This window comes from Coenobita brevimanus, chromosome 68 (genome assembly GCF_032717465.1).
Source record: "Coenobita brevimanus isolate Jiangsu-jjx chromosome 68, ASM3271746v2, whole genome shotgun sequence".
In the NCBI taxonomy this organism is placed as follows: Eukaryota; Metazoa; Arthropoda; class Malacostraca; order Decapoda; family Coenobitidae; genus Coenobita; species Coenobita brevimanus.
In genome coordinates, this window is record NC_137021.1 from 3,273,428 (window position 1) to 3,417,606 (window position 144,179).

A 144,179-nucleotide genomic window follows, 5' to 3' on the forward strand; every position below is an offset into this window, starting at 1 on the left:
ACACAATCACAACCAGGTATCGTTTATAACCTATCAAAAGAACATCATTCATTCTTTACTTGATTCTACACATTATTTAATTTTAATCGAAATACATTTACTAGTAATGATCTTTATTCATTCAGTTATACACATTACTAATCAATGATCCATACACATAGACGTCATTATTATATTTACTCATTCTTATCGCTTCCATCCACCTATCATCATTTTTACTTCTTTACACATGCAAATTTTTTCAGAGTCCTGCCTATCCACACAATCTAACCAGTACACTATTTCTTTTTTTTTCTTTTTTTTTTTTTTAAATCTACCCACATAGCTTTCCCCAGGGGCTGTCACACACCCTTACCTCTTCTCTTGCTCTCTCTTTCTGCCAACTCATCTATCCTCACACCTCACCCATCCACTACACACCTACAGTAGGATATTTTTTGTTGAATCCACGATCCCACTCCACCTCTCTCTCTCTCTCTCTCTCTCTCTCTTGGCATAATGTAGAGATCAAGGGTGCCCCTGTGGCCTGTCCTCTCTCTCCTTATCATAATTATTTTGGTGAGATGTCCAGACCACACCCGCCTAATCTCTCCACTTGCTGCACCAATGAACTTCGTCTTTTCTTCCATTTCTTTTTTCTGTCTGTCTGTCTGTCTGTCTGTCTCTCTCTCTCTCTCTCTCTCTCTCTCTCTCTCTCTCACACACACACACACACACACACACACACAAACATAAACACACATTCAGATCTCCACATCCAAGTGGTCTGTCTCTTCTCCACACTCTCCCTCTCGTCCCCTCCTTTCATCTTGACCTTTCATCCCCCTCTCACCCACCCTCTCTTTATCCCTTTCTTTCCATGGCCTCTCACAGTTTATCCCTCTTTTTTCTTAGGCGTCTTTATACTTAAATCTTGACGTTCTTGCTTTTCATACATTTTCTGGTAAAACTAACAAGACTTCAACCCTAGTAAGAACTTCCTATCGCTGAAGATGGCCTGGAGAGCCGAAAATCCGAAGAAAAACAACTACAGCATAGATGACACCACAAGAACCGAGGACATGGCCGCCTGAGGAGAGATTATCACTAGGCTTCAGGGAGAAGCAAAACATGCCAACAAACAACGTGAAAGCATTGCAAAAAAGTTGTATATGTAATGCAGAACTTGCAAACATTTTAATAAAGCATGTTCCGGAAATAATACTAATACTAATAATTATAATAATAACCAAAACAGTCAAGGATGGCTGGTGATTTAGAAGGCTAAGGCGCTCAAACCTTAGGTGGTTCATAAAAATTTAAATCCATGTCGTGACTGGGTTTAACTGCTCACTTAATGCCATTCAAGGAAGCGCTACTGGTCACTCTTATCTTACGTTTCAGAAAGGGAAATAAAATGTTAGGCCGCGAAAAAAATAAAAAATAAAAAAATCTGGTCCTTTACGTGTATCACATATTCGACGTTCACCAACCATTCCATTTTATTTTCTTGCATTTAGACTACACTCCATATGGCTATTTTTCCACGTTTTCCCTATTTCTTTGGGCTATATTTTCACGTTTATCTTCTACTCTTTGCCTATTTTTCCACATGTATCCCCTACTCCCTTTGGCTATTTTTCCTACTCCCTTTGGCTATTTTTCCACATTCATTTTCTATTCTCCTCTGGCTCTATTTTCCACATTTATCCACTACTCCTTTTGACTATTTTTTCATGTTTCCTCATTATTTTTTTTCTATTTCTTTCTCAAATACAGAGTTCATTTTATTCTACCATTATGGCATCTTTCTATGATTTTATACTTTAATTTTTAACTTATTTTACGTCTCTTGGTCCCTTTTCTTACTTTTCTACGCGCTCTCTCTGTCTGTCTGTCTGTCTCTGTCTCTGTCTCTCTCTCTCTCTCTCTCTCTCTCTCTCTCTCACACACACACACACACACACACACACACACACACACACACACACAAACACACACACACACAAACACATTCCCCTTCTCCACGTGTCAAAGCTCACTTTCCCCTCCTTCATTCACTGTCTTTAGCTCAGGTACTCCACACACTCCCTGCCTCCATTCAATGCTCCCCCCCCTCTCTCTCTCTCTCTCTCTCTCACACACACACACACACACATTTCATCTCACAAACCAAACCAAATCCAACTCTTACCTTATTTCACTTTAGTCTTGTTGGAACAGTTATCAATCAACCAACCAATCTATCTAAATCTATCTATCTATCTACCTACCTACCTGCATACCTACTTACCTACCGCTTTATTAATCAACTTATCTATTCCAAGACGAGATTTACGTAAAAAAAAAAAACTGCGATTATTGGATAGATTAAAACATATAAGTTATAAATCCAATTCGGCCTGAAGCGAGACGGCAGAGAATGAGGGTAAAGGTTAGAAATGGATTGAGAGAGAGAGAGAGAGAGAGAGAGAGAGAGTGGTGTGTGTGTGTGTGTGTGTGTGTGTGTGTGTGTGTGTGTGTGTGTGTGTGTGTGTGTGTGTGTGTGTGTGTGTGTGTGTGTGTGTGTGTGCGTGCGCGTGCGCGTCGCCTGAAAGGGTTGTAGCATAATTACTTTAGGTTGTCTTCAGCACCTGTTCCTTTACCTATTTCTGCTTATGACACCTTGATGTACACTTTACTAATGACTTGCTTACCTTCACGTCCCAGCGCAGGGCCGTATTATAGTAAGATTAAAAGGCTCTCTAACACCTCTTCCTTACGAGTATATTTCTTAGTTATTCATGGCAGAGGAATTATTTAAGGTAGATAAATTACTCATGGTAGGTGCGCTATTCATGGTGTTTATTCATTGTGGAAGTTATTCTTAGGAGAGGCGTAATCCAAGGTAATGAAGTTTCTCTGGCATTATCTATGAAACTGTCTTTATCAGAATGACAGGACTGGCTTAATTAAAAATGATGCAGTTTTTACGCAATGCACTCCCTTCATGATTTATTATTACACACACACACACACACACACACACACACACACACACAACCATCCACTTTCCTTCCTTGAGATTACAAGATCTCTCTCTCTCTCTCTCTCTCTCTCTCTCTCTCTCTCTCCCTAGCGCCTAACCCTGGCCATTTACCCGATAATCCCACTGTTCATCCTGTGACATATCTTACGCTCCATGACATTTACATCTGGAAATTATCATACTACCTGGCCCCTTCCTCTCTCTCTCTCTCTCTCTCTCTCTCTCTCTCTCTCGGGATATAAGTTCATCTAGACAATCAAAGGTTTCAGCGGGGGAAGTTTTAGGAGGTCATGGTTTTGTTCGAACGACTCTGAGTGACTTAGTGCAGTGCTGGGGGGAGAGGAAGAAGGGGAAGGGGTCGCTGGGTTCAGAAGGAGGGGAAGAGAGGTGGGAGGGGGTGACTGAAGAGGGGAGGAAGTGGGGGAGCCTGAGGTCATATGTGGATAAGATTGGATTTGGTGTGTGTGTGTGTGTGTGTGTGTGTGTGTGTGTGTGTGTGTGTGTGTGTGTGTGTGTGTGTGTGTGTGTGTGTGTGTGTGTGTGTGTGTGTGTGTGTGTGTGACGGGAGAGCGAAAGGGAAGGGGGAGTAAGGAGAGGGGGAAAGGGAAAGGGCGTTGAGAGAACTGGAGGGGTAGGAGGCTGAAGGCCCCTTGTGGGTGGATGAGGCTGAAGCTGGATTTTGCTTTTGTATGTGTCGGGGTTGAAGGGACGGGGAAGTGGAAGAGGGAGGGGTTGACGAGAGAGGAAAAGAGTAGAGATCCTCCGTGGGGTTTGTAGCTGTTCCTGTGTGCTGGGGTGAGAGGAGGGTGAAAGGGAAGGGGTGAGTAACAACAACAACAACAACAACAATAATAATAATAATAATAATAACAACAACAACAACAGCAAATAAAAATAACAAATATAACATTAAAATACTACCAACAATGAAGGCGGGATTAGGTCTTTTGTATCGGGTAGCCCAAAGCTTCCTAATGATCAACCTGCGTGAGCTTTGTGGTCCGCGCCAAGAAGTCGGTGTAAGAATCAGTTAAGCCTCACGTAAGAAGCAGAAATCAGGGTACGGAGAGACTTACGTGACCTATCTCCTCCTCAGTTAATATTATTATTATTATTATTATTATTATTAATTTTCGTCACCCATTTGCCTCATTTTCCCATCATTTCCGTCAACCATTTGCCTCATATTCCAACCATTTTCGTCACCCATTGGTCTCATTTTCCTGTCATTTTCGTCACCCATTTGCCTCATTTTCTCATCATTTTCGTCACCCATTGGTCTCATTTTCCTGTCATTTTCGTCACCCACTGGTCTCATTTTCCCATCATTTTCGTAAACCATTTGCCTTGTTTTTCCCGGTATTTTTTCCTTCAATTCTGAACTGTAACATGAGAATAACGCTAAAATATAACGTCAATCACGAAAAAGTACTGGGAATTGCACGCAGGACCGTACTTTTGCTGTGCTACGACTGGGGTAAAAAACAGGCTGAAAAATTAAAGACCAAGAATTATAGCTAGAACCATCAGTCATTAGCGGGAGTACAGTAAATTACAAGTACATAATTACAGGCTGACTGAAGTGGATAATTAAAGAGGTCTCATGTAATCACCTCATTAACCTTAACGTGCTTACCATATGCGACTAATTGACCTAGACAGCTACGGAAAGAAAAAAGGCTTACCACTAATGCCCTCCACTGCCTCATAATTACGTAAGCCAATCTCCATTAACGGCAATTAACCTTGAATACGTCTCCCTGACATAATTCATCATGGCCACTCACTCACACATACACACACACACACACACACACACACACACACACACACACACACACACACACACACACACACACACACACACACACACACACTTTCCCTCCCTCCCTCTCTCTCTCTCTCTCTAAAACGTAACTTTGGAAAGGTGGCTTTGTAAGAATAACACTGAACCCACGTAACAGTTTCCCAGGTAATACATACATTTACGAACGCTTCAGCTACCGACAGAAGATTATATTCACAAAAAGGATAAAGTAACAGGTAAAAGCTTTCATGCGATACTTTTCTTAATGCAATCCCTAACCCTTCACCTCAAAGTCTCTCCTGAGCCGAATTAAATTGTCAGACGGTATCACGAATAAAATGAATGCAAAAACATCCTATAGAAGGGGATAACACTTGAAAATACCCTACAAAGGAGAATAAAATGAGAAAAAGAGAATAAAGCAGAAAATACGCTACAAAAAAATAAAATCAGAAAATAACCTACACAGGGGAATAAAACCAGTGAATAACCTAAGACAATAAAGCCAGAAAATATCCTACAGAAGAGGATAAAACCAGGAAATAACCTACAAAAAAATAAAACCCGTAAATAACCTACAAAAGAGAATAAAACCAGAGAATGCCCAACAGAAGGGGATTAAACCACGGTATTGCAATGAAGGGTGGGGGAAGTGGCCAGGGCAAGTGGTGGGCGGCTGCAACAAGATACGTGATAGTTACATCTTATTTTAAAGTTACAAAAAACAAGAAAATTCAAAGCTTAATCCATGGCATTAAAAACAGTGGTTGTTACGTGGCTAATACGGTGAAAGAAAAATATAGTAACAAGACTGTGTGGTACGTGGTTAAAAGTTAGAACAATACTCTTTTCACTTCAACGTGGCCTAAAGTTGTCCTCTTTCCATCTTGAATGCTGAGTCTAACGATAAATTTATACTAGAATATGGTGCTAGTCACGAAGAAGTGCTATGGAACGGATGGACATGCTGTACCGTCTTTGTCTGCCATTGACCTCCGTGAAACAAGGTATAAAAGAACGAAAATTTGGGCCAAGTTAAAGGGAAAGGGGTATAGTCATAACAGATATGTATGGAAGTTTGTGAAAGGAATTACAAGCTTAAATTATGGTTAAAAGAAAAAAAAATGTATGTGTGTGTGTGTGTGTGTGAGAGAGAGAGAGAGAGAGAGAGAGAGAGGAGGGGGGCGAGGAGGAGGAGGAGGAGGAGAAAAGTGGAAGGGGACATCAGTGTAACTCATGTGATAGATGCAAATAATGGCAGTGACGACAGTAAAGAGTTGTAATATCACGAATACTAGCCGTTTACAGATGTGATTGACAGTGCTCGAAGAAGTTGTGGAGGGAAGCTGAGATGTTAAAATCGAGGTAGAAAGTTGGGCTTATATGGGTGCTAAGAGATGGATGAAAGAGGGAGAAAAATGGTGTGAGAATTCTGAAGGTATATGGATGATGGATGAAAGGGGGAGTAAACGGTGTGAGAATTCTGAAGATATATAAAAGAAGGAGAAAAATAGTGTGAGATTTCTGAAGATATTTAAAAAGATGAAGAAAAGTGGTGTGAAAGTTAAGGTAGAGTTAAAAAAAAAAAAATCTCAGTCCCGTCTGAGGAAAAATTACAATTGGCGAAATACAATGAAATTCCAGTCTCCGCTAGTGTGTGTTTCAGATGGTTCGACTTTTCCACTATGTATTCGTCAAACCTTGGGGAAGATAACTTCTCTCTCTGACTGTACCCCAGGTGGGAAGAAACACAATTTGGCCAGGGATTGGGAAGTTGGGGAAAGTAGTTACAAGTTGAAATTGAGGTAAAATATAGCAGCTGTTAAGGGTGCTATTGCTATGAGAGATGGAGGTAATGGCAGTGTGAGTTGTGGAAGATGGTAGTGTTTTCATCTGACAGAACTGGGCAACTTTCACAACCGGGCCACTCCTACAACTCGCATATTAGGTTGTGGTAGTATAGAATTAGATGGGACTTTGATGAGAAGTAGGAATAAGTCTCCTTGGTAATTAGTCAATTTTACTCTCCAATCTAAGGACCCCCAGCCATCAACAATTCTGAAACGTTACGGATCTTTGAACAGATGTACACTGGTAGTAACAGATGTAGAGGATGGCATAAGGAGCCGCAAAATAAATAAATAAATAAATAAAAGTAGGAAAGTAGGCCAAATTAAGGTGGCAACAATAGAACCGGAATTACAACTGATATCGATACAGAAATTTTTGGAAAGTTATGATCTCAAAACCATGACTTAAAAAAAAAAAAAGCTCATGTTTACAATACAGAAAGACTTTATATAGAACGCAAGATAAAGGAAATGTTACTAATGTTACTACGATGTGTAACATTTGGTAATAAAGAGAGAATTGGTATTAACGAAAGAATCCGACATTGGCACAGTAAGTTGTGAGAGGCAGCAACGGGTTAAACTTAGAAAACTGCGTTAACATGAATACTGTATCAATGAAAGATTAAGATGACTGTGGCGATATGTGGGACAGATGGTAGCAACAAGAGAATTCGTAGTTACATCAGCGTTGGGCAGTGTTATATAATGTTAGAGGGGAAAAAATAGAAGTACAAAAGACGCTGACACAAGAGCAATATCAGTGAATGAGGGTGATGGTGGTGGCGTGAACTAAGTGGTGGCAACAACAAAACTGGTTGTCACGAGAGAAAATCGACAGTGTTGCAGAGTCATGATTACTGCAAGTTACAGTAAGTTACGATACACGAAGAGCTGTTCCAGAAACATAAACAATGAGAGCTGACGGAGGAGGTGGTAAGATGGGTGACAGGTGGTAGCAATAAGAGCATTCGGAGTTTTTATTTTTTCTGACGGTGCGACAAAAATACAGTATATAACAAGTTGAAACCATAAAAATATATATATATATATATATATATATATATATATATATATATATATATATATATATATATATATATAGGTAAAAAGTGAGGCAGGTGGTAGCAACAAGAAAAATGGTAATGACGGCTGTGTCTGATTGTGATGAAGCTATGAATACAGAAATTGATAGCAATATACCGTGTATCTCTCTCTCCCTCTCTCTGTATATATATATATATATATATATATATATATATATATATATATACAGTATATGTATGTATATGAGATGAAGGATGTGACTGGGAGAATTATAGGACGTGGCAGCAAGATAAGAACTTGTAGTAATGAGAAGTCTGAAGGCAGTAAAGAAAATTATGAAAAGCTACTGGAAGTTGAAATCCGGGGGGGGGGGGGGATCGTTCTCTAGCAATAAAAGATGGGAGAAGTTTTAATGGTATGTGTGGATGGGGTTGCAACAAGAGTACCGGTAGTACCAAAGTAAATTTCGGTAAAGAAGTAATAAAAGCAGGTTGCAATAAAAAAAAATGCAAACCTCTCACAAAGTGCATACCTTCGCTGGAGCCAATAAAATATATGATTTACTGCTGAGAGTACTGGCAGTATCAAATATCGGTAAGAAAGTAATAAAAACCGGTTGCAATAAAATAAAAACTAGTCAGCACTCACAAAGTGCATAACTCCGACAACGTCAATAAAATTTATGATTTACCGCTGTTATTCTTATTTCCTATTCAGAAGTATATATTTACGGTCTCACACAGTCAATTAATTCGAGGGTCTTGGTCTGTCCTGTTACACAATCTCAAAGAGCGCATACCTCAGAGAACGTCATAAAATTTGTGATTCATTCCTACATCCGGATTTGGACCCACCTCAAAATCTAATCAACTCTTCATTGGCCCACTGTCCACTTATCCAAGAGATTTCACTCAAATTAAAACTCTTTTCTTGTACTCGGGCAGACTGACACACACACACACACACACACACACACACACACACACACACACACACACACACACACACACACACACGGGTGACTACAAAACCTCCGTCCAACCTCGCTGGCGCATATAAACATGGTAAGACCTATGCTGAGCGTTGAAGCAGTGACATGAAGAAAACGACAGTAAATTTATCTTGAAGCAGTACGAAAAACTGGCAATAATAGTTGTGGACCTGGATACACGGGTCTAGGAAGTCGGCACAGTTGTAAAGAAGAGCATATTAAACCTAGCTTGTTATGATAGTTACCCGGTACACTGAATGAGAAATATGATGACAGTTGTGAGGAAGTCGATAGTAATAAGTAATTTGGTGGTGACGAGAAAATTTCAGTGATACAAAGGGTAATAAAATGTTGACAAGAAAAAAAAAAAAAACTTGCAGGTATTATGTGCAAATGCCAAAATATTAACGAAAAACAGAGGAAGTGGTGGTGGGAAATATGGGAGGTGGCAGGAACGAGAGAAACTGATATTAACATGTGCTATAATAGTTGTGGAAGCTGAGAATGTAACTGCCCTAAAACTAGCTACAATAATAACTGGAAAGATGAAGAAAGTGGTAGTGAAAAAAAGTAAAAGAAATTTGTCTGACACTGCTATGAAAAGTAATAAACGCTGAGACCATGGGACAAGGAAAAAATATATACATACATCTGGGCAGAACATACACGAACAGTTATAAAGAGTTCAGACAATATAAAAATAAAAAAAGGAAGAAGAAAAGAGAAAAGGCGTCATTTAAGGAAGCAAAATATTAATGAACGATAAAGGACGTAGAGGAATCATTGGGGTAGGAAGCAGCAACAGAAGAACTGGTAGTTACTGGCGTGTTTAGTAATGGTTCAGAAGGTTGCGAAAAGTAGCTGAGTTAAAATCGAGGGAAAACTGATTTACATGGGTGCTCTACGCAATGAATGATGGGGATACAGTAAGTGATATTTGTGGTAGGTGATAATAACGAGAGAAAATGACAGTAACGAGACAGATTGACAGTAACGAGAGAAGTTGATAGTAACGAGAAAGACCGAGATATTAACAGTGACGAGATAGACACTGACAGTAACAAGTGTGGTAGCTGTCGTGAAAGTTGATTAAAGTTGTAAAGTATGGCCACATTAAAACAAGCTTGTGACGAATGACTATAAATACTGAGAATGGATGTGTATAACAAGGGAAATTGGTTAACAGCAACGAGAAATATTGGTAGTAAAAGGTATCGCAGCAGTTGTGAAAGTAAAAAAAAAAAAAAGTTGAAAAAAGGTTGTAATGTCAGCCACATCAAAAACTAACTTGCTTCGGATGATTATGATGACTGAAAAGGGTGGAGGCAGAGGCAGAAAAAACTAATGGGAAGTGGTATTCCTGAGACTTGTATTAACAGCTGTGGTACGAGATGGTGTGTGTGGGGTGGCACTCGTGAAAGTTGAGGGAAGTTGTAAAGTCTAAACACATGAAAACAAACTTATTGCGAATGGTTATAATAATTAGGAAAGATCGAGGTACAGTTAGAAAAAAAATACTGAGAAAAGGTATTAACAAGAGACTGGTATTAACGTGAGATTGGTATTAACAGGTGTGGTATGAGTTGGAGGGGTGGTAGGTTGCGGGCGGGCGTGTGAGCTCCACCAACCTTCACTGCGGCACTGCACACTAGCAACTGGTGTGCCAAAGCCGCGCCGGACCCTCTGCCTGGAGTCGAGAGGGTGCCACGAGAAGGAGTAGGGGTGCCAGGAGGGGTAGGGGATGCCTGAGGAGGGACAGGGATGAGGGATAAGGCTAGAAGGTTGGGGTGCCATAGGGAGGGGAAGGAGAGGGGATAAGGACATTAGGAAGAATGGGGTGATAGGAAGACAAGGAAGGACAGAGGAATGTGGGGTGTCTGATAGGAACGGGTGAAAGGAAGACAAGGAAGGGGGAGGTAGGAGGAGGTGAAATAAGTGAGGGGAGATGGGGAGTTAGAAGGAAAAGGGGAGATGAGACAGGAGTGCCACAAGAAGAGGAGAAGGTGCCGGAGAAGCGAGGGGGTGGGGGTGTTAGGATGAAGGGTGGAGAGAGGGTATAGGAAGGAGAGAGAGAGAGAGAGAGAGAGAGAGAGAGAGAGAGAGAGAGAGAGAGAGAGAGAGAGAGAGAGAGAGAGAGAATGTGCAAGAGGATGAAGAACGGGGGAGGTGGTAGGGAGAGGTGGCTGGGAAGGAAGTGAAAGATAAGGGGGGAAGGGTAGCAGGAAGAATGGAGAGGTACCAGGAGGAGACAGACGCAAGACGAGGGGTATTTGAAGGTAGGGAGGGGTAGTTAGGGGAAAGAAGGTATTATGAGAAAAGAAAGATGTCAGAGTGAAGAGAGGAAAGACATCAAGAAGAAAATTAATGGCGGGAGGGACGATGTGACAGGAGGAAAGAGATGCTAATTCCTCTCAGCTAAATAAAATCGTCTGGAGGTGGATCGTACTACCTCCAGACGAGTTCATACCGTCACTTCAATTCCTCCCTCAGGTTAATAAAATCGCCTGAAGGTGTACCAAGAACAAACTACAGACGTCCTCAGGCTGGCGGGGTTAAGAAGGCATCCCACAATCAACAATCGTCCACAATGCCCACATCCCACTACACCTCTCCTTCAATCATCCACAATACCTACATCCCACCACACTTTTCCTTCCGTACACCCACACCGTTGCAGGAACAGAGCAGTTAGACCTCGAGATACGAAGCTGCAACACCGTACTCTCACTGATTGCCTTCCTGCCCCAAATGAGGGAAAATAGGAGAAAATAAAACTAAAAGAAAATTCTATTATTTCCCCAGCGTCGGCTTAATTGCTCCCGAACTCCTTTACCTTCAGAATATCCAGTTTCCTTAATTACCCCTCAAATTTCAAGATATTCATTATTATTTATTTATTTGCTTATTTATTTTTCATTAACAAAGAACTCTGCCCTGTATTCACTCTCTTATCTTTAATTTATCCAGCTTCTTTCATTATCCTTCACAATTCAAGGCTTTCCATTTAGGCTATTTTTTTATTTATTTTTCATTATACAACTCAGCCCTACACTACCCCAAGCGAGGTTACAGGCCAAGTATTCTTAGTTTACACAGCCTCTTGTATTTTACTGCAGACTCCACGATTGCCATTCACGTATTTATTTATTTATTCATTTTTCATTATACAAACGAACTATACCAACATTATAGCCTTTATTTATACATCCTCTTTTATTTCCCTGTATACTCCATGATTCCCACTTACGTACTATTTATTTATGTATTTATCTCTTTATTTTTCATTATACAACGCAGCCCCATACAACCCCAGGCGAGGCAAGAGGCCAGACTTCCTAACTCTGGAACATTAAGGGGTACGTGACTGGCCTGTCCCCCTGATGGCATTACAGGATCGGAAAAACCTGGAAACTCCCTAACACCTCTTCCGCTGCGATTTGTTTTTGGATATGGCTAGTTAATATCCTTTGTGTACATTATTTATGCAGAGTATGGCGATAATAGAAGGATTTATGTGGGACAAGTAGTGCTGCCTACTTCTTCCTTCACCTTTACAATTGTTTCTGTGTCTGCCTCCCTCTCTTCCTGCTTATCGTATTCCTTCCTGTCACTCTTTATTATTCTTTTCAGTTCAGTTGGCTTTAAACTGCGTTGCAAGACTAATGGTTTCCTGTAACCCAGGAAATCATTGACAACTCGGCGTGGTAACCATATATCTAGGTCAGAGGGTGAAGTGGAGCCTATTATGGTGCCCCTGTTAACTGGGTGGACAAAAGCAACTGCGGTGTTCATCGAGGAACGAAACCTCTACATTTTTCCCCGCACCTCGCTGTGGCGAGGAACCGTCAACCGAAAGGGAATATCGGCTCACTGAACGGGAAGGTCTTGCAGGGACGGTTGCTTGCCTGTGACTGATGTGTCTGCTCGGCCAGACAGATTCATGTTAATCAACAACAACATCAGTTTACTTGTACATTAATTCCAAAGTTTTAATATCAACACAGTTTGCATATATAACATACTGGGGTATAATGAGGTATGTGCAATGCAAATCGCTGATGCTGGGATGTTACGTAATCTCCAAAGCTACTTAGAGTAGGACCCTAAGTACGACCACGCTGGGGTAGAGAACGTTTGGGATGATATGCGAAACAGAGAAGTCGGGTGAGTTTAATGGCCCTTTGAAACTGGTGGAATCCTGTGTAGCTTCCAAGAAAGCAGAGTACATGAGATGGGTGGAGGAGTGGAAGAGAATTTCGTTCCCCATATAACCAATAACATAATATTTTAGCCCATATATACCCTACTTCCTCTCTCTCTCTCTCTCATCCATAGTGATTCCAATCCTCCTCGCAGCAGACCTCTTCCCATCCCTTTATACCTTTTTCATAGAAAGGGTCGCCCCAAAGGTTTCCCATACATTCTGAAGTATAATAATATTTTCCACCATTTTTCCGTCGAAAGTTTTTCACTTTATCACAAGCTCCAAAAAAGACTCCTCTGATTTTTTTTTCACCACTTTATTTTTTTTTTTAGGTCTCTAGTTATTCTATTCTTAGGAACTGCAAGCAAAAATCTCAACAATTTTAGGGACTACACACAAAACTCACAACTAGTTTTAGAGATTACACGCAAAAGTCTCACAACTATTTTAGAGATTACACGCAAAACTCACAACTATGCTACAGCCAGACGATTTATTGGATGGGTTAGCCTGAGAGACCGGCCGACCTCTCCCTGGTTGCTTTAATGTCTCTCTGTTTGGCGTGTGGTTCTCATATTGCGGGGATCAGCGCACGCACACACACACACACACACACACACACACACACACACACACACACACACATACACACACACACACACACACACACACACACACACCTTTCCTTTATCGAAGGCTAGTCCAGGCTTTCCATTAATATGTCTTTCTACTTTTACTGAGTGATGGTATGTACAGAGTCTGGGTTTGGGTGGGTGAGGATGGATGAGTGAGGGTAAGGATGAATAAGGATGAGGATGTGGATGAATAAGGGTGAGCATGTGGGTGAGTAAGGGTGAGGATGTGAGAGAGTAAGGACGATGATGTAGGTGAGTACGGATGAGGATGTGAGTAAGAGTGAGGATGTGGATGAGTAAGGATGAGGATGAGTAAGGGTGAGAGTGTGGATGAGTAGGGGTGAGGATATGGAAGATTATGGGTGTGGATGTGGATGAGTGAGGAGGTGGACAAACACGAGTGAGGATGTGGATGAATAAATGTGAGAATGTGGATGAGTGAGGACAAGGATGTGGACGAATAAGAGAGGATGTGGATGAATAATGGTGAGGGTGTAGATGAATGAGTGAGGATGGGGATGAATGAGGGTGAGGGTGAGAAGGCTGGTAAAGGTAAGGGTGTGGGTGTAGCTGCAGAGAATAGGTATTAAACTTTGACAATGCCCGCTTTACCTCAATCCCCGATCGCCATGGGAATACGATACAGGAACTATTGATCTGTTAGAGTTCTGTCAGTCTTTCCCAGCTTTCCTGTCAACTTCCTCTCCCACCCGCCCACATGAGACCCCATCCCACGCCCTAATTCTGACGCTGCCTTCCTCTACATCCGCCATTTCCCTTCCAAGTTTTATCATCTAAGTTTAATGACTACGTAGAGATGAAAGCCTGATATAGAAGCGTGTCTTGATTTCGTGGACTGCTCGTATGAAAGCATTATACACGAATCATACCCGCATACGTTTTTAAATTTATGGACAAAGCACATATTCAGCATAATTCTTCCATCATCTAAGAGTGTTTGATTTCAATGTGCAGATTATAGTGTGATATTTAAATGTGTTTGACGATAACCCTACGCTATATAAAGAAATCCTGATGATGAATGGATGTTACCTAAGTCTGTCAAGATACCGGTATGTAATTGTTATGGTGTCGTCCCTAAATAGAGGAGACAATGATACTTCAGTGTCATGTAAAGCCAATCATCAAAAAACACATACATCGTTCATAAAAAAAAATACACAAACTGTTGTTATGAAAAAATACACTTACCGTTGTTATGAACAACAAAAAAACACACAGCTGCCTCGGGAAAAAACAGAAAAAAAAAAAGAAATACCGTTGTCACTACACCTCCCAAAATATTACCATTGTCCCTCCCCCCCCCTCAAAAAGAAAAAAAAAAAATGTCTGTCCCGAAAAAAAATACACTTACCTTTGTCCCAGAAAACAAATTAATTCCCTGAGAATAAAGTTTCCAATATCCAAATTACGCTAACCATCAAATTATACAAACACAGTTTTGTAAATAAAAACTGGAAAAAAAAACAAAAAAAAGCAATATTGACCCCCCATCAGGTACCTTTCACCTTAATTAACCCCTTCATTCCGATGACGTATTTTTTCACTTAATTCTTCCTATCCTCGGAAATTTGACACAGCATCACACAGTTTACTTCTTTATTTATTTACTTATTTTTTATGCACCTGGAATGCTGCATGAAGGTGTTAATTTAACCTCTCTGTACGAGAGATCTCAAGCTTAATATAATCTTCTGGAGGTAGATGTAAAATAAAATACATACGTACTCGAATTGAAGGGGTTAAAGTAATATATCTCTCACTGATCATTTGGCTAAAACTGTTCAGAATCGCTTGTCCGTGAACTCATTAGAAGCCACTGTTAAAATTAAACTGTCTATTTTATGTTATAGTGTCGTGGCAATTTATATACCGGTATAATTTCGGTGTGAAGAGATATTTGTTTTAAAGTACAATTACAGTGAATGCAAATTTGCTCTAGAGCAGTTACACTGAACAGCAATTTGTTCTAATGCAGTTACATTGAACAGGAATTTGCTCTAAAGTACAATTATAATGAACACGAATTTAAAGTATAATCATGGTGAACACAAATTTGCTCTGAAGTAATTACTGTGAACACGAATTTGTTCTGAAGTACAATTAGTCAACACGAATTTGCTGAAGTGCAATTATTGTGAACTCGAACACTGTTTCTTAAGTACAATTATAGTGAACACGATTTTGTCGAGTTTGCTTTAAAGTGTAATTAGAGTGAACATTAATTTTCTCTACAATATAATTATTACTAAATCATAATGTCTCTCACTCACCATATTCCAGACGCGATGACGAGAGGTCTGGACGGGCCCCCATCTCCTTCAAGTCTATCGGAGCCATCCAAAGACTCCATCACTGCTTCTATCACTCCATTTCCGGCCTTCGTCATCCTTCTGTAACTAAATAAAATGCTCAATTAATATCAGCAAATAACCATAATAATAACAACAACAATAATAATAATAGTAATAATAATAATAATAATAATAATAATAATAATCCAATCCTTTTTTGCCTCATCAGGAGTGTTCAAGCACGGGGTTAAGTACAGGGTTTTTGCACAGTCGGAACACAGCTTCCTTACTCTCACTGCTTCGTGTCACACCTTTTCTTTTTTCTTTTTATGCAAACAGGACATAGCTTCCTTACTACAGTTCTGTCATGTCACATTTTATTTATTCACTTATCTATTTATGCACAACCACAACATACAAACAGCTTCCTCACTCTAATTCCATCATGCCACATCTTAACCACTTCTGCACACTCAGATCTAAGCTTCCTTTATTAATAGCCTGTACGTGTGTGGTGGGAAAATGCCTCTTCCTGGACCGATAAAGTCTCTCCAGGAAGATCCTGGACTAATTCCCTCTTAGTCACCTTAATATATTGTGGTGGAGGCGGCCAAGATGGGATGGTGGTAATGGTTGTTGTGATTACCATAGCAGATGCGGCGGGACTGTGGGCAATGGTGGTAGTCTTTGTTGGTAATGCTGGTGCTGGATGCTGGTAGATAATGGTGGTGGTGATTGTTGGTAATGGTGGTTGAGGCTGTGGTGATGGTTGTAGTAGATACTGGTAATACTGGAGAGTAATGGTGGAGGTGGAAGCGGTTGTTGGAAATACTGGTAGTAGTCGTCGGTAATGGTGGTTGTAACTGTTGGCACTGGTGGTGGTGGTTGCTGGTATGGTGGTGGTGGTTGGTAAAGGCGGCAGTGGTTCCTGGTAATGTTGGTAGATTATGGTTGTCGGTTCAGTGATGTTAGTAGGTAATTGTTGTTAGTAATGGCAGTGATGGTTGTTGACAATGGCAGCGATAATTGTTGAAAATGGTGGCGATGGATGTTGGTAATGGCAGTGATAGTTGTTGCAAATGGCAGTGATGGTTCTTGGTAATGCTGACAGTAGATGATGGTAATGTTGGTAGTGACTAATGGCAAGGGTGGCAGGGCAAGTAATAGTGCCATGGAGAGACGTGATTCTCAACTCTCACAAGGTCGGGACAACTCAAGCATTTCATTCTATTTTTATTCCGCGGAGTTATAGAAAAATCCAATTATAATCCTGCTACTGATATATTAATTTTTCGCCTCGTTATAAAGGGGTTGAGGAATATCATAATCCTTTGAAAAAAAAAATAATAATAATAATTGTATATGAGGGTATTACTTTTTTGTTTTTGTTTAGAAATTTGCTGACTTTCATATTGTTGATTTTTGCAGGACTGTTGAAGGTGATGATTAGATTAAGAATTTTGTGAAAGAAGTTTACGGCCGCCTATAAATTCGGTTCACTGGCTACTGTTGCAAAAACGAGGGCGAAAAAGGTGGTTTATTGAGAGAGAGAGAGAGAGAGAGAGAGAGAGAGAGACTTTAAATTCGGTTCACTGGCTTCTGATGCAAAAACAAAGGCAAAAATACTTTATGAGAGAGAGAGAGAGAGAGAGAGAGACTTTAAATTCGGTTCACTGGCTTCTGATGCAAAAACAAAGGCAAAAATACTTTATGAGAGAGAGAGAGAGAGAGAGAGAGAGAGAGACGCTTAAACCCACGCCACATTAATCCAAACAGACACAAACAGCTCAGAGCATAACATGTAATGAGGGTGACAATTATAATATGCCTGCGGACTGAGTAAGGGCTAACACTGAACAAACACCTTAGTCTGATCTGCCCCTGTGTGTGTGTGTGTGTGTGTGTGTGTGTGTGTGTGTGTGTGTGTGTGTGTGTGTGTGTGTGTGTGTGTGTGTGTGTGTGTGTGTGTGTGTGTGTGTGTGTGTGTGTGTGTGTGTGTGTGTGTGTGTGTGAGAGAGAGAGAGAGAGAGAGAGAGAGAGACCCTAATGACGCGAGGTTACACTGCATTATGAGTCGGACAAAGGTAATTATCGGGCGTGTTATGGAAGACAAAGGCTCGTTAGGCCAATTACCAGGATTACCATTACTTTCAACATCTGAAGCTGGGAGGGGAGGGGAGGGAAATGGGGGAGGGAGAAATGGAGGAGATAAGAGGAGAAATTGGAGGGAGAATAAGGTTAATGGACTGAGAGAAAGAGGGAGGGGAGAGGGTGAGGGGGAATGAGGGGCAGGAAGTAAAGGAGGGGAAATTCTAGGAAAAGTGATATTAAAAGAGGGAGGGGGTGCCGATGAGGTAGGGGAAAACAGGGGAAAGACGGGACGAGGTGGGGAAGAGTGGGGTGATAGGGGGTATGGAAAATGGGGAGGGACGGGTGGGTGACAAAGTGGGGGAATTCGTGAGGTAGGATAGAGGAACATGATGGAATGGATGGGATGGGGGAAATGGGGAGACGAGTTATGACAGTGGGTGTGGAAAAGCGGGAGGAGGGGTGGAATGGTGCAAGGATAGGATGAGACTGTGGGTGGGAGAAGAGGAGTCAGAGTAAGGTGGGAGGAAATGGGGGAGGGGAGAAGAGAGGGAGAATGGAGTATGAGGTGAGGAGAGAGGGGCAGAGATGGATGGGTAAGAGTCAGTACAAGACAGACAGTGATGGAATGGAAGGGGTGGAGAGGGAAAGAGTATGAGAGGGGAGGGATGGAGGGTAGGACGGTGAGGGAGAGGTGGGTAGGAAGACAAGGAAGGCTCAGGATTATTACCTACCAACTACAGAAGGATAATTAAGGCTGACAATAATTTTTTTCTAAGTCCCAACCTCCCCTTTGAATAAGACCCGTCAATGTGAGGGAGGGAGGAAGGAAGGAGGGTGGGAGATATTATATGTCCACGCGCAGGACTTAATACAGGCACCTCGCGACGAAGATTAGATTTAGCAACTCCAGGAAGCTTAATACCCTGACACCCGTAATACAGAGCTTGATATTAGAGCTAGATGTTACAGCTAGATACTATTTCTGGGCCGCGTGAGAGTGTTCTGGGAAATATTCGGTAATAGCTTTTACTTCATTAGCTACTGACGTATTTGATGGTATTTTTGTTCTCTCTCTCTCTCTCTCTCTCTCTTTCGCAAAAGGAGGTTAATTTTGTCATTGTTTTTACTGCGTCTCTACCTTTTATACATCAAATTATATTTCAACAATTCTTTGAATCATCACTACTTTTATCGTTTTTGTTCACTATTACTATTATCATTATCATTATTTCTTTATTATTACTATTTACATTCTGCTGTACATCAACACAGCTCTGGTTGGACCCGCACACGAACGCGCCACATTTCGAATTCAAAAGAAGGAAGAGAAACAACTATTTTCCCAATTACATCGGAAGAAAATTTACCACTGACGACACAGGCAAGCATGTTGGGGCCTTCAAAAACGAAACGAAAAACGAAACGAAAAACGAAACGAAATACAATGAAAACCCAGTCTCTACTAGTGCGTGTTTCTGATGGTTTCGATTTTTCCGCACCGTATTCGTCAGCCCTTGGGAATATATGTTTCTCTCCCTGTACACGCTGCCTGGGACGTAGGGTGGCCTCCTAGCGTTTCAATTATCTGGACTACAATAAACCAGACTCTAGTTCCCCCACACCCATGGCCCTCCGTGACTCCCTAAGGATAAATTAGGGATTAGGTGTTAGTTACTCTGTTTCTTGTTATTCCCTCTCTTCCTCTTATTTGTCCTCTTGTGTTTCTCCTCCTCTTTCATTACTGTTACATTTTCTTCTCTCTTGTTAAGTGTTATTGCGATTCTTCTTATTATTATTACTAGTTTCTTCCTCATTTCCTCGTTACTCCTGTTTCTCCTCTTTCATTACTCTTGCAAGTCTTCCTCTCATTATCTAGTTGCTGTTAACGAGAAGTGTATCTGTCCACTTAAACCAATATCTACCATCCACCATCCGCTAGAATCAGGACTTAAATAACGAGCACAGGTGAGGGCAACAGCTAGCTCACCTGACAATCACACCTGAGATGATGGAATTACCTTGATTACCACCCATATCATCAACACATTGTATCAGATTACTTTTTAATTACTTTCGGATACCTAAGAACAAAGATGATAAGAGCAATCTCCTCTTATCTTTGCACCTTAATTAAGAGTTATCCTGATTACTATCCTTATCACCTACAATTAGATTACCTTGCTTTATTTACTCCTTTTTTATACCTTCAGAACAGAGATAACAAAAATCACTCCTTACTCTTACACCCAACATGATAAGAGATGGGGTGGTCAGTACCCATATCCTTAACCCTTTTTTAGTTCAGTGACGCTCTCTCTCTCTCTCTCTCTCTCTCTCTCTCTCTATTGCTACCTTCGGAAGTATTTTATTCTGAACAGGCGAGAGTGCATCCTTTAACAATTGCTTCAGTGTAAAAAGCTTCTCCTAAACCTAATCCCTACCCTTTTCAAGTTTTAATGTATTTTTATGGTCTCATTTTCACGTCTACTATCCATTACTTACAGGATACCGATGCCTGAATGACGGTATCGGTTCATGGGAAGCGATACAGATAAAAGAGAAACATGACATTCAAACTTTAGTGGCCGATGAGTGCTGTGGCAATTTCATTTTCTGAGAACCATTCATATTGGAGAAAATGAAAAACACGTAAAAAAATGTATAATTACAAGTGTATGGAAATATTCTAAGCGCGATTTATTCCCCAAATTCATGTCAGTGGTATAGGAAGGCATAATCAGTAACTGGGTCACTTCATTAACTGACTTCCATATCTAACAGAAGTAAGTGTTTGGGTTAGGAGTACGATTATGAATAGAGACACTGACAATTCTAGATGGATAGATACGACTGTGTGTGTGTGTGTGTGTGTGTGTGTGTGTGTGTGTGTGTGTGTGTGTGTGTGTGTGTGTGTGTGTGTGTGTGTGTGTGTGTGTGTGTGTGTGTGTGTGTGTGTGTGTGTGTGTGTGTGTGTGTGTGTGTGTGTGTGTGTGAAACTTATCGACAGAAGACCACCTAACTCGAACCCAGGAAGTTTACCTGGCAGAGTGACACGTGTGGAATATAATCTCCCCCACACAGGTGCATTATAACCTACACTTCTCTAATGGCGAAAAGATTTTAGCGGATGGCGCCTCGAAGGGTTGTGTTGGGACTCTCTCTCTCTCTCTCTCTCTCTCTCTCTCTCTGTTACCCCAGATCCTTGCTAAGCCCGTTCAGTGCGATGACAGGTCGCATATTTCTATTTTACAGGTAAGAAAGCTTTAACAGTGAAAAGATTACTTAACGTCATTCTTTCTTTCTACCTGGTGATGTGATACACCCACCTTGGAGAGAGAGAGAGAGAGAGAGAGAGAACATAAGCGTGTGTATATGTGTGTCAGGTTGCGTGTGGGCGTATGTGTGTTAGGGTGCGTGTAGACGTATGTGTGTGTCAGGGTGTGTGTGGGCGTATGTGCGTGTCCGGGTGCGTGTGGGCATATGTGTGTGGGTGTGAGGCGTAGTCGTGGCGGAAATCCTTGAAAGATTTTGGCCACCTTTTCACCTCAGTCTGAATTTAATGTATTGACTTCCACCTTTCCATCGACCGTCCATTTTTGGTTACTACATTTATATTTTCAAGGTACTGCCAGCCCACCTAATAGATTTTCACGGGAGTTTTTTCTTTTGTATCACAGAAGAAAAAAAAACACGATTGTTTGTTCAAGGTACCGCCAGCCTATCTTACATATTTTCATGAGATTTTTATTTTTTATTTATCCTGGCAAAAACACACATTTCTTTTTCATTACCCATTCACCTCAAGGACTTTTTTTTTTTTTTACTCCTACCAAAACACACATTTGTTTATCATCATTACCTATTCACCTCAAGGACTTCTTTTTTTCTTTTTTTTTTTTTTTTTACTCTTAGCAAAACACATATGTTTTCGTTACATAGTCACCCCATTTTTTTTTTTTTCCCACCACCGCAAGACAGACCTGTATCAGTTAGGGATTAATGATGGCTGTATCTAACTCCTTCAGTTTGAAACTCTCTCCAAAACATCAACAAATTCAACAGGTCCTATCAATGATAATAATAATAATAATAATAATAATAATAATAATAATAATAACAATAATAATAATATTAATATTAATAATAATAATAATAATAATAATAATAATGATAATAATAATAATAATAATAATAATAACAACAACAATACAACGTCATCGAAATGAGGAGGTTAAGCTGAATACAATCACCAAGAGACATTAAGCATAAAATAAATAAGATATACGGTAAAGGTAATAGGTGAATGGAGTAAGGTGTGGGTGAGGAGGCTGACGGATTGACTATGGGGTTAATGGATGGGTAAATAGGGGGAACTAACCATAAGTCTAGTAAGAATAATGGATGAATGGATTAATGGATAGGTGGTGGGATTAATCGATGGGTGAAGGGGTTAACAGGTAGGCTAAGGGGTTAACGGATAGGCTAAGGAGTAAATAGACATGCTAGGGGGTTAATGGATGACTTAAGCGGAGAAACCAAGCACCAGTCTGGTAAGAATAAATTGCCTTCCTCCCTTGGCGATGTCTTGAAAGGGGGTCTGAGTGAAGTATTGTCTCCTAAATGTCTCTCCTTGGCCGCAAAGGGATAGTTCTGGCTTTTGTCCGCCGCGGGGTTCGACGTGCAATTACTCAGAATTGGTGCCTACTGTGCCAACGCTGAAGGTTATACTAAGATTCGGTCTTGTGCAAAGGCTCAACAATGTATGCAATGCGTAGTGCTGTGCAAGGACCACGAAGGTATGTATTGAGTGTGTAGTACTGTGCAAAGATTCGGGAGTGTATATAATGAACGCTGAAGAATATATATATTCAGAACTGGTGCCTGTGTAAAGGGTCACCAATGTATATAGTATGTGGTGCTCTGCAAGGACTCATAAGTGTATATAATGAACGCTGAAAAATATACATACTCAGAAGTAATGCTGTGCAAAGGTTCAACAATGCACATAGTGTGTGGTGTTGTGCCTGGAATCAACAATGTATAGAATGCGTTCCTCACAACTGGAAGAATCAGAGTTCTATTAATCATCTTCATCTACTTCTTGTGTTACTGTATATTCAGAGCTGGTGATGTGCAACTGCCTAGGGTGCAGTTCCGGACAATAATATCGTTCTACTATTGTTCGTTTCCAATTTCAACAATAAGTCAAACAGCTATGAAACTCTTAAAAAACATTCTGAACAGTTTAATTGGCTTCAAGGATCGCAACACTGTGTTCGAAGTCACTGATCACTGTGTCATTAATTATTATAAGTAGGTAAGTCAGTGTTCGTTCTGGCGTGGGGATAATGACCAAAGTTTAACGACAGCCACACATTAACATTCTCTCTCTCTCTCTCTTTCTCTCTCTCCCTCTCCTCAAACCCTGCGACCCTATTCAATTCCATTTTGCACCCTCCACTCAAACGCTTCTCTTCATCTCATCTTCCAGTACTTTCTAAACCATCACCCCTCCTCTTCCCCCATCTTGTCTTCCTCTCCTCCTCCTCTCGATCCCAGGAAATGGCGATGATAAGATGAGAGCTACATCTTTTTCTTTTCATTTTTCTCTCATGCTACAAGATCCAACGAACGTATTTAAAAAAAAAATCTTTCTTCTACCTCTATATAATCACTGGATTTCTTCACCAGGGCAGAACAAGAGGTGCGCATGTTTGTTAATGTTTTCTTCTTTCCTCTTTCTTTCTCTTCTTTATTTTATAATGTAATTGTACATCAGTCCAGTCTCTACTTTCTCCTAATTTCTCTTTTCTCTTACTCCTTCCTTTCATCGTCTGCTTTTACTGTAATTCCTTCTTGTTGTCTATCTCTTTGTAGGCTACTATCTTTATAAATTTTCGTCCTCCAATTAATTCCGTAATTTCTTTTGATTTCTCTTTTCCTTTAACTTTTCCTTCCATCTCCATTTTTCTATTTATTTTCTTCTTGTCTTCTATGCCTCTTTTCCCACATTTATTTCTACCCCCTCTCCCAATTCCGTCTCCAGTTTCCTCTCTCTGGTCCTATTTTCTCCCTCCTCGGGTTCACTTTATCTCCTCCCTCCTCAATCGTCCCTTCCTACCCCATTTCTTGCCACCATTCTCTACCCTCGTTTTTTCCCGTCTGTTCTTTTTTCCTCACCTCTCCATTCCACGTCCAATCTCTTCTCTTTATAGTCCCTCCCTCTCTCTCTCTCTCTCTCTCTCTCTCTCTCTCTCTCTCTCTCTCTCTCCAATCCTCTCCCTTCCAAATATTTTTTTCTCTTTTACTTCTGTGGACAACTTTTCTACAACTGTTCCCTCTTTCCTTTTTTCCTTCTTCACCTCCCCTATTCCCCTATATTCTCCTTCTTCCACCTCTTTGAATTCCTTTCCTCCTCCCTTCGTTCGTCCGTTTCTTCCTTCCTCCCTCTCCCCGTCATCTTCTCTTTTCTCCACTGCTCTCAATTCCCTCCCTTCTCTTCTGTTTTTTTCCTTCCGTCCGCCCGTCCTTCCTTCCTTCCTCTTTCCCTCCCTACCTCCTTTCTTCCTCCTCCAGCTTCTCCCCTCCACAACTCTCAATTTCCTCCCTCCAAGTCCCATTTCTCCCTTCCAGACCCTCCTTTTACCTCCCCTTCCTACGCATCCACCCTGACAACTCCCTCCTCATCACCATAATTCCCCCACGCTACTGAACTCCACGGAAGAAGTTTATTTGTGGAGTAAGCCGACCTCGGTTTTCATAGCAATTTTAGAGAGGGGAAGAAGGCTGGTGGAAAGGAAGTGGCAAGTCTAACTATCTTTCTAGGAAGTGGGAAATCTATCAATCCATCTATCTATTTATCTACCTCTCTAGGAAGTACGAGGCCTATCTATCTATCTATCTATCTATCTATACTTATGTACATATCTATGCCATCCATCTATGTGTCTATCCCATTCTATCTTCTCTATATACCGTACCTATTCATTTATACTTATCTACCTCTCAAAGCATTCCATTTATCTCTTTGTGTATCCTGTTCATCTATATCTAAATGTACCTATCTGAGTCATCCATTTACCTATCTTATCTATTTAACTATCTATCTATATCTACCTTCCTAAGCCATCCACCTATCTGTCTGTCTATCTGTATGTACCTATATAATTAAACTTTTTATTCCATCCATCCACCTATTTATCTATATCTATCTATCTATCTATCTATACCTATATCTATATCTATCTGTCTCTTTGAGTCGATCTATATCAGTTTCGATAGGTACTGGGATGAAGAGAAAATTTTTTGAAGGAAGGTACGAAGCCAAACAATCGATCTACCTATGTAACTTATCTATTTGTATCTATTCACCCATCTGTCTATCTTATCTATGAGGTAGGGGTCCATGACAACTGAAAGGGGGAATCGGCAATGAATCTATAATCTACCTATGAATCTATCAGTCAGAATAACAATCAATCTGTCTAACTATCCATCCACTTGCGCATCCATCCATCCACCTATCTCAATCTATTTATACATCCACCCATCTATCTATCTATCCATCCACCCATCTATCTATCTGTCTATCCATCCATCCATGTATCTATTCACCTGTCAATCTACCTACTGCCTAACGCTGCCACAACACCAATTTCCACGTATTTTCATCCTTACTCAGAAATAATCCCTTCCCCTACACCTCACTAGATGGAAAATGATTAATGCCTAGAAAATGAAGGAAGGAAAGGGGCGTCTGGGTGGTGAAGGTAAGTGAAGGGAAGAAACCGAAATGAGGGAGCGTCGGAAGGAAGGGGATGTGCAGGAAGTGAAAGGATGTGCAGGAAGTTATGGCAGGTGCTGGAGGTGAGGGGAAGTGGCGGAAGTGAAGGCAGAGTCGGAAATGGGGGGAAAGTCAAAGTGAAGAGAAGTGAAAGCAGTGCCGAGAAGTGTGAGAAGAGAAGAGAACAGTACCTTCTAAGACGAAAGAGAGGAGTACAGAGAGAAATACCCGTAGTTCAGTGCAAGGAGCTGAGGTGGTAAAGGTAAAGAGACCCAGGCCAGTGAAGGATGGGTCAGATTTCCCAGCCTCCAGCCCATCACACCTGACTCCTCACCTGCGATTCAGCCAATCAGGTAGAGCACAAAGAGAGAGAGAGAGAGAGAGAGAGAGAGAGAGAGAGAGAGAGAGTCCATGTTGCAGTCTCTCCACACCGTCTTAACCTCTAAAATCACAAGAAGTCCTGTTTAGTTATTCCTCCTCTCTGCACACAAGTTTATTAACTTGCGAAGTGTGTGTGTGTGTGTGTGTGTGTGTGTGTGTGTGTGTGTGTGTGTGGACAGACATAGACAGTTATGATAAACACAATTTCAACAGAAACTATGACTTACGAACGTGGTATGAAGGAACCCAATGTACCCAACAAATCTCTCTGTCTCTGTCTCTCTCTCTGTCTCTCTCTCTCTCTCTCTCTCACCAACTTATGCACCGCTCCCACCACGGCTCTGGGCGACCATCAACTTTTCCCACACACACAAAACTTGGTCGCGTGATTACCAGCCTGAGGACGCCATGAGGGCCCGGGCAAATACCGCCGCAGGAGTTGTATGCCAAAATTAGACGACGAAAAAATCGAAGAAGAGGAGGAGGAGGAGGAGGAGGAGGAGGCATCAATTCTGTTTTTGAAACCGGAGGAGGAGGAGGAGGAGGAGGAGGAGAAGGGAGGAGCAGTTCTATTTTTTACACCAATTTCAAAGACTGTGAATCAGTCTTTTTTTTTTTTCACTCTAATATGAAAAAAAAAGCATAAAACATAAAGCCTTTCTGTTCTTCCAAGGTACCACGGGAAACAAACCACAGGAGAGGTGCTGTTAAGATCCCAAAATGCCACGTAAACACAAGGAAAAAAAAAAAAAGAAAGAAAAATCCAAATGGTCGAAGAAGACTGCCTTTCGTTACATATATACTGGCGGAACATCAGCGGGCTTTTTCGATTTTGTCTGAAAAAGAAAAAAAAATCCGTACAGCTGAAGGAGGCTGTCTTTCGTTACATATATATTGGAAGAACATCTGCACGCTTTTTCGATTTAAAAAAAAAAAAAAGAAAAAAAAAAAAGAAAAAAAAAGCGTACAAGCGAACTGAGTACTGTAGGAATATTGGGTGGAGGGGGGTGGGCGAATATTGAAACGTGTTGTGCGTTAGTTTCAGTGTTTGTTAGTGAGATTATCTGCATACATCAGAAGGGGAATCTGGATAGAGTAACAGCATGTGATACCGCACCTCCAAGATATCTGATTCCTTATTTACAAACTTACTTGGGCTTAACTTGTGCATAGGATTTTCTGTTTATACTTTCGTCTTCAAACTGCTACTATTAATTTCACAGCCAAGCATGAGAGAACAGTGAAGTGAGAAACTATGGTAATTAAAACAATATATTCCTGATAAAACTGTAATCATCGTAATAGCTGGTCCATTCGCTCACTCCAACGACATAGTTCTGTAGTATTACTTATAGACAGATAGATAGACAGACAGATACAAGCATGGATGGATGGATGGATGGAGAGACAAACTGACGGGCAGATAGATACATAGATTGAAAAATAGATAAAGATGAAAATATCACCTTTAACGGGAAAACATCCATGATATATGCGAAGCGAAACACAGGAATAATGCTGACGGACGGGGTAAAGTTGACCCCCAAATTTACGCATCAGCTATATATTTTAAAAGATTTATTACAGGAATATTTATGCTCGAAACTTGAGAGAGAGAGAGAGAGAGAGAGAGAGAGAGAGAGAGAGAGAGAGAGAGAGAGAGAGAGAGAGAGAGAGAGAGAGAGAGAGAGAGGTGTAATAACAAACGAAATCGCTGTGGAAAAGGTGTTAGGGAGCTTCCTCAACCGACGAGAATTTTACTTCCGTTTGGTGACTTCGTTGCGTGTGTTTGCGGTGGGGCAAAGGGTTGGGGCAGTTTGTTTAATCAATTAGGTGAGTGGATGGCTTCAGGTGAAAGGGCAACAGAGGCTGGATGTTGTGTTGCACTTCCTTGTTAGTGGTGAACCTCTGTCGCTTTGAACTGTCTCTGTCTTTGTCTGTCTCTTCCTCGTCATTCACCTCCTCTTCCGTTTCTTCTCTCTCTCTCTCTCTCTCTCACACACACACACACACACACACACACACACACACACACACACACACACCGACACTGAGGAGATAGGAAAGAAAAAAATCAAGAAATACGGATATACGGTAAGAAGGAAACGCAGAAAAATGAGAAAAGTTCAAAAAGCAAAAAGTTGAAAGAAGAAGAAGAAGAAGAAAGAAAAACGAGGAGAGGCGAGGAGGAATCTGGCTGGGTAGGAAGGAGAGCTAGGAGGAAACGAGAAACGGAAGTTGGGAAAATGGATACGAAAGAGGGAGAAGGATGGCGAGGAGACGAAGAAGGAGGAGGAAGAGGAGATAAGAAAGAGGACGAAGGATAAAGAATGAAGGTGGATGAGGAGGAAATGATAAATAACTGACGATGATGATGATGATGATGATGATGATGATGATGATGATGATATGGAGGAGGAGACAAAAATAGGAGGCGATATTGCAAATGAAGGGAGTAAAGTGAGAGGGAAACAGGTCTGATACGAGAGGTGGGGGGGGGGAGGGGAGAAGAAATGCATAATGAGACAAAGGAAGGAATAGAGAGAGAGAAAATGAAAATGGCTGAGAAAACAATTGTGCAAGGCGGAGGGATTAAAGACAGTGCGAGCTGAAGGAGATGGAGGAAAATGGAAAGTACAAAAGGATAGACTAAGAGGTGGTAAAATAAGAAGAATGGGTTGTGAAAAAACAGAGAGGCAAAAGGGGGGAAGGAGTGGGAAGAAGGAGAAAGGAGAGCAGAAAAAAGCAGAAAAAGAACGACGAGGAGGAAGAGGAAGAGGAAGGGGAGGAGGGCGACTGAGACAAAACGGCTGAAAACAGAGATAAAAGCAGATGGAATGGATGGAAAAGAAAAGCGAATCCAGAAAAGAAGAAAAACGAAGAGAAGGAGGAATAGAACGCAAAGAGAGATGACTGCAACAATACGGAGCAAACAGTGGCAGAAAAGGGAGAGGGAGTAATGGGAGAGGGAGTAAAGGGAGAGGGAGTAATGGGAGAGGGAGTAATGGGAGAGAGAGTACAGGGAGAGGGAGTACAGGGAGAGGGAGTAAAGGGATAGGGAGTAATGGGAGAGGGAGTAATGGGAGAGGGAGTAAAGGGAGAGGGAGTAATGAGAGAGGGAGTAAAGGGAGAGGGAGTAATGGGAGAGGGAGTACACGGAGAGGGAGTAACGGGATAGGGAGTAATGGGAGAGAGAGTAAAGGGAGAGGGAGTAAAGGGAGAGGGAGTAATGGAAGAGGGAGTAAAGGAAAGGGAGAGGGAGTAAAGGAAGAGGGAGTAATGGAGGGAGTAAAGGGAGAGGGAGTAAAGGGAGAGGGAGTAGTGCGAGAGGGAGTGCGTGTGTCCAGGAAAAGTTTGCAAAGAGAGACCTTGATAATGTACAGATAATGAGGGAGATATGAGAGACGGGAGCAAAACGAAGTAGAGATAGGGTGGAAAGGAGAAAAGAAAAATTTAGAGACGAAGAAACGTTGAAAAAAAAAGTGACGCACAGAGAGAGAGAGAGAGAGAGAGAGAGAGAGACCGCAGAAGTGCTGGCGGGAACTCAACAACGAACTTAAAGGAAAAATCAAACTCTGGAATGCGAACAAAATTTTCCAAAAGTTTCTAAAAAAAAAAAAAAGAAAGAAAGAAAGAAAGAAAAAAAGAAGCACCACTCCATCTAGAATTTCATACCCGTGGCGAGAGGGGGCTGGGGAAACGAGATTTTTTTTTTTTTTTTAACTATATACAACGCATTGTTTTTCCGCAGTTTCGAACTGACAAAAATACGCTGAATATTGTACGCATAGACGCAAAAAGTGCAAGTGACTGGCATAATATTTCTAATCCAATAAACATTTTTTTTACGCTGTCCATGCTCAGTTCTTATCTATCTACCTATATCTACCTACATATATCCATCCATCTATCTATCTATCTATCTATCTATAATGAATTTCAATACCGTCCTACTGTTTCTGAATGGCTAGGATGGAAGGTGACTTGTGGAATAAAGTCGCAGGACCAGCTAATCGCGAGGCGGATTCATCCGCTTGAAAATATCGATACCATAATTTTTGCTTATTTCTTTATTTACTATTAAAACTTGCGCTGTTTTGACCTACATTTTGTCACCACTTATCTTCAGTAACTTTATTTCGTCGCTGTCATCCGTAGCTACTTTGCTGACTCAGTACCAGAGCACAACTATCACTACCATCACTAAAATAATGCTACCAACACCATCACCACAACCATACTACCACCACCACTACCACCCAGTCTGCTACCATTGCCAAACCACCATATCTTCCACACCATCACCACTACCACACCACCACCACCACTGTCAACATCATACCATCATCACTACCACCACTACCACAACACCACCAACATCACTGCCACACCACCAAAGGTACACTACACACCACCACACAACCCATCACATATTACAACTACCACACTACGTAGACTACCATACAGCCACTACCACATCACGACCACGACCACCACCACTACCACAACTACCACCAGTCCTCCTACCCTCCTCTACTTACCTTTCCTCCCACACTTGGTTACCTAAGCTGGATATTTACACAGTACCTCAATCCCCCCCACCCCCTGTCAGAAAACACACACACACACACACACACACACACACACACACACACACACACACACACACACAGAAACACCACATTCTGTATATTACTTTCCTCTCTCTCTCTCTCTCTCTCTCTCTCTCATTTCCATTAGATCCCATCCCTCCACACTCTTCTTCAGTCTTTTCCTGTGTCTCCTCTTTTGCTGCCCTCTTCTCACTGGTGTCTCTCAGTGTTCCTTTTCCTTTTCTCCTCTACTATTATTTTTCTCTTCTTCCATTACCTTTTCTTTTCCTTTCTCCCGTCTTTTCGACCCTTCTTTTTTTAGTGTGATTTTCTTGGATTACTTCACCCTAATGATAAAGGTATTATTTTATTCTCATTACTCCCAGACGATTTTGTTCAGCAAAGTTTTCAAGCAGGAGGGGTTGGATATAGCTTAGACCCTTAAAGCACATGAGGTCTTTCCCAGGTTTATTAAAATCGTCTGGTGTTAGTAAGAACGAAGTGAAAAAAAAATCGTCTGGTGTTAGTAAGAACGAAGTGAAAAAAAAAATCGTCTGGTGTTAGTAAGAACGAAGTGAAAAAAAAAAGACTTGTCACTTGATTCACAGGATTAACAGGGACTTTCAACCTCTTTCAATTCCTCCGATCCATCCCATCCTTCTCTCCACTAATACTCTTATTCTGTCATCCTCTCCTACCTTCTCCTCTTTTTCTACCTCCTCCCTTCTCCTATGTCCTCCTCCTCTTTTCTTCTCCTACCTATTTCCTCCACCATCTTTACTGTCTACTTTTCCTCCACCTCTTCTCTTCCCCTACCTCCTATTCCTCCTCTCTTCTCACACTCCCATTTTTTCTACTTCCACACTTCTATCCCCTCTTCTCCTCTCCTTCCTCGTCCTCTCTCCTTTCATCTCCTCTTCCTCCACTAATCCCTCCTCCCTCCGTTCCCACTCTTTTGCTTCCCGTTGGTCCCTTCCTGTTTACCTCCACCTCCTTTTTTATCTTCCCTTCCTCCATCTCCTCTTTCGCCTTTCCTCCCTTTCCCCTCTCTTCTTCTCTTCCATCGCTCCGCCTCTTCCATCTCCTAATGCTCTTCTCTCTAATTCACTCCGTCTCTTCCATTCCTCTCTTTTCCCCGCCTTTTCTAATTCTTTTATCTCTCAATTCGTCACTGATCTCTCTCTCTCTCTCTCTCTCTCTCTCTCTCTCTCTCTGCGGTACAATCCTTCTCTTATGCTGCTGTAATTGGGGCTTAAGACTTTGTTGTTATTAAGGCCGGATCACCTTGTTAAGAACATGAGGTACGTCTCTCTCTCTCTCTCTCTCTCTCTCTCTCTCTCTCTCTCTCTCAAACACGCAATATCATTTATCTCAACTTTAGCAAGGCGTTTCATAGGTCTCCCCATGAGAGGTTAATTAGTAAAGTTAGTGCAACACGCGGGATTAGGCAACGATATTTAAAGGTGGACCAAAATGTGACTAATAAAGGGGATAAAAAAAATCGAACTAGGTCACAGGGATACCAGCTGGTCAGACTGGTAGACAAAATTTGCTTCCAATACGTCCTCATTCACTCAGTAGTATAAATGGGGAGCTTTTCCTTTTCCTCCATTCCTATAAAATTTCCATGGAGATTTTTTTTTTTCAAAGCTGCATTCACGGTTGCCCTTGTCACTTTTTCCTGCCAGTTTTGGTTGGAAGGTTTTGTGGGTGGGGGTGAGCTTTGAGGGTGGGGGTGAGCTTTATGGGTGAGGAGTGAGTTTTATGGGTGGGAATGAGCTCTGTGGGTGGGGAGTGAGCTTTGTGGGTGGGGTTGAGCTCTCGTGTTTGCTATGGTTGTCTTAAACTCGTAATTGAATAACACCATTACGTAGAACCCGTCCAGTATGGTTCACCTACCCTGCCGGTTAAATGCTCTCTCTCTCTAGCTTCACAAATTACCCATACACCTGCACCCCCTCTCACCTCACACCCTCGCTTTCTCTTCTTTCTCATCTCTCTCTCTCTCTCTCTCTCTCTCTCTCTCTCTCTCTCTTCCTCTACCTTAATCTCCACACCTTCCCAAGCTACCTCCACACACCTGCACAGCTTCTCACCTTACACCCACAACACCTCATATCAGGTCAGAGGAAAACATGATACTGGCTATTTACTTTCTCTATTAATCACTTCCTCCAATTTCGCACGACTTGGCTGCAATAACAAGGGCAGAAGGGAGAAATGAGAGGGTGTGGTGTGGTTGTTTGGACATGGGGAAGGTAAGGAAAGGGAGAGGTGTAGGTGTAACGTAGTGATTTTGTGTGTGTGTGTGTGTGTGTGTGTGTGTGTGTGTGTGTGTGTGTGTGTGTGTGTGTGTGTGTGTGTGTGTGTGAGAGAGAGAGAGAGAGAGAGAGAGAGAGAGTTAACTTATTCACGTTCACTTGCATCTAATTGCGTTAATTTAGCCCACTTCAGATCCACTAGGCGAACCACTTCAGACCTGATTAAGTGTCTTCATTTAGATCCAATTACAGCCAATGAAGTTGAACAAGGTACAATCACTCCCAGTCAAGGGCAGTTGGGATACTAAAGTTTTCAATGGTCATGATTTTTTTGGAACTGTCTGCTAAATAAGGATCGCTAGCTATGCCTCATCGTTTTCAACATTGGAGGGCTCAACAAGCGCGCGCGCAAACAAACACACACACACACACACACACACACACACACACACACACACACACAGCCTGAGGACGAGTATGCAATTTATATTATGCACGCGTTGACAAAGCTTACCTCGATTACACACACACACACACACACACACAGCCTAAATATACACATATCTCCATACAAACATCCATCATCGTCATCATCATCACCCTATCCCGTGTTGCCCCTACAATTACTGTTCAACCCTGTCATTGTTGGCTTCCCCTTAGCTAAACAAAATCACCTGACGCCAACCGGAATGAAATACCTAAATACATCATGATCAAGGAAAAAGTTACCAGAGATGCTTATTTAAACTTTCGGACTATTACGCTTCTCCGCAGATAAATAAAATCGTCCTTGTTAGACTAAATAAAATAACTATACGCATTTTCCGCTAACTAGGCCTAAAATTGCTGCCACTCCATCTTGACTGTGGAGATGGAACAATATAATAGCACTAGAATATGGTGCTAGTGTTGAAAAAGTGCTGTAGGAAGAATGTAGAAATGCAGCTCTGCTTCTTTCTGCCACTGCAACATCAACATTGAGAAGGCTACAATATGGGCCAAGTTAGGGTAAAAGGAGTATAGCATATCCAAGACAGAAAAATTGTTAATGGGGACACTTTCTAATTCTCTATATGTTTAATTTTCCCTCATCTTACAAAAATCATATGGTTTTAGTCTGAATGAACTACGTGGGTTCGGCAGTAAGAGCGCAAGTGTAAATATTATCTTGACACAGGTAGCACCATTCACGCCAGAAACTCGTGTGTTTTGAAAGTCAATACGGCGAACAGGTGGGGTTGAGGAAGGATGTTTGCGAGGATGAGGAGGGGCTGACCGAGAATGAGGATGGGAAGGCCGAGAATGTGGTGGAAATGTGGGGGGAGAAGTACAGTAGCGGAAAAATGTCTGTTTCTAGTTAAACAATTGTAAAACTATATAATATTGCGAAAAATGTCTTATGTTCCGAATATTACACAAACTGTTTCTAATGTCACCGCCCAGTCTGCCTTTTAATGAAATAAAGTGGACCAGAATTTATGTCCGCAACCCTCAGGCGAGATGTTTTGATGAGTCTTGAGATGCTTGTGTAAAATTTACCTTGAAAAGAAACTGAGAGTGGGCGATAAGCAAGACAATCAGACGGGTTGATAATTAATAGATAAGCATTTCAAGAGGATGTTTAAGTATCCTGGAAGAAGAAGAAGAAGAAGAAGAAGAAGAAGAGAGAGAGAGAGAGAGAGAGAGAGAGAGAGAGAGAGAGAGAGAGAGAGAGAGAGAGAGAGAGAGAATGTTTATTGACTTATAATGGCACTTTGAGGCATGGTAAAGCAGGAAGGTGCCAGTGTCAAGACGGCGTTCAGAATGGCACTCCTCCACCCCTCTAGAACTCTGTCTATACTTCCCTGCCTAACCCATCGCTGCCTCCTTTCCGCACCTACCCCTCTTCTGTCGTGCCTATTCCTACCTGCCGTGACTACCACTGTCTTCCTACAGCGCTTAGTCCTACCGCCCTTCCTGCCGTATCTTCCCTTACTTCCCTCCCTGCCGTGCCTAAACCTGCTCGCCTCCCTGCCATGCCATCCCTGCCTCCCTCCCTTCCGTGTCTACCCTTGTTTCCCTGTCGTAGCTACCCCTGCCTGGCGTCCCTATCCCTGTCTGCCATACCTATTCCTGTCGTGCCTACCCTTACCTCCGTTGCTCCCTGCCGTGCCTGCCTCCTAGTACGATGTGAGGACATCAAATATTTACTAATGGTTTGAATATATGCTAATATCCTGGTGCCCCCCCCCCCAATCCTCTTCTTTCACCCCTATTCCCCTGTTCTATCCCTGAACTCTCCCACCTAACTTACCACCTCCCTCTCTCTCTCTCTCTCTCTCTCTCTCTCTCTCTCTCTCTCTCTCTCTCTCGTACCCCATTTCCGCACACTACGCCACCTCGTCTCACAGGCACTCACATTTTCCATATCTCACGCAGGCACGCACTCCTATCATCAAGCCTCTCACTCAATTGCGTGCCCCAAGCTCTCTCACAAGCACACGCCTTTCCCCTCACACTGGGTACTCGTTCTTGCTCGCTCTCTCCCTCTCTCTCTCTCTCTCTCTCTCTTCACACACACACACACACACACACACACACACACACACACACACACACGGCATGTATCATCCTCTGTATTTGCCTTCCCTCCCTAACTCTCTCTCTCTCTCTCTCTCTCTCTCTCTCTCTCTCTCTCTCTCTCTAACCATAACCCTGTTATTCAGTCGGTGCTTGAATTACTTACCTCATTCCTAAACATACCTTAACTTTGTCCATAAAATAAGCACGAGGTCACGCGAGAGAGAGAGAGAGAGAGAGAGAGAGAGAGAGAGAGAGAGAGAGAGAGAGAGAGAGAAATAATGAAGGACAAAGGAACCCTCTGGAAAGGTGGAATGGTATTGTGCTCACCTGTAAATTAATTAAATGGTTAATCAATACAGTTTCTCAGAACACGCTTAAAAGGCGGGGAGTGTCTGAGAGCCTTTTCTTAATGTATACCAAACCACTAAAGTATATGATCGTAAAGGTGGTGTTGTATGCCTCTCTCTCTCTCTCTCTCTCTCTCTCTCTCTCTCTCTCTCTCTCTCATTCCACAGTCCACCACTTCCACTGCCTGCACCCAGCTCACCAAACCTTCATCGTTCCCATGTATTTAATAACCTGTCTCACTCGTCATTTATGCCCCACTTCCCTCTATTCTGCTCGACCTTGATCAACTCCATTCTACCTTACTGTATTAAATTTTACTTCAATTCATATATTTTCAGTCAATTTCACTGTACTCCACTCCACTCTATCCTACCCCTCTTCCCAAATTCCACTAACTCCCTCTCATTCACTCAGTCTCTCGCCCCACTCTGTCAACCTTCTATTCCCACTCACTCCATCATCCCCATTCACACTCATTATGTCCCACTCACACTCTCTTTCACCCCAGCTCACTAACTCTCTCATCCCCACTCCTACACTCTACTTCACGTATCCTCAAAGTCCCAATCACCCACTCCTTCACCTCCTCAACCCCAATCACGTTCAAAGGTATACAAAAGAAAGCAAACAGCAACAGAGGTAGTGATCCCCCCTCCCCTTCAGATCCACCACACTCTCGAGCCATTACCTCCTCCCAAAATTCCACTCAGAAAATCCTAAACTCCCTAATTCCCATTCCAAATCATTCACTCACCCACAATCCCACTCCGCAAATGTCAAATTACCCCATTTCCCTCCATGTCCTTCACTCCCCCAGTTATACTCAATCTCTACTCCCACTCACTATCACTCACACCACCTACTGTTCGTTCACTTAACCTGGATGAGTTTACCTAAGTTTGCAGAAAATTTTCCACAGTTCAGTGCAGGAATAAGACAATAATACAGTTCTAAATCCTTCCCATATAACTTCTCCATAATCATCACCATATTCTATGTCAACCTCTTATTTACAGCTCAGCATTCCAGATGGACTGATAACACATTGACGCCAAGTCAAAGCAAACAAAGTATACACCGCAGTAGGTTTGTTTTCATCTGACAAAGATCCCTAACCCCCCTTCAGCTCAAGTGCTAATAGTCAAATTGGAGGGTGGATCTGACTAGTAACCAAGGAGACTCATCTCTACCTCTAAGACTCACCGAATTCATGCAATCTCGACTCAGTATTTAATCTATGACAGCACCCAGGTTTTGCCAGATGGCCAAAAACCCATTTCCACTCCCTCACTCCACCCACTCCCACACCCACACCTTCACGCCATCCACTCCCACACTCCAGCGCCCACACACATCCCCACTCCCCCACTCGAACACCCACTCCCACACCTACACCCTCACTCCATCCACTCCCACACCCACTCTCTCTTACACTTACCCACACTCCCCAATTCCCACATTAACCCTCTCGGCTCCCCCCCCCACCCACACCCCGTCACCTAGGCCACAGGTGTTCTGGAGATCGCTAGTGATTGATTTTTTTATCCCCCTCTGACACGGTAATTAAGTGTGTGTGTGTGTGTGTGTGTGTGTGTGTGTGTGTGTGTGTGTGTGTGTGTGTGTGTGTGTGTGTGTGTGTGTGTGTGTGTGTGTGTGTGTGTGTGTGTGTGTGTGTGTGTGTGTGTGTGTGTGTGTGTGTGTGTGTGTGTGTGTGTGTGTGTGTGTGTGTGATTAGGAGGTTGCATGCTCTCTCTCTCTCTCTCTCTCTCTCTCTCTCTCTCTCTCTCTCGCGTCTAGATATATTCTGTTCACCATAAGCAGGCATAACGTTACCATCTTTCCATCTTGAATGCTGAGCTATAAGATGATATTAACACGAGAATATGGTACTAGCCACGAAGAAGTGCAGAGAAAATGATGCAAGGCCGTCGTGATCTCTAGGACACAGCTACGGGAAACAGGTTGTACAAGGGCGCAAATCTCTTCCAAATTCAAGTGAAAGAATTAAGGTAAGACGAAACCAACAGAATCAGTCACTTATTTCAAAGGATAATCTTGCTAAGCTGACAGGCTCCTTATAAATTAACCGAGTCTGCCCTACAACAATAAATAAATAATGAATAAATAACCACTTCTATTCGATGCAGTATATATATTTTTTCAAACAATATTTACTCCTACATTTGTGGTTTCTTTTTTTCCCCACGTCTGGCTTCTACTCAGTGTCTGAAATGGAGAAAATTCGTTTAGTAAGATGATGTCGATTCGAAGGAGGGAGGTTATGAGAAAATGATGTTAACCTATACTCCTCCATTTGCTCCTGCTTCATCTACGTCTCCATTCACTGCTTCTTTATCTACTCCATTTTCTTCTACATCTCTTCCTCTCCTCTCCCCCATCACATTCTCTTCACCTCCTTCCCTTCTCCTTCATATCCTGACCAGACATTCTTCCTCCTTCCTTCCCTCTCTCCTTCATATCCTGTCCAAACGTCTCTCCCTTTCTTCGCCTTTCTCTCCTGCAGTAATTCCTCTCCCTCTTATTTTTCTTCTCTCCTCATCTCATTTTTTCTCCCTCTCTCGATTTTCTTCCTTCTTCCTTTCATCTCCATTCTCTTCCTTCCTCTTCACCACGCATACTCTCCCTTTTTCCTCCCTCCCCTTTTTTTCCTCCCTCTGTACTACTTACCTCCTCCCTCTCCCTCCTTTTTTCTCCCTCTGTCCTCCCTGCCCCCTCCCTCACCTTCCACTTTTCCTCCCTCCTTCACTCCCTCTCCCTTCTCCTTCCTTCCTCCCTTCACAAAATATTGAAGTATTTTCTGCGCGATTTCAGACACCGTGTTAAATTTTTGGCATAAGTTTTATGAGTGTGTCAGAGACAGAGAGAGAGAGAGAGAGAGAGAGAGAGAGAGAGAGAGAGGCGAAGTGAATGCAGCCAAAATAGCAACAGAAGGAAAGGTGGAAAATAAAACAAAGAAACGGAACCAGAAGAAAGAGATGGAACCATAAAAGGAATGAGGAAGAGAGAGAAAAGGAAAACAAGTTCAATATCATGGTCTACATGGACAGAGATAGACAGACAGACAGACAGACACACAGGGATGCTGACAACCACGATGAGCCTAACTGAACAAGGCAATATTCAAGCAGCGCTCTCTCTCTCTCTTTTCTCTCTCTCTCTCTCTCTCTCTCTCTCTCTCTCTCTCAACACTTCTCTCCGTCGGTCTACCTACGTCCTCCTCTCTCTCTCTCTCCCTCTCTCTCTCTCTCTCTCTCTCTCTCTCTCAGCAAGCCAGTCCATCATACCAGGACAAACACTGTACTTCTAACCCCTAAATCTACAGGGTGGTGCAAAAGTCTCGGTCCAAAAATATACGCGGGCGTAAATTCTGCTTTTTGAACTAGCTCTATTATTCTTTGTCTATGTTTTTTTTTTTTTTTTTTTTACTGCTGTTAGTGTTCTTACAGGTCTGTTTTTTTTCTCTATCCTTGTTTTTGGATCCTAATTCATCCCAAACTTAGGTAGGATAAAGGATGATTATTGATGATGATGATGATGATGATGATGATGATGATGACGACGATGATGATGATGATGATGACGACGACGACGATGATGATGATGATGATGATGATGACGACGATGATGATGATGATGACGATGATGATGATGATGACGATGATGATGATGATGATGATGATGATGATGATGATGATGACGACGATGATGATGATGATGACGATGATGATGATGATGATGATGATAATGATGATGATGATAATAATAATAATGATGATGATGATGATGATGATGATGACGGTAACAAAGATGATGACGATGATGATGATGACTCTCCCGTCCTCCAATTTACCATCAAAACCTGGTGCAAACGACTAATAAAACCAGTTACGGGGGTCTGGGCATAAGTGGCTAATCACGTTGCATACACTTTTCCACCACGATAAAAGAAAGAAAAAAAAAGCCGTATTGCCAGACACCTGATACCTGCACCTGATACACCGCACCCATTAATGCGTTGAAATATGACACGGAGATGCTACTAACTCTCCTATAGGGTAGAGAGACGTTGAAAAAGGAGGGAAAGAGAGACTGAAACAATATACGGTATAACAGGCGGTATTATACATTACGTGACGACGCTAAAGCCAACAACCCTTTCTTGACCTTGAATAAAAAGGGACAAGTTCATGAGTAGAGTAGAAGATACAACAGGGAGCTTCTCGGCCTTAAAATGGAACTTTGGTTATGTCTATACGTGTTGCTTCAAACCCAACACTAACGTACAGACCCAAAAATAAGGTAAAGTCTACGGGAATGATGCATCTCCTTTACGATAAACATTAGCGTTAGACAAACGCTCAGGACCGCTCCTACGAACCCTCCCCCATCATGAATTTAAATCAACGGGTGCAGGGAAAAAGCTCGTAAAACTCTATGCTCGCAATTTGCGAGATTTCACCTCCCGTGCAAAGAATACCGAAATGGCAAAAGGTGAAGGGAGTGGGGAGGGGCAAAAGACAGAACTCCCTTTTAGTCCCTTCAGCGCAAGTGTCTCGGTTTCAGATAGTGCTGCTGTTATAAGACGAACCTACTCAGGCTGTGTGTGTGTGTGTGTGTGTGTGTGTGTGTGTGTGTGTGTGTGTGTGTGTGTGTGTGTGTGTGTGTGTGTGTGTGTGTGTGTGTGTGTGTGTGTGTGTGTGTGTGTGTGTGTGTGTGTGTTTATCTGTCTGTGCGTTGGCAGGAGGCAACTTGTGTTTGCCCACTACAAGTTTATGGCAAAACCCAGCGTTGCTCTCTCCCAGTTTGTATTGTGCAGACGGGTTACACACACACACACACAAAATCAGGTGTCTATCCACCCTTCGTGGTTTGGTAGCAAAATGTGTAGCTACCTGTAAGGTAAGATCTATGGGGAGTAACAGGTAACTCCGATGAACTGGTCTTGTATTCCTGGACAGTGGGTAAATAACTAGCCACAGGCTCAAGGGCCTAAGTTACGGAATTAAGCCCCGTGGCAAAGCGCCCCCACCTTAACCTTACTCGTACTAAAGGAGGTCAATGCTTTTTGACTCGTCATATCCGGACAAATCAAACAGACGAACTCGTAGGACTAAAGAATGTAGAAACTAGAGAGGAAGAATGCTGCAGAGTTGATTTGCAGTGTAAATGAGGCACCGAGATTAACAGCCAACAAACTTTGTACTAAGGCAAATAAAAAATAGTGGAAACATTTTGTGAAGAGTTTGGAGCAGCTTCAACACTACCAGAGGAGAGGCCTGCAGTCGACGATTTCACCATTCTTTTTATCCACCTCTCCACAACGCTGCCACACGGCCCGAAACCCGAAATGTCTGTACACGAGGAGGGGAAGGGAAGGGCGGGGGTGGGGGGAGGGGGGTTCTGAACGTTTACTCTTCCTCAAGGGCTCGAGTTAATCAGTGCTTTAGGTCTTGGATTAACACACCTGGTCAACTCTGGAAGTCTCTCTCTGTCTATCCTACTCACTGGCGATAGTCTCCAGTGTTCCAAACCCAGCTTCCAGGCATCTCAAAATGAAAGGAGTTTGGTTTAGGTACACTTGTGTTTTGACTTCCGTTAGGAGTATTCACCACTTCACTGCGAGGACGTGTTTCTTCCATTACTCTTGCTACCACGAGACGATTTTACTCAGCTCTGAGGAGATGTAGAGAGAGAATCATTGAAGACTATATTAAGCCCCGCAAGTTCGAAATCTCTATCCAAATGCGAAAGAAAATCGTGTTAATGAAACCAGCAACAAACCTGCATGCAGGAAAGGGCGAACGGACTTCAGTATTTGACTGCACATAATTTCACACTCCGTCTCCCTGTACAACGCACATAAACAGTTGGGACAGAATCAATGTGCAGCAGAGGTCTAGCACTTAATACACTTGACAACTTTGACATAATAACATCTTTGTTGGTGGCAATGATATGAATTACCAGAGACGTCGAATAATTAATAATAATAATAATAATAATAATAATAATAGCCAAATAACAGTGAACGTCAGAAACTGTTGCTAGACCTCCGCTTCACAAATACTCTGTCCCAGGTCCACGTCTGGCCAACTGTACCCCGACGCAAGCTCATTAGTCTCCCGCAGAGAAATGTTTTAACCTGAAACTGAGGACGTGCAGTGTCTGTCAATGCTTGGGACTATGCAAGAGTGGCAGGTATGTTCAGAAATATCAGAAACAGAGTATACCAATGCACGATTTTCTGTTACCCGTGTGTGTGTGTGTGTGTGTGTGTGTGTGTGTGTGTGTGTGTGTGTGTGTGTGTGTGTGTGTGTGTGTGTGTGTGTGTGTGTGTGTGTGTGTGTGTGTGTGTGTGTGTGTTTAAGTGTCTGTGTAAGCCTATCTGTATGTTTGTATGGCTGTGGTTGGTTTCTTTTCGTCTGTGTACTTGGTCATGCACCATGTGTTTGTGTAAGTATAAATGTATAAATACATGTACAGTACTTTGCGCGTCCACCCTGAATGCTGCGTTGTAACAAATCAATACTAAAATATCATGCCAGTCACGAAGAAGTGCTGTGGGAAGTCTCAAAATCAGCTGTAGCACCGAAATATTCTGCCACTGACCAACGTTGAACTATGTTAGGAAAGGAAGAAAGTCTGGGCCAAGTTAAAGTGAAAGGAATAGAGGCGCAGGTGGGCAGCCCGTTCCCTAAATGGTTAACATTTAGGAATTTCATAGAGAGATGTAACACAGATAAAAGCATCGTTGCCCTAGTCGTAGTACTGAACAATTTTAAAGCACAGGACGATGAATTCTGAAATACTTAAAATGTAAGCAGTTTTCTTTTAAATATATTTTCTACTGTCACTAGACCCCTCTCTGTCTTCCAAGCTCACTCCCCTTCAATTCTCCTTCTCTCTCTCTCTCTCTCTCTCTCTCTCTCTCTCTCTCTCTCTCTTTCCAGCCGTTCCTCCACCCCACCAGATTACGAGTTAATTTAGACCCCAATCCTGGAGTTTGCCCGGCAAGGCTGAGACTCGGAGGCGTAATTATGTGTTTATAGCCTGGCATTTCTTACATCCAGTTTTATAATCTGCCAGCTTTACTCTCTCTCTCTCTCTCTCTCTCCCCCTCCATGCTCCACTGTTGAAAATTTTTTGTCATTTTTTACTTATATTGTTTTCTCGATATTTAAACTATATTACGATTTTCTTTTGGATTAACTTATATATATATATATATAAGCAAAATAAAAGTTAATCCATATATATATATATATATATATATATATATAAGCAAAATAAAAGTTAATCCATATATATATATATATATATATATATATATATATATATATATAATCAAAATAAAAGTTAAGCCAAAAGAAAATCGTAATATAGTTTAAATATCGAGAAAACAATATACGTAGAAAATGACAAAATTTGTTCAACAGTGGAGTATGGAGAGAGAGAGAGAGAGAGAGAGAGAGAGAGAGAGAGAGAGAATCAATATTATCTCTGGGGACGACAGCGGCAGATAGCACTAGATTGTAGTTGAAAGGCACAGTTAGTAGTAAACAGGAGGGAGACAGGCAGAGTCTTGTGCTTGGTGGTGGTGCTACTACTGCTGCTGCTCCTGCTACTACCACCATCACTGTTCTGTTTCCTCCTGCTTGTTCCCTTCGCTCTACTCTGCAACTTAGTTCCTTCCCCTTCTGCTAGATCAATCATTCCAAACGACTCCGCCCAATTAACCCCTTCTGCTTCGTTCTACTCTCATTCTCCTCAGCCTTCCCTCTGCATGACTGGAAAGCCACTGAGCAGAATGAGATCAGCAGTGACCGGGGTGATTCTGGCTTGTCTCGTTCTGGCACAAGGTTAGTCACATTTATAAGTTAATCTATTCAGCAAGAACACTTTTTATTTTCGCTTTTAATTTCACACGATTTTTAACTTTTTTTTTTCCCTGGACGATTCTTATTTTTTGTTCTCCCTAATTCCACATGATTTCTTAACTTTAATTTCTTGTTCTTGCTACTTAGAGAAGATTTCTTGCTTTGTTGTTCCCACTTTAAGATTTCTTTCAACGTTCATGTTCTCTTCTCCCTGCTTTCAGACGATTTTTTTGTTCTTGTTACTTCAGTTTCTTTCAACTTTTGTATTTTGTTCTTGCTACTAACATACGATTTCTTCAACTTTTATATCTTGTTCTTCCTACTTCAAGACGATCCCCAATGTACCCTTTTTCTCAGTTTGTCTTTCCGTGTTCTTCCTGTTTTGTTTTGTTTTTTGTTTTTTTTGGCGTTCTCTATCCTTTTTCTTTCCTATCTGCTTCCATCCTCTTCCTTCTCTGTTGATTAAATCCTTTTTCTTCCGTTTGCATTTGCCTTTTCTTCCCTGTTTGACTCTCCCTTATCTTCCCTGCTTGCCTATCCTTTTTCTTCCATGTTTGTCTCTGCCTTCTCTTCCCTGTTTGCCTATCATTTTTCTTCCGTTTGCCTCTCCCTTTTTTTTCTGTTTGTCTCTGCCTTTTCCCCCTGTTTCCTTTTTTTTTCTTCCCTGTTGGCCTCTCCCTTTTCATTCCTGTCTGTCTTTGTCTTTTCTTCCCTGTTTGTCTCTTCCTTTTCTCCTCTGGTTGCATTTTCTTTTTCTTCCGCTTGTCTCTTTTTCTGCCCAGTCAGCCTCTTATCTTTTTTTCTTTCCAGCTAGCATTCCCCTTTTCTTTCCTGCTCACCTCTCCCCTTTTCCTTCCCCGTTTGTCTTTATTTTTCTTCTCTGTTTACCCCTGTTTTTTTGTGCCTCACCAGGACGAGAAAGCTTGGCCGCTGCTACACCCAACCATAAGCAGGGGACCGCGAGACAGACACCAGGACCAACTGTGGAGGAGGCTTATTATTCTAACAGTACGTGTGTGTGTGTGTGTGTGTGTGTGTGTGTGTGTGTGTGTGTGTGTGTGTGTGTGTGTGTGTGTGTGTGTGTGTGTGATACAAATACTAGTAACACCAACCAAACGTTTCCGTTTACCGTAATATATAACTGATTATCGTGGGTTTCAAAGACATCTACTGGTTCTGTAACCTTCAAAAAATAACAATTACAACCTGCCACATTTCTACCCGAATCCACCACACTTGATCCCACCACACGCATCTGATTCTACCACACATGACTCCACACCTGACCCATCACATCCACCTGACTTTACCACACCTGACTCCACCACAACTGATCCCACCACACCCGCCTAACACCACCACACCTCACACCACCACAATACATCTGACTCCACCACATTTGATTTCACCACATCACTCCTCACTAAACCATATTGAACTTCACCATACCACACCTCACTCCAACACATTTTTCACACCACACCTGACTCCACTATCTGACCTCACCTTATTCCAAACTTCGCTAACTTCACCTGACCCTAATGATCCTGCCATCACCACAGCATCCCCCGACACAGCAACCTTCACCACGACCGACAACCCCGGGGGACAACTCTGCCACGGGGGGTTCGAATCCGTAGGGGGTAGGTGCGTGTTGGTGGACCCCTTCACGAGCGCCAGTTGGATCGAGGCGCGGTATCTCTGTCAGAGGCTGGGAGGGGATCTCGTGGTGCTTGATACCATGGACTTCTACGCCGATCTTCTCCGTCATATTCACGAATCATGTAAGAGTCATGGGGCCGTTTTTTAGAAGGCTTACTATACCATCTTTACCCAGACTTGGCCTAAAATTGTCATCTCCTCATCTTCAGTGCTGAGTTGTAACAGCAGATTAGAATGATGCTCGTCATGAAGAACTGCGACAAAAAGGATGTACTGTAGAGCTGTAGCACTGTCTTACTCTAACCTGGCCTAAAACTGCCAACTCTCCATCTTCAATGCTGAGTTGTAAAAACAGAGTAGCACTAGAATGATACTGGTCATGAAGAAGTGCTATAACTGGGATGTAGAACTGTAACACTCTTTTTCTGTCACTGTGTGAAAGAAGCTGCAAAACAAAGAAACCCTGGGCCAAGTCTGAGTGCAAAAAGCGTACGGTAGTACCTTTCGTTACCGATTTATTTCTGTATATGACATATTATCATAATCATTTGTACGTATTTTATGTCAGTCATGTCGATGCTAAAGAGAACATCTAAGTGAAATAGCCGAAATAAATCGCTAATGAAGTAAGTAATGCTACGAAACCTCCCAAGCTGATGAGAATGCAGGACCTGAAATGTTGAGTCGTGAGATGTGAGGCTGGGGATGCTGAGGGAAGTATACTGAGCGGAAGTCGTGGGATGTGAGATTCTGAAATGTTAAGTGAGGTTAGGTCTTGGGATGTTGAATGAAGTTAGGTCTTGGGATGCTGAATGAGGTTAGGTCTTGGGATGCTGAATGAGGTTAGGTCCTGGGATGCTGAGTCGTGAGTAGTGAGGTTGGGGATGTTGAGGGAAATATGCTGTGGGATATTAAGTGGTGGGATATGGGATTCTGGGACGTTATGTGTGGTTAGGTCTTGGGATGTTAAGTGAAGGTGGGGACTTGGGATGTTAAGTGAAGGTGACGTTATGGGATGTTAAATGAAGGTGAGGTCTCTGGATGCTGAATCGAGGATGTGAGATGTTAGTTCCAAGTACCAGAGGACCTCATTCTTATTCCATTCTTGTTACCTTCAGACGATTTTGTCATTATGCTTAGGAGGGGCTTTTCCAACTGGAGAGGTTCGATTTTGCCTTCACTAACCCGTTCATGACGATGGTGATACTGCTAACAAGACGATGATGATGACGATAATGACAAGCACAAAGACGACGACGACGATGATTATGCATATGTTTCAGTTTTGGACGCACACGACTACTGGGTTGGTGCGAGTGACGATGATGTTGAGGGGTGGTGGACGTGGGTGGACAACAGCGACGTGTGGGATGGGACACCTCTGTGGGCCATCTCCAGGAACTCCAGCTACTACGACTATGAGCAGGTTGGTGTATCAGGCCACACTATATCCCCATTTTGTACTCTGGCGGTGCTTTCACGTGGTGGCACCGATATACCCAGGCGGATCCACTGCCTGGTCATATAAACTTCCCTCAACTACTTCCCTGTCCCCCAAAAGGATGATGAAGGACTGCAGAAGAACCATTAAGCCTGCAGTCCACCGGGCTATCCCTCAGGTGAGTCTGGGTTTACAGCCACAACTACTGAATTAGACTGCTTAGGACATGGCCTGTACTTCTTCCCCTCCTTTTTTTTTTTTTTTTTTTTTTGTCTGATAGTAAGCAAGCAAAAAGAAAAAAACGAAAATTTCCCTGCGTTCAAAGAGTTATACCTACAGTGTCGATTTTCCTGCTTTACTTTAACGTATCTTTTCTATTCTTAACACAGCCAGACAATTTAATTCGACTTAGGGGACTTTTCGTACTGGAAGAATCCGATACAGCCTAAATTAACCCTTTCATTACAAGCGATCACTGCGGTAACACGAATAATATACAGAGATCCCCATGGTGACGTGGTTCACATTTTTTTCATTTTCACCATTCTCACGGGGTTCACTTTTCTCCTACCATATTGACACGGTTCATATTCTTATCACCATACTGATGGGATTCACATTTTTCTCACCATACTGATGAAGGCTCACAACTTTCATCATACAGACAGGTTCACATTTCTTAATCACAGCTAAGTGGTTCATCTTTTTAATTCATCACACAAAGACGGGGTTCACGGCTTCCCCGCTATATTGAAAGGAATTAACATTTTTCTAACATCCCCAGGAACCCGAATTTTCCAGCAAGGACTGTGGCTTCCTGGACACGACCCGCTACTACTACATGAACGACGACTACTGCCAGAACCTGAAGCCCTGCATATGTCAGACGGCCCACGCTGCATCTGGGCCCACGGCAACCACCACGATAAAACCCAGGACTGAAAACCATGTTGAAAAGCCGGAAAATTCAAGGATTTACTTTGCCGCACCTGCCATCGACATAACCCATCTCGAAATACCAGGTATGGAATATCCTCTCTCTGCCCCATTGCCCGACCAGATATTGCAAACTCTCACACAGATACTGAAAATTCTCAACCAGATATTGCAAATCTTCCCTCTGACCCAGCCACTGCCAGACCCCATATTGCAAATTTTCAACCAGACATTGCAAACCCTCCCTCTGATGAAGCCATTTCTAATTCCTATATTGCAAACCCTCCCTCTAACGCGGCCACCGCCAAACCCCATACTGCAAATCCTCAACCAGATTTGGCAAACCCTCCCTCTGATGGAAAAATTTCTAGATCCTATATTGCAAATCCTCCCTTTGATACAACCACTGCTAGACCCCACACTGCAAATTCTCCACCAGATATTGCAAACCCGCCCTCTGACGTGGCCGCCCCTGATGCCGACCGTGCAATTGCCACACCGGCGTTGACCTGCGATGGTGCCTTCGAAGCGGTCGGCGGGAAGTGCGTGCTGGTGGACCCCTTCACGCAATCTACCTGGTACGAGGCGCGTTACCTGTGCGAGAGGTTCGGTGGCAGTCTGGTGGCTTTCGATTCCATGGATTTCTACGCTCAGCTGGTCCAGTACATCGAGGACAATGGTAAATTAAGAGTGAAGAACGTCTAATGTACTGTGTTACATCCAGAGTAGGTGGCAAAATATCACTAGCTAAACTACACACTCTTTTTTATTCCATACAGAAATACAAACTACCCTTGCGCTTGTGCGTGTGTGGGGGGAGGGAAGGGGGTATAAGTATGTGTTTATGTATTTACCTGAACATTTTGGTGCTGTTATTGCAGTATTTGTTGCTGCTGTGTTAATATTACTGTTACTCTTTTCCATTTTTTATCTGTTTTATATCGACAGGCCTAACTCATCACAAGTACTGGGTTGGCGCTAGTGATGAGGACTATGAGGGGCTTTGGCGGTGGGAGGACGGCAGCAGCGTCAGGATGGGTACACCTCTGTGGGCCCTCCTACAGATAAATGGCCACAACCATTATCACCAGGTGTGTGTGTGTGTGTGTGTGTGTGTGTGTGTGTGTGTGTGTGTGTGTGTGTGTGTGTGTGTGTGTGTGTGTGTGTGTGTGTGTGTGTGTGTGTGTGTGTGTGTGTCAAAAAATCACATTACTTTTTCTCTTAACATTTTAAAGATTTTTGTCCTCATAATTACACAATCTATATATAAGAATTAGGCATGATGTCTGAAAGAATTATATCTACGTTTGGAGAAGCTGTTTATTGAGGAGACATAAGCTTTATCCCAAAATAAACCTTAATGAAAGTGAGTATACGGTATATCTTCCATCGGAACAAAGCATGACACTAATTTAGACTGCAAGACACGTTGATGTTTGCCTCCTCCTGTACCCCCTTTGTAACTCGCACACTCTGACTTCTTTCTCCCTTTGTAACTCGCACCCTCAGATTTCTTTCTCCCTTTGTTACTAGCACCCTCTGATTTCTTTTTTCTCTTTGTAACTCGTTCCCTCTGATTTCTTTCTCCCTTTGGAACTCGCGCCCTTTCTTTCTCCCTCTGTAACTCGCGCCCTTTCTTTCGCCCTTTGTAACTCGCTCCCTTTCTTTCTCCCTTCTCCAGGAGCCTTACGGGGAGTTTGCGGAGAACTGTGGATACCTGGATAATACTCGCTTTCACTACATGGACGACGAGAACTGCTACGCCATTATGAGTTGCATCTGCGAGGCGCCGGGGATGCAGAGGCAGGGGAGGGGGGGAGAAGAAAAAGAGAAAGAAGGATGGCAGGAAGAAATGAACGGAAGGGAGAGAGGGAGGAGGAATGAAGAACTGATGCTGGGAAAGAAGGGAATGAGAGGGAGGAAGGAAGGAATTAAGGAAGGAAGGAAGGTTGTACTGAAGTAAGAGAAAGGAAAGGAGAAAAGAAGAAAGGAAGGGAGGAATTAGGGAAACGATGGAAGGAAGGTTGTACTGAAGTAATGGAATGGAAACCAGAAAAAGAGAGAGGAAGGGAAGAATTACGTAAAGGACAGGAAGGAGGGATGGAAGTAGGCTGGAGGGGTCACAGTATTTCGTCATCAAAAACCTGCTACAAACCACATAATTCTTAAAGTACCCAAATACAGTCTGCTTCCTTCCAATAAAAGACCAGAAGCTACATGATTATTGATATGTATCCGACTCTGATTTCAATTTTAATTTTTTTTTAATCTACTGTACACGCAATAAAAATGCAAACATTAATGACTGATAACTTCCAACAATCACAAAATTTTCCTGAAATGTTCCACACAATTCTTCATGTTATTTAGATACTGTCAATGAATCTATCTAACTATCTATCTATTTGTCTGTCTGTGTATCTACATCTAGTCCGACGCCTTGATCCCGGGACAGATGGCAACAAACGAATTAACCAATGACTGTCTGTCTATCTATCTATCTATCTATCTTTCCATTTATAGTCCGACGCCTTGATCCCGGGACACATGGGTACAAACGAACGAATCAGCTCAACACCATGCTATCCTCGGCATTCAAGCTGTCCTCTCTCCCACTTCCACTAATTACCAAAAGACACCTTCTTGTTCCTTCCCTATTTTATACCGCATGTTTTAAACATGCCCTGAACGAGCCATGACGCTATCTCAGCAATTAAGATTAGATAAACTGACAAGGAGAAGTGAGATTATCAGGGAACTCCACAGTCTCCGAGATAAAGGATTACCAAGGCAGGGATTCTCATTAATTTGGTGAGTTTCTCTGTCGCATCTTCCTCATTCGTTTTCATTTCTACATTATGACACGTTACCATTCCTCTGTCGTTAAGTATGCTATCAACGTCTTCAAGAAGTCTATAATATCACACGAGAGAATATTCCCTTTTGATTTACGAAGCCTATGTCGGTATTACATAAGACGAAAATATCACTAAAGACAGGTGTAACTCAAGAAAAATCGCTAAAAGAAAAATGTTCCAATAAACAAACTCAACTTCACCACCCATAAAAAAAAAAAAAGTCTGAATTCTCCTAGACACACTGAAGACTTAACACCTCTTATTTACCGATTTATTCTGTATATTACACATCAATCTTCTTTCTTGACCTATTTACATATTTTTATATCGGCATAGATTACAAAAATAACAATGACGAAAATATTAATATGTAAACAAAAATAAACTGGCAAGGAGGAGGTGCTAGGGAGCAATTTAGATATGAATAATACGCATAAATATTAATACACCTCCTCCGTATTTATATATGCATGTGACTTACCTGTACGATTCTACATTCAATTAACCAGAATAGTACGTTTGTTCTAACCTGACAAAAATCCCTAACCCCTTTTGGCTCAGGTGAAGGCCGAAAGTGTTGTCAGACTAGAAGGTTACTTTGACTAGTAACCATGGAGGTGGGGTGATCTGACTAGTAACCAAAGGAGACTCACTCCAACCTGATATTTATGGCCCAATGAATTTCACACTTTACCGCAGTACAAGTTGTGGGAATTGTTCACTTGTCAGGTGCAAAACAAACACACTATAAAATTAATAAGCTTTGTACTAACCAGGCACCTCCAACTCGCCTCCACAAACATCGATCACGCTCATCACTTACCTGTAATAAAGAAAACAATATTGATTACACCCTCACTCAAAACTATATTACCATCACATTTATTTGTCGTAATTTGTGTAAGGTATATACAGTACAATAGTGTAGTTCAGTAATTATAGCACTTAAGGGTATCTTTATGTAATCAATTTCAGGTAATTTGATAATGAATGTTAATGAGTGGTGATGTCAATATTGTACCCCTTTCCTCTTAACACTTATACAATTACACATCATCACGGTTAATGAGATGGTGAGGTCCAAACCAAGGTTTCTACGCCATATTATCCTCTTACTCAGTCTACTATCCTCCCTCCATCCATCCTACTATCCCTCTCATCTATCCTATAGTTCTCCTACCCAGCATACCATCCCTCTCACCCATCGAATCCTCCCCCCCCCCCTCCCATCCACTCACACTAGAAATTGCGATAAATAGGTCAGTGTTATCTGTATGGGGGTGATAACAGTAGGCAGAGAGAGAACCATACTTATGATGGGATATCAGTTAAGAGAAGGACGCGTTGAGGAGCAGCAGTATCTAAGGATCATGAAAGGGGTGACTGTACTCTTGGCTGTCGTCTGTTTCCTCATCAGTCTGGGTCAGTATTATAATATCTTCCCATACCCCTGTCGGAAAGTTTCTTGCTTTTGTCAATATTATCATCATCATGGTGCTGGCGACTCCCTGTGCAGCTACCCTACCCTACCCTACCCTAACCTAACCTAACCTAACTTAACCTAACCTAACCTAACTTAACCTAACCTAACCTAACAGGATGGGAGGGACAGGCCGCCACGACGACCTCTACCCATGAAGACCACTACTACACCAACACCGTCACGCACTCTAAAGGTATGTCACGCCCACTACACATTTACCCCTTCACCATGATGAGGGAGGGGGTGTGTGAGCTGGAGGGAGGGCAGCTTTATGACGTAGAAGAGTAACCTGGAGGGGGATGTGAGTTGGAAGGAGGGTGTGAGTTGGAGGGAAGGCAGTTTTATGGTGATGCAGTGAGTAAAATGGAGGGGATGTGAGTTGGGGGAGGGCAGACTTATGGCGTAACAGTGACATGGAGGTGATTCGTTTGTTGCAACCTCCTCTGGGATCAAAACGTCCGTCTAGAAATGGGTAAATAAACAATGGCTTTTTTTTTTTTTTTTAAGTATGCCAAGCGATCTTGTTCAACTTGGGATCTCGTAAGTGAAGAGGTTAGAGATTATTTCCATTTATATCTATCTATCTGTCTATCAATCTACGGTATGGTGTGGAATCGAGAAAAGGATCTAGCATATCTGTCCCTCCTCAATAAAGAACCTTCCTTCCTCGTCACTCCATCCTCCCTCATCTTTCATATACTCTCATTCTCCACTGAGTTCCTGGTCTTCCTCACCTAAACTTTTAAAACAACTTTCAATCCCTTCTCTCTCTCTCTCTCTCTCTCTCTCTCTCTTGCCATAATATTCAGTGCAGTTACATCCCGACTGATTCCAGACTGAGCTGCGATTCATAAAGAACCCAAACTATAAGCTCTCCCCACACCAGCAGCATGACCCGTCCCCGTAACACACTGAGAAGACGCAAAATGTATATGATTCACTCTTTACTGTCCTTACGATTAATTAACATTTTCTAGCAAACCATTTGTATCTTTTTTTCTATCAACATCTGCCATCAACAAAATACAATATTAACGTGACACGCAAAATAAATCAGTAAGGATGAGGTGTTACGACGCCTCATTTAGTGACGAGATTATGAGCCCAAGATATGTGAAGTGAGGTCTGCCAAGTAACCAACCTACTGAAATCCACAGAGCCCTCCACAACTGTCGCCCCCACAACTGCTGGGTCCGCCACAACAACTAGCACCACACCTTTCCCCACCACAATCATCCATACCACATCTGTCACTACCACAATTATCCCTTCCACATCTGTTCCCAGTACGAATATTCATACCACATCTATCCCTTCCAAAACAACTGTCCCCATCACACTCACGTCCACCACAGCTTTACACACCACACTCCATCTTTCAACACCAGATCCCATCACATCTACCCTCACCACACCTGACTCCACCACACCTGCCCCCACCACAGCCGAGAGTTCCACCACCCCTTCTGTGCAGTGTGACGGGGAGTTTGAGCCGGTGGGCGGAAGGTGCATCGTGCTGGACCCTTTCACCAATTCGAGCTGGGCGGAGGCGCGTTACCTGTGCCAGCGACTGGGCGGGGACCTCGTCATCCTCGACTCCATGGACTTCTACGCCGAACTCATATACCACCTCTGGGAGACAGGTCAGAGTAGCATTCTTCCAGTACTATAAGACATTCAGCTACACCTGCTTGGTTTTGTCTTCTTCCATTACTAACGGGCGTTTCAGCACCAAACACCATGCTTTGTCTTTCTCATGTACTGTACGGTGTTTCAGCATCACGCGCCAGGTTTTGTCTTCTTCTAGTACTGTAAGACCTACAGGCACCAAGCACCAAGTTTTGTTTTTTCCATTTCTTTATGCCATATCAGCACCATGCACCAGGTTCTGTGTTCTTCCAATACTATATCAGCACCACGCACTAAGTTCTGTTTTTTTCCAGTATTGTAAGACATTTCAGCACCTCGCAATAGGTTTTGTCTTCTTCCAGTACTACCAAGCATTTTAACTTCGGAAAGACCTCTCACAATGAAGTAGTTAAGGAAGTCTATATCTCCCGTTCGAAAAGCCTCTCCAAAGATGAATAAAATCGTCTGGAGGCGACACTGAATAAAAATACGTAATCGAGGTTTGACGAAGGCACCGATAGTAGGACAGAGACTGTAGCCGTGTAGTCTACAAACTAAAGACTGACAACAGAGATGGCAAAAGGATATATATGGCATAATAGCAAAAGTTCACCTGTGTCTCAAAAGGTGGACGGCCATGATTCTGAAAGTGGGTGTGCACAGGTTTGGCCACGTATGACTACTGGGTTGGTGGGAGCGACGATGGGACTCAGGGGTACTGGAGGTGGGTGGACGGGACCACTGTGATGGAAGGAACACCGCTCTGGGCCATCACTTGCAACAACAACACTGACGACAATAGTTACGATCAGGTAAGCCAGGTGTGCAGGTGGGTGAGGTAGGGGGTTAACCAAACTGTACACCATCATCAGTACACTTGGTATTATTTACATAAATTTAGAAGCTCTGGATCACACCATCAATAGTAAATTCAAGTGAGGCAGGTTTGGGGAAATGTGCATTATCATCATCAACATCATCACCATCACCAATGTACTTTATACTGTTTAGGTAAATCCAGAAACACTGGACTCTCTCTTCCAATAACGAGACTGACGATCAAACTCATATTCAGATGATGCAGGTGTAGAAATGGATGGGCCATAGGATAAAGGAAAAAATGTAAAGCATCATCATCAGTATGTCTACTACTACTCAGAACCTCTAGGCTTTCTCTCTCAGCATCAAATACTTCTTGCGTAAAGATGGCCTCCCTCAGTAACAACAGTGATGACCACACATTAAGTGAGGCAAGTGTACAGATGGGTCGGTCTGAGGATTAAAAAAACCGTCTCTCTTCCAGGAGCCAAATGAGTTTTCCGGAAGAGACTGTGCATACTTAAACATGGATCGCTTCTTCTACATGGATGACGATTTCTGTGAGACCCTCAAGCCATGCATCTGCCAGGCACCCCACGCTAAATCTGCTCCCGCTGCCTCTGACAAGGCCGACAATGGTGATCAGTCAATTGACACAGCAGAAACTGGTGACCGTACAGAAGACGTAACAGACAACAAAGACCGTGCAGTAAATGCAGCAAAGACCAATGACCATGCAGCTGTCAAGCCTAATCTGAGTTGCAAGAGCGGGTTCGAGCTGGTCGGTGGGAAGTGCATACTAGTGGATCCCTTCACCGACTCTACCTGGAACGAGGCGCTCTACCTGTGTGAGAGGTTCGGCGGAAGTCTGGTTGTGTTGGACTCCATGGACTTCTACACTGAAATGCTTCACTACATCCAGGATCATAGTGAGTCGAGTTAATATACCCTGTTCATTATCCAACAGGCAATAATGACTCACCACTCTAAGAACATGATGAGTTACCATACCCTCTTCATTATCCAAAGGGTTACAGAGTCCCACCCATCTAGGAGCATGGTGATACCCTGTCCATTATCCAAAAAGTTAAGAAAGACCCATCCCTCTAGGAACAAGGAGAAGGAGGACGATAACACATGATGATGATGATGATGATGATGAAGAATGATGATGAACGTGTGGTGGAAGCGAGTTAATTTTTGCCCTCGTTGTCAGGTCTGGATACGCACAACTACTGGGTAGGTGGGAATGACCTGACCTATGAGGGAGCGTGGCGATGGGTGGACGGGACCAAAGTGATAAAAAGCACTCCTCTCTGGGCCCTTGAATGCGACGAAACTGCTGACCTCTACCACCAGGTGAGAAATACAAATGCTATCTAAATTCTCTCTCTCTCTCTCTCTCTCTCTCTCTCTCTCTCTCTCTCTCTCTCTCTCTCTCTCGTTGGGTATGAAAAATGTTGGGAGTACGCTGTCGGACAGGTGCAACGCGCCTGCCATAACTGGGAAGGTACGCGAGTTGAGTTCAGAGTGGAGAAGGTATCCAACAGACAGTTCAGATGAGAAGTGGCCAGTGTAACACCAACAGCAGAGAGAGAAATACACAATAGCAGTAGTAAAGAGAAGATACAATACTAAGGGGACGAAATAGAGGTGAAGGGAGTCAGTATGAGGAGGCGAGTTGAGAGAATGAAAGCCCTCCAGCTTTACCTATATCTACCTATTTATTCCTCCCCCCCCCCCAGGAACCAATGGGCGGAATGGATGAGAACTGCGCCTACCTAGACAGGTCACGCTTCTACTACATGGATGATACCTCCTGCGAAGCCACCATGGCCTGTATATGTCAGGCACCGGGGCAGTAATTGTAGAGGTGACCTGGAGGAGGAAATTGAACACCGAGCTTCCGTTGATTATTTCCGGACTCTAAAGGTGTTTGGAAAGAATGAATTAAAGCTTGCTATTCCTACTGTCTTCTTTTTTACGAGCGATTTGTGACTTACATATATATATATATATATATATATATATATATATATATATATATATATATATATATATATATATATATATATATATATATATATTATGCATGGGGAAAAACAGATTAAATCTTTCACGAGAGAAGCTTCATTAATACCGGCAAAACAAATACTTAATATTTACTTCATGGGTATAAATGAGACTGATCAGGCGATACAAAATGAATGAAATAATGTATTAAAAAAGAAATATGAAAGAAAAACACCGCTTCTGGAGAAAAACATTAAATATAACAAATTACTGCATGGTTTACATACGATTTCTGAAGAAAATGACACCTGGATTTAATGCCTATCAGACAGTATCGTTCCCCCCAAAATAAAATTATTCAGAGGTTTAAGTTTTTTCCTTATACCTTCACACACACACACACACACACACACACACACACACACACACACACACACACACACACACACACCAAGAAACCAGTGACTATAGTGTACTAAGGTTCTGAATAGCTGAGTTACACAGAGTCAAGATGCAGCTAAGTTAAGAAAATTTACGAGAGAGAGAGAGAGAGAGAACTGAGAGGAAAGACTGATAAAAGAAATAACCTGGCGACTAACTCGAATTCACAAACGGTATATGAGACAGACGACAAAAAATATTCTTCCAAATCACTGTCTAATCTTCCTTGTAAATAACTCTTGCCAAACAATATCGGGAATATCACTTATCAGATTTATCTCTGGTCTTCCCGAACACTGTCAGACCATCAACTGATAATCACAGACAGACGGACAGACAGACAGGCACAGACATTAAAAGGAAGAATAGAGAAGGCTGAGAAGCGAAACACAGAGGTGGACTGAAGCAGACAGACAGACAGACAGGCATACAAAAAGACAAACAAGCAGACAGACATAAAACAATCACACAGACATAGAAAAGACCCAAAAGAGACGAGGAAATGGGAATGTAGATGGAGGAAACAAATAAAAAAAAAAAGACAAAAAATACTGTCAGAGAGAGAGAGAGAGAGAGAGAGAGAGAGAAAGAGAGAGAGAGAGAAAGAGAGAGAGACAGAGAGAGAGAGAGACAGAGAGAGAGAGAGCAGATAAGACAGCCTAATGTTTTGCTCTAATCACAAGGTACTCAAGATCAAAAAGTAGCTTCCAAGAAATACTCTCCCACTGATAACAATGATAACCTTATGATTATCTGATTAACACTATCGGGCTCCTAACTCACTAAACTGAAAAACAAAACGTGAAAGTCTTTATCTGAGAGAGAGAGCGAGAGAGAGAGAGAGAGAGAGAGAGAGAGAGAGAGAGAGAGAGAGAGAGAGAGAGAAACAGAGAGAGAGAGAGAGTGTTGGCCCTACTATGAATGGATTATTGCTGCTGGTGGGCCCTAAGTCCATCGGAAATATGAAACAGGTTGGCTGCGGGCTTTTTTTTTTTTTTCTTCTTTTTTTTCAGACCCTGGGAATAGGCTTCACAGTCCGTTCAATTAGGCCCAGCAGCCCTCCTACATATTATACACCTCCACATGTCACCACTCTGGCGCTAACACCCACCGTCCATATTTAATATTTGCTACGACTGTGTCATCCAGGATTTGAACCTGAGTCCACTGGGATTGCAAGCCACCTCTCTATCGATCTGGCCACCTCCTACCCTAGTAGCCACCTCCCTATCATAACAGAAAATTATGGGCGATTGAGCAAATTGTACATACACCCTGCTATTTATTAACCTATTATTGATAAATCACCAAAACATAATGAAGATTATTAAGAATGAATTATAAATCCAAGCTATACTCATTACTAACCCTCTCAGCCTGATGACGCTAATATCTTCATCTAAGTACGAGAGCACCGTAGTGAGGAAGGAAGAAATACATATGAGAGAGAGAGAGAGAGAGAGAGAGAGAGAGAGAGAGAGAGAGAGATAATAAGAGGTAATATGTCGCTCATAATAGCCCGACTAAGCCGTACTGTGTGTTGCCGTCTTAACGACACACACACACACACACACACACACACACACACACACACACAGCCACTAAATCCTTGCGTGCAGCATGATGTTCACCCTTTACCCAAGACAATGGTTAGAGAGAGGTGGTGGTCGTGTGCTCGGAGGATCAGTCTGTGGATCGCACGCAAGAGTGGTCAAATCTCCAGTGCCGCAGAGAATATCCCCATGATTATAAATTTGTTTCGAATTTCATTAACTCTTCTGTTGGGAGTTTCTGTAGTATGAATATAATCACTCGGCGTTAAATAAGAAAAAAATGATCCGGATGGTATAGTTTTCGTTTACCCACTGAATATATTAATTTATTCATTTATTACCTCCGCCAAGGTGGTTATGTTTTCACTCCTGTCCGTTTGTTTGTTTGTTGGCTGGTTTGTAAGCAAGATTACACAAAAACTACTGGACGGATTTCCACGAAACTTGGTAGAAGAATGAGCCTTGGCCCAGAGCAGACACCAATAAATTTTGGTGTGGATCCGGAAAAAGGTGTGGTTCCAGGATTTTTTTTTTTTTTTTCACTTTCTTTAATACTGCGAGATGGGGCGTTTTTTGACAGTTTCGTAAATATTTCAGTGAATATTGCACGGATCTTGATGATAATAAAAATCATTCATATTTAGGATGTTGGTATCTACGAACGTCTAGAGTCTGGCGGGGATCCATATATTCGTAAAATTCCGGATCTAGCGGATTTAAATATGCTTTTATAGGGGGGCTGTTGGGCACTGGTGGAGGTATGCGCTCTCCTGAGTGCTATTCTAGTTTATTTATTTATTTATTTTGTTGGTATAAAGTTACCTGGCACTACCTAATTATATTATTTTCATTAACTTCGTTTATCCTTTGGCCGTAGTTAATTTCTCTAGTTTGCATAAAATCGTCTGGTGTTCAATGGAAAAAGAACCAGATTCAGAAATTTTTTAACTTGTCTGATTGGCCAGCGAATTTGACTCCGGTTCTTTCGGTTGCGAGCTGGATGTGCTAACCAATGCACCACCAACACCCACTGAGAGAGAGAGAGAGAGAGAGAGAGCAGGCTACTTAAGGGGTCCCATTACGGCTGCCGTAATAACCCTAAGTAACCCTATATCTAAGCCTCGCCTAAATGAGACCACTACTAGAGTATACATTTGGCCAACCATTGACGCCATTTTGGTACCCATCGACACATTATTATTATTATTATTATTATTATTATCTATTGCCAGACGCCATAATCCCGTAAGGGGTGGCCATTTGACTTTGAGTTGTTTGTTTTGCGGGGTTATTATTATTATTATTATTATTATTATTATTATTATTATTATTATTATTATTCTCTCTCTCTCTCTCTCTCTCTGGATTCCACACAATTCTCAGTGCTGTAATATCTTATTCACCAAAGCTACACCACCCTACTCCAATTATCCCCGTAACGAGTTCCCCTTCCCCTACGTAATTATTTCCCCTATCACATCTTCCTATAAGCACCGGGACTATAATCTCTCCTCATCTCCTGTCAAATCAACGCTTAAGGAGAAAGCTTTAAGAAAGCCTTGATGTTCTCCCCTTTGTTGAGGAAAATTAGGGTAAATTATACGTCAATGCTGTGAGATTATGTTGATGTGGCAGAACTGAAAATTGCACACATATCTGGGCCATCTGTACCCCTCTCTCTCTCCAATCACTTCTTTCGTCTTCTCTCTCCTTTCTCTTACCTCCCCCCTCCCTTCCCTCGCCTCTCTTTATCCTTTCTCTTACCTCCCCCCTCCCTTCCCTCGCCTCCCTTTATCCTTTCTCTTACCTCCCCCCTCTCCCTTCCCTCGCCTCTCTCTCATACTAACCACTAATAACACCATCTCCAGAAAGTTTTTAGCCAATCTGTATCATAACAAAGTCACAAGAAGGTTTGTCTTTCCTTTGGCCATCTCCGTTTTAAGAACCACACACACACACACACACACACACACACACACACACACACACACACACACACACACACACACACACACACACAATCTCCTCCACCTTAAAATGGCGACTTTCTTTACATCTTATCTCCCGTACCGCAGACGATGAATAAGGCAATACTACAGCACTGTATCCTCTTCACAGCACTTCCTCGTAGCTAGCACCATACTCTAGTGCTAACCTCTTGTTTGTGCCAGGATTCAAGAGAAGACAGTTTTGGCCAAGTTAAAGCGGAGGGAGAGAGAGAGAGAGAGAGAGAGAATCACCCACCTCCCAACTCCATACACCAAACCATCATCCATTTCCCCTCACTACCATCACCCCCACTACCTCTATTCATTCCTCATCCAGCACGCCAACACTTCTGCCCCTTCTCTCCCTCAGCTAATAACTTCCTCTGTGGCGCCAGACTGGGAGTAAGGCCTAATAACTCAAGTAATATCCCGTACGACACCACCACCACCACATTAACCACCATCTTCACCACTAGCACTACCACCACCACTACCACTACCACCAATACCACCGCCACCACCACCACCACCGCCACCACTACCACAACCACCACCACCACCACCACCACAACGACCATCACCACCACCACAGTTCTGTGCTGGTGTCTTCTTATTTATTGACATACACGCCACCTCACCTGACCTGCCCCCAGTGAGAGGTCTCGGTGTGTGTGTGTGTGTGTGTGTGTGTGTGTGTGTGTGTGTGTGTGTGTGTGTGTGTGTGTGTGTGTGTGTGTGTGTGTGTGTGTGTGTGTGTGTGTGTGTGTGTGTGTGCGTGTGTGTGTGTGTGTGTGTGTGTAAAAGTATTCAGTTAGACCATAAGTAGGAAGTACACCGATTCCACAGTCAAAAATACTGATAAATAAAATATATATCAGAGCAAACTGTATATATAAAACCTAGCCGAATCACACCATAAACCAGCGTCCTTAGACCTTAAGCCTCTGAGCGCTGCGATAAGAGGTAAGACGTAATACTATGAAAGGAATTAGGAGAGCGTCGTGGCTATCCCCTTCCATTACTCTCTCTCTCTCTCTCTCTCTCTCAATCACTTCTTTCCATCTTTCTCTCTCTTATTCACCTCCCTTCTCCCCGCCTCTCTCCCTTGCAACTTCATCCGTGGCTGGGGTAGGCAAAATGAAACGAAATGGTGTGTGTGTGTGTGTGTGTGTGTGTGTGTGTGTGTGTGTGTGTGTGTGTGTGTGTGTGTGTGTGTGTGTGTGTGTGTGAGAGAGAGAGAGAGAGAGAGAGAGAAAATCGGAAACAATGAGGAAGAAAGAGACAGAAAGCGCAGAAACCAACGACGTGAAGGAGAATGGAGGAGGGGCGGGAGACAGGAACGATACTCCGTTCATTTATACTTGACCAAAAATCGCCCTCTCTCCATCTCGAACCCCAAGATTAATATCTTTAGAATCTTCACTACAATACGGCTGTTAATCCCTTCTGTCCGATGACGTGGTTTTATAATCTATTCCTCCTATAGACAGACAGATGGATTGATATAGATACACAGATAGATAAATAGACTGAGAGAGAGAGAGAGAGAGAGAGAGAGAGAGAGAGAGAGAGAGAGAGAGAGAGAGAGAGAGACTGAATGATTTACACACCAGCTTCCGAAAAACCCAGCCACTGTTTACCTTGGAACCATTCGGCGCGTGGTCGAAATCGGTTCCAAGAAGAAGGCTGCGAAAGTCTGCGGACGGCAAATCAACGTTTCGGCGACGGACGGTCAACTCAACTCCGGGATTTTAGTACCGAAGTCTCCCAAGGGGGCGACTCGTTACCGGCGCCGAATTGGAAGGAGGGTCCAACTCTCCAAAATGTCAGGGTTCATTACTAGTGGAATGGGAGTTATCGGGGCGTGGATTTTTTTTTTTTTTTTTTTTTTCTGGAGGGGGGGAGAATGAAAAAATGAGAATGAGGAGGAGTGAAAAGAAGTGAGATGCTGAAGGTGCGGGGAAACGTAGGAGGGAAAGAAGAACCGGTAGATGGATGGACGTGCTAGAGAGGAGGGAGGGACAGAACGAAAAGATGATAATGAGACGCAAAGAAGTGAGGTGCTGAGGGAGAAGGGAGAAGTGCAAGGAAACGAAGCATGGGTAAACGAACAGATGTGAGAGGAAAGATGGCAGTGTGGGGGGGACAGAACGAGAAAATGAGGATGAGACGTGAAAGGAAGAGAAATGGGTTGCTAAGGGAGGAGAGAAAAGTAAGAGGAAAGAAGAAAGCGACGAGTGAAAGAGGAAAGGGAGAAAGGGTAAACGGATGGAAGTGTGAGAAAGATGGGAGGAGGGGGTGGAAAGAAAAGTTGAGAATGAGACGTCAAAGGAAGAAGATATAAGACATTCGGGAAGGAGGGAAAAGTAGGAGGGAAAGAAGAAAAGGTAAAAATGTTGGGAGTGAGAGAAACTTGGGGGTGGGGTGGGGGGGGGAAGGAAAAGTTGAGAACGAGACGTCAAAGGAAGATATAAAACAATGAAGGAGGAGGGAAAAGTATAAGGGAAAGAGGAAAGGGTACGCGGATACAGTAGTGGAAACGAAAGGCGGGATGCACAAAAATTCTGATTCTTGTGAGGAGATCCGATCAAAATACCAAGTCAATCTGCAGGTTTCATATCCATAAGTTTTTAAAGCTTGAGATGTTTCATAGACGGCGTGAATGTACCTTTATCTTCGCTTGAACTAATATCAAACACTTCAAACTCTACCTGGTGTGAATATTACAAGCACACAACAAAATATTACATACTGAAATTTGATACCCATAAAACCACTCCCTTTATCATTAAGTTACAAAATATACCCCTGGGGCTCAACGAGGGTATAAGGCACGTCTCTCATTTCTGCAGCCTTACTGCTTTTACTCTAACTTGGTACAAATTTTCGTCCTTTTGCAGCGTATCTTATATAGCCCTGTGTAAAAATAAATAAATAAATAAATAAATAAAATGACTGCTACCGTTCTATACACTTCCCATTGCACTTCTTTGTGACTCGCATCATTATCTAGTGTCAATCTATTCTCAGAACTCAACATACACGATGGGCAGGTGTGAATTTTAGACCAAGTTTGAGTAAAATGAGTATAGAACCACCCACGACAGCTCCAATCAGAACCTGGTATTCAAAATGGAGATGTGGGAATTGTTTGTCAAGTTAGAGTAAAAGGAGTATGGCAACCAAGATAACTCTAATCAGAACTCAGTATTCAAGATGGAAAGGTGGGAATTTTAGGCCGAGTTAATTAAAAAAGAAAAAAAAAAAAAGCAACCCCCCCAAGGCAGTTCCAATCCTTGACTGGCACTTCTCATTACCTTTTAAGACTTTCCAGGAATCTCATCTGATGGCAACGTCACGCCACCACCTAATCGCCAACTTTTGAAGCCGACAAGTACTTCTGATAGCAAACTTTCGTAAGTACTTCGAACAGCAAACTTATTCTGGCGATATCCGAAGGCTCGAGTTTGTCGTGGAAAAAAAAAGAAGTTGAAATTCCCCAGTTTAATATGGTTTTACGTTTTTTATTTTTTCTAAATAAAACCTCTCTCTCTCTCTCTCTCTCTCTCTCTCTCTCTCTCTATCCTCAACTGGCGGCTTATCTTCCTCCCTCATTTTTCTCCCCTAACATCCATCTTCAGGTGGCACCTTTTTCACCTTTGAGAGAGGCAAGATTTTTACAGAATTCTAAATTTCCCCTGCCTCACCTCCCCCCTCTCTCTCTATCTCACCTCCCTCCCTCCTCTCTATTTTCCCAGCATTAAGAAAGTGGAAGAAACTGGGGGAAGGGAAGAATGGAAAACCTGATAGCAAGATGAGGTCACAGGGATAACGAAGACTGACGTTGATGATGATGATGATGATGATGTTGATAAGACGAGTGAAACGAAGGAAAAATTCGAGTGAGGGTGTGAATTACAGACTGATGATGATGAAGATGATGATGATGATGACGATAATAATAATAATAATAAATAATAATAATAATAATAATAATAATAATACCGTAATAATAGTAATAATAATAATACCCCAAAGACGATCAACGGCAGCCAGGATCAAATTCCTTTCGCTCTAATGACCCTGATTCTCTGACCTCATGACCTTTGACACGACTCTTGACACAGGTAAGGTCATTGACTGCCACCCTAAAGAAAATAACGCTCTGAGAGAGAGAGAGAGAGAGAGAGAGAGAGAGAGAGAGAGAGAGAGAGAGAGACGAGGTGGTGGTCAAGGAAATGAGGCAAGAAAATGGCAAGATTACGAGATAAAGAAGAAACAAAGGAGAACCAGGGAGAGGAGGAGGAGGAGAAGGAGGAGGCGGAGGAGGAGGAGGAGGAGGAGGAGGAGGAGAGGCGAGGGGTGGAGAAAGAAGAGAGACGGAGTATGGAGGAGCGATGAGGAAGGAGGGAAAGAAGAGAAGGGGGAGAAGAGAAAGAGGACACAGAAGCGGAACGATAAGAGAAGCGAAAGGAAAACAAGAGGTGAAAGTAAAGATCTGCAGGAACAAAAAAGAAGAGAGAGAGGAAGAGGAGAAGGAAGAACGAAAGAAGAAAAATTAGAGGAGAGACGTAGGGGACTTGGAGGGAGAAGGAAAGAAAAAGGAAGATCAGAGGAGGAGTGAGAAAGGAAGACAGGCGGACGGGATCAGGACGACTGCAGCAGTGAGAAGAAAAATTGAAGGAAAGAGAAAGAAACTGTGGAAGAAAAAGCTGCAAATTTGGCGAGGTAGTGTGTGTGTGTGTGTGTGTGTGTGTGTGTGTGTGTGTGTGTGTGTGTGTGTGTGTGTGTGTGTGTGTGTGTGTGTGTGTGTGTGTGTGTGTGTGTGTGTGAGAGAGAGAGAGAGAGAGAGAGAGAGAGAGAGAGAGAGAGAGAGAGGGAGAGATGGAACTCAAGAAATTAAAACACTGAAATAAGTACCGCTACCGCAAACACTTGCTTAAAGAAAGATGAAAGTGCATAAAGAGAGAGGAGAGTGTCAAGACAAAAATAGGAACCAGAACAAGGAGAGGAGAGGGAGAAACGGAAGAATGGGGAGGAAAAAAAAAATAGGAGAGGGAGAAAGCTGAGCAAAGGGAAGGAAAAAAGAGAGAAGAGGGAGAAACCGGAGGAAAGGGAAGGAAAAAGAAAAGAGAGGGAGAAAGCAGAGACAAGGGAAGGAAAAAAGGAAAGAAGAAGACACAGCAGAAATCTCGCCACGCCCTCCGAGGTAATCCTACACAATTTCTGAACGAGAGAGTATCTGGAGAAAAAATAAAGACGAAAGAGGAACAGGAGAAAAGTGCAAAGCAAAGAAATGAATGAGGAAGTAGAGGAAGAGGACAGGTAGGAGGAAGTCTAGCATAGACTACAACAGTTCGAGTCTGACATAGGGACTTTTTGATGAGGAAACCATTTTTGTTTACGTGTGACGTCACTTATGCCAATCCAGGAAGTCATCGCTGCGGTGTAAGTAGACATTACATCCCCCCCCCTCTCTCTCTCCCTCTCAACATCATCATCAACAACCATTCAGAAAAGTATTCATTTCCAATCTCTCAACCCTTTTAACAAACGCAATAATTTTTAAAGAGGAAAAATATACTAACTGGCGGAAGAATATAACAATATATATATAAGGAAAGCACAGTTGCAAGTTGATAAATATCATAAATTTTAGGGAATGGAGCACGAAGAAGATAAACAGTCCTAGAAGGAGGAGGAGGAGGAGGAGGAGGAGATTAAAAAGTAATGAAGTGGAAGAGGAAGATCAGAACTGGGGAACAAGACAGAGTTGTCATAAGGAAGATAAGAAAAAACAAGAGCAAGTAAAAAAAACAGGGGTATAGAAAAGGTTCCTAAAACCGTAAAGTAAAAGAGGAAGATAAAAAAAGGGGGGGACAGAGACAGAAAAACAGAGAAACATATTAATCGAGACCCCTAAAAAGAAAGAAAGAAAGGAAAAAAAGGCCCTAACGAGACGGTTTGGCCAGAAAAATGCGCTAATGAGGAGTCACAACATGTCAAATTTCCCAGATTTTCTTTCTTATTCTTTTACAAAATCGCTGATATATTACGGGAAAAAAATATAGGATTTTAACAATATGCGTGTTGCTAAAATATTTATTACGGACACTTTACGGTTCATTTAATTATCATGTCTTATTTCCAGTTCCTTTGCTTAAACAAATAACTCCTAAAAGTTCTGTTGCATCTCAAGTTTTACAATCAATGAAATTTCAAGACCCTAAGAGAGAGAGAGAAAGAGAGAGAGAGAGAGAGAGAGAGAGAGAGAGAGAGAATGCCACCATCTTTATTTTTTTTCAACGTTGCTACTCTTAAAGTCACTCTGCCTCCTCTTAATATATAGCCCCAAACATCACGAACTTACCATTAAATCCAACTGTTTATAATGTGATTAATTTACGAGTAGGTCGATGTAAATATAGCGCAGTGGTACAGACGATGCTTTATCAAACTGTAAATCTGTCACATACTGAAGAGGTGAGGCTATTTCAACTGACACTCCCCCCCACCAAACATGTTTTTTTTTATTTATGGGTACAATACCATCAAATCTTTATTACCATGAAAACAAACCTATACATTATCCATTCTATTATTATTATTATTATATTATTACCGTATTACTATTATTATTACTATTATTATTATTATTATTATTATTATTATTATTAGTTTTAGTTTTTTTATATATTGGTGTCAAATCATCCCACTGAAATTGATAATTCTCCCTTTCCTTCCCATTTGGGTCTTCGCCATCTATTTCTTTTTTCTTTCCCTTGGCTTCATCTCTCTCTCTCTCTCTCTCTCTTTTAGATTCCCTCTTTGCTTTAGTTTCCCTTTTTTTTTTTTTGTCTTCTCTCCTCGCTTCTTTCCTCTCTCTCACCTCCTCCCTCATTCCGCTTCTTGCTTGTCTCTCCTTCTCTCACTATCTCTCTATCCTTATTTCATTTCTCTATCCTTATTCATTTCTCTATTTGTTTATTTATTTCTCTTTTCTTTCCGTCACTCACCTACTTCTTCCCTCGCCCTTTCTCAATTTCCTTCTCCCTATTCACTGCGTCGCTGTTTCCTCCTTTCAATTAATATCTTTTTCCTTACTCTTATTCTCACGCGAAGAGGAAGGGAAAATTGTATAAGAAGAGGCGGAGAAAGTTACTGAGGGAAGAAAAGGGTGATTGAAATGACAAGGAATGGAATTGGTGTTGTGGTGAGAAGAGGAGAGTGATAGTGAATGGAGGGCTTGAGTGAATTAGATGAGAGAGAGAGAGAGAGAGAGACTCTGTGTGTGTGTGTGTGTAAGAAGTGATACAGTATTGAAGCAAAGAGAAACTGAAGGGACTTCGTGAGAGAGGAGAGATAATGAGATGAAAAGCTATTAAAGTCCACCTTATTTACAAAAGCTGTATGCCCTCTCTCTCTCTCTCTCTCTCTCTCTCTCTCTCTCTCTCTCTCCTCTCTCTCTCTCTCTCTCTCTCTCTCTCTCTCTCTCTCTCTCTCACCGCGACCGTAAAATATAACTCTCCCCAGCGACAGGCAATAAAACGAAATGAAAACGACCCCTATACCAAATTTAAGATGCGCGTCCCGTCCCTTAGTTATCATTACTTTGGCCTTTAAATAGATATGAAGACAATTGGCCTTTAAATAGATATGGAGACAATTGGCCTTTAAATAGATACGGAGACAATTGGCCTTTAAATAGATAAGGAGACAATTGGCCTTTAAATAGATATGGAGACAATTGGCCTTTAAATAGATATGGAGACAATTGGCCTTTAAATAGATATGGAGACAATTGGCCTTTAAATAGATAAGGAGACAATTGGCCTTTAAACAGATAAGGAGACAATTGGCCTTAAAACAGATAACTGGCCTTTAAACAGGTAAGGAGACAATGGTCCGTGGTCTAAAGCACTTATTCTCGTCAGATAAGGAGGCTCCCTAACACTTATTATTTTAGTATATTTCTGCATCAGGTATGCTTTACTTTCTTGGTTATTCATCTATGTCAATAAAACAAATATAAACCTATTAAAGAGATACTGATAACAACAAGCAAGAGAATATTCAGGAGTTGGAGCTTTACTTGCATCTCTTTCTTAATGACCTACTGTTCTTATTACTGCTTTACATCTCCTTAAATATTACTAACCCAAACTATGTCAATATTAGAAAGATATTAACACAAACATGGAAAGGTATTTTTTGGATCAACGTGCAACACACATGGCGCAGAAAAATGTGCTTATACTGATGCAAAGATCAACATTCAAAACAAATCGCTAAGGTAGGGATGTTAAGAAGTCCCTCACGCCCACGAGAATACGGCTGTTTGTCAGAAACTGGAACGTCAGTCGGAAAAACCAATGTCCTTCAACCACTTTGTTTTTTTCACCGCTCCACTTTTATGTGTGATGAGTTTTATCAAGTTCCTTTGCGAGTTTGATTTTCCTGTTTTTTGAGAGAGAGAGAGAGAGAGAGAGAGAGAGAGAGAGAGAGAGAGAGAGAGAGAGAGAGAGAGAGAGAGAGAGAGAGAGAGAGGTGGAGGTCACAGCATCTCCCCTCTACAAATCTTAACCCCTTCTATCCGATGACGTATTTTATTTTTTTAATTCTTGCTATCTCCAGGTGATCCGAACTGGGGGGGTTAGATGTGGTTTCATTAACTCTTTCACGGTTAGCTCTTACAAAGCCGAACAAAATGTCTTGTGGTCGCAAAAACAAGAAAAAATACGCCCATGATGTGAGGGGATTAAATAGACGGTGGTTATATGCCTTAATTCCTTCAGCTCGACGACTCATTTAAACTTGCAACTGACCGGCGATTATACTAAGCTTAAAAGGACTCCCATATTGAAGCGGTCCGGGGAGACAGCTTCTGATCTACTCATTATGACGAGGTCTTTCCTAAAGCAAACAATATCATCTCTTGGACGCAACAATAAATAGGAAATACGTTACTGACTCTTCTATATTTAACAGCCAGGAAATCTATCTTTACTAACAAACCCTGATTCTTCCACGAACACTCTACGATCAAACTAACTCCCCCCCTCTTTATTTTTATTTTTTTTCCAGAATACAGTTTATTAATTTCCTGAAAAAGCTCGAGTTTGGCATAGTTGCACCATCGTGGGGCAACTTTAATCAAACTGAGGGCATCTTTTACTAGCGGCGCCTGATAAACGACAGGGGAGGGACGATGAGACAGAATGCAGGCAGGCAGGAAGGAAGGTCAGTGAATGATGGCAGGGAGAAACAAATGGGCTGAGAGACAAAGACACATTATAATCACACTAGCCCACCCTAGCCGAGTTGGACAAAGGTTACAAAGCGAGAGGATGGGAAGGAAGGAAGGAAGGCAAGAAGGAAGAAACGAAGGAAGGAAGGGTGTTAATGATGACAGGGAGAGATGGCAAGAGATGGAGTGTTAATGATAACAGGGAGAGATGGCAAGAGATGGGTTGATCAAAGGCACAGTATAATTACACTACCCTTGCTGAGTTGCACAAAGGTTGCAGAGTGAGAGTATAAGGAAGGAAGGAAAGAAGGAAGGAAGGAAAGGAATGAAACAAGCAAGCAAGCAAGGAGAGAAGTGTGGAGGATGGCAGGGAAAGATGGCAAGAGATGAGTTGATCAGACAAAGGTACAGCACAGTCACACTACCCTTGCCGTGTAGTACAAAGGTTGCAGAATGAGAGGATGAGACAGAAGGCAGGAATGAAGGAAGGAGTGTGAATGATGGCAGGGAAAGGTGGCAAGAGATGAGCTGATCAGACAAAGGCACAGTACGAGTATAATCACACTACCCTTGCTGAGCTGTACCAAGGTTGCGGAGCGAGAGGATGAGACGGAAGGAAGGGGGGAAGGGGGGAAAGAGGGAAAGAGTGTGAATGATGGCAGGGTTAGATGTCAAGAGATAGACTGAACAAAGGTGCAGTATAATCACGACATCTCTTGTTGCGCTGTACGGCAGTTGTAAGCTTTTTTTCTTTCTCAAACATAAATGTTGACAGACATTCATGAACACTGAGAGCTTTACGGGTAATATCATTGTCACTATTGCCTTGAGCATTTTCTGAAACACAAATAAAAGCTTTCACAAATAAGGTGTTCGCAAGTCAGGCTAATATTCTTTGAGGATGGCATGGATAAAAAGGGAACTCAGCCTCCAGAGAAGCTTACACACACACACACACACACAACCAGTCAAAGGGTTAAGTAACAGTAAGAAGGCAAACCTATCGCTGTCTCCCTCAAGAATCTTACTTCACTACACATTACAATACACTACTGGTTCGCAAGGCAGTCAGTGAAGGAAAGTAATTGCCTCCACAGCTCCACGTTCCACAGACTTCCTTGAACTTTTGTTGACTTTAAGAGCAATGGACTATATTTCTACCCTAATTAATACACATACAAATATTAAAGTGCGTTCGTTTCTCCTGCCTATTTTTTTCGTCACTGGATTTATTCACGTTTAATGTGGCGTAGTGGACATTGGTGTATATAATCATTCCTCTGTGGGTGATAATATGCATCTTTGTCCATTACCTCTCCTTCAAGCACCTATGAAGCCAGCGGTGAAAGACAGGCAGGAGTGGCGAACAGATCTGTATTTCTTTGTGCCAAACATTTAGCACCGAATCAGACGGAATATCTACTAAATGCACAGATCTCAAACTACGTACACTGTTGGATCAATCATTTTTATTTCAGTTCAAAACATTCACAACTCGACTCCAGCGATAACTACCTGAAAAATGCAACACAAAAATGAATCGAGATAATCTTTAACTGCTATGGAGACATTTATCGCAAAAATTCGGCAAGATACTTTATAAATACTTTTCCTGCCTTCCTATTGGTTCCCCGCCGGTGACGTCAGCAGCGAATGCCGAATACTGCAAGATTTTTTTATGTATATTTTTTTGGCTGATTGGTAAAGTTGCAGCCGCTCGTAAGGCCGCCGAAAGGAGAAGAGATTTCGGTTTCGGAGCTTAGGGGAGGATATTCCGGCACCTGCTTTGCTCCCGGCTCTGACATAAAGAAGGGAGAGAAAGAGAGAGAGAGAGAGAGGGGTATGCAAATGGATGTGGTCTGAGTTTTTCATTTTAGCTTGATTTCTTGGAGGCCTGTTTTTTCCGTGAGTGTGTGTGTGTGTGTGTGTGTGTGTGTGTGTGTGTGTGGACAGGGATTGTGTGGGAGTAAGTGATTTAGAGGGAAGGTTAGTGGACAAGGGGGAGAGAATGAAATGAAAATGAGAAAATGTTGGAAGTTTTGTGTGTGTGTGTGTGTGTGTGTGTGTGTGTGTGTGTGTGTGTGTGTGTGTGTGTGTGTGTGTGTGTGTGTGTGTGTGTGTGTGTGTGTGTGTGTGTGTGTGTGTGTGTGTGTGTGTGTGTGTGTGTGTGTGTACGAGAGAGAGAGAGAGAGAGAGAGAGAGGGGAAGGGGGAATATTACATGAGATATGGAGGCCTGAGAAGACATAGACAGATATGAGTTAACAGTATTATATCACATAACGAGGATACAGAAAGCGACACAGACCAAAGGCGAACGTAGAGCTTAAGCAGGAAGTAAGACGAAACAGGAGAAAAATATGAAGTCAGCCTCAAAAAGCGCATACCTCAGCCATCGCCTATACCAGACAGCTCAGACACCACCAAAATTTAATGAACTCCTTCTTGTCTCATGACCCACATATCCACTTTTTTTTTTTTTTTAATTAATACATAACGTTTTGAGATCTCTTGTGGACAAACAGATGAACAGGGGTGAAAACATAATCTACAACTTTCGTTGGCAGAGGTAACGACGGGAGAGAAAAAAGTAAAATATGAAATGAAAGAGCTCGTATTTCTCCACCACACCATTGTTGTTGAGTGTTGCCCCCTTCTTGTCGACCCCTCCCCTCCATCTCTCTCTCTCTCTCTCTCTCTCTCTTTAATTACTTCCCACTGTGCCAGTCCCCCGCTTAATCTCCCCACATATTGGGTCAGCCCACCATAAGCTCCCTACTTCCACCCCTCTCATAGCTCCCTTAACGCATTACCGTTCTAATTCCCTTCCTCTGACTATCCAAACTCCCTTTATGTCCCCCGGTTATAATCCCTCTTCCACAATCCTCCTCCTCCTCCTCCTGCATATCTTACTCTTTCTCCTCCTACTCTTCTTCTCGTCTTCCTCTTCCTCCTTCGCCTATTATGTTTCCTAATCCTGTCTCTCCCATTCGTCCCTCCTACTCGTAACTCCGTGCAGCCCACTCTTTGTAGTCATTTCACTACGTGTAGGTCACTTTCTGTACAAGTCCCAGGCTTTCCTATCAAAGAGAAGCATCTATGGGCAGAGAAACATACCAAGTCCCTCTCAGCTTATGGGACTTTGCCAGCAGAGAAATATGGGAGGTACAGGAAGCTAATTATTAAGAACTTTTACTTCTGTCTCCCACTGCACCTCCCGTGTCTTCCTTACCTCCTTCCATCTTTTCCTCACTCTGGAGTTTTCCTCCACCCCCTACTTACGCTTCCCCCTCACCCTGGTTCATTTCCTCTCTTCTCCTTTCCTTCCACTTCTTTCCTCTCTCCCTCCACTATTTTTCTATCTCCCTTATCCACCTCCCTCTGCTGTTTTCCCCTTCCCCTTCACTACTTCCTCTTCTCCCTTCACTACTTTCCTCTCTCCTTCCACTACTTTCCTTTCTTCCTCCACTACTTTCCTCTGTCCCTCCACTGCTTTCTTCTCTCCTTCCACTGCTTTCCTCTCCTCCCGCATTACTTTCCCCTCTCCCGGCACACTACTTCCCACTCCCTATAAATTCCTTCCCTTTTAACTCCTAGTCCTTATCCCCTCAACTCCCAAGCCCTCCTTCCGCCCTTCGACACTGTCCTTCAATCTCCCTGTCAACAAATTCCTTTTGCTCTCTACTCCCTCCTCCTATTTTTTCTCTCCTCTGTATCCCCTCTTTTTTCCCTTTCACCCTCCGTCCTCTCTCACAATCTCAGCCAATTCACTTTCCTATCCTCTTATACCCTGTTTTTCCTCTCACTGTCCCCTCACCTCCTCCCCTTAACTTCCCTCGTCCTCCATTGCTTTCCTTCCCCCAAGTAAATCTCCTCTTCCTCTCTTCTTATTTTCTCTTTATAACTGTTTACGCTCCCACTATCCCTTTACCAACATTCCTTGCCTATCCTTTTCCTTCTTCGCCCCCACCCCACGCCAACATGCTCATTATCCTGTATGCTTGCATCCCTTCTCTATCTTCCCACTTTCACTTCCTCGCCTCCACTTCTTACGCCTCACCTTCCCTTCTTACATGTACATCCCCTTCTCCAGTTCACATATCCCACTGGTTCTCTCCTACCCCTATCCATCCACCCCTTCTTAACTTCTCTAATCCATTGCGCTCTCTCCCCTCATTCTCCCTACGTTCCTCCCCTTCCTCCTTATCGCTCTTCCAGTCTCTCCTTATCTTTCTCCTGCCCTATGCTTCTCCCTCCTCTTTCTTCTCTCAAGCACTCCATTCCCTCCTCGCGACTTCCTACCCCTCCCCTCTCTCCCCCAGTACCCCCTACCGTCCTCATTACTTCCTTTCCTCCTTCCTCCCCCTCCCCCCATTCCAGTAACTCCCTAGCCACTCCGCCTACGTATCCAGACAAGCATCCCCAGAGATATAACCTGATATAACCCGCTATTATACCACTATATTGCTGCATTGCTCACTGAGAGAGAGAGAGAGAGAGAGAGAGAGAGAGAGAGAGGTGGTAAAGTCGCTTTCCAGTGTAAATTATTATTTTTTTTTTATCTCCTTTTTCTCTTCCCCTTTCTCAGCTACTCTTTTCCGTTCTTCTTACATCAGCTGTTTCTATTATCTTCCTTTTTTTCATTTTCTCTCCCTTCTATGTCTTCACCTTCTCCTTCTCCTTTTCCTTAGTTATTCCTCTCTCCTCTTCTCTTCGAACAATGTTACACTCCTTTACTTCCCTTCCTCTCTCTCTCTCTCTCTCTCTCTCTCTCTCTCCTCCTTTCAATCCCTCTAGCTTCAAGACTTTCCACCCTTTCGCTCTTCCTTCAGTATCTCCTCTTCAGTCTTTTTTCCCTCCTTACCCTGCCTCACGTCTTCCTCTTTCTCATCTGACCTGCCCTCTTCACTCCACTTTCTTCCATCTCTCCTCCTCCCCTATCCTATTTCTTCCTACCCTCCTTCCTTTACTCCCTTTTCCTTCTGCACTATCTTCCTTTCCTACCCTCACTCTTCCTTAATTCCTTTCTTCCTCCCGTATACTCTCCTTCCTCCCCAGTCCTCCTCTTTTCATTCCTTCTGTACACTCTCCTTCCTTCACTCTCGGCTACTTCTGTTCTTCCTTCTCTTCCTTCCCTACTCCCCTTCTTCCAACCCTACCCTCCCATTTCTTTCACTTCCTCTCTTTTTATTCCTCCTTCCCTACCTTCCACTCTTCACTCCTTTCTCTCAGTACTTCTTCCTCTCTTCCGAACCTACTCTCCATGTTTCACTCTCTCTATTTTTATTTCTTTTTTCCCCTACCTTCCTCTCTTCACTTTTTTCTCAGTACTTCTTCCTCTCTTCACTCCCTCCCTCATCCGCATACTCTTCCCAAATCCTCTGATGCTTCAATTTTGCCCCCAACAAAGTGGGAAGGAGTCTTATCATCCCTCACAGGGTTAGGCTTCTACACTAACTTGCTAGAAAAGTTCGGTAAAAAAAACTTGATATATTAGCGAACTCCTACTACAGGCAGCTGTCATTTTTGTGTCAGAAAATTATTACCTTCTGTTTGGTGGATTAACGTAGCACTACACTATAACACTACAATCACTGTTTATACAAGTAATATTAGTATAAGTGAAATGACACGACTATATTACAGGCAATTTAGCCAACATGTTGCAGTAATTGGAAGCCATCTGGATGTTCATGATACACTGGAAATATTCAATGGTCTCCCTCCGCACGATTATGTACCTTAATCTGGCTAACGTCTGACAATTTCATTGTTTAATAAAGACGCCCTCGGGGTGATGTGGTTGAACCTCTAAACACAGACCCTGAGTAAGGATACCTGTCAAGAGTAATATAACCACAAAATATTATGCGACTATACAAAACTAACCGAGAAAAAATGAAAATAAAAAATAAAAAATAACAGGAACAATCTACATATGCAATACTTAATAATAATAATAATAATAATAATAATAATAATAAAATATACATTTGCCTAGTGTACTACTACTACGAGAGACGCGGGAATACAATCCACGAACGCAAATCTTCCCATGAGCAACATAATATAGTATCTGATATATATAGGCCATACATACGTGGGTTGGTGGAGGATTAGTGCCCCTCCCCGTAAAACAAATAACTCCAAGTCAAATGACCACCCCTTACGGGATTATGGTGTCTGGCAATAGATAGATAGATAGATATAGCCACGTATGTACCCTCGTCTCAAAATCTTCCCATTCCTACCCTCTCTCCCTCCTTCAATTTCTCCTCTTGCAACTTACTCTCACTCACGCTCAGACAATGATTTCATAGGGGGTTATGTTCTCTCTCTCTCTCTCTCTCTCTCTCTCTCTCTGCCTGCCTGCCTGCCCGCCCGTACATCTCTATGCAGCAGCCTGGGCACTTCCTCTAATGACCCTGGACGGTATGCATGTATGTTAAATGGACGCAGGTGTGCTGTGTTATGTACCGACCATGTATATGCAGTGTGTGTGTGTGTGTGTGTGTGTGTGTGTGTGTGTGTGTGTGTGTGTGACTAATTCCTTTCCCTCACACACTCCCCCTCTATCACACGCTCCCCTTCCCTTGCATCCCTCACCAACTCCCCACCCCCTCACTCTCTCTCTCTATCTGTCACACACACACACACACACACACACACACACACACACACACAGATTCCCCTCCCCTACACACTCTTTCAGCCTAAGAGCTCTCAAAATTGTTTACCTGTATAGAGAAAGACTCTTTGATCCTAAAGTAATGACATGAACCTTTACGTCCTTTAATCTCTCTCTCTCTCTCTCTCTCTCTCCATTATTCACCTTCCTTCTCTCTCCTTTTATTTCGCCATTTTCGTCTTTTATTTCCTCTTTCGTTTCACGGTCGTAAATTTTTCTCCCAATATTCATTTACCTAATTTTCCCTCCCGTTTATTTAAGTATTATGTTCTCATCTCCCTTCCTCCTCTCCCCATTCATTTCGCTTCAAGTTTCCAGTTATCATACTTTTTCTTCCAGCACTCCATTTTCTTTCGTTCAGGGTAGTCTTTCCTTTTCTTAAAACTCCCGCCGTTCCTGCGTGTTTCGACGTAACAATATCCTCATTATCTTCCTAACATGATTATCAATTTACTGCCAGACATTTACGATAACGATACATTTTCCAACAATGCTCGGGAACTACCAAGGAATTCTTGAACTGGATAAAAAATATGACCAGGAAAAAAGTTGTAATAAGTTTCCTACGCCTGGCATCGGAAACGTGATTGCCCCGTGCATCAGAGTAAGGGTTAAACTTTCCTTATTACCCACCAATAATGGGCTTTTGCCATTATTTCTCCAGTATTTATCACTAATTCCTCGGCAAGCAGTAGCGGCAGTGGAAGTGGAAGCCGGGAAAAGAAAGAAAGCTGAATGAAGAAACATTACTAACGGAGGGGAAGTTCCGAAGGAGAGAGGGTAGGCCAGGTGAGATGCCAGACACAGCCAGCACAACCCATACACACGGGGGAAGGGATCGATTAAGTCTTCGCAACTAAAACCCTTTTGACATTAACAATATTGATCTTTCATTATTCACCATGGAGCACAAAGGAAAGGTCGAGGGGAAAAAAACAAAGAAAGAAAACTAAGCCGCTAGATACCAATATTTCTGTGTGAGGAAGGGGGAGCCACTAGAAAAGCTAACAAATAATGCTGTTTTTGTCTTCAGTATCATGTAAATAACTGATGTTCACGCAGCCAGCACTTTATAACTTATTCCCGACGTAAAGTCTTCGATGGTGAACAGTTTATCTTCTTAGCAGCTACGGCAACTGTCTTTGGAGCGCGTTTATGTGTGACTTTTCCTGGTGTCTTCGTAGCAAAGTGACGTGGTTGGCGAAGTAGTTTGGTGGATTATGCTGTGTTCATCCATTCCTGTTAAATGCGCTGGAACAGCCAAGGCAGGTAAGATATGCTACAGCTTGTTCCTTACTGGTAATGTGATGCGTTTCATATTGGCATTTCTAATAATTACTGAAGCTATCGGCGTTTTGTTTACTTCACTGCCCTTAAGGCATTCGTTGCTTTTAATCAATGTAACGTTACCTTAGAAACTGCAAGCGTGTCGTGACACAGAAAATTGGGTTAGTTACTTTTCTAAACCGGCTGGCTTCAAAATATGCATAAGAAAGCATATTACGTTACTGGTTATGCTCTATATAAAAGTGAAATGAACCGTTCACATTACACACACACACACACACACACAGACACACACACACACAGCATGCTGGTACTTCCAGCATTTAATATTCTAAGTCTAGCCAACCTCCCTCCTCCCTCTCATTCATTTTAACAACTGGATCGTTCCCTTACTCATTCACTTTTACTTCTGAAAAAGTCCCCCTCATTCATTTTAATTTGCTAATAGTTTCCTCCCTCATTTACAGGTGATAGGTGATAAGAAGTATACAATAATGACAATAATTCTTCCACCGTTCTGGGTAACACTACCACCACCACTACCACCACCAGCAACACCACCTACTACTACTACTACTACTACGGTAACTCTGCACATCTAACACACCATATTCCATCCTTTCAGTGTACACCACAGCTACAGTTCGTCCAGCTTAACGCTCCCATAACTGGGACAACTCTATAGCATTCTCTTCCGGCTAACGCCAGACGATTTTGTTCAGTTGAATGATTCCCACGAGGTGTTAATACTGTCACCATTAGCCCTTTCACGATCGGGGTAATTCAGTGTTTTATTCCAACTAAGGCCAGACGATTTTACTCAGCTGGGTGTGCCACAGGAGCCTGTATGTTGGTTTGCAGATATTTTCGTCCTTCAATGGCAAAACAAGACAATAGATACTACAGCCTCACGTTCTCTCCAAAGCACTTACTCATGACTAGCATTATTTTCTTCTACTATTTCCTGTTACAGTTGAGCATTAACGATGGGGGGATGGAATTTTTTAGGCCAAGTTAAAGTTCGTGGGGTACAACCCCTTTGTCTTCCCCGGTTTCTCTTCCTCCAAACTCCTTGCTTCGGAAACATCGCTTTTCATTCTCTCGGTTACAGTATGTGGGAGAGTCCTATTGTCTTCCTCAGCTTCCCTTTCTCCCTTCCCTCCCTCCTCTCTAATGATGCCCTATGGGGCTTTTTGTACTGGGATGATAGTGATCCCTATAGAGTTGCGGACAACAATATCGCACCAACAATTCCTAAAATCTTACTTCCAACTTACAGTTTGATGACTTTTTTTTTTTCTTTGGCTACCGACAGACAGATACAGAGATGGACAGACAGCTAGACAGACTGATAAACAGAAACAGAGATCTCACGCACACACACACACACACACACACACACACACACACACACACACACACACACACACACAAAGGACTTCATTACCTGATGCTCTATTCTGAAAGGGGAACAAAAAAAAATATATATATATACATGTGGGTCCTTACTAACGATCTCTCCTCCCAGCAACACACCGTCCTCATTATCCAAACTCCCCTACCACGTATTTCCGTATTCTTGGGCTACCCTCCCCTTTTTCTCCCGCCTCCTCACTAGCACACATATTCAGTTTCTCACGCTTCGCCCTCCCCACATGCCCTGAACACCACAAAATATTTCTCTACGTTTAACCCCATCAAGCTGGTGACGTACTTTTTAACATATTCTTCCCATTCCCTTGCAATGTTAATTCGCTGAGGACTTTTTTTTTTTTTTACTGGAAGGGTTAAATATACCTTTAATTATGCCCTTCACTACACCAGATCCATCTTGAGCTGAATCTACTGGTGATAAAAGGAATATAATATAATAACACGTCATACGCTACTCCTCTACCAATCTTTCCGTGTTCTAATCCTACTCATTCTTCCTTCTCACCATCACACACATACACATTTACAATCAGTCAGTCAGTCAGTCTTGTTCACCCTCTCCACATGCTCTGACCATCACATATTTGTCTTATATCTAACACAAACCTTACTATACTCACACACTATGCTTTTCGTCATCTTTATTTCCCTCCTTTTAGGCAAACCACTTCTAAACTTTCAAATACACTCATCCTCCCATCCTTCCTTCTCTCTACAGGCCCTGACCATTAAACAATATTTCCCTCAAGTATCAAGTTTAACACCACCCACATTATTATCTCCATCCTACAGTAGTCTCTCTTTCTTCTAGGTTTGCCTCTCTCTCTCTCTCTCTCTCTCTCTCTCTCTCTTTCTGTGTGTGTGTGTGTGTGTGTGTGTGTGTGTGTGTGTGTGTGTGTGTGTGTGTGTGTGTGTGTGTGTTAGATGAGTTTAGTAACAATGGGGCCTTTTGTGTTCTTTCAAGGTACCTCATTATAATCGAATTGATGAGATAGTATGGAAAAAACAAAATGAAATGAGAGAGAGAGAGAGAGAGAGAGAGAGAGAGAGAGAGAGAGAGAGAGAGAGAGAGGAAAGAAAATAATGGAAGAGGAAGAAGGAAGTGTGAAATAAAATGGAAAAGTCACCACATTTAATCCTCTCTCACCTTGCTTCCTCTTCCAATCAACTCTCTCTCTCTCTCTCTCTCTCCATAATTCACTCTTCGTTATGTCATACTTCGTTCTTCATTTATACCATCTTTCATTATGCTAACAAGTATAATATATCGTATGAATATGGGTGGTCAGTAGGTAGATATGCATCGAGGCACCAAACTTCTTAAAGAGATTTCATCACTGACAGCAGCATGTGGGAAGGCAGATAATTAAACAGACAGACAGATGTACATAGATTGATACCGGGTAGCTATATAGTCACGCTATTGATAGATGAGATAAACAGACAGGTAGACAGATGACAGATACAGGGAAAATAGAGAAAAACAGATAGAGAGACAAACCGATAGCAAAAATGATATACCGCAGCGTAATTTACTGACAAGCTGATACAGAGACTGCCTTTTTCTGCAATTATTCTTCATTTCTCTCAAAATCTTCCCACTGTCTTCGTCTGTTTTCCCAGCCGGCTAATTGACAAGAGAATCCGCTCCAGAAGTTGCCCCAACCATGAGCACTGAGAGGATTGTTCGAGACACTTCATCAGCCCACTCAGAAATAGCTGTCAGACCGCACCACGGAAAACACTTACATTTAAGGTTCTGTTTTGCCCGTGTTCTTCATTCCTCTCTCTCTCTCTCTCTCTCTCTCTCTCTCTCTCTCTCTCTCTCTCTCTCTCTCTCTCTCTCTCATTTAACTTTCGCCATACCAGACCACCTAAAACACTCATTCCCTGTGCATATCCGTGATGTTTTATACAAAGTCGTAGCAAAATTTCAGTGGCAGGGAAAATAGTCTGATACAGTTTTCATAGATGATGATGATGATATAATAATAATAATAATAATAATAATAATAAACAAGGATGTCAAAAATGAGTACCTGGTATTTAACTCTGTAAGCACACCCTCCCCAACCCCTCCCTCGAATTTTTCCCGTCGACAGAGCTAGACATTTTTTGTAGCTCCACTAATCACGTGAAAATGTACACTTCCTCACTATGCGGGAGTTCTATTAAACATACTTAAGGTGCAGGAAAGGGATGCTTCCATGTGGTTGCACTAAAACATCCGGTTGGCTCTGCTGCCCAGTTAGGTTTACAACGTTCCTCGATTCTCTCCCTATCCCCCTAAGAATTGCGGACTGCATGAGAGGGGCAACTTCAGCCTGTAGTCTAATGGATTCACATTCATACAAACCTAAAGAAACGACATAAAACAATTACAACAAATTCATTATCACTTACCTTCCTCAAATTCCATCCTTCTTTATTTGAATCTTTCTTGTCGCCATCCTTTGATAAAAAAAAAAAAAAATCAGGATGACGATATCGAGTTTTCAGTTGTCATTCAATGGTCCGTGATGCCCATCCACTCCACTACTTTTTAATTCACCAAATTCATGTTCTTTGTCATCCCTTCTTTTTTATTTTCCTGCTATTAAAGTCACTCGTGATCTGTTGCATCATCTTGCACTGTTCCGATGGTGGGGTGCAGTTTGCTTAATGAACCTCTCTCCTCATGATACAGTTGGGATGAGAGTGTGAGAGTGGGCAGAGTGTGATGAAGTACTCTTGTCGCTTGTTAATGAATCCTACCTCACCCCTTATGTACTGGCCAGCATTATACTAGCTATAACACCTCCCCTTTCAGAATGTATCACCTGCTCTTCCGTGGCTGGGGGTCACGATGTGGGTGTGGCAAGGTGTGGAGTACCTGTGTCACTTTTTTTTCTTTTTTTTCTGATTCCAACCTCATATCCTATCTTAGGTGAGAAAATTATCAGGACCAACTTATGATAACACATACCTATACAGGATGTGTCAGCTGCTCATCCATCGCTGGTGGGCGATGGTTGGGGTGGTGGTGTGGGCGTGGGCACGCAGCGGTGGGGGAGTACCCGTGCCCCTGACCGTCACCCTGGCAGTTGGGGGCAGGAGGGTCAAGCTGGGGGTCGAGGAGGCTGCTGTGGATGACCTCGGGCTGACCATTGCTGACCTGGAAGAAGGGAGAGTGCTGACGGACGGTAAAGGCAAGGTGAGGGCATTGAGGTTATGAGTGGTGCATTTTTATCTGACGGAACGAGATCAAATATTTAAGGATGCATGAAATTTGACGAGCCTTATGAATGAAGTAAAAATGAGTCTCTGGTTTACAATCAAATCAGCACTTCCATCTGACTACACCTGGAGACCAACGTTAGGAACGTTCACCAAGTTAGAACAAACACAGTAAAACTGGGAAGTAAGGTTGTTTGGATGGCAAGAAAGGGCAAGAGGAAGGGATTGGGATGATTGTCGAGGAAGTGTGAGTGATAATAATTAATGATAAAGACCAGGTGAAGGGACTAGGGGTAGAAGTATGACAAGTGGGGAGTGACAGTTGTGATGGTGGTAGTATATTGTGGCTGCGGTTGATTAGTTGTAAAAACGATTGGAAAGGTGGTAGGAAAGTTAGCAGTGGCATCGGTATTGGGTAGGGTAATGCTGAAGGGGTGCTCTCTCTCCCTCTCTCTCTCTCTCTCTCTCTCTCTCGTCATGTCAAATAAAACATACACACACACATTTATATACAAGCCATAAATGAAATTGTAATCCCACGCCAGCAATAAAACGCAACTTACCACTAACCCAAGTGCAGGGTTATTGCCACGAGAAGCATAGCAGTGAATTACAAGCCAGGGCCTGGATTCTCTCTCTCTCTCTCTCTCTCTCTCTCTCTCTCTCTCTCTCTCTCTCTCACACACACACACACACACACACACACACACACACACACACACACACACACACACACACACACACACACACACACACACAGAAATACTAAAGGTAATAACTATAGCATATCATTGGTACATTTTTCAAGTTAAATGAGCCAAAACCATTCACATCAATAGGTCTATACACGAGTAATAGACTGCCTTCCAGTGTGGCGGACAACAGAATTAACAGTCAAACATATTCTTTACAAATTATCCTGTTCCTTGCTGAATAATACCTGGACAAATAAATTACGTTCTCTCCCATCCAGGTCGCAGAGGAAACATTAACAGCGCAACAAGGTAATGCACTTAGTAAGATTGCCTCTAGCCCTTACAGCCTGGGAACATCTTACCTAAAATATAATCGCCTCTATAATCGACAGCCGTTCGTCAAAATACCATATACACCTTTAACTTTTTCCCTCTATATATATTTAACTTGTCCCTCATTCAGATCAGGGAGGATAAAGCAACAGCGCAGCACCATTATGCACTGAGACTGTTTATAACCCAAAAGTCAAGTAAGGTTACAAGATGAACTTTGAAAATACTATACTCTCACGTTTTAGCCAAAATACGATTCCTGATGCCTTATGTTCCACTTGCCCTTCCTTGTAAAATACATAGCAATTTTTCTCGGGTGTATGGTAATTCCTCTCACTTTTTCCTGGCGGCTTTGAATGGAAGGATGGGGAGTTTTCTTGGTTTGCTATCCTTAAGATGTAGAATCGATACCGCAAGAGGTCCAGAAAATATTGCAAAACTGCCTCAAAAACAACAATAACCCGCTGTTTGCCCCCCTTTTTTAACTCCTTTGTACCTTCACCCGTAGATAAGTGAGGTGGTGCTAACAGACGGCCGCCACATCCCCTTCGAAGTGGAATTGAAACCCATCGTGGAGAATATGTTTGCTCTGAGGACGGTGGACGGTGAGGACTGGCTCTTCTCCCGGGATAACTATACTAACTCCTCCCTCGCTGACATAAAAGGTGAGATGTGCAGGTAATTCTGATAAGCAAATCCTCCTCGCTGACATAAAAGGTGAGATATGCTGGTAATTATGATAAACAAACCCTAACCCTTAATTAAACTCCGACAGACTAGGGTTCTGAAAAGGTTAGTAGTGGCTCTTCTGATGGAATAACTCTAATTCCTCCTTCTCAAACATAAGGGAAGCATTGCTAAATCAAGATTTTGAAAGGCTACGAGTGGTTCCTTCGAAGGGATAACTATACTAATTCCTCTTTACAAAACATCAAGGATGAGCTGTGCGAGAATTCATGAGCATTTAATTCTGAATTCTTAGATACATCTGGCATTTTGAAAAGCATGGGGTTGCCTCCTCTCCAGGGGCAACTACACCAATTCCTCCCTCGCACAGTCAGTCGTGTTGGCAATACATTATATAAACTGAAATGTAGTCTAATCGAACAATTCTCTATTCTTACATGCATTTCTAGCTTAGGGGCTTGCCTACTTCCTCATATTCAGTTTTAGTAGTACAAACGTAAGCTTCATACTCTTCCACATACCAAAATGAATGTAAGAAAATATAATGGTTGCTACCGACCTCTCCTCTGTACTTGGCAATGCAGTTTATGATGCGACAGAGGACATTCAGACATGCTAAATCACCACAAGCTACTGCAGTGTTGTACAGCTCTACAATTTAGCACCGCCTTCCTTCACTCGGCTGGAATTATGGATTATTATAATGGGGAAGGTGTTTTGAACGGTATTCCTACTAGCTTCAATGTGTGTGTGTGTGTGTGTGTGTGTGTGTGTGTGTGTGTGTGTGTGTGTGTGTGTGTGTGTGTGTGTGTGTGTGTGTGTGTGTGTGTGTGTGTGTGTGTGTGTGTGTGTGTAAAAGATTAAAAAAACAATAGCGGTACCATGATGACGATGATATTATTAAAGCATCATTATTATACCCCTCCTCTCCTCTCCCTCAGACGACCCGACTCTACGCCCCATAGAGCTGGATCTGGACTGGCTCCCTCCCCCTTCCCTGCCGCCCACCACCCCCCTTCACCTGGCCATCACCTCCAACCTCACCCACACCTCCATCATCCTCGCCGGCAGGGAGGTGAGTCACACAAAAGGAGGAGTGTGTGTGTGTGTGTGTGTGTGTGTGTGTGTGTGTGTGTGTGTGTGTGTGTGTGTGTGTGTGTGTGTGTGTGTGTGTGTGTGTGTGTGTGTGTGTGTGTGTGTGTGTGTGTGTGTGTGTGTGAGAGAGAGAGAGAGAGAGAGAGAGAGAGAGTAGACTAAAGGGGCTGAAGCAGATACTTTTAAATCCATTCACTACAGCATCTCTCTCCCTTGCAGCATACTAAACTCTAGCTGTAGCAAAAAATATATCCACAAACACATCACTGCAGTAAAGCAGTTAAAACATATGGTATTAGTAGAGCAGGTATATACGATCGAAATGACTCCTTCAATCTGACAACTCTTTTCCATATTAGTCTTCCCTTTTCCGGATGACCTTACTGAGCTTAAAAGTGACTATCTAAGGCTTAAGGAATTAGATACATCCTTCATTAACTTCCCTACTGCAATTCCTTAATTTCCCTACTGCAATAAAGGCATTTCTTAAAGTGAATTAAATCGTCTTGGAAAAGCAAGAAGAAAACACATAAGACGTCATCGCGTTTCTCTCTCTCCCACAGATCCTGCATGTCGGAAGCCGCTCTCAAACTTTGTCCTCTTCCTCTTCCCCCATTTCCTCTTCCTCTTCCTCGCTTTCCTCTTTCTCTTCTGCTCATTCTTCCGCCTCATCATCATCACCACCACCCTCATCATCACCTTCGTCTTCTGCAACATCTCCTCTTTCTTCTACTTCTTTTCCTTCGTCAATTTCTGTTGCTTCTCATCTTTCCTCTTCTTCCAGTCTTCCTTCCTCTTCATTCTCTTTCAATTTTGCTGCCTCCCCCTCTTCTGATTCACCCTTTTCCTCTCGTGATATATCCTCTTCCTCAGTCACTTATTCTTCTACTCATGTTTCTTTACTCTCTTTTTCCTTTGCCTCTTTTCCTTCTTACTCTCTCCCCAGCATCTACTCTTCTTCTTCTCTCTCCTCCTCTTACTCCTTTGATTCGTCTCTTTCTGCTGTTTCCTCTTCACTTTTCAGTTCCTATATTTCCACTTCACCGTCCTTCCTTTCTTCGCACTCTTCTTTTTCCTCTTTCAATCCATTTGTCCCTTCTTTTGATCAGCCACTTTCTTCTTCACTGGCTAATACTAACGATCATTCTTCCATCTCCACTTTCTTGTACACTTCATTCTCTCCATCCTCGACCCTCTTCATCCACTCTACCTCCTCCTCCTCCTCCTCCTTCCCTCTTCTCCACCCTTCTCCCTCTCCCTCCTCCTCTTCTCTCCATCTTTCTCCCTCCTTCTACCCACAACCCGACCCTTTAAACACATCCTTCCCCTCCTCTCTATCCCCCTCCACACCTAGTTCCCCTATCTTCCCCACTTTGTCAAGTTCATTCTCCATTACCCCTTCCACTTACCTCCCCCCTTCTTCCTCCCTCTCTTCCTCCACATCTTTCACTTCTCCCCTCTCCTCTAAATTTTCTCTTTCTCCTACTGCTTCTCACACTTCATTCTCCTCTTTTCCTGCTTCCTCCTCTTCCCACCCATCTCCTTATCCTTCTTCTCCCTCTTCATCCCTTTCCTCTGCCTCGTACCCTACTTCCTCTTACTCCCATTTCTCATCATCTCTCTCAACCCCTCAATTCTCCTTAAACTCCTCCACCTCTTTCTCTTCTTTCTCCACTTCTCAATTCCAATCCTCTTCTCACCCTTCCTCACCATACCACCCTATATCCTCCTCTTCACCTTCCTCTTTCTCTTCACCCTTGTCTCCTTCCTCCACCTTTTCCTCCTCCTCCTCCTCCCCTACCCCGACTCCCTACGTGCCAGTGACTATCCCACCTGGCTCAGGATGTTACCTTCGCGTCCTCAACCTGCACACGGGTCAGGTCACGTTGGCTCGCTACTACAACACCCAAGCCTACCTCTCTGACCGTGACCTCATCCACGACCTTGCGGGCTTGAGGGAAGGCCGGCTAGTTATTTTGGTCTCTCATGTGAGTAGATGCATGGATGGCTGAACAGGGAGGTGGTGGTGGTGGTGGTAATATCCTTAAGCTTTGTAATATCCTCTTTCTTATGTTACATCTCGACCTCTTCCTCAGCATGACACCTCTGGCCGACTAAGTGACCAAGCACGTGAACAACTGCACACCCTGGGCTCGTGGGCGGCACCGCACCTCAAGTTCCGAGATGCATGGGCGTGGGTGTGGGTGGTGGGCCGCGCTGGGATGGGTGGGGAGGCGCTAGTCACCAACCCCAATGGTATTTTCTCACTCCCCTCCACCCTGGCTTTCCACCTCACACTCCCTCCTCTGGATCCTCAAGGTATGGATGAGATTATTTTATTTTCACTACTCCTCTTTACCCTTTATTCTTCCTTCTTACTCTCCAGCTGTTTTTTTTTCTCTCTCTATTTTCTTCCTCTTTGGCTGTTTTTTTTTCTCTTTTCTACATTCTCTTCTTACTTTTTTCTCCTCCTTCCTACTCCTCTTCCTCTCTGGCTGTTCTTTTCTACTAGATCCTATTACTTTTTCATCTACCTTCCCCCCCCCTCCAGCCCGAATGGTATTTCCCACTCCCATCCACTCTCGCTCTCCATCCCACCCTCCTGCACCTACACCCTCAGGGCAGGATACTGACAACTGTTTCACTGGGAAGGCAATTGATAGTTTTCTCTCCCATGCTTTTAATTCCTTGGTTTCTCTATCTCATTTCATTCCATTTTACGAGGAAAAAAAGGTCACGACGACGACGACGACGACGACGACGATAATGACGTCAAAGATGACGATGGCACTGATGATGATGATGATGATTTTACTTCCTCACTTAAGTGTTGATACCGGTACTCTTATTCCTCCCTCTTCTCGTTCCCTTCCTCTTCCCCTCAGGCAGTTCTCTCTTCTACACCTTCTACAACTCACTCCTCTTTAGCTCCCAACTCCACTGACCTTTTTTATTTTACATCTCTCTTTCTGTTCTGTTCTTTAATGTCACATCTTTTCTCCCCTTCTTCCTTTTCTGTTCTTCGTCATCCTTTTCCATTATTTTTTTTCTCTTCCACTTCGTTTCTTCCATATCGCGTCTTTTTTCTTGATTCTTGAACTGGTTATAACATGACCAGAAAACATTACTGATAGGGTAAGCACACACACACACACACACACACACACACACACACACACACACACGTAAGTCACAAGGTATACTACTGCTTCTACTACCATAACTAATAATAATAATAATAATAATAATAATTATAATGTAGCAGCGGGTATGTACAGGCTTCAGTAACGTTACTGATTCAGGCCAAGAATATTACATTCTATAAAGGGAAGACTCTCACAGTTAAGAGGATAATTTCGTTACCTCAAAAAAGCAGCAGTGTATAAGCTGCTATAATGGTGTCCTTCATTCTTCACTAACTACCCCGTCAAATCATAAGCCCTTTCACGGAGGGTGAAAAACACTCTCAACCCCCTCCCCCCCACCTCCTTACCTCCAGTCCCCCTACCTCTTATTTACCCCCAACTCCCCTCCCTCTTCACCATCATACCTCCTTTCTCCCTTCATCCCCCCCCTACCCTTCTTACCTCCAAAACTCCCTCCCCTTCAACTTCTTACCTCCATTCCCCTCCCCCTTTCTACCTCCAGCCTCCCCTCCCCCCCACTATCTTACCTCCATCCAACTTACCTTCCCCCTTATTATCTCCATCCAGGTTTGTCAAAATAGTGGTTTTAAAAATTACTCTGGCAGGAAATTAAATTTTTACTCTACATCTGGCTGGTCGTTAAGGCCTGTCTTGCAGGATTATTGCTCGACTTCATATAATCTGTTGGATTTTTACCAATTTTGAGACAATCTGGCGGATTTCTAGATTTTCCATTTGACAGCATTGCCTACATCTCCCCTCCCCTCCAAAATTCTTTCCTCCATCTTACCTCAAACTTCTCATTCTCCCTCCACCTTCTGACTTCCATCCCCCTTTCTCCTCCACCTTTCTCCAGACCCCCTCCCCCACCCCATTCTTATCTATAACTTACCTCTCCACTTTCTTCCCTTCAACCCTGTCTCCTCCTCCTCCATCTTACCTACAGATTTTCCCATTACCTCCAGCCCCCTCCCGATTTTCATACCTACAGTCTACTCCCCACCCCTTCCATCCATCCCTACCTTCTTCCACCCCTTCTACCCCCTTCCATTATGTACAGCTTCTAAGGGAGGACAGGTAAACATCCTAACGACTTTAATGATGAGCACTTTACCTGCTGCCCTCATTAGCATCACCTGATGGCATCTCACCTGATTATTATTGTTCCCCTTATGCCTTCCTCCATTATTCAGTAAACTGTTTTTTGGATGCTTCTTTTGTCTAGGAATTTATATACACATTTTTATATACTTTTTTCTCTTTTTAAAGTTGTCCTGCTTCTTTGTTAACTCTCTCTCTCTCTCTCTCAACTCCACACCCCCTCCCCAGAGCGTCACTGTTCAAACTGGCCAAATGGGGAAGCATGGACAATGAGGCGCTACTTTTGCGACCACTATGATGGCTACGGTGATCTCTGCTCCTGCACTCGCCCTTACCTCACCCCCACCCCTCACACCCACCATCACCCGGCACCGGTAAGGAGAAAGAAAAAGTAACATGGATGGTGTGTATTAGCTCTGAGGTGGTGAAGAGTGAAGGTGTGTAGCATGTAAAAGAAGTGCTAGACCTCAGGAAATGGACTCTTCTATAATTTGACACACACACACACACACACACACACACACACACACACACACACACACACACACACACACACACTCTCTCACACACACACACACACACACACACTTCCTGGGTCCAATGGGTCTGTCCTACGTCGAGTAAAATCATTTGGTGCCAGTAATACTAAAATAACAACAAAGACATCAGAGTAAATGGATTAAATCTAGACATATATAGAATTATTACGGCTCTCGCAATGTTTACCTTTCATTTCACACCTGTCACACCGCAAAGGGACTGATGCAACATATTCATCAGAGAATGCACGGTCTGGGAACCATTGGATTCACATGGGCTATAACAATATATTTTTAATTAATGGTAATGAAATTTAATGAGTGAAATTTGTCACGAAGTAATAACATAAAACTGAGAGAGAGAGAGAGAGAGAGAGAGAGAGAGAGAGAGAGAGAGAGAGAGAGGAAATATAACAATTCCGAACACAGGAACCCCAAATGCATTCTATTCTCCCTTCAATCCATTTCTTCAATACAGGGTATCAAAACCACTTCCACTACCCCTAACCCTCTCTGTTGTCCCATTAATCAACATACTAAGCCCAGGCACAATCCCAGTTCTATCCCCTTCCAAACCATCACTAACCACAGCCCCAGCCCTTTCCCAACCACCCTACTGACTTCCATCCACCTAAAACCCCTAACCACTTCTTCCCTCCATAGGTATCCCTCCTAACCACTGCAACTTCCCAATTCTATCCCCCTCCTAACCACAACCACACCTTCAACCTCTTCCTAACCAACTTACTGATTTCTATCCAAGTAACACCCCTAACCACTTCTCCCCTTCTTAGCTATCCCTCCTAACCACTGCAGTAACCTCGTCTCCACCTAATACCTCCCAAACTATCTCCTACCACGCCATCTACCCCATACAACCGCCACAACTACGTGTCTCACTAACAATCTCTAACCACTAACCACCCAACTACGAATCTCACTAACAATCTCTAACCACACCAACCCCTATAAAACTTCTCCCCTTCTTAGCTATCCTTCAAAACCACTGCAACAACCTCCTTTCACCATCTAACACCTCCAAACAATCTCTAACCACGCCACCTACTCCAACAACACAACTACGTAACTCTCTAACAATCTCTAACCACACCAATCACCCCATCTATCCCAGCTAACCACCCTCTCCCTCCTGCTAGGAGTGGTGGCGCGAAAGGATAGGCTTCGTGGTGGTGGCTGGCAGTCGACCTCGCTACTTGTACAGGTCAGTCTGGGAATTGACACTGAAACCCATATAACCTATGCATGGGCACCTGGTGGACTAGTGGGTTAAGGTGCTCCAAATGTGACCGTTCAAATTCAGGGGTTGGCTAAGGTACTCACATAATACTGCTTAGGGATGTACGACTGGCCACTCTTCCATAACGCCTGGAATGAGTAACTTAACCTCGAGCCCTTACGCTTTCGACACAAAGGGAAAGTACAAGTCTGGATGCTGGACAGGTTACTCATCACTGGCATTACTACAGCTGTTATAATTATCATACAAATATTCTCATACCAGAGTTAAAGCTGTACTGCCCATTACTTAACATATGACACGATAGTACTTAATAAAAGTTTTTTTTACCAACCTTAAGCTCTCAAAAGGAATTGTTAATATTCTTTTCATTATCGCATTACATAAATCAGCAACGAATCCCCTTTGTCTTGTGGTCTGCCTATTAAGTTTTTTTTTTTTTTTTGAGGGGGGCGTGGTGCTGTCTCATTAAGTCACTCAGCGCTCTCTCTCTCTCTCTCTCTCTCTCTGTCTCCAAAGTTTCTCCGAGTACTAAAAAAATCATATATATATATATATATATATATATATATATATATATTTTTTTTTTCACCTCCATTAAACTATCCTCCACTACCTGCTGTCTCTTTCCTTTTACCCCACTACCCGTTACCTAACTCTTTTTAACTTACCCCATTACCTGCTGCCTCTTCCCTATTTATCTGACTAATTGTTGTCTACCTATCCCAATTACCTCACTACCTGTAGCCTCCTTCCGATTCACCCACTACCTATTACTTCTTTCCCATTTACCCAATGATCTATTAACTTTCCCATTTATTGAATTATGTTACCTTACCCATAACCCAATTACCTATTATATCTTCTCCATTTACGCCATTACCTGTTAACTCTCCCCATTACCCCATTACTTATTATTTCTCCCATTCATTACTACTTATTTCCTTCCTCACTTCGCTCATTACCTATTACCTCTTTCCCTTTGACCCATTACCCATTTTATCACCCACGCACTGGCACCCTTACCTTCCAATTTAGAAAACGCGGTTGTTAATTACCGAGCACAGGTGAAGTTAATTGCTTTACCTGGGGTGGTGGGACAGGTGCGGCGGGGTGCTGGAGAGAGAGAGAGAGAGAGAGAGAGAGAGAGAGAGAGAGAGATTTTATAAGCAGTCAAAAGAAAACCAAACGACATGGAAAAGAGGGGGGAAAAAATCAGGAAACAAAAGATGATGGAAAAATGGAAGAGTGGACAATACAGAAATACATGTGGGAGAAATTAAAAAAATAAATAAATGGAGGTTAAGATAGGAGGTAAAAAAAAAAAAAAAAAAAAAAAAAAAAAAAAAGGGGGGGGGGGGGCACGAGCAGAGGCTAGGTACAAAGGAGTGAATAAGGGCATAAAGGAAAACAAACAGCAACAGTCTGCCTAGTCCTTTCGATACAATTTGCGATAGGATACTCTGTGACAACGGTATCTATTTTATGAGAGCAAACTGAGGAATTAAAGCTTTCTCCCCATACAAAATCCTATGTCCATCATTCCCAACTCTGATTATCCGACTTTCTGAGTAACCATCTCTCCTAACTCTACATTCTGATTATCCAGCACTGATTATTGGACTGATCGCCGGAATATCCAATCATCCAGCACTGATCCCCCGAATCTCCAATCACCCAGCACTGATCATCCGAATATCCAATCACCCAACTTTATGATAATCTTGCAATGACTGTCTGATGTTGAGAGGAAGTTGTGATTGGCTGGGAATACAAAGACACGTCATCATCATCATCAGTACTTATTACCACCACCACAACCATCATCATCATCATTGTCCTGAGTTACAAAGAGTCATGGGCGATAATTAGGTGTGTGCGGCAGCGTCTCTGATTGCTGCTTTGATGGGTTCGGGAAAAACTTCTGAATGAGACGTAATAAATTATATCCTTCCATCCCTATCATCTCTCTCTCTCTCTCCTCCTTCTCTTCATTTCCTTCCTCTCCTTCTCTCTTCTCTCCCTCCCTCTCTCCCTACCCATCTTGTTATTCCTCCTCAGCCTCCCTTTCCACCTCTCCTCTCTCCCTCTTCATCCACTACATCTCCTCCACTCCATTTCCCTCTCCTTTTTTCTCCTCAGCTATCTTCTTTTCTCCCTCCTTCTCTACATTCCTTCCCTTCTTTTTGTCTTCCCTCCCTCCCACTTTCCTCCTATTCCTCATCATTTTCCTTCACTTCCCCTACCTTTCCCTTCCCTTCCATGTAGGTCTCAGCTGTTTTAACCTAGCAGTGCCAGGATAGTTTTTCAGAACAAGAGTAGGAAAAAGGGCGAATGAGCTGGGTCACTGTCCACCAATCAGAATTTCCGTGCGTGGGACAGTCAAGGAATCATTTTCAACCAATCACAAGATCAGTTAATTGGAGCTGACCTACCCAAGAGTGCGTTGACTGTCGAGTAATTAAAATGCTGGGAAATGAGTACGGCATCTGGGGGTCACTTACCAAGACTAGCACGCAGTTAGTGTGAACTGAGCAGAGTGCGACCCAATTAGCATTAGCCAATCAATGAAAAGCCAATTAAATGGAAGTAATTGGACCAGCAGGCAATTATTAAGCAGTGATAGTTGACCACAGTGCGACCAAAGTAGAACTACTCAATCAAAGACAAAACAAGTATGAGGTTATTAGAGTGACAATCATTAAGCCATCACTATCTGCCAGAATGAGCCAATTAGAATGACTGACAAGGAGCTGATCAGTCTTAGCTAGTAATAAGTACATCAGTGAGCCAATCAGTGTATAGTTTGCACCATTTTCCTGTACACATACGTAACTTAACGAATGTACTGTAAAACTGGGGTCAACAAAATTACCTACTGTACATCTATCCACCTATCTATCCATCTATCTACTTACGTCAGAGTTAATCAATCACTGCAAGCCGAGTGAGAGCCATACTTTGAGCCATTCCACGTAATATGAGGCAATAAGGAGCAAGTCAGTCGGTAAATCAGAACACAAGTCGGTCAAGGTCAGGTGGACCAATCAGAGAGGATTGTGTATCGAGGCGTGATGCTAATATGACACCCTTGCCTTTCAGTGTTCAGCCCACCAATACGATGACTTACACATCTCATTCTTGCTTCTTTCCATTCTTATCTTCTTTCAGTTTGGAGAGACCCTTCAAGGCACAGGGCCGTAAAAAATCTCCACGCGCCTTCTAAGTATGATGGTCTACTTTTCTTCATTCCTGAAACCACCGAACTATTTTATACATCTTAGAGGGATGTTTCTAGTACACAGAGGGTTAAATTTTCTCTCAAGATCATACGGGGGTGCACAGTTTCGTTAGGTTACTATGAAGGCTCATGCCATGTTAGTTTGCAATGGCTAGGAACTTAGTCTGTTATGGCTGGGTTGGGCTGAGTTGCAATGGGCTAGGTAATATTAAATTTGGTTAGTCTGTTGGTTGGGTTTCAATGAGCTGAGCAGGGTTAAGTTTGATTAGTCTGCTGGTTGGGTTGTAATGGGCTGGGTACTGTCAAGTCTGGTTAGTCGGTCAGAGGTGGACAAGTCATGTTAGGTCAGGATTACTATTATATAAAAACTTATCATCCTGGGCAGAGATAATGTGGTGTTAAAATGGCTTAAAGTACAGAAATATGCCACCTTGCCCCTTTCTCTCTTCCACAGGCTAGTGCGACAACTCCTGGCTCAGCCACTGGTATCGCCTGAGCTAGTGTTGGTGAGTGTGGATTGGGGACAGGAGGAGGGGGAGAACGAGACCGTGAGGCTGTGTCGGGTGTTGGGCCTGAGGGCAGTAGTGCACGCCAGGGAGGGCACTGAGGCTGCTCCACGCATCTCAAGGTAAGACACTGGTGGGCATGAGTTAGGCAGGAATGGAGATGTAGGGGGAGGCAGACTTCAGGCAGGAAAGGAGATGCAGGGGGAGGCAGGGGTTAGGCAGGAATGGGGAAATAGAAGGGCGCAGAGGTCAGATAAGAAAGAAGACGCAGAGGGAGGCAGGGCAATGGCAACACACAGGGAAGAAATGATTGATTAAAGGAAGGCATGAATGAGGGAAGAGAGAAGACTAACAAAAATGTGCCAAGGGTAGGATGGGAAACAGGGAATAGGTAGGCATGAGTGAATGAGTAAACTGAGCAATGCAGAAGACAAGCAGGAAATGGTGGATAAAGGGAATGGGCATGAATGGATGTAGGCAAGGGATGAGTAAGAGTGTGAATTGAAGGAAGCATGGAATACACAAGAATGAAAAAACAGAAAAGCAGGGTTGAAGCTGACATGGGGAAATATATGTAGGCAAGTGGAAAGGAGGGGGAAAGAGAAGCAGGTAGAGTGGACAGGAAAGCGAAGAGGAAAACAAAAACAGAGTATGGTGGGAAATAACTGAGGAAATGTTTAGGAGAGACAGGAAAGAGGTAGACAGGGTGAAAAATGTTACTTAGGGTGGAAAAGAGGTAAGCAGGGTGACGAGAAGGGAAGAGTGTAGGAAGGCTGAACAGAGAGGAGGGGGGAGAGAGAGATAGGTAGGATGGCGAAGAAAGGGGAGAGAGGTTGTCTTGTATGCAGGGAGGAAAAAAGAGAGGAAGAGAGCTAAGCAGGAAGGCATCAAAGAAGGAAAAGAGATAAGCAAGATGGATAGGAGGGAAGAGATGTAGGAAAGAGGAACAGGCAGGTTGGCTGGGTGGAGAGGATGGAGGAAGAGGAAGATCAAGTGGAGAAGAAGGAGAAAGAAAGGTGAAAGAAAGATAGGGAGGATGGAGAGGACACAGAAGAGGTAGGGAGGATGGAGATGACAGAGAAGAGAGAGAGGCAGAATGGGAAACAGGAAGGCAGAGGACAGACAGGCGAGCAGACAGAATAAAAAGATAAGGTAAGGTAAGGAGAGAGAGAGAGAGAGAGAGAGAGAGAGAGAGGCGGGGGGGGGGGCTGGATGACCATTTTCAAACGATGTTCTGCAAGTGTATTGTAAAAATATGGCCTCAATATTCTCTCTCTCTCTCTCTCTCTCTCTCTCTCTCTCTCTCTCAATTGCCACCACACTTCCACTACGACTGTTTGCATGACTTAGCTCACGCCAATTTCCCAGCTGCATGAGACTATAAGAGTGGATGAGAGTGGGTTGGATGGCACAAGAGGATGACCAAGTACGAAAGTGAGTGGATGGAAAAGAAGAGGATGACCCAGCAAAAAAGTAGAGTAAATGTAAAGAGAGGTCATTGACCCTTGATGGAAAAGGGAAGTCAGTGGGGTGGAAGTAAAAAGAGGTCAGTGGGGTGGAAGTAAAGAGAGGTCAGTGGGGTGGATGGAAAAGGGAGGTCAGAGGGGTGGATGGAAAAGGGAGGTCAGAGGGGTGGATGGAAAAGGGAGGTCAGAGGGATGGATGGAAAAGAGAGGTCAGCGGGGTGGATGTAGAAAGAGGTCAGTGGGGTGAATGGAAAAGAGAGGTCAGTGGGGTGGACGTAAAGAGAGGTCAGTGGGGTGGATGGAAAAGGGAGGTCAGTGGGATGGAAGTAAAGAGAGGTCAGTGGGGTGGAAGTAAAGAGATGTCAGTGGGGTGGATGGAAACGAGAGGTCAACGAGGTGGATGCAGAAAGAGGTCAGTGGGGTGAATGGAAAAGAGAGGTCAGTGGGGTGGATGTAAAGAGAGGTCAGTGGGGTGGTTGGAAAAGAGAGGCAGGTCAAGTATGTGAGTGAGGTGGCTGGCAAAAGGAGACAGGCCAAGTACATGCTGTGAAGATGCCTGAGAGACATATACAGCCTTTCTCAGCTGTGGAATGTTTACCAGCAGAGGGCAGTGAGAGGTAAAAGAAGTGGAATACTTGAAGAACTAACGTCCCTGACTGTGCGTACTGTGAATCTAGGGGCCAAGAGTTTGGTTGGTACTGGTATAGTGAAGGCTAAACTGAATTTTCTCCCTGCCAGATGAACAAGAAGTAAATATAGCCATCTCATGCTTCTCCCACACATCTGGAGAAGTGTTTATAAAGGATGTTAACCAAATTACAAGATAAACAAGCCTCCATGCCAGGTAACATTATCACAGATCTTTTTACACTTTAACACTCGCCCTCACTGACTGCAAAGTGTTTAGGAGAAAATCTTACACACATATTACAACATAACTTAAGTCAAGGAGTTTATAAATATGGCCCTAGCTGTATTACGACAAGCCCCCCCCCCCAAAAAAAAAAAAAAAAAAAAAACTGTCCCTCTTACTATTTTTATCACCCACACTCCCAATCCCTCTCGCATCCCACAACACCCTCTTGCTCTGCCACCTGATATGAGCAACACCTCGGCCAGAGTGCGTTTACTGCCTCGGGACAAAATTAGTACCCCGCCAAAGTGCTGTGCCAGGGGAGCTCACGGGCCAATTATGGAGCATGGGGGAGGTGGACAGGGCAGAGGGAGGCAAGGAAAGTGCTAGGGACTGATAGGAGGGAAGAAAGTTGGAGACTGGACAAATAGGTGATTAGTGGGGAGGAACAAGGAAACATCGGGGGAAGGTAAGGATGGAATGAAAGAGAGGTAAAGAATGGAATTAGAAGGTGGCAAAGAAAATGCTGGGGACTGATAGATGGAAGACAGTTGAAGGAGACTGGAGAAATAAAAGGTGATTAAGAGGGGAGGAACACTGGAGGGGGAACATTGGAGGGAGATTAGGAAGGACGGAAAGAGAGGTAAGGAAAGGGATTACGGAGTATGGGGGAGGGTCAGGATGCATCGAAGGTGATGAAGACTGAAGAAAGGCAAGGAAGGAAAAGGATTACAGAGTAAAGGGGATGAGAAGGGTGCATGGAAGGCGATGATGATTGGAGAGAGGGAAGGAAGAGATTACAGAGTATGGGAGAAGTGGAGGGTGCATGAAGGCGATGATGATTGGAGAGAGGGAAGGGAGAAAGAGATTACAGAGTATGGGGGATGTGGAGGGTGCATGAATGAGATGATGATTGGAGAGAGGGAAGGAAGGAAACGGATTACAGAGTATGGGGGACGTGGAGAGTGCATGAAGGCGATGATGATTGGAGAGAGGGAAGGAAGGAAAGAGATTACAGAGTATGGGGGAAGGGGATGGAGTGAGGTAAGGAAGGTAAAGGAGGCTGGAAAAAGAGAAGAAGAGATGGAAGTGAAGGAAGTAGGTGAAGAGCGGACGTGGCCAGAAGGAAGGAAGCAAGAAGAGAAAGATTGAAGGAGGAAAATGATAGTGCATACATACAGTATGCCGTGTATCTATCTACAGTCTTTATCTATCTGTCTACCTACCTATCTATCTATCTATCGATCTATCTGCACACACACACACACACACACACACACACACACACACACACACACACACACACACACACACACACACACACACACACACACACACACACACGCACACACACACTGACTGAGGGACTATGTTTGAGAGAGAGAGAGAGAGAGAAATAAACCCATAAAATGTGCAAGAGAGGGCGAGCTGGGAAGTTGCATGTGAGAAAGTTAGTATATAAAGACACCAGTTATTGCCATCCCCCTCCCTCCTTGTCCGTCGTCATGCTGCCACTTATTATTACACCCACACCCTTAACTCTTTATGACACCTACACTCTTAACTCTTTATTACACCTAGACCCTTAACTCTTTATTACATACACTATTTTTACTCTTAATTGCACAACTTCTTTCTTCCTTAATGCTTATAAATACCCCACTACAGTAACTCATTCACCACGATTTTCTATTTTCATTGGAATCTGGCTATTATCCGACGATTCTGTTCAACTTAGGATAGATCTGTAGTAGTGGAGGGGCAATTAACATGATTACCTAACCCCTCCAGGTCTAAAAGTCTCTCAGAAGCTGAATACGCAATCTGGTGGACACGAATATTTAACAAATGATAACGTACTCAAGCAGAAGGGATTAACGACACTGAATGGTGAAGGAATGATGATACAGCCACACAAGAAAGCACGGAATGGTGAAGGAATAATGCAGGAATGATGAAGGCCTGATGCTATACCTACTGTACATAAGGAAGGAGGCTCACAGATTTACCACCATACCGTACTAACTATCCTATGATCACTCTGCTTCAGTAATTATGTATGGTTGACTTCAAGTTTACCTGTATGATATGAGCCTGCTACTCTGTTACATCTAAGATATTTATTCCGAGTCAGTCAATAAATAATAATTATATATGGCTTTCTACAGCAACTCCAGTAGCTCTTTGTCATGTAATGTTCCCGGGTCACAAGGTTGTAAAGGGTAACCTGAGGCAAATTTCTGCTGTTGTCTGCACAGTTATGGTCAGCGGTTCTATTCCCCATCTAAACATCGCAGCACAATTACGTCTAAGCCAAACGAGATATAATTTCTGCATCTCCAAACAACGTCTAAACCTAGCGAGATATAATTTTTCCATCTCCAAACGTCTAAGCCAAACGAAATATAATTATCCTATCTCAAAACTGTCTAAACCTGACGTGTTTTAATTTTCCCATCTCAAAACTGTCTAAAACTAACGTGATACAATTCTTCCAACACAAAACTATGTCTAAACGTATGGAGATACTGCTAAATACTACGATAATATTCAAGGCAGGAAGATGGAAGGTCTGCATTCTCGTTTCATTGGTCCATAGCCCCAGACAAGTACAAGGATTAATTACCGATCCCACGTGTATACAGTAGCAATGGTCGTAAGTAAAAAGCTGCTTGGGGCATTCTTAATTTTAGTAATATTTTTGGTAAAGGATCCAAAGGTGCTGAAATGTCTATATGTAAGGTATCATGTTCTCTCTCTCTCTCTCTCTCTCTCTCCCATTAATTCCCCCTCTTCTTCCACAGGAGTATGAGATTTGCCCTATACTCGTCCTTGAGCCTCGAGGTGGACAAGATCGTGGTGCTCGAGGACGACCTAATTCTTGCTCCTGACTTCCACTCGTAGGTTATTACTTTGGTGTGATGGCATGTGGTGGTGATGGGGTGGTAGTTGTGCCACTGTGGTTGTGCTGTGGAGGATGTGTGGTGGCGTTGTGGTTGTGGTAGCTGTGACAATAGTGATGGTTGCGATGGTGGTTAAAGGCAGCTATGATCGGACAGTGTGTGTGGTTGTAGTGGTGGTGGGGTGGCAGTTGTACTATAGTGGATCTGGTGTGGTAGACGTGTGGTGGTGGTGTGGTGGTTGAGGTAGTTGTAGTAAAAATGCGTGATTGTGGTGGTGGTGCGGTATAGTAGTGCCATAGTGGCTGTGGTAAAGTGTGATGGGGATGGTGTGGCTAAGACAGTTGTAATCTCGTGGTTGCGGTGTGGTTGTGGTGTGGTGGTGGCTGAGGTAGCTGTGATGTGGTAGTGTGTGGTTGTAGTATTTGGTAACAGGGTAGCTGTGATCAATGCTGAGGTAACTGTAATATGGAAGTAATGGCTGTAGCAAGTACAATGTGGTTATGATGGTAGCTGTGATATGTTACTGATGTAGTCCTGGTCATTGTGATAGGGCAATAGTGATGGTTGCTGTAGCAGTGATGTTGGATGTTGTGGTAGCTATGAAGTGGTAGTGGTGGTGGATGTGGTGGCTATGACATGGTTATAGTGGCAGTGGTAATATGGTAGTGGTGGTGGATGTGGTGGCTGTGACATGGTTATAGTGGCAGTGGTAATATGGTAGTGGTGGTGGTTGTTGTGGTAGCTGTGGTGTGTGTGTTTTTTAAGGACTTAGACGAACCACGTAAAACAGTTGTGGACTTAAAATTGAGACTGTAAGTATACTGCATATGCATCAGCACCAAGTTTTCTCATATAAGCCCCTCTCTCCTCTTCTTCCCTCTCCTCCTCCTGTCTTTTCCCTCCCTTCTTCTCTCTTCCTCTTTCCTTTCTTCTTCTATCTTCTACCTCCCATTTCTCTCTTTCCCTTTATTTTCTTTTTCCTCTACACCTATTCTCCTTCCCAAACCACGCTATCCCTTTTACCTTCTCTCTCTCTCTCTCTCTCTCTCTCTCTCTCTCGCTCTCTCTCTCTCTCTCTCTCTCTCTCTCTCCTGTACCCCCATGCTATTTAAGTCTGTTATAAATCTCTCAAGACATTTAATGATCAACAGTCAGCACTGCGGGGGAAAAATATGTCCTATTACCTCCTTTGTCTGGTACAAATCTGCTAAGCTTAAAAAAATTATAACAAAATAACTTCTCTGCCACAAATAAAATAATTTCACCAAGTTTGTTTAAGGAAATGTAAAAGTTAACTCAATACAGTAACAACTCTCATCTCCGGACCAGTTCAAGCGAGGGTAGTCTGAATACTCGAATTTTCCAGCTACTTGAGTTTCATCCATAACCACCCAGAAAGATGCCAGTTCTTCCTTAACCACTGATGCAGCTACACCTCCCACCAGATGTACTAAATGATCTGGTTCTAATATAAGCGTAATAGCTAGGCACATCCATACCGGCAAAAAGGCTTAACCGATTGCCAATGACTGCTATGGTTTCCCCCCCAGTGAACAGTATCATATGGCTTTAGCATGATTAACTTTTTCACTGTGCGTCATTCTTAGACCCTTAAATGCAGGGATATGTTTTCCACAGTATTCTTGCTAATCTGACAGTTTTCTTCAGTTTACAAGACACTTTGAGCAGCTGTTATAATCTGCCTATATTAACCTCTTCAAAACAACATAAATTTCCCCAACAGTAAATATGATTGTAAATATAACTGGAGGTGGCAAGAATATGTCAAAGATCTATTAATGAACTGAAGAGGTTACATGAGAATTATATTAAATCATCTGATCAAGGCAATGGACAAATTACAAAAAGATAAATAAATACGTGAATATTGAAGGAGTTAGGAGAAACTTTCTAAATCCCTACTATGAAATGAATCCCCTAAAGCATGATAAAATAGTCTGTTGGTAGCAAGAAAAAATAAATAATCGCGACAAACATGCTGAATTATCCAAGTGAATCCACACACACACACATACACACACACACACACACACACACACACACACACACAAAAGGAGGAAACACGCATTTAGAGAGCAGAGGAATAAATCAGTTTTGTTCAGGGTTGGACGGTTTCTAAAGTTACAATTGGGCTTGATGAGGCCACACACGTCCTGTAATGTTTCTGACACTTTGATACAGGGAAGAGTTAAAAGGGATTCAAGTGGAGTGTGGGGGTGGAAGAGTGACAAGAGGGTGTTGGGTGTATGAGGGGTTGAGGTGGAGTGTGGGGGTGGACGAGTGACAAGGGGGTGAGGGGACCAGTGGTGTATAACGGGTTGCGGTGTGGGGGAGGAGTATGAAGGGTGGGAGGAGAGAGGTATTTGAGGATGGACAAGGGTTGTTTGAGATGAGGAGGAGGAGGAGGAGGAGAGAAAGAGGATTGCAGGAGAAAGCGGAGGAGGAGAAGGGGAGGAGTAAGAGGAGGAGTAAGAAGAGTAACAGGAAGAGGAATAATTGTGTGGCCAATGATCTGATGGGGAGTATCCAGGTCAGTTTATCAGTCCACTCTCTCTCTCTCTCTCTCTCTCTCTCTCTCTCTCTCTCCATAGATTCTCTTTGACTACCTCGATTTTTTTTCTTGTTATATTTTTCTGCTCTGCTGTGTTTTTCATAATTTTTCACTTCAAATCACTCTTCCAGCAATCTTTCGTATCTTTTAATTTTTTATGCATTGAAACTCTCTCTCCCTCTCTCTCTCTCTCCATAGATATATTGCTGTTGCTATTCCTTGTCTCATTTATATTCATTCCCTCCAACAGTATACATTTATATCTCACTTCTCTCTTTTTCTGTCTCCGCCATCCTTCTCTCCTACACACACATCAATATCTCGTTTCTCTCCTTCCCTCTTCATCCCTCCCTCTTCCTCTTTGTCACCACAGATCTGCTGCTGTTTATCTTTATTTGGTGTGCTTTGTACTCATTTTCTCCTACAGGACTGGTATAAATCTTTACAAATAAACAAGCAGGGGTTCACTGTTCACATGTACTGTTCTGGGCATGCAACTCTTCATTCTTGCATCAAATGTTAGGAATAAATGACCTAACCCCAGCACCGTACACTCTTAATGCATTAAAGGACTGGATAATGGATGGACAGACCCAAATTTCTCTCCTCCCTCCCTCATTTTCTCTTCCCACTCACAGTACACATTCTGACCCTAAGTCTCTCATTCCCTTTCCATTCCTCCCTCCCTCCCTCCCTCCCTCTCAATTTTCAGAGCTCTGTTGTCATCTGCTTTCCTCTGTAATCCTTCCTACATATATTTCTACCTCCTTACTTTCCTTCCTTCTCCATTCCTCCTCGTTCTTATAGTATATATTTTTATCTTCCTTCACTCCTTCCCTTCCTGTGTCTCTCTCCCTCCCAGTTTCCAGAGCTCTGTCATCACCTACATTCCTCTGTGCTCCTCCTTCATCGTACATGTTTACCTCCCTGCTCTCCAAGCCTCCCTTCCATTTTCCAGCGTTCTATTGTTGCCTACTTCCTTCTATACTCCTTCCCTCCTCCTGCACATCGTTTTACCTCTCTTCTCCCCATCCATCCGTCCTTCCCTTTTCTCCATATCTCCTCCCTCTCCCGTCCCCCATCGCCCCCAACGATACCTCATAATAATACTTCGTAAAACCTACCTGATGACAAAGTTTTAATGGAGTTTTGCCACTCTCTCTCTCTCTCTCTCTCTCTCTCTCACACACACACACACACACACACACACGAATACCCAGCTCTTCCTAAGACTGATAATACAGTATTTCCTTCTCAATCCTTCTTTTTACCAATCCAACAAAGTCCTCGCAGGTATTTCAGTCCTACAAGGTGCTGGGACTCACTATTCTGTGTACGTCATAGAGTCTGAGGGTCTGGAGGGTGGGTGAGAGTCCTATATTTTATCATCCTTTTTCATGTTCCAGTGAAGTACGAGTTTACCGATTAATTTATAAGGCCAGACAACCTCTTTCAACCCTGTCTTAACCTACCTACAACGTGCATCTATCTATACATCTGCTTTTGCTTACCTACAGAATGTGTCTTACTCAACCCACCTACAGTATGTTTATTTATCCATTTCTCTTTGTCTCTATAATCTGTTATATACCCAGCTGGCAAAGTATACACAAATATACTGTAATATGTGCCGACCCATTTGCCTACTTTATCCACAATTTGTTATCTGCCCATCAACCTTAGTCTGCCAACAACATATATATCTCTCTATCCATCTGAAGGCTATCTACAAACTGCTATCTGCCTACAACCTATATATCTCTCTATCTATCCAATGTCTATCTACAAACTGCTATCCATCTATCTGCCTTAGTCAATCTCCCTACAATATATGTATCTGAATCGACTTGTAACATGGACATTCATCTGTCTAATCTACCAACAGTATCTCATAAATCACTGTCTGAATCTACCCATACTGCCCACCCCTTGCCTTAGCCGATTTGTAAATATGTCGATCAATCCATATCTCAGTCTATCAACACAATCCCTCCTTTTCTTAAATTTATCACAGGTTCATATGTCAACTCCTATATCTATTCTTCCATCTATCAAACCATCTGTCTGTCTCTATCATCCATCTATCAATCTCGTCATCCATCAGTCCATTAAACCATCTGTCTGTCTCTGTCTATCATCCATCTCTCAGTCTAGTCATTCATCTGTCTATCTGTCTACCATCCATCCATCTATCAGTCTCGTCATCCATCTGTGTGTCTGCTGCCTAGCGCTCCCCTGGGATACCCGCAATCAATGTGTGTGGCCAGGATAGTCACTGCCAGGGGGTGCCTTGTGCCTCGTTCTCTCTCTCTTCCTCCCTTTCCCTACACCTCTACTTCTCTCCCTACTTCCTCTCTTTTCCTCACTCACTCATTTTCCTCTGATATTTCCTTCTCTTCTCCTCTACTGTCCTTCCATCCCTTCCCTTCCTCTTTCATACCCCCCCCCCATTTCCTCTCCTTTCTTCCCATTTTCTCTCCTTTTCCCCCTCTCCTCCTCTTCCCTTTACTGCCAGAGTATGCCTTGCTGCTGGTTCTCTCTGCGTCCTTTCCTCTCTCCTAATGCCCTCTTCTTCCCACTTTCTCTCTTACACTGCCTCTCCCTCTCTCTTCCCACTTTTTTGCCTTGCCACCACCTCTCTCCATTTATAATTTCCTCGAACTAAAACCATAGCGTGCCTCGTCGCTAATTCTGTCTACTAGCTTTCTCCTTCCATTCTTCTCTTCCCATTTCCTCTCCCTCCCTTCTCCCCTCCTCATATCCCTGTTTACTGCCAGAAAGTGCCTTGTCCTTAGTTATCTCTTCTTTCTTCCCTTCTTCCTTATTTTTTCTCTCTCCACTTCCTCTTCTTCCTTCCCTCCCTCCTTCCTCCTTTGCCTTCTAATTTTCCTTCATCACCATTAGAGGGACTTTGTCCTTAGTTCCCTCTCCTACCCTCACTCGTTTTTCTCTGCTATTTTCCCTATTTCACCCATTCCTCCCATCCTATCATCATCATCATCATCGCAATCACCCTGCCTCTTCTTCCATCTAAAGACAGGGTGACGTAGGATTCAGTATAAAAAAAAAAAAAAAAAAAAAAAAAAAAAAGGAGAGGGCGGGGGGTAGATGGACTAATCAAAAACATTCCCAGTAATATGCATCAGACAATAATTCACTCACCATTCAAGTCCCAGAATTCTGACTCCATCATACAGGCATAACCATTCACACACTTGCACCTGATTACTACAAAAAAAAAAAAAAAAAAAAAAAAAAAAAAAAATCCATACCCATGTCATGCACTCCTCCATACACAATTCATCCAACCAGCTCATTCTCTTGTCATTTCCTCAGCCTGCTTAATCTCAATACTGTACCTCCCTTTCTCCATTTTACCACATCTATCAGCGTTCTTCTCCACCTCCTCCCACCTTCAAACTCCCACATACCCTTTACACTGTCCTATTTATATAGTACTGTACACCCATTTTTTTCGATGTGGCAATACCATCTAAGCACATTCCCTTCTACTCCAGCCTTCCTTATTCCACATCTTCCATAAATCACAATTCCTTTCTACTTTCCTTTGATCCCTCCTTATCTACTTTTCTATTTCTCTGTCCTTCCTCCTCTACTTTTCTTCCCTATTTCTCTATGCCTCTCCTTCTCTGTTCATCTCTTCTATTTCTCTTTGTCCCTCCTTCTCTCGCACTCTAATTTCCTTCCATCTCTCCCTCTCTAACCTCCTTCTAAACATATTCTCTCTCTCTCTCTCTCTCTCTCTGTCCTAACTTGGTGATTCCTTTTCCAGCTCATCTTCCTCATTCTGTCGGTCTCAACCTATCCTCTCCCCCCACAGGTACATGCAGCAGACCTCTCTCCTACTTGATGAAGAGCCCGACTACCTCTATGCAGTCTCTGCCTTTAACCACTTCAGCACCCTCAACACCTCACAGGACCTGACTGGGCTACTGCGGGCCACATCCCTCCCCTCCTGTGGCTGGATGACCACCAGGGCCTTCATTGCTGAGGCACTGCCTATGTGGCCACCTGCCAGAGTGGTAAGACAGCTTTCAGCAAGTATAACTGCATGTGTCCGGACCTTAACTCAGTCTTCTGGCTTGTAGGCTACATACACTCACCAATTCAGCCCACTTCCTTCTACTTTACATTAGTAATCACTCAACTTTTTCCATCTCCAACTCAATTCATTATCCCAGTATCTTACTCTGTTAGCTTTAGTAAACTTAACTCCTAACCTTCCTCCCCTCCATATCTACTAGGGAACAGATTGGGATTACTGGATGGGATCTGATGTGGTTCGGCGGGGAAGAGAGATTGTGATGCCCCTGGTGCCTCGGACAGCCCACGGGGGGACCCAAGGGTCACACACAGGGAGCATCATGGCCAAATGGTTCAGTGAGGTTCCCCTATCACACGTACCCTACACGCACCTCAACCTGCATACGTGAGTTGTGGGAAAGACTAGTAAACTGGTGACAGTGCTACAACAATTTTTTTCAATCTTACAAAACATTATCCAGTCATTTCCAACTCAATGAATGGCCATGTGTACCATAATCATATTGGAGGATCTTATTGATAATTAACAAAAAGACTCATTCCTACTTCATGACAAAGACTCGCTGAATTTCGTTAAATCACGAGTTAATATTCAAGTTGTGTAAGTAGTCATGCCGTTATATAAACACATACTACAGCTCCCGATCATTTTTTTCTGTGTCATACCTGTTTGCCATAATGCTGCTAACTTTTTTCCAAATACCTAAAGACTCACAAAAATCATATTATAATCTTGAAGCACAATCCCATGACTACATGAGGTGAGATCAAATGTACAATATAACATAACTAAACCAACACAATAATGAGCTTACCTTGAAGTGAAGCTCAGTCGTCTCTTTTATTCTTCCTCTTCTCCCTCTCTCCACTCTTATAATTTCTTCTTTTCATATTTCTCTTTTCACTGTTCTTCCCAGTCCATTTCTGATAAACAAAGTTTCATATATTACAATCCTCACACTCACACACATACATGGATGTAATTCATCAAAGCAAGGAAATGATAATAAAGAAAATTCTTTGTAACTGGGGTGCCTGGTACAAATTATTATAATCACACACGTTCTGTGCTTGTGTTATCACGCACTAGGCTTGGTACCAATTATTCACGACAATCTAGTGATCGCTGTACTAGTTTTTAAGCATGCTAGAAAAAATGCTAAATACAGGGTAAAAGCAACTGCAGCAAAGAAACACTTAAAATGTTAACAAAAGTGAATTCTGTAAAAGCACCTTACAATTAGCATACATACATTTCGACATAATAACTTTGATTATTACTGTAGATGTACATTGTGTAATGTGCCATATTAAATGAAAAAAGATAAATTATTTGTAAGAAATAAATGAAACCATGAAATTTCACACCAGAAACAAAAAAAGTTTCTAATGCAACATTCGCACTTTCCAAAATTTTTGGATGAAAACTGTGTAAGGATGGATCTTCTTCCTCGACGAAGAGAAATGAAAAGATATTCATAAACTCTAAACCAAACTGCAAATATCCTGTTCAGTAAATGCAAGCAGCACATCATCACCTGCATACACTACCCCCCACCTGCACCAATGTCTTTTAAACTACTCTAGTTCAGATACTTATCATAACCTTGAACTGAACATCCATGGAGACATCATATGCCTGTCTCACTCCAGTACTGATCTGGATTTCACTCAGACATCCATCTACTTTTACAACAGATTCATAACTACCATAACATCTATACAGCACGCCGCTTTTCCAGTCACAAAACATATGATGTAAAATCCTTCACAATCCCTTGCATTCACCTTGCCATATTCGATTTGCCAAATCCATATATGCCAGCTACACAACACCATAATTTTCTTCATATACATGTACTGTATTTCCTTCATAGCTTTGTCTCACTACCAGTATATGGTGTTCCCCGTGCAGGGTGAGGAATGCAGTCTATGAGGAAACCATATTGCGGGAACTTACAGAAGCGCAACCATTAGACCTATCCAACCCACTCAACATCCAAATCCCATTGTACCAGGTAGGGTCACACTCTCTCCGCTAAATATCATGGTTCATCCATTCTTTTGTTACAAACAATGTTTTATAAAATAAAAAAAAATACAGTAATAATAATAATAATGGTCTCACCATTTTGTGATGAGTGGTCGGTGATTCATGTCACTCCTTGTTATACAGGAGTCACTCTTCGAACTGCCACATATCACTGGACAACATGCAATATTATATGAGATTACTCTTATTCCAGAAACGTCTGTACCTGGGTAGTTTTCAATGATTTGGTCACGTCAAAGTAGATGCTGTGTATCTGAAAAGCATTAAAAAAATTATTAATCAATCATAAAATAATTTTTTTTACCAACTAAAAAATAAAGTGGATTAGGCAGGTATCTTGTTCATAAACATTTTTATATGCAACTGCAAGCAATGCCAGCTTTGGCATAATGATAGCACATAATCTGCGTTCTATCTACTACGTAAAATCTGACGTTAATAGTATGGCCGTGTTGGTCTAGTCCACTGCACTAATAGGTTGACTTAAATGTACATTTTTTTCTAGGATGTAAACCAAGTTTCAAATATCCAGAATACCCAGTGTGTGCCACTGATGACTTTACAAACACAAGAGGATAACACGACATTAAAAACAAAGCTTTCACTATGATCCTAGTACACAATCACTGATTATTTTGTTTCTGGTGTGACTGTGCCAGGGTGATGATGTGTGGGTGGGTCGTGTGAAGATGGACCATGTGGAGGACAGCTCAGCCTTCACGCTCCTTGCCCAGGTCTGTGCTAATCATCGGTTCCTCTTGCACTTCCTGTTCATAACCCGCTTAAACTGTATTGTACGTAAAAATATTCCACACTACATATGGAACACAAGTAGGAAATTAAATTCTGACGAGGACACATCTGTCACAATCACTCTGTTCAGTAGTTTTTAATATCCTCTCCTGTCTCTCTCAGGCATTGTCACTTTGGCATGGTGATGCAAGAGGTCACCATCATGGTCTCTGGCGCTTACACTATCATAGCACTCTGGTGCTGATAGTAGGCGTCCCCTTCTCTCGCTACAGGTTAGTCATCAGTACTTCACAGTGAGGGATGCATACTTAAAAATATATTCATCTATATTTAAAATTATCTTCGTCTTATCATAATTATTATGCTTGTGGAAAAAAAAAAAACAGTCTTCATCTCATTCAGCCTCAATAACTTTACTGTTCTTACCACATCCCATAATCAAGTACGAAAGGGTCTTCACAAACAAACCATTTCTGAATGTTTTTATATATAGTTTGTTGTGCAGATCTTATAACTTTTACAGTTTTAAATCACCTAAACTGCACCTAAAAAAATGTAACTCCATTCAGTCTGTCCAACTTAATCATTCTTCCATGTTCACAGTTCTCTGGTGGGTGGACTGAATGGGACAGTGCTACACTCAACCCCTGAATTGCAAGAGGCCTTTCTTGACTCTGACAATGAGCTAGAGGATATAGTCTTCCTACGCCACAACAGCCAGGATTACATGCACATTCTGAGGATGGAGAAGGAAAAAGGGATGGGGATCAGACAGAGGGAAGAAGGATAGACAGTAGGTATCGGGAGAAGGTAGTAATGCAGACAGGGGAAAATGGACAGGGGAAGGCTGGGGGCAAGGGAAGGAGAGTTAGGAGCATAGGCAGGAGAGGTAGAGGGCAGGATAGGAAGTGTGTTCGAGGATCATGCAGAGTTAAAGGACTCTATTATTGCAATAAACTTGAAAAGTGAAGTAAGAGGTCATGCAGGACTAAATGAAACACTGTTGACATACAGCACAGCAGATAAAGAGGGGTATGTACTAGCCATGCAGACTGAAGGGGGAAAAAAAAACTGATGTGAAAGATACTAAGAGAGAGAAAGGCAGAAAGGAGATAAGATGACGGGTATGTCAAGAGGGAGAGAAAGCATCACACACAAACACACACAAAAGGACGATTTTTCTTTTCCTTATACTGTACATTTCTGACTAAGCATAGATAGTCCATGAAAACTGTATGGAACACGAAGAGTGTGATAACAACGATAAGCATATTAAAGCACAATACTAGCAATAAGCAAGAATGTTGACTATTAGCATCCATCAACCTCAACCATTTAATTTTTTTTATTACACAAATCACCCTTATCTATAGCTAAATTACTGCTGACAAATGAATCATCACAATCATCATCATCTCCCTTTCGACCCAAGGATGGGCTGACATACGGTTCGGAAAGCAAGAAAAATCTTATTAGCGTGATAGCCATGTGATGCACAAGTTCAATCTCTACAGGTTGAGTTATTTCCTTCATATAACGCTGCTGAGGGGACTACGTTAGGGTGGTCATCTAACACTGTATTAAGCTACGGCAATCTAGCCTCACGTGTGAAAGAGGTTTCATGGGAAAGATTTTACAGCTGCTGCATTATGTCTATGTAAACCGCACACATACCCCAAAAAACAATGCATCTTGCAAAAATATCTATACTGTATATCTGCATCTATTTATCTACATACTGTTTAAGGGATTGTTTATCTACTGGATGACTTACTGTGCATGTGGATTTTGGGTAGAAGTGAACAAAAAATCAATGGCAACTACTGTACATACTGACTCAAATCTGCACCTCCACCTTGGCAGGACAAGAGACCTGGGTGCTGTTATGTTGTAACGGGTGTGTGTGTCATCCCAGTAAGGTGGAAATGCAGGTTCGCGTCCTGTTGCAGGGTACCTTGGATTTCCATGGTCTTTGTCACTAACTCCCTCAGTTACAAAGTAGCGTGGCATAAATGAAAATAATAATAATAATAATAATAATAATAATAATAAAAGCATATGTTACAGGATGTGTCTTTTCTAAATGGGATGAATTATTTTGAGCTAAGAATGCCAGAAATGCACGTACTAAGCGCGAATTAGTGTCAGTATCCAGTACAATATGGAAGGAAAGACTATACCAGCTAATAATACGGTGGCAAGCGGATTTGGCAAGTTTAGGTTGGTCAATCTGTGATCTCAGACAACGACTGAATTCTGGGATTTCCTTTCCGCAGTTGATATATCCTACATTCCAAATACCTTTTGTTCTTGACAAAGTATGCTCAAAAATTATTTTCAATTTTCAAATATATACTACTGGAGACAATTGAGGGGCTGTTTTAGCTGACTAACATAAGACACCATATTGAAATCATGTTATGAAACAAAGCAATCTGTAATAGCCTGATGGCAGAGGACAAGGTGGTAGAGACAACTCACTTGTGGCACCCAATCCAGGTTAATGTCTGGCTATAGTGAGCCAGACAGGTTTAATTGTGCTAGTTGTGTAGCTAACCAAACATAATCTATTCTAATGTACTATCAACTGCGGCTACTTCGGAAGCATTTGGCCTTTTTGCAAAACTTGCCGTTACAGAGAACACACTGTAATAAACACAATTTTTTGCCTCAGGATCTAGAGCAATGTAGTGGGAATGTACTGGTAAAAAGAGAAACATTATAACAAAAAATCAAATTACGGCAAACTTGTAAAGCACCTCTCCTAAAATTTGTTTTTCCCGGGATATTTCAAGCACTACCTCATTTTACCTTTATGTTAAATGCTCTTTTGATGAACAGTAATTAATACTTTTAATTTGGTAATTTATAAAAAAAAAAGTGAAAATAAACTTAATGGGTGAAATTCTTAAAAAATTTTGATTAATTAAAGTTTTAATCAAATTCATTTTAAAAAATCTTTAATTCACAAGTTTAGCTTTCCAATACTGCATATAAAATTCACTGTTAATCAATACTACTGAGACGTCCTGGCTTTAATACAGAACTGTAGTTTCTACGGAGACCGCTGAGCCAACCTTCTTGACAAGTTGGTAGTTTTTGAGGGCAACTATAATACAGATCTACTTAAATTTTGCACAGCCTACACAAATCATGGCATTCGTATATCCACATATAATTTGAAGTCAAATCTGAGGACGGCTTCACAGCCATTCGAGCTGTGTTCTACCAATATCATGTTCTTAAAACTTCTTTTTTACTATATACAGCATGGAGAGTTACATTTATTTTTGCAGAAGAGAGATCTGCAGTGCATCCCTGAATGTAAGGCCTGAGGGAGAGGGGTCTAGGTTTAAAATTGAATAGTTGAGAGGAAGGATGGGGCTGGAGTGTATCGGTGTTGTGATAAGGAGGGGTAGATTGACATGGTATGGGTATGTGGAGAAGATGGGGGATGATAACTGGGTGTAGGAAGTGAGAATCGTGAATGTTGGGAGTTGGGCTGCGAGAGGTGTACTGAAAAAAGACCTGGGATGAGGTCATACAGGGTGACCTCAGGGATAACGGAATGAACAGGGGGCTGCCAGAGATCAGGCAGCATGGAGAGATGCCATTAGGTGAACAAGGCTGAAGCATGCATGCATGTTGGCGCCTTTATAAATGAAAACGAAAACAAAGAGAAAAAATCATAAGAAAAAATATGTACCATACGTAATCTGAGATACAGTATTAACAACAAAAGGTTAACCTACTTTGGGTTAGGTTTGGTTAATCTGGTAAGACCAGGTTAGCCTGGGTTAGCTTTATTGTCATTTCTGTAGGTTTGAGTCCGCGAATATTCCCTTCCTTTACTGCCCATGCCTCACTACCATACAGCATAACACTCCTAACACATGCCACATACAAAGATCCCTTAGCACGGAGGGAGAGCCCTCTCAGTGTCAGGATAGGCAACACCTTCCTGAACATCATCCAACCACTCCTCACTCTAGCCAGAGCTATCTTTAGCCACACCTACAACACATGTCTTCCATGTAAAATAACTCCTACACACACTCAAGACACTTACCAGCAAGATCAATCCTTTCACGCCTGACAATCTCCATATGCTCTCCCCGACACATCGCATTACATGATATCAACATTACCTCGCAGTCTACCTATAATACCATTACATCTCGTATGCGCCCACTTATCACAAACAAATCATAACATGGTATCACTTCACGAGCCCTTGTGGCAAACCGAACATGGTCACCCTCGCTCTTCTTTGACAGTACCGCCATCCCCCATCGAGGGATTATCCTGACCTGTGGGTACCACCCCCCCAAATGGGGTTACCCCTACCTGGGTACCCCTCACCGAGGTTACCTCGACCAATGGTTACACCCACCGAGGGGTTACCTTGACCTGCGGGTACCCCCACCAAGGGGTAACCTTGACCTGTGGGTACCCCCACCAAGGGGGTTACCTTGACCTGCGGGTACCCCCACCAAGGGGGTTACCTTGACCTGCGGGTACCCCCACCAAGGGGTTACCTTGACCTGCGGGTACCCCCACCAAGGGGTTACCTTGACCTGCGGGTACCCCCACCAAGGGGTTACCTTGACCTGCGGGAACCCCCACCAAGGGGTTACCTTGACCTGTGGGTACCCCCCACATTGGGGTTACCCTCACCTGTAAATACCTCTCACTGTGGGGTACCCTTACTTCTGGGTAGCCTCCACCTTAAGAGTAAGTCTACTATTAAACTTTCCTTTTAAAGGCTGAATTCCTTTCAGGAATATGATATCCTTTAAGAAAGGCAAAACCTTTAAATAATACGTTAGATATATTAACTTTGACTGCACAGCTGAGCAGGTTAAATCTTAATATGCATCGCTAAACCGCCAACCTCCCCACTAGTGATGCTGGCGAAGCATCAGATCTTTTATCAATATCATTCCAAATCTCTATCGTATTTCAGTAACCGACATTCATAATGGAATTTCATTTTTTTCACCATAACATTCGTTACTGGGATAAGGATTGTTTCCCTGGATAAAAAAATGAAAACCACAGTCTGGAAAACAGGGTAAAGTAAAGATATTTAATACGGTATATATTTAGTTAATGAAAATAACATGAGCTACTGATATTCTTTTGTGGCAACTGCTGTATTCTTAATCCGGATATACTCGTGTAATAAATACTTAACATTATCAGAATACTGGGATTTATCTAACCCATTTTAATCTAACCTGGAGGTAAACCTATAATAACATATATGCAAAGATTCATTAAGGGAAAACTTGAATTTCAACTATTTCCTCTTCACTTCCACAATATTACTGTAATCCCTTGCTCCTCAATATCGTGATGTTTAGTGTACTGGTTAAGCTAAGGTAGACAGTAAATTCACAATCTCCCCTCCTCCCCACTCACTCTCTCCTTGTTTCCACTGTTGTTCAATATCGAGACGTTCATATGTACTATGGATCTCTCTCTTCCTAATCATCAATGAATCCTCTTCCAGTAACAGACCCATCCTTTACTCCGTCAATGCAATGACGTATTTGTCGCTTATTTTTTCTGTCATCAGACGATTTTATTCAGCTCAGTAGTGAAGAGGTTAGTGAAGGCTATATCTAACTTTAGTTCAAAGTTCTCTCCCACTTGCTGAATTAATTAAGCGTCGGGATAAAAATAATAATAATAATAATAATAAAATAATAATAAAAATCGTTTCGCTTCGTTTATAAAGGCTCCAACATGCATGCATCAGCCTTGGTCACCTAATGACGGTTCTCTATGCTGCCTGATCTCTGGCATTCTCGATTTAGTCCCTTATCCCTGAAGTCACACTCAATTACCTCGTCCCAGGTCTTTCTCGGTCTGCCTCTCCCAACCCTACCCCTAACATGAACACTTTCCACTTTCTACACCTTGGCGTCATCAGCCATCCTCTCCACATGCCCAAACCATCTCAATCTACCTCCCCTCATCACAACAACAACACATTCCACTCGCATCCTAACTCTTTCATCATAAACCTAGTCCCCCCTCCCCCCAGGCCTCGCAGAACGCACTGTAAGTCCACGTAATCATTGTCATTTCTGTAGGTTTGAGTCTGCGAATATCCCCTTCCTTTACTGTCCAGGTCTCACTACCATAAAGCATTACACTCCGAACACAAGCCACATATAAAGATCCTTTAGCACGGAGGGAGAGCCCTCTCAGTGTCAGGGGAGGCAACAGCATCCTGAACATCATCCAACCAATCCTCACTCTAGCCACAGAGCTACATCTAGCCACGCCTACAACACATGTCTCCCAAGTAAAATAACTCTACACACGCTCAACACATTCACTAGTAAGATCAATCCTCTCACGCTTGATAATCACCATATGCTCTCCCCGACACATCGCATACATGAAATCAGCATTATCTCGCAGTCTACATCTAATACCACTACATCTCGTATGCACCTACTTATCACACACAAATCACAACATGGTATAACTTCACGCGCCCTTGTGGCAAACCTTACATGGCCACACTCGCTCTTCTTTGACAGTACCGCCACCCCCCACAGAGGGTTATCCTGACCTGCGGGTACCCGCCTCCCAAATGGCGTTACCGTTACCTGGGAACCCCCCCACCGAGGGGTTACCTTGACCTGTGGGGACCCCCACCAAGGGGTTACCGTGACCTGTGGGTACCCCCCCACCAAGGGGTTACCGTGACCCGTGGGTACCCCCCCACCAAGGGGTTACCGTGACCCGTGGGTACCCCCCCACCAAGGGGTTACCGTGACCCGTGGGTACCCCCCACATTGGGGTTACCCTCACCTGTAAATACCTCCCACTGTGGGGTACCCTTACTTCTGGGTAGCCTCCACCTTAAGAGTAAGTCTACTATTAAACTTTCCTTTTAAAGGCTGAATTCCTTTCAGGAATATGATATCCTTTAAGAAAGGCTACACCTCTAGGAAAGGCAAAACCTTTGAATAATACGTTCGATATATTAACTTTGACTGCACAGCTGAGCGGGTTAAATCTTAATATGCATCGCTAAACCGCCAACCTCCCCACTAGTGATGCTGGCGAAGCATCAGATCTTTTATCAATATAATTCCAAATCTCTATCGAATTTCAGTAACCGACATTCATAATGGAATTTCATTTTTTTCACCATAACATTCGTTACTGGGACAAGGATTGGTTCCCTGGATAAAAAAATGAAAACCAGTCTGTAAAACGGGGTAAACTAAAGATATTTAATATATATTTAATTAATAAAAATAACATGAGCTACTGATACTCTTTTCCAGCAAATTCTGTATTCTTAATCCGGATATATAATAAATATTTAACATTGTCAGAATATACGGATTTATCTCACCCATTTAACTATCAGAATACTGGGATTTATACCACCCATTTTAATCTAACCTGCAGGTAAACCTATAATAACATATATGCAAAGATTCATTCAAGCAAAACTTGAATTTCAACTTTATCCTCATCATTTCCACATTATTACTGTAATCCCTTGCTGCTCAATATCGTGATGTTCAGTGTTCAGGTTAAGGTAAGGTAGAGAGTAAATTCACAGTCTCCCCTCCTCCCCGCTCACTCTTTCTCCTTGTTTCCACTGTTGTTCAATATCGAGACGTTCAAATGTACTATGGATATTTATCTTCCTAATCATCAATGAATCCTCTTCCAGTAAAAGATCCATCCTCCTTTACTCCTCCAATCCAATGACGTATGTGTCGCTTATATTTTGTCATCAGACGATTTTACTAAGCTTAGGAGACCCGCCCAGTAGTGAAGATGTTAGTGAAGGCTATACCTATGGTACCTTTAGTTCAAAGGTCTCTTCCACCTGCTGAATTTAATCGTCGGGATAATAATCATAATAACGATGATAATAATAATAATAATAATAATAATAATAATAATAAATCGTTTCGCTTCGTTAATAAAGATTCTAACATGCTTGCATGCGTCAGCCTTGGTCACCTAATGGCGGTTCTCTACGCTGCGTGATCTCTGGCACTCTCTATTCAGTCCTTTTTCCCTGAAGTCACACTCAATGACCTCGTCCCAGGTTTTCTGCGGTCTGCCTCTCGTAACCCTACCCCTAACATCAACACTTCCAACTTCCTGCACCTTCGCTGTCATCAGCCGTCCTATCCACATGCCCAAACCATCTCAATCTACCTCTCCTCATCACAACACCAATACACTCCACTCGCATCCTACCTAATTCTTTCATCGTAAACCTCGTCACCCCCTCCCCCCCACCGGGCCTCGCAGGACTCACTGCACATCCATGAAATCAGTCATTTCTGTAGATTTGAGTCTGCAAATATCCTCTTCCTTTACTGCCCTGGTCTCACTACCATACAGCATTACACTCCTAACACATGCCACATACAAAGATCCCTTAGCACGGAGGGAGAGCCCTCTCAGTGTCAGCGGAGGCAACAGCTTCCTGAACATCATCCAACCACTCCTCACTCTAGCCATACAGCTACATCTAGCCACGCCTACAACACGTCTCCCATGCAAAATAACTCTTACACACGCTCAGCACATTCACCAACAAGATCATTGCTTTCACGCCTGACAGTCACCACATGCTCTCCCCGACACACCGTATTACATGATATCAGCATTATCTCGCAGTCTACATCTAATACCACATCTCGTATGCACCCACTTACCACAAACAAATCACAAGACGGTATCACCTCACGCGCCCTTTTCGCAAACCGTACATGGCCACCCTCGCTCTTCTTTGACAGTACCGCCCCCCCCCCCCACGGAGGGTTATCCTGACATGAGTCCCCCCCCCCTCCCAAAATGGGGTTACCCTTACCTTTGTACCCCCCACAGAGGGGTTACCTTGACCTGTGGGAACCCCCACCAAGAGGTTACCTTGACCTGTGGGTACCCCCCACATTTGGTTTACTCTCACCTGTAATTACCTCCCACCGTAGGGTACCCTTACTTCTGGGTAGCCTCCACCTTGAGAGTCAGTCTCCCATTAAATTTTTCCTTTAAAGGTTCAATTCCTTTCAGGAATATGATATCCTTTAAGAAAGGCTACACCTCTAGGAAAGGCAAAACCTTTTAATATTACGTTAGATATATTAACTTTGCACAGCTGAGCAGGTTAAATCTTAATATGCATTGCTAAACCGCCAACCTCCCCACTAGTGATGCTAGCGAAGCATCAGATCTTTTATCAATATCATTCCAAATCTCTATTGTATTTCAGTAACCGACATTCATAATGGAATTTCATTTTTTTCACCATAACATTCGTTACCGGGATAAGGATTGTTTCCCTGGATAAAAAAAATGAAAACCACAGTCTGGAAAACAGGGTAAACTAAAGATATTTAATATATATTTAATAAAATAACACGAGTTACTGATACTCTTTTGAAGCAACTTCTGTATTCTTAAAGTTATGACACAGCCAACATGATTAAAATTTAGCAGAAGCCACATCTGGAATTTAAATATTTTGAGTGTTGTATAGTTACATTGCAACATATGCAACCTCGTTTGTTCTGTAACACTTCTGGTGCAAATGAATAATAAATGAATTATGATTTCACACACACACACACACACACACACACACACATATATATATATATATATATATATATATATATATATATATATATATATATATATATATATATATATATATATATATATAAAGTTTCATTCCTGGAAATACGTTTCCAGACATTGTGACAGGATATTTGAAACGCTAAGTGCAACCCAGTCCCCACTCATCATAACCCAGACATGCGCAATCAAATACATCTACACTATGCATGGGCCGAAGTCTAACTAGGGAGTACAGCCCCCCCCCCAGACCCTTTCCGAGACCTTGAATTAACCTCATAAAGCACATTTATGGTCATGGCCAACGTTAGTGAAATCAGATATTGAATTACAAGTTTTGGGCGCGTAGGCAATGCGCTAGGGGGCAGTGTTGCCAGGTGCGCGCGTTTCGCGCCAGAACGGGCAGCTTTCGAAGACAATGTTCGTTAAATTTGAACACTACGCTGGGCGCGTATTTGGCGATCTTGTGAATACGATGTTCATTAACAAGAAAAATAAAAAGACATGGCGTGTCTATATAGCTAAATAACGCACTGCTTGCAGCTATATGCAACTTATGTCTACATTAAATACTGATAAGCACGACAGCTCTAGTCTATGTAATTCTGAAGTGAGTTTAATTCACACTCCAGTGACGCAACCGATGAAGTAGCTGGGGGTCTGTATTTCCAAACTTCTCAGCACTTAATAGTAGTTACTGTCCTTTGCTTACTTATTATCACAATCACCACTTACCCGAGAACTGTGTAACAAAATGAAAAACTTCGATTTGATAACTTTGTACGTAAACTAGACGATTTTCTCACCAGCACACGAGAAACATCGACGCGAAGATCCTACAGAAGCCGAGAGAACATTCGATCAAAAATTAAAAACTATATTCGATATATTACAACTGTTATATTAGTAATGGTACTAAATTAAAAAAAAAAATGCTGATCAAACAGCAAGCTAACAGCATCATTTCGAAAAGCTGACATGCATTCGAAAACCTCCGTTGCCTGTGACGTAACGCGCCAAATTCAAACAGAGATGGAGTCAGTTCACCCGCATACCTTGACACCTTACGGCATAACGAATAGCTATCATAAGTCACCACGTCACATAAGCTTTTCATGAATTTTTTTCTTAGATGTCTCACTTTCTAGACTATCCTGGCATACCATTACACTTTTTGGTAATGCTTCCGTACACGAATTATAATGATGCATACCTGCCGCTGTAGTAACAACACCGAATATGAATGTCTCCGTATGTGATCTCAGAGACATAACAGAAACCTCACGTTCTTTCATAACATCCTTAGTAAATAACTCCATGCCATCCATTTTTCAGTTAATCCCTTCGATGATGCTGGGGAGGGATGTTCATGTGGTGGCACAGACATAACCAGACAGTTCTGGTGTCTGGTTATACAAAAATGTCATTCAAATCAATCCCCATCTCCTAAAAGGGGATGGCGGATTACAGGTAAATGGCAATTACAAGCTGTAGTCCACTGGATTAAAGTCCGGATGAGCCTGGGGCCAAAACAACTTCAATAGTGACAACTTTATTTATTCTTCCTACTACCAAACATTATACTTTGGAAACGTGCCCAAGTAGTGGGGGAATTAATAAAGGGTGTATCAAGTACATTCAATTCAATAATCTCTCCAAAGCTGAATAAAGTCACCTGACGATAGCAAGAATGTAAAGGAAAAAATGTCCTGGACTGCAGGGGTAATTTGATGAAGAAAACCTCATGATACAAAACAAGCATGTTCGTACCTCGCAGATCACATACTGTACCTGCATCATGTCAACGTAACAATCAGCTAGTAAAACTTATAACTGGCATAACTATCAGAAGAACAGCAGGTTCAATGGCCTATGGTTTGTTCAGCTCCCATTAGATCATTTCCAGTTAAGCCCATTTAGACTCACTCCAATCAGTTCACAACTATTTAGGGCCTACCAGGTTCAATTAGACTAAGTCCAGTCAATTTGTTTCACTGAGGTATTTCTCATTCATTCAGGGTTACCCAGGGTGGCTTAGGACCATTCAGATCCTTCAGATCTCTTTAGGTCATCACGTCTAACTAGATTCATTTAGGTTCAACTAAGCCCCTTCAAGTCATTTAGGTTTGTTCAAGCTCCCACAATTAAGTTCACTTCTGTTCAGGGGCACTCAGGTTCAATTTTCACTTCAGGTCCAATTTGGTATTGGAAGCTTAATTATGAGATCAGTATGGGCAGCTCATGTGAAATCTTATACAGTACACTGGTCTCAGGCAGATATAAGACCGTAGGGAAGAACTGATTTTAAAAAATAAATAAATATGTGGTGAAAAAAGTACTTAGTAAGGTCTCCAACTGAACATGAGGTAGACAAAAGCCATGATATGTGGGTGTCACATTAGGCAAGTTACAAATACGGGTAACTGCCACATGGCACGTGCAGGAGGGATGCAGGCAGGATTAGTATTTTCCACACCGGATTGCAAACACTGGGCATGCAAGACGCAAAATAAAATAAGAATCAGATTCAGTCTGGTGGCGAACTTACAGTGTTGAAGATACAGAGGCATAGCCAGACCACCCGATGAAAAACTAGAAAGACCTATGGTAACAGCAGCGTTGAGGGTGGTACTGTGCAGAACACCACTGTAAGGTTGTGAAGTTGACGGAAATATTCAGATACTACTGTACTTACCCTGACATATGGAGTGTCCTAATTGTCCACAAAATGGAAAGTACTTGGTACCTGTTAGGAAATGTCATATTGTCTGGGAGTGACTTGTGACAAACAGGAAACAAACATAAAACCAAAAATGACGATGATGATGATTTTAAGTCCAATACGATCACTGGCATTTATACAGGTTCATAAGGTCACTCACATCCATATAAGGTATTATGTCAATGTAAGTCTGTCAGGTAAGTTCAGGTCTGATTTGGTCCACTCAGCTCCAATTATGCCCATCAAGGTCATTCACATCCATTCAGAATGTCAGCCTACTTAGGTCCAATGCAGCAAACACACATTTTTCTACCAGCTGTTTGGTACAGAGCACTCACATCATTCTCCATATCAATCACCCATCTCACTCCTGCATCCTCAGATGTTTTAAACATTCTGGCTACCATACCAGACCCTTCCAGCTCAACCTAATTTCATCTTATTAACTGCCTTAGTTAGTCTTAAGATCAATCAGTGGCCATGGAATTAACACTGATTCAGTTATCTCCAGACTATCTCTATTCCGTTCACACATCATGTACATCCAGCAACTGTAATGTTCCCTCCATGCACCGTTCTTGATATCCTCACTACTGAGTACTGTATTACCTACACGTCAGGATACCTGGAGAGATACACATTCACATGCAAACACCAATATACCTGGGCAGCTCCACTGCCCATACAGACAAACATCCCTCTCCTCTCTCCCTATCTACAAAAGATGGGATAGTTCACTGTAAAACAACTTCAACCCGCAGTCCACCAGGTTCATGTTCATATGAATCGGGCTACTACTATGGCTGCTGCTACTACTACTACTACTATTGAATAACTTTCGTACTAATTCCTCATATACATACATTAACAATATCCCTATTTTCCCCAATCATCTACTTAGCTATTCTAACTAATGTACTTATTCATACCATCCTTCACTATTTAGCTTGTTTGATAAGGCTTCCTGAGATGATGTCTTATCCTTAATAAACACCTCCCTTCCACACTTATACTCAGCTGGACAGAACTCCTTCCTATTCCTACCCCTTTCCCATAACCTAAAAGAGATCAGTGACTTTTAGAGATCCTCCTTAAGAGCACCATCTTACTTATTAACACACCCTCAGTCATGGTACTGCACCTTGTGAAATCCATTTAATTGTTTCTACTGACAAAGCTTACCTCACTGCCTGGTTTTTCATCTTCCACACTTCTCTCCTAGGTACGAAAGTCTTTTTTCTTCTACACAGGTTTTCTCAGCAACATATCAAACACAACCTAATGAGTGAAAAATCAACAAAGATATTACTGATATTTCTTTCAAGTTTATATTTTATTTGGATGTTATTATCACACAGTTACAACCTATGACCTAAATGAAATATACACATGTATATTAGGCTTTGAAAGAAATAAGGCACTTTACATGGCAGTATAATATGAGATATGAAAGAATTACCTGAATCCATATGAGTAACTGACTCTGGTAGACGTACAGTAAGAAAACAGAAATAAAAATAGTACTATACCTTAGTTCAGTACTGTACATAATAATCAGATGAAGGTACAACAGTAAATACATATCTATATATATATATATTTATATAATCACAGAACTAAATAAATAGAACTGTTTCTTCAATAATTATTTACATAATGCAGAAAAAGGGAAAATTTCTTAAAAATACAATATAAACAATTACTGACAGTATAAAGCCAACAATCATAATAAACCTCATTAGTTGTACAATACTGTAGGAAGTGTTGAGAATTTTAAAATTAATTTTGACATGATCAAAACAAAATACAGAACACAAATCTGTTAATGTAGCTACAGTAAACAATTACCTAAATGTCAAGACCAGTATGAGAAGCAGGTGACTATAAGAGAGTACTGTACTAAAAACACTTATTACAAAAAAGTGTAAGGCATCAATATACAAAATATATATACTATATAATAAACCAAAAGTTAGAAAAAAAAATGCTTTATGGAACTATATACTGTAAAAGCTTGAAATGAAATAATTAAGTTAATGGAATATGTACAGGATGAGCTGAAATAAATGACCTATGCTGGCAAAATGTTAAAACTGCATAATAATTACTTTTATCATACTTCTTTTGTAATAACTACTGGTAACAAAGTGACAATATATCATTGAAAGGATATTTCAAATGCTGTAGCTACTTAACACGACATCTAACTTTACAACTGCATACTCAATACCAATGATATGTCTGTAAACTGTCTAAGAAAAATTGTGCCTTTTCATGAACACCTATTTACTAAAAATTAAATGACCAGCAAGTACATAGTTCAAATAACAATTTTACAAAAACTATAACTGTGATGGAACTTTTCTTTGAAAAAAAAAAAAAAGCACAATGTAATGTACAATTTCAGAATACACAGCAGAGGAGAAAACTGACTTATTTTTGCCATGGCACTGCACGACACGGGTTAAATCAGCTCAGGTGTCAATCCTTGCATGCCTATACGGTTCAAAAATGGGAACGTCAACATAAGAATATGACCCACATTCTCACTTCTATTAAGCTGGAGCAATATTCATGGCTCAATTATCTTATAATGACTGAAGAAATTAAACTAGTCAAATTAATGATGACCTTTTAGTTCTAGCTAGTGCCAGATCATTTATTCGGCTTAAGAGACCCCCATCTGAATGAAGGGATTAACAGTCAATGTCAGTGTTCAAAACAGAGCAGGGTATCGGGTAGAGTGGGAGGATCTACATCCTCAACAATGTCAGTTCTCTACCAAGGTTGGAGAGAGCAAAGCAAGCTTTTAAAGCCAGGTGTTTTTAGCCTCCTTCTGGAAATTTTTTTGAAATACTGTATTACCAATTTGAGGCCATATGCAGTAGATAATATATACCACAAAGTATTCTAAGGTTTACAACACAGTATCTCTAATATCAGACGTTTTCTTTATTAAACATGTATGATTTCCATGGCACCTTCAAACTATCCCCTGAATCATGAGCTCTAGAGGGGCATTATGCTGCACTTCATAATGAGGGTAACATTCAAAGCAGTGCTGTGTGGTCCACAAAAATTTGTGAATTAATACGGTATATGTTCTTGCCAAGTTACCATTACAGTGTACAGTACATTCGATGTCGTGTGTGGATGGTTCGGGAACACATACTCATTGTCTTTCCACATTTTAGTGTATTCTAATCTCTAATATATATATATATATACACAGGCATACCCTGGTTTAACGATGTAAATGGTTAGGTAAAACTCCATTGTTAGGCGGGATATCGTATATCGAGGTACTTTTAACATGTATTGCGGAGCGTTTACCAGCCTCAGGTTTCCCCCCAAACCAAGCCCAAAACCCACTCAAATGAGCCCCAAAACAAGTTTAAAGTCAATCTAAATGGCCTAACAGCTGTCAAGGAAGCTAATGTAAGCCTAACACCTGAAAATAACTCACTAAAACCAACACATAAAATTTGAAAATTGTTAAATGTCTGGAAAAAATCAAGCTTAGTAAACTGTACCCCAAAATGACAATGTTCACCCCACCTATGGCTAAAACACATTAATCTAAGTCTAAAAACAGTTTATAATTAACCTAAACACACAATTTTAGTCTAAAATATCAAAATCGATAAAAAAAATCAAAACCCATTGTTAAACTGGGGTCTGGCCATCAATAGGCAGGGAATGGTGGTATTTCTACCCCCATCGTTAAGCCGGGGTATTGCATCTAGGGGTATCGTATATCGAAGTATTACTGTATGCGTGTGGCCATATACACTGTATATATATATATATATATATATATATATATATATATATATATATATATATATATATACTGTATATATATATATATATATATATATATATATATATATATATATATATACTGTATATATATATATATATATATATATATAATTAACTTAGCAACTGGATTCTTTTTCACAATGTGATGACCACTGTTAATATGATGTAACTGAATATTTATAACCCCTTAAAGTAATTCTTTCCAAAATAAAAATAATGAAGGTTACATATTTACTCATTTTTTCAATTATTACACTGATGAAGTACAGTATTTCCTTTCTGATAAAAATAATAATAATAACATTAATCTGGGGGGACCTTTTAGGACCATGTCAGACTCTTTCAAAGACTACAGTTTATTTCCTCTGATTCCCCAAATGCCCCCACATTTTGAACACTGGTCATCAAACTGTCAAATGATATACACAGTTAATGTACACGAGAATTTCTCAAACCACCTGAATTATATCAGTACCTTTATTCTCACTAGATACTGCAATCAATGACATTAAAACAGCTCCCAAAACTGTCTTTAGTATCCTGTTATCTGGATAAGTGAATAATGTACTCACTTTCCTCGAATTGATTAGGTTGTAAGCATCCACTTATAAATATATATCAACCTGCTACAATTCTTTACATATAATCACTACAGGTACAGTACTGCACTATCTTCAAAGGACTGAAGACATTACAGTATGAGCATTCACACCTTAATGTAACATCCATCCATCCATCCATCTATCCAACCATCCATACATACATGTATACACACACCACCTTAAAACTGACTACTCTTCCACTTCCTTCCATCTCAGTATTGTATCTTCTTCTTTTTCTTCTTCATATATTAAGTTTCAATCATTCATTCATCATCTAATCCAGCGTTGTCCCATGAGGAGCATAGAAGCCCGGGGCTAGGCAAGTTGGTCCTGATATTTAAGATGAGAGTGACCAGTCTCACTCATCCCTGAGTGGCATTAAGTGAGTAATAAACTCCAACCACCCTTGGATATAAACCTGCACTGGCTCAATCCGATTGGAGCGCCCTAATTACCCACTAAACCACCAGGCGCCACAATTTGGTTATATGGTTACTACCCAGTGTAGTAACTGGTTTCCTGATGTACAGGGAACCATTTGGCTGGTCACTCAGTGTAGAGTCACCCACAGACAGAAGGAAGGGGAAAGAATGATGGAGAGAAAAACAAGAGGAAGGAAGGAAAGACGGAAAGGAAGAGTGGAAAGGGTAGGCACCCTAGAGCAGCACTACAGTGAGTGAGTGGTTGGTTAGTGCCCCCAACTACCACTCAGTAAACATCAGCCACTGTGTATCCCTTGTATATCAATATACTGTACATCTATAATAATATACTATACATCACCACTGTCACCACTTGAAACTATCCGTAACATTTACCAGTATGTATTTTCTCCACTGATTTCATACTGTTTGAGTATTTCCAGCAATGTGCACTTTATCCAACACAAATCAATTATTCTAGAAATGCTTGATGACTCTAAAAATACAGCAAGTCCTCATTATAAGCTGCTGTTTTCTTTTGTTCCTTTTGGCCATTATAGGACCACAACAGATTACACAAAATCTGCCTATTAAAACTTCATTCTTACATATAAAGCCAATTTGACAATCCCCCCAGTCTACAGTACCAGTCATATGGAAACCACTGTGATATTTTGAAGCATATCCCTTACTTATAATGAGGACTGTCTGTATATGTTGGCTCAGCTCCCCACAGTGAATCCACCAGTGGGGCCCTATATGAGTTCAGCTACAAGGACGGGCTCCCCTTGGGGTGTGTAGGCTAGGTTTCGTGAGGTCGAGTTGAGGGCGGGAGATGGTGGAGGTGGTTGGGAGGGCAGGGGGCGGGTGGCCAGATCCCCAGTGTGAGGCTGGAAGGTGGAGCCAGTGAAGGATGTCCGAAGCTCCTGATAGTCACCCGGCTGCCACCATGATAGAAGACAACCACGCAAGAGGGAGGGAGATGGAATATGGAGATGCAGTGGATGAGAAAGTGTTGGTGGAGGATGAAAGGAGGAGTTGGGACTTGGGGTGGAGGAAAGAAAACTTCAAAGTTCCAGAAAGTACAAGATACCTAATTCAAAACTACAGTGCTATTTATTTTAAATCTGAAACTGGTCTTAACCCTTTATAATCTGACATAGTCTTTCAAAATTTTCAGTCTTGGCACCTTCTGACGATTTTATTTTTTAAGAAGGACCTCTCGCACTGAAGCAATTAATGAAGGCTACAGCTAACCTCTCCAGTTTGAAAGGTCTCTCCTAACCCAACTAAAGTCATCTGGCAGCATCAAGAATATTGTAAAGTATAAAATATGTCTTCAGAGTGACAGGGTTAAAATGCAGATAAGATTTTTGCACTTATTATTTATCATACAAATATTCTTTAGTATTACAGTGAAGCTGCAAAACAGGTGGATGACCAGTTTCTGAAAAGTTATTGAAAATCTGTTCATCAAACTATAATTCTACGAACTTAGGAACTGTTAATAAAATGTGATGCTACAAACTTCAAACTGTTAATAAAATGTGATGCTACAAACTCACAACTGTTAATGAAAATACGGTGCTACAAACTTAAAACTGTTAATCAAGATATGATCTTACAAACTTAAAGCTGTTATGAAAAATGTGATGGTACAAACTTAAAACTCTCTTAAAATGTAATGTTACAAACTTTAAACTGCTAATCAAAATACTGGTATGATGCTAAAAACTTAAAACTGTTAATTAAAGTATGATACTACAAACTTAAAACTGCTTATAAAAATGTAATGTTACAAACGTAAAACTGTTACTCAAAATGTGATGCTACAAAATTTAAACTGCTAATCAAAATATGATGCTACAAACTTAAAACTTGTTCCATACCTCTACTACACTACTATTTGCTTTGTCAGTATTGAACCTACCTGCGTGAGTGGTGACCTGGGAGTTTCTATTCCAGGAACTTTTGGTCCCTGTGCTGAGGCTGGCCGGCGGGGATGATGGTGGTCAAGGGTGGCATAGTCATTGCTCTCACCAGGTTCTTCCCCTAAGTTCAGAGTCCCCCCTTCTCCTGCACCTTGCTGGAGGGACCGCAGTTGCAAGGACCGCAATGTACCACCATGTGATTTCTGGATGGTTGCATACGTATTGCTCTGACCATCAGCCTGGAGAGGTACATAGTGGCAGTCAGAGTCAGTATGCATTGTATTCCAATATCAAGTGAAGCATACAAACTAGAACTCCTAACATAATGTTCATGAGCAAGAGTCTTGTGACACAGTCTGCATCTGCTTGCTAGTGACATTTTCTATCTTTTAAGGCAGACCCCGAGATACGATACCCCAGCATAGGGATGAGGGTAGAAATACCACCCTACCCTAATGAACGATGTCCAAACCCCAGATAGGTTTTATTTTGTTTTTTTAAACCAATGGTGATGATATTTTATATTTAAATTTTGTTTAGCTTGATTTATAAACTGTTTTTAGACTTAATATGTTTTAGTCATAGGTGGGGTGAACATTGTCATTTTGGGGCAGCCTATAGTTTACTAAGTTTGATTTTTTCCTGAATTATTTTGACTTAATATGTTTTAGTCAAAGGTGGGGTGAACATTGTCATTTTGGGGTAGCCTACAGTTTACTAAGTTTGATTTTTTCCAGACATTTTTGATGATTTTTAGGTTTTATTTTTTGTGTTTAGGTGAGTTATAAACTGCTTTTAGGCTTAGTTTATCTTGTTTTAAAGCTATCTGGGGGTTTAGGTTAGCTAGAAACTTATTTTTGGACTCATTTGGGTGGGTTTAGGACTTGGGGGGGGGGACCAAGGCTCAAAAATGCATCCCTATACTTTACATGTTAAATCAATCCTGAGATACAATACCCTGCCTAGCGATGGGTTTTTACTTAACCAACTGCATCATTCAATCGGGGTATGCCCATACCTTTTTTATTACAGTATATGTACACTCATTATACCATTCTTAAATATTATGAGTTGCACTGATCTTTTTTTGATACTATATCACTTCTGCAAGAGACTTTTTCATCATGTGAACATACTGTACATGGACAGACTGAGATAGAAAGACACACTGAAGGAAAATTTAACAAACAGTAATCTTGCTGACCTGTGACAGATCTATGCTGGGTCTCCTGCGCGATCTCTCAGGGCTCCATTCAGCATCAACTGTAACCCCTGGTGCTTGGGGTGATGTCATGCCTGGAGGGACACCCACTTGGGATGCATCAAACTCACTCATCACCTGCATCGTCAACTCCTGCTCCTCATACATCTTCAATTTCCTACATGGGAAAACCATGACATCTTCAACACTTATTCTCATCAGTTAAAAATGCTCCCTAATACCTCTTGATTAGCAATATTTTTTGCATATTGCTGCTTAATTTTCCCTGGTATGTTGCTTATGGCTTTTATACATGGAATGGATACGAAATATACAAGACTATATTAATATGTCAGATACCGAGACAGAGTGGTAAGCATGACATGCTCTGGGGCCTCCTTATCCAATGAGAATTCAAGCCTTAGAATGTACAGAACCAGCATCACTGCCGGTTTCTTTTACATTTTATTACTGTGATATCTACACTGTTATAAAAAAGGGGAAATGAGATGAAAAGAGAGTGAAAAGTAATATCTGTAAAGAGCTAAGGCAATGTTTCACTTAGATAATGGCATGAACAGTGCTGTGCATACTACCTTTGGAAAAAGGTGGCACTATAGCTTTCCCTGCTAGAAACATACTTAATGGAGCTCTTGTTAAAGCAACTTACATGAAAAGTAGTGTACTACTTATACCATCATGACCGCCACTACTTTTGCTTAACATTCAAAACTAGATTAATAACTCACTGACACAAGTATAAAACCAAACAGAATGGAAGTACTCATTCATACACTATTTATATAATCAGCTGGTACTTTCAGTTATTTGCAAAAAATGAAAAGATAAATAAATAAATGTCTACTGTAAAAGAAAACTGAAAACAAGAAAAAAAAAAATGCATTATATCTTACACGACACTGGCTGTCTGATGTGATATAATGACTCCAGTAACAAATACCTGCACTCTATGATACAGAGTAATCAGTTAGGTAGAACTTACTGATCCACCCAGAGTGGATTTTCTGTAGTGTTGAGGCCAAGGTCTTCATCAATGTTACGTTTGATGAGATGCTCTGTTGACCTTCCAGCTGGAGTCATCACCCTACAACGGTAACATATCTTTACAATGATCAACGTTGGTGGCCATCATTCCAGCACATATATTGTACTGTACAGTAACTGACAGTCAAAGGATACATAACAATACTAGAAGATAACTTTGAATAGCACCATATCCTTGATGAAATTATTCACTGAAAGACCAGAGACACAGAAAAATGTACATTAAAATAAAATTGATCAATTGTGATAATCATATATTAGAGACAATCATGGTGTATTACCATTTTCCATTTACATACTGGAAAAAAAAAAAAAAAAAAGCCAAACAATGAATAGGGATTAATCCCCAAGCTACACCTCATAACCCTGCTAGGGTTACAGGAGTGCGCTACCCCTCCCAACACAGCAGCCACCAAGCGGGGCGCGAACTCGCAACCTCACAATTACGAGCCCGACACCCTACCACCGAGCTACCGCGCTCCCCGCCAAACAATGAAGTAGCTGTTTTATATCATCATTGCTCACAACTACCTACATACTTTTCCACTTCCTAATTTCATGCTCCTCATCCCTGTTTTCCCTCTTCCTATCCCTCACCTTATCTCTACCTACACTCCCCCCTCTATTAAAGTACTTCTTTTCTTTAATTATTCTTCATAGCTTCCTTTCCCTGCCACTCATTTAGCTCTCTCTCCCTTGTCTTGTCCTTCTTCTCCTCATGACTACTCATCCCAACTTCCTCCTCTCCCGCTACCCTCTACAAAACTCTTCCAACCCTCTGTTTTGCTCCGTACTCATCCTCCCTTCCCAGTGTATATTTCTCTCTTTGCATTTTTGCTACATCTCTTCTTTCTCCTCACCAGTATCTGAGGCAGCAGCAAACAACGATGAATGTAATGAGACCGATGAAGAGTACAATGAGGAGTGCAATGAGGCCTGCCAGTCTCGCATCCACCTCCTCTTCCACCTCCTCCACAGATGCAGGCTGCATATGAAAGAAATTTTTTTTTTTTTTATTATCATTATTGCAATGAACAGATTTGTGTAGCTATTGATACCTTAGAAGAACTGGATACTTATCTGTAATGAAAGAAAATACTCTACTAATAACTGCTGATAAGTAGTAAGCTATACTTCACAGAGTACCCTATCATTCTACTAGGAATTTTATTGACTGGTTAATTATCAGGATATTAACCCGTTATCTGCTCATGACAGTTTTTTGGAGGTGTCCGTGGTGTGCAGACATACGGGTAAAATTGAAATTTCCCAAACGCCAAATTTTGTCTTAGGAATTGAAAGAATACATGCCAAAGTATAGAGTAACAAAATATTAGCTCAATATTTACCTTGGTGAAGCCATGGTTGAAAATCGAAGTGTCTGATTCCCTATTGGAATGTACGGTTTCGTTTTCTTTTTTGGTTTCGGTTTTGGTTTTGATGGCTCAAATATGCTTGCATGGGTTGGCCTTGGTCACCATGGCACTAAATTTGAAATTCACCTCTGCAGCCAGGGCTGTATTGAGCAGTCACACTCGGAACAGCCCAGGCTGTATAGAACAGTTAACGGGTTAAACATCATACAGTACTATAAAGTATGACAGGATATGGTTCAGTAACTAGCTATCTACAGTACTGCAGTGAAGATGATACCACCTAATCCCTTCATTTCACCTTTCTTTAATCTTGCAGCTATTTGCTGATAATGTTTCCATTATCACATCACATGCTTACATACATTATATTCTTCCTCCTCCCATACACTTCATCTTCCAGTCTCACATTTCACTAGCCAATTTTCTTTATTATCCTCTGCATTCATTAGACTTCTTTCTTCCTCATACTTCACATCCATAACCACAACACACTACTCACAAAAACGGCCTTGATGCGAGCTGTGTGCGAGGTGTTGGTCAGTGTGGTGTAGCCGCTGTCAAGGCGTTCCAACACTGCTCCTACGCCAACCACTTCATCTGTCCCATCCACAACGTGCACTAGCATGTCCGTTCTGGAGGGGAGGGGGAAGGACCATTACATTATGACTAGTTGCTCTGCTTGTACTTAACAGAACTAAGCAACTCCTGTAACTTGAATACAGTATTAAAGTCACAGTTAAATGAAATTCAGTAAGCCTTAGTTATCAGGAAGGAATGAGTCTCCTTGGTTACTAGTCAAATCAACTCTCCAATTTGATTCTACCTGGTCATCAACTAAGCTGAAAGCAGATGAGGACCACTGTCAGGTAAGAACAAGTGTGCTACATGGATCAGATCATGAAAGTACTATACTGTACTGTATACTGAATGCTAGTATATAACTATAGTACAGCATCTCTAGTCAAGCATGGTACTCACCAATATTATGTGTATCAATATAATGTTGTTTTCAAAATTTAAAAAATAATGCTTAGGGTGTTTTCTGCCATACAGCTAAATCTTAGGCACAGTGCTATGATACCATTGGTAATAACACAAACTAATGCATAACAAACTGAAGCAATACAGTACTGTGCCATACACTGTAATACCATACTTTTAGAGAATGGAATTCATAAAAACGTGAGTAAAAGCAATACGAACAATACACTTGATAATCAGAAGCCCCTGACATGAACACAAGTCCTATGACAACACACCTCTCTCGGTTGACAGTGTTGTCCGGGTTAACATGGTACCGGATTTCATCCACAACAGCCGTCCCCTTTGCCACCTACACAAACAAGGAAAAAGTTATGTACTTGCATATCTGTGTGTATGTGTGAGTCTGAGTGCACTGGATGTGTGTTTGTATTTAACTGTAATTCTGATGGGTTAAGACAGACTTGTAGTGTCTCATACTCTATTTTAACATGTTTCTTAAATTTATGAATTTTCATTAGCATACACTCCCTATCCCTTGAGACAGAGAGAACAGAATAATATCCAAAGAAAATATTCCAATGTGTGTAAAAGGTAATTAAATGGGGTGGGAGTGACAGAAGAACATAGGTAGTGACAAACCTTGGAGAGAGTTGCTGCAATGTCTTCCTGATGCCGCACTACTGCTTCTGGGGGCTCTGCCACCACTACACGCACTAAATCCTCTCGTTCCCATACCCAAACCTGTGCAAAGATGGCATGGCTGCATAAATACAGAGACTCTTGAAGCATTATAGTTACCAAACATGTGATGATAATTCAGGAAAACAACACCCTCCAACCTGTTCACTGTCCTTCTCAACTGGTGGTCTTAATAAGCAATATGATCCTCTACAGCAGGCTCACATGAATGCCAATGACAAAATCTACGGCTGGACAAGAACTCACCATCGCATATATACATGGTGTCTTGAAGAGAGAGAGAGAGACACACACACACACACACACAGAGACAGAGAGAGTGTGTGTGTGTTTGAGGAACAGAAGAACGTCAATGTTAAGATGGAATACTTAGCATATAAATGTAAAACTAAAAGTGCATAGAAATAATGTGCTATATCATGGACTCTTATTAAACAAGCTAAATACTGTAAATGGTAAAAAGGGATCACAACAGCCAACTGAATGAAATGTGAAAATAAGGATATTATTTGCTCATGAAATTACGCTATCTGAAATAAAGTTAGGCTAGCATGGCGTACATTAACGTTACATATGGCAGTGCGATGTGGAGGTGCATTCTCCTTGGCCTGGAGCTGCAGCAAGAAGCGGTGGCGGCGGTACTGGGACATGAGAGCAGCTGTACTCAGCTTACCATCTTGGCTCACATTGAAGGGTGATGGCACAATTGACCCAATGGCCTTAGTACCTCCTGTTGTTGGGAAAAAATAAATAAATAAATAAAAACTGTCACTCTTTACTCAACAGTCAGAATCTGCAGGTAAAATGATACTTTAGGCAAAACATCATCAAAGATGCACATGCTTCTGGCTCATGGATGAAGAGTTACTGAAAAGTAAAATCAAAAGATCCATCCATCCATCTATCATCCAATCCTGTCATCCCATGAGGAGTATAGAAGACCAGGGCTAGGCAAGTTGGTCCTGACATTTAAGATGAGAGTGACTAGCTTCACTCATCCCTGAGTAGCATTATGTGAGCAATAAACCCCAACCACCCCTTGGATATAAACGTGCACTGGCTCAATCCGACTGGAGCTGTATAAAACCATTAATTGACATCATCACCATCAATTAGCCAATTAGCTTAACAGGTACCCAGTATCAACAAATTTAGTGGCAATATTTCTGTAATTTACCAAGGAATGAACAGCAAAATTACCATAAAAAGAAAATGTATACAAAGGACTTTCTGTTCACTCACCAGGCCTAAAAAGATTCGATGCTCTGATTGAGTATGAGAGGGAACCATTACGTCCTTCATCTCCATCCACTGCACGTACCATCCTCACAAATCTCCCCACACCTGCTTCAAATGACACACCTGCAAAAAGAACCAGTCCAGAGGAGTTAAAGATGAGGGCACAACAGTATGTTGTGAAATGTACCAGTAAAAAAAAAAAAAAAAAAAAAAAAAAAAAAAATTAAGAGAAGTGGAAATGTTAGTACAGTAAACCCAAATTATAATTTGAAGGAGGCAATATGGGGCTGAGGCACACCATGGCTTTGAAAACTGCATAATCTACTAGTGCTGTTCAGGAAAAGCTCCAGCATGGAATAGAACAACTGCCCTAATGGAATAAGCAGCATACAAAGATAACATGAACATATATTATGAAAGGTTCCCTGGAAGTTTAAGACCACCAATTAATGTCAAACTCTATCCCGTGAACAGGAATTGCATTTTTTTTTTTTTTTTCCAAATAAAAGAAATACAGCACATATGATTTAGTTGTCAACATATTAATATCTCTTGAACAGATAATACCTTGTATGATAATACTCCCAGTAAATGAAGTAACAGCAATCAGGTACATGGTTACATAAAAAAATAAACTATACGGCTGAACAGTCTTTCATTCTCTGTCGAATCTGGCAAGTCAATAAAAAAGAGACAATCAATGACATACAGCAAGGCAGTGGAGGCTTTTAATCCTAATATTACAAATAATAATAATAATAATAATAATAATAATAATAATAATGATAATAATAATAATAAAAAATCATCATCATCCCGGACTTCCTTTCCCGCCCTAGGGCAAATAATAATAATGTTGTTGAGACTAATGAGGAGAGTATGTAACTGAGGTGAAGAATCGAACAGACGAGACCGAGACCAAAGATGAGGTGGAGGAATGGAGTGGCGAGATATATGAAAGGTGGGATGGAAGTTGGAAGGAGGGCAGCAAAATGGCAGGGGACAGGGCAACATGAAGGCAATCTGTGGTTACTCATTACAGGATTAAGGTATCTGGTTGTAAATATACTGTATACCATATATACAGATGCTAAACTGCATAACATGAGACCAACCTGCATAATACGTCTCTTGAACAAATGTGGGTGGGGTGTCGTTTTCATCCTCAATATTGATGGTCAGTATAGCCAGTGTTGGGTCATCCTGATCAAACACTACCTCCTGATCTGGGTCAATTATGTAGTTGGGGTCATTTGTGGCTTTGACTACCACGGTATAGGAGTCGCGGTACTCTCGATCCAGCACTGCATTTGTGTAGAGCTTCCCATGGAGCTTGTCTAAATAGAAGCTCTGGTGAGAGTTGCCGGACACCAAGTAGTAGAAGATCTTGGCATTCAGTCCTGCATCAGGGTCACGTGCCTGTACCTGACCTGACAAGTATACAGTGATGTTAGAAGGATGATTCCTGTATGCCAATGGTAAAAACATCTTCATCACTAACCTAATCCAGTTTCCTGCAAGTTCAATGAGGAAGGCTGGATCCAGAAATTAAAAAGGAAATGCACAAAAACAGGTGAGGCAATTATTTTCCTATTTATGGATCCAGCTTTTCATTCTATTTAGCATAAAAAGATATATATAATGCCACCAACTACAGTAAATACTGCACAGTAAATAAGATGTTCTGATCTACAGTTGTGATTTTTAATGTCAACTGCAAATAAGTCACTACAATACAGTATATGTACTGCTTTGTGAAAAATGGCACTCATTACGATTAAAAACTCAATGTGATGGAGTACAGGAAATTCTCATTAAAAGACACACTTATGTCACAAAATATCATAACTTTTTTCATGTAGCTGGTAAATACGGGGGAACAGATAAATCAGCTTTACAGTGAGTAATGGAACTTTAACCCGTGGATTGCTCCATTACCTTTTTTTAACCCATCCCATGGTGTGCAAAAAAATGAAGAAGAAAAAAAAAATCTTAGTTTTTGTTTATTAGAAACTTGAAGATAAACATCCAGGACATCATCTGGTGAAAAAAAATTTCTCTCTCTCTGTCCGTCTTTGCATAGGACATTGAGTAAGTTTGCATAGGGGAGTAGTGAAAAAATTAAAAATATATATATATATATGTTTTTGTTTATTATAAACTTGAAGATAAACATTCAGGGCATCATCTGGTGAAAAGAAGCAAATCTCTCTCTCTCCATCTTTGCGTAGCACAATGCGTAAGTTTGTGTGGGGATTGAGTTGTTTACGGTGATGCACGGCCAGCACAGCCTGAGCTGTAGCTCGCAATGCGACGCTACTCAGCCTACGCTGTGGCTCGCAATCCACGGGTTAAATCACTGTGAATTTCACAGGCGAAAAAGAGACAACATATACGAGTACTTACTGTAAAATGTATCTATCTCTAGGAGACACCTATATGAATATGGTTTATATATATAATGTACACATGATCAACCATATTCTACTATTATAGCATACCTTATTAAATAAATAAAATTAAATTAAAAAAAAATCTTTTTGGCCACATACCTACAAGTGTGTGCTTAGGGGAGTTCTCAACCACTGTGAATCGGTATGTGTGTGCCATCTTGCCTCTGGGGGGGAAGGCTGGAGGGTTATCATTGGCATCCTCAACCATCACCGTCAGGAAGCGCAATGTCTCATATGAAACTGGAGAACCCTGGTCCTTTGCCACCAACACCAACTGCGAGGAGAAAAATGCATTCATAAGCTTCTCACTGCTACAGGTTTTGTCAAATTAAAATTCCTAAGCTCTTCATGGGGCAACATAGGATTGGATGATGGATGGTTGGTTGGAAAAAATAATAAAAATGTCTGGTTACTTAAGACAGTTTTTAAAGCCTCAAACAGCTTGAATTTCTCTCAGCTGAACAAAATCTTCTGGTATTAGCCTGAAGAAAATACCTAAATGTGCCAACTGAACCAAAAGGGGTAGTAACACTCTGCTTCTGGCACAAGGATTACAGTTATACATGAAGTAGTCTACAAAATGCAATATGGAAATACTGTTCATCATGGCTGAGTTCTATATATTGCCACAGAACACCAGTTTAGGGAATAGTAACCTCTACAAAAGGAATAAGGTATCAATGATTATTTTCTTCAATGTACAACACTTACTTATCCACATGGGGAGAGTATGTAACTCCAGTTTTTATTTTTATTTTTAATTTACCCCTTACCTGAGGGCCGTCACTACCGTGATGCTCATTACATAAGTACCATACTGTGGGGCTTCACTTCTGTGATCCAGGGAGTTTTTAAAGTATCCAGGCTTTCAAGTGCGGTCTTGTATCATCTATCAGTACTGCCAGTGTGTAGCTATAGGCAGTGCTGCTAATACCACTAGTACTCACATCCAGTGTTACCAATTTAGCCATTTTTCTGTGTTTGCCTTGCCTCCCCACCTCCCCTCCCTTACCCCCACCTAGCTACAGCCTGGCCGCGCAACGCAACTCCCGGCCGTTTTCTTCCATTTGCTTTTTCCATTGAAATGTGCCCTATGCCCTATTCTCCTACTAAAAAATATATTTAAAAAAAAAGGGAAAAGGCTAATTGATACTGCCACTGGCCATGAAGTAGCTAATTCATCACCTGGCAACACCCCACGTGCACTTGGTTGCTAATTTTCCCTGTTCACTACCCACTGAAATGTCCCTTATGACCTATTCTCATACTAAAAAAGATTAAAAAAAAAAAAAAAAAAAAAAAAGGGAAAAGGGTAAGTGATACTTCCATTAACCTGGAAGTAGCTAATTTATTGTTTATTGTCTAGATTTCCTGCTATCCCCGCGGGAAGGGGCACGACGCAATCCAGCCTTCCCTTCAGGTAAGGGGTTAAATACGTGTCCAACTCTAGGCAAAGGCTTCAGGGCCTGTCCCAAGGCCCAGTAATCCTCCTACTCACCTCCACGCCACCAATTCAGGGCTAACACCCACCGTCCATATTGAATACATGCTAGGACTGTTTCATACAGGACTGGTGTCCTGGTATCAGTGGGGGTATTTTTACGACATGACGGCAGGTCTTCTGGTAGATCAGTAAAGTCTGCTTTTTATGAAATTCAGATCATTAAACTACTCCCTACCGCAGCCGGGATTTGATCCTGGGTCCACTAGGATTGTAGGCTGCCTCTCTACCAATTCAGCCACCACCTCCCAGAAATGCCAATCACACATTCATGTTTTTCATACCTCACTCTGCATTTCAATTATCTCTAAGCCATATCAAGATGGAGATAATGGAGACAGTGAATTATCTCTGAATCACTATACTGGTATAACTAGATGGCCTCACCTCGTACTTGCTCTGCTCCTCACGGTCCAGGACTTGTTTGGTTGAGAGCAGTCCTGTGGTGGGATTGAGGTGAAACTGGGGTGTGTCTTGCAGATTTTCTTCTCCGATGCGCAGATGGTAACGTATCTCTCCATTGGCTCCTGAATCTCTGTCCTCTGCCTCCACCACAACCACCTCCTGCACACCACCACTCCAATTCTGAATGTGGATAGGGTATTTGGGGTTAGTAGCAGTAGATGCAACCCCCCACTCATCTGAACATGAACTCAAAAGACTGCAGGCCAAACCTGTCCTTCTGCCACAGTCAACCGTCCACCTTCACGGGATAAAGAGGAGACAGAAGGATATCTGTACAACTGGGCAACTTCACCAACCATTCATATCAGTGCCACCACATAAAGGTGTCCCTCTCCAAAACCATTTGGGGCATGAAGACATCATACAGTTCTTGAAGTCATTTACTTACTGCCAGCTATGAGGTGCTTTAACTCTTTGAAACCAATGACATACTGTACTCTGTAATATATTTTGCTGTTACTAAAACTAGATTATTTTATTCAGTTTGGGATCAGCTTTCTGAACTGTAGGTGTAAGTTACTGCCTTTAGTAACCTGTTCATCTGTCCCCTAACCTACACACCAAACCTATGAAACGCCTTCCATAATCTCTCCTTGTTCATCTGTTTATGGTTTTCCAAGCTCCAAAAATGTTATAAATACTTTGTTGTCTCTCTCACATACTTACTTCACCATGTCTTTCTCCAAATATCTGAGACTACTCTGAAGCCATCTTGCTTAACACTCACCAGACATTCTGGTAACTGCTTTACCTTATCAGTCACTATTCTTTCATACGCATAACCTGTAACTCTCAACAAATTACAACAATTTTTGGCATAAAGGGGTTCTCTCAACTGAATAAAATCATTAATGCCAAAATAAAGTGTCTTTGAGAGGACCTTCCATTCTAACGGGTCAATCCAGGGGTTCTAAATGAAAAGTACATTAGCTACACCATTAAATGGTCAAAAAAATTTATAGCAACATGGGTACCTACCTCCTTGACAAAAAAGGTGGCATTAGGCATAGAAGGAGAGATGAATTTTGGCTTGTGTTGGTTCTGTGGCAACACTGTTATCTCCACTGTTGTCTCATCACTGAACTCCCCTGGAGCAGAAAATAGGACCAGTAAGAGGAGTCGGTCACAACAAAAAATATATTTTCTGTTATCAGTGTTACTCTGTGAGCCTGGAAATGACGTATTACCACATCTTTTGACAGGCGTACTTAGTCATTCCGCAAATAACTTATGAAACAATAATGCTATACTATCACCTTATGATAAAGAAATCATCTACTCTAAATATTTTCACTATCACCTATCTATCTATCTAATGCCAGACACCATAATCCCGTAAGGGGTGGCCATTTGACTCTGTAATCTAGTTTAATGTAGATGTAATAATGGATAAAGCAAGGAGCTAAAGATGTAGACTCATCCCTACTTTTATCAGTATTAAATGAAGCATTCTTGACTGAAAGTCACAAAACATTCTTCCTTAATTCTGATTTTTTTTCTTTTTAAACATTACTTATGGCCACAACCTGAAATAATACCATACTTTGTATACCATATGGAGCTTACACTAAGTCCCCCACAGGAATATTAAACTGCCTGGCTGTTACTGTTTACAGTATTGTTTTACAAACAAGCAACCCTTCCATAACACAGCTGTGTAAGTTTTGGGCTGGAAAATAGATTTTCAGCTGCAACACTATATGAGGTGGAGGTGAAGGGCATACGCTTCATGGGCATATCAAAGATTATGTGCACAAATATAACCTTTCCAGTGTTTGGGAAACTAAATAAATTGTTGCTAGAAAATCTGAAGTTCAACTAACCAGGCTTTTTTTTTTTTTTTTTTTTTTAATGAAAGAAAAAAGGAACCAAAGGCCAAGGGCCCACAAATCATTCCTTCCAAGAAAAAAACAAAAACAATACAAATGAGAGCCAATTTCAAGATCCATTCATTTTGAGATGCCTGGACACACTCCGTTTGAAAGACTGGAGATCATAGGAAATAGGAAATACAGACAGAGGGAGACAGTTCCACAGCTGACCTGTTGCATAAATGAAGGACTGGGAGTAATGGTTAACTCCTGCATTTAGAAAGCTGGACAGAAAAGGGATGAGATTTTGTTGCTAGACAGGTGCTACACATTGTAGAGGTGAACTGAGTTGCCCTCTCAGTGTTCCAAGGAGATAAGTTCCACACCCAAAATGTATTCACAGCTTAACAGAGCGTTAAAATTCAAAACTGTAATACTGTTGGAGGCCTACACTTCAAATTAGTCTATCTCTACTGCCTACCTAGAAAGGTTGATAAAACTATGTTTGGGTTGAACTATCTTGAAAGTAGCCTTACCAGTGCCATTGACATCTCTGGCTTCAATGGTGAGGTTGTAGTTGGGTGGATCTGAGCGCAAGGGTCGAGCAGGGTAAAGGATCCCAGTCTCAGGGTCCAGACGAAACGAGGCTGCAAGGGAGATGTACTGTCAGGGGCAGCAATGAGGCTTTTTAAATTAGTCTCCTCTCCAATATTCATGAATTATCACCCAAACAAATTGTACCTGGCCATTTCTACTAATTTCTCTAAGGTGACTTCCTAACAACATTGCTGAACTGTCTATCTATCCATTGCCAGATGCCCTAATCCCGTAAGGGGTGGCCACAAACAAATCGCCTCCATGTCGCCCTGTCCCCTGCCATTTCACTGCCATGCTCCCGGCTCACAACCCCCCCCTCTCTCGTATAACTCTCCACTTCATCCCTCCATCTCACTGCTGTACAATACTTAAATATTTCGCTCCGATACTAACAATCACCACATGTCAATTGCTCTTATTGAAAGTTGCAAAAACTGCTTCCAAATTAATTCCATAACCTCATATTACTCTACATAAAAACCACCGGACTGATTTACTCAACTTCAGGGGAATCTCTTAGAAGTTAAGTAGTCAGTGAAGGCTATACCTTTCTCCTCTATTCTGAAGTCTCCATAAGCTGAATAAAAAAGGTCAGGAATTAACAAGAACAAAACTCTGTATACAATACATCAATGGGCTGGAGGGGTTAATAAAATTTTTAATACAGTAGTTGTCTGCTTTTGACAAAAGTTCTATGATCTAATCAGAAAGCTTTAGTTATGTGACTGCAGGCACTCCTCATTATTAGTTAAAAATATATTCTATTATACAATAACTTTTTGTGAAAAGGTGGTACAGTAAAAGCTTGATATAACAAATGCGGGATAAAACGGAAGCTTGAGAAAATGGAACATTTTTTTTCCGTAAGGTACTCACAACATACCAGAAGTTTTCCGTTCTGTTGCGAAGCGTCAGGTTTCCATAACGGAAACTAGCCGGTTTGTCCGTGGCTGTGGAAAAATCGCAATGCACAAGTCATCCCCCCCATTTGGAGGTGATTTTTTAAAGTTTTATTTATTATTATTACTGTATTATTATTATTATTGTGGGTTCTGACTGCTCTGTGTGTATCATTATGACTAGCATAGGCAGCATGCCTGTATGTAGCAAAAGAAGCTATTTAGTGGCAACTGTGAATAGGTTTCAGGTTACGAGTTAGGGAAGAAATATCAGAAAAATCGCAAATTTCCGGAAAATTCCGTTCCATCTATGGTTTTGGAATGGAAGCTTGAAAAAGCGGGATATTTGATAAAACAGAATAGGGGTTGGCTGAATTATTCTGTTATATCAAGCTTTTACTGTACTTTGAAATCGGGGAAACAGGAAAATCAGGTTGACAGGTGGCAACAGAATTTTATCACGCAAGGCTTCTGTTATTCATTAAAAGACTTCACAGCAAACAACATCAGAAAAGCAACTTATAATGAGGACTTACTGTGTATCACTAACCTTCATCATTGCCATCTGTGATGGTGTAGCGAAGTAGTGCATTGATGCCATCATCCATGTCAGAGGCTGAGACTCGCACAATGGGAGCTGGGGGGTTAAGGGGAAGGTTCTCAACCACCTGTGCTGAGTACCATCCTTGGCTAAAGGCTGGACTGTGGTCGTTTACATCTGTTATTGTGATGTGCAGCTGTAAATGGATAACATAAGGAATCAACAAGCATGTTGCTGACTACTGTACTGTAATCCAATTATACATCACAGAAGCATTTTCTTCGAAGAATAATAACTAACATCCCCCAAAAATATACCATTATCATCATCATCATCTGATCGTTTCGTTTCGTTTCGTTTCATTTTTAAAGGCTCCAATAAGCTTGCATGTGTCGGCCTTGGTCACCTAATGGCGGCTCTCCACGCTGCACGATCCATTGCAGCCTCCCCGCCCAGTCCCCCAACCCCAAGGTCACAC

General features: G+C 42.0%; 2 protein-coding genes across 2 annotated transcripts in view; one reads left to right on the forward strand and one right to left on the reverse strand.

The window, feature by feature from the left end:
* The first annotated feature begins 64,694 nt into the window (after positions 1–64,694).
* On the forward strand, positions 64,695–110,522 carry LOC145405809 (protein O-linked-mannose beta-1,2-N-acetylglucosaminyltransferase 1-like). The gene is made up of 18 exons (XM_080277047.1): positions 64,695–64,722; positions 82,060–82,111; positions 82,224–82,443; positions 84,003–84,159; positions 85,123–85,256; positions 85,840–85,952; positions 87,051–87,264; positions 87,373–87,595; positions 89,752–89,897; positions 91,220–91,284; positions 95,016–95,189; positions 100,191–100,286; positions 106,703–106,904; positions 107,127–107,311; positions 108,842–108,944; positions 109,639–109,713; positions 109,895–110,004; positions 110,336–110,522. The coding sequence occupies exons 1-18, from the start codon at positions 64,695–64,697 to the stop codon at positions 110,520–110,522; spliced, it is 2,484 nt and encodes an 827-aa protein (XP_080133173.1).
* Positions 110,523–127,694: 17,172 nt separating this feature from the next.
* Cad87A (cadherin 87A) overlaps positions 127,695–144,179 on the reverse strand; it is a 78,903-nt gene continuing 62,418 nt past the window's right edge. Inside the window, exons 24-39 of the mRNA XM_080277048.1 lie at positions 143,711–143,897; positions 142,201–142,311; positions 140,832–140,941; positions 139,776–139,973; positions 137,987–138,161; positions 136,550–136,864; positions 135,438–135,557; positions 134,756–134,925; positions 134,136–134,237; positions 133,772–133,845; positions 133,012–133,144; positions 131,997–132,121; positions 131,075–131,176; positions 130,075–130,249; positions 128,870–129,109; positions 127,695–127,880 (exon numbers count right to left, since the gene is read on the reverse strand). Coding sequence (XP_080133174.1) covers positions 127,695–127,880; positions 128,870–129,109; positions 130,075–130,249; positions 131,075–131,176; positions 131,997–132,121; positions 133,012–133,144; positions 133,772–133,845; positions 134,136–134,237; positions 134,756–134,925; positions 135,438–135,557; positions 136,550–136,864; positions 137,987–138,161; positions 139,776–139,973; positions 140,832–140,941; positions 142,201–142,311; positions 143,711–143,897 — 2,523 coding nt within the window. The remainder of the gene's footprint in view (positions 127,881–128,869; positions 129,110–130,074; positions 130,250–131,074; positions 131,177–131,996; positions 132,122–133,011; positions 133,145–133,771; positions 133,846–134,135; positions 134,238–134,755; positions 134,926–135,437; positions 135,558–136,549; positions 136,865–137,986; positions 138,162–139,775; positions 139,974–140,831; positions 140,942–142,200; positions 142,312–143,710; positions 143,898–144,179) is intronic.

Coding starts and splice junctions, on each gene's coding strand:
- LOC145405809 (XM_080277047.1), top strand. CDS start 64,695: ATGACCTTTGACACGACTCTTGACACAG. Junction 64,723..82,059: donor TGACACGACTCTTGACACAG/GTAAGGTCATTG, acceptor CTCCCCTTTCAG/AATGTATCACCTGCTCTTCC. Junction 107,312..108,841: donor ACGCACCTCAACCTGCATAC/GTGAGTTGTGGG, acceptor TTCCCCGTGCAG/GGTGAGGAATGCAGTCTATG.